The sequence below is a fragment of the Homalodisca vitripennis genome, chromosome 2, assembly GCF_021130785.1.
Source record: "Homalodisca vitripennis isolate AUS2020 chromosome 2, UT_GWSS_2.1, whole genome shotgun sequence".
In the NCBI taxonomy this organism is placed as follows: domain Eukaryota; kingdom Metazoa; phylum Arthropoda; class Insecta; order Hemiptera; family Cicadellidae; genus Homalodisca; species Homalodisca vitripennis.
Genome location: NC_060208.1, coordinates 139,431,677 through 139,548,943, shown reverse-complemented (window position 1 = coordinate 139,548,943; position 117,267 = coordinate 139,431,677). Strand labels below are relative to the sequence as shown.

Here is a 117,267-nt window from a genome sequence, read left to right as displayed (position 1 = left end):
TATATATATATATATATATATATATATATATAACGTATGCAAGCATTCTGAGCTTTTTGCAATTGATTCGTTAGTACACTGTTAACATCACAGTAAGCTGCAATTCCGTAATCAATTATAGGAAACACTAAAGCCGAAACTAGTTGCTTTCTTACATCCAAAGAAGGTCTAAAACGTAAACGTCTAAATTGATATAAACATTGATATATCCTTTTAGTGACATAATTAACTTGATTATTCCAAGACAATGAATCACTGAGCCTTAGACCTAAGTTAATAACATCTCTTTCAAGCTTAATAGTCTGCTCGCCAATTTTTATCGGAGCTATGTTATTGTGTAAAATATTGTTCATTAGTCTAGAAGATCCAATTAAAATTGGTTTACATTTGGTTATATTTAGGTTCAAGCCATGATCTCTACACCAAAAGTACACAGTCATAAGGTCAATATTAAGATGGTTCGTAATTGTACGATTCAATTTATCTACGTCACAATGAATATATAGTTGCATGTCATCCGCATACATCATCGTATTACTAAACAATATATTATCACTTATCCTATTTATATACAAACTAAACAAAAGGGCTGACAACGTAGAGCCTTGTGGAACACCAACAGAATTAACTCTCCAATCAGAGGTTGCTCCACCTTGTGTCTTTACTCTTTGCATCCTATCAGACAAATAGGATTCAAACCATTCGATAGATGCATTGCCAAAATTGTACGATTTCAAAATGGACATTAGCAGTAAATGATTGACACAGTCGAAAGCACGACTGAAATCCAACAACATAAGTACAGTTAGACGTTTATTGTCAATAGCTCTTCTAATATCGTATGTAACTTTAATTAGCGCTGTTTGTGTACTGTAACAACTTCTGTAACCTGACTGGTACTTAAACATTATGTTATTTCTATTAACAAATTCATTTAATTGATAATATACTAACTTATCAAGTAACTTGCCCAGTACACATAATATATTTATTGGTCTAAAATGACTACATTGTACAGAATTGGCTACTTTAGGCAAAGGCAAAATATTGGCTTTTTTCCATTCATTGGGATAAACACTATTACTAATGGAGTAATTAAAAATGTTACATAGCACATGCTCTATTTCCTTGAAAATTAACTTAAGAAATTTAACTTGAACCCCATCTGGACCAACTGCATTTGATGAGATTGTATTAAAAGCACGAAAAATCTGTTCCTCTGAAAACTCACAAAAATTAAACGTTTGTTCGTTAGATTTACTTAGGCTCTCATAGTACTCAATGAGGTTCAAGTTAAAATTATTTTGAACTCCACAAAAATAATCATTCAAATTATCAAGATTAATCATAGGCTCAATTACCCTATCGGTTTGTTTACCAATACCTTGATTTCTAATAACATCCCACATTTTTTTATTTGTCCCCTCAGAAGAAATCAATTACTGAAAATAGCTGTTTCGTTTGTCTCTCAATAATCGTTTAACATTATTTCTCAGTACTCTGTACCTTTCCCATATATTAACATTTCTTGTTCTAACGTAATGTCTATACAAAATATCTCTCTCAGTCATCATAATTATTTTTTACAGCAGTATCCAGCCAAGGGCAAACAGGCCTCTTTTTATGTATTCTCCTTTCCGGAACATACTTATTAAATAAAACATTAAGATTATTAACAAGTATTTTTACTTTATCGTCAATAGATCTTTGTTCATACAAATCATTCCATTGTACATTAGCACATTCGGCTTTAAGCTCCTTAATATTAATATTCTTAAAATCTCTAACTAAATTTGTACACATATTACTTATCTTAACTTTTAAATCTATTTCCACATATATCATGTCATGGTAAGATACCCCGGATGCTGGAACCTGTCCATAATTCTTCACCTTGTCCATGTCATTACAAATAACTAAGTCAAGCCATGTATCAGATTGCGGTAGGTGATAGGTAGGTTGTAAAGGTAAGATAGTGAAACTTAAATTATCCACCAGATTTAGTAACTGAGTTCTGTCATAAGACGGTCTACTATTATTAAGATCTATATTAAAATCATCTAGGACTAAGATATTCTGATAATTAGGTACTAAATTTGCAAACACATCAAATAATTCAGCTAATTGACCCGCTTTAGGAGGTCTATAAACCACACATAATAATAATTTCCAGCCATGACATACTTCTACAATTAAATACTCAGGTTTTTTACAGTAAGTGGGTTGAGATGATGATACTATTTTATATTTAAACATTTGATTAATATATAAAGCAACTCCTCCCCCTTCCTTACCCTCTCTGTCGTTCCTTACAATATTATATCCATTTATTTTATATGGCAAAGATGAAATTACAGGTTTAAGAAAGGTCTCGGAAACAGCTATGAAATCAAACCCACCATCCTTGACAAGACTAAAGAAAGAATCGTAACGCAAAATTAAATTTTCCACATTAACATGAGCAGCTTTGAAACATTTTTTAGATTTATTACAACCAGCTGATCTCGTTTCTCTTTGAGTAATCAAGTTATCCGACATAGACAGGACTATAAAACATAGCGCAAGACTTGTAACACTTAAATTCACAGGTGGTAAGGAGAAGTGACATCTTAAACATTAAACACAATAAAGCACATTGATCCACAAACAAAACACTGAAATCTGAATATAAATGCAAAAAAACGCTCATGCATATTGCAACTATTATACATTCCTTAGAAACTAATATATACGTTTTTCCTGGAAATAACTCATGAAGTCATGCCAACTTTTCCAAGTCACTGACACTTTCTACAGTCACATACCGATCGCCCTCATTTTTCCGCAGGAAGATGCGTCCGTTTTTCACCCACAAATACGCGTATTGCTTACTCTTCTTTACTTCTCTCGCCGCTCTCAGTAGTTGGCGGCGCTCTCGAGTTAGAGTGTCATTGACATATATAACGTGACCCTCTCCAGTATTGAAACCAAGGTCCCGCGAATTGAGATTTTTCTTCTTCCGACGACAGTCAATAAATTTTATTTTATCACGTTTGCGAAGAAAGCGCACAACAATGCCATTAGGTTTTGTGGGGTCCGTATAGTTAGATTTGTATCTGTAACAATTATCGACCATTTCTTCCTCAAATTTAAATCCTATTACTTCAGATATTTTTTCCAGTATTACTATAATATTTTCTCCCTTTTCACAAGGTATGCCCTGAATCTCAACTTCATTTCCCAACTCCCGTTGTTCCAAATCATAACATTTATTAGTCAATTCATAAACTTTCTTTTTCAAATTGACATTTTCTTGAAAAAGTGTTTCAATATTATTTGAAACAACAGTAAGCTTATTAGATACATCCTCAATTTTCTTCGCATTTTCTTCCAACCAATCTGAGTACTTTTGCAATGTGCAATTAAATTGGTGATTAGTTTCCTTTACCTCCTTACGAAAAGAAATCATTTTTTCTTTCACAAGGTTGACACTTCCAATTAACTCCACTATTAATTACGTATTCATAATCAGCATGTTTAACATGGGTTAAGCACATAAGATGATACGTAGCTTTACAGAAAAAACATACCAGGTGTTTGTCCATAGATGTAACATCCTGACGACACTGGAAACAGTTCATGATTATAATCTTGCCACGGGAAACTATACAAAAACAAGTTAATTTATTTATGTATTATCGCAACAATAATGTACACCATGCGTCCACTCACAACAGCGTCTCAGCCGCAACGAGAGAGAGAGAGAGAGAGAGAGTGAGTGAGAGGGGGGGGGGGATTTGCATGTATTCAGCTTTGTAATTCTCAGAATAAATGTGTTTTGACTTGAACTTATAGTATTTTATTCTTCTCTCTGCTTTCTTGTCATGACGTATCTCTCAGTATCTCTTATTGTACTACTAAATATTTTGTTTGTAGTCTTGTTAGTTTTTCTTTCATATTCTATTACTCTCCGCTTTATTGAACGTAACTGGGTTGGTCAAGTTGTGAGGGGATGTTGGCACAACTTGTGTAGTCAGATGTCGTTGACCAGTTTTTGCCGGAAGGATACAATTACCTCTTTTAGCTCTTTTCCTTCTCTCAGCCCTGTTTTCCTAGCCTTGTCTAAATATTAGTGGTAAGAATAGGTATATTGATGCTCTCTTCTTCCTGTTTATCTTCTCTCTTCTTTCCTCTTATCCATCTTCTGCTCTTCATTCCATAGGTCACGTGCTCCGCATCTTCAACTATCCCTGTACAATTTGGGCACTCTGGAGATTCCTTGTACTTAAGTTTGTACAGATAGACCCTGAAGCACCCTTGTCTTAACAGCATCTGCCACAAATAATAGTTGACCTCGCCATATGATTGGTTCGTCCACTTCCGCACTTGAGGGATCAGACGGTGTATCTATCTTCCCTTCATAAATTCGAACCAGCCTTTTCTTCTCGGTACTTCGCCACAGGTACCAGTAAATTTTCATCAGCGAATGCTAATAGGGGCACGGCCCGTTACATTTTCACCCTCAGTAATCCATTGTACATAAAACCCCAGAAATGCGCGCGCGCGTGTGTGTATAAATACTGTATCGCCCATAGACTGGATCGTGGATTATCTAGTGAACTCATCATCTAATGGAACATTTCTGAAGAATCTGGTTGTGCATATTCTCTAGAGATGGTTGTTATTGCTACACCCTGCAAACCACTCATTGTTCGCACAGCAAAAGATATCTATTTCTGAGAGACATTTACACACATCTTTTAATTTATGATAATGCTTTGTATCTCATGTGTGTACCTCGTTAAAAATCTGGTCCCCATTAAAAATCGCATTAATAATCGTTCAAATTTATTTGTTTGAACAAGTATGCATACTTGCTTTCATGGCCCTCACATACAACTACGGGCCCTGGTCCCAATACCAGTGACGCCCCCCATTTTTTTGGTCATATGCTAAAGTACAATTCATGGTTATTTTTTACTAATAAAATTATTATAATACAACTGAAACTGAAAATATATGGTGTAATTATAAATATTTTACAAGTTTAATCATATAAGTTTAAATATATCACATCATTTTTCTTGAAATGATAATGACGCGTTTATCATTTATGTAACTCACTAGTAGACCAAAACAAATATTTAGTTCAGTAACAATAGGTCACTCGGTCACTGCTGTTCATCTGCCATTAAACACGGGTTACATGACAATAAATCAATTGAATAATGATTTTTCTTGCTTTCTTCTGGCTAAAAAGGTCAATCACATCAGAAAAGCCAATCGTCTTAGCCAAATCATTCTCAATCCACAGAAGTGCTAAATGATTTAATTGACTTTGGCCTGTCGTACTTCTCTCCTAGGTTTTTAAGGAATTGGCCAATCTACTGAAATAACTTTTAGCCGTAGACACAGTTACTGGAATTGTACAAAAAGTATTATCTGTACACAGATTTACAATAATAGTTTGAAGATTTTTCACGTAGATGGGAAGTTGAGAAGCTTCATGGGTTTTTCTCCGATTGAAATACTGTACTATGAACGGTCTTCATATGAACAAGTTCTTCAGTTAAGCTGTCTGAATCTATAAAGTCTGAAGGATACTTAGATAAAAGATAGTTTGTTTTTACTTAAAGTACCTCATTATCCAATTCCATGAATGAAATCACTGGTGAAAACAGCGCAAATATTTGCTTACAACTTACAAATCAATTTTTTAAATCAGCCATAATGAAATCTAAAACAAAAAAACAATAGAAATTTTGAATGCATTTCTACCTCTTGCTGAATGTGCTCAGGTTCAGGCGTCTTTTCATCGGGGTTCCTGTTGTAACAACAAATTTATGTGGAATGCCTACTACCTCTGCAATTACTTTTGTTTATGGAAGGTGGTTTCCCATGAATCTCGTAGGACCTGCATATCATTCAGTAAATATTTAATTAGTTGTGTCTCAATGTTGAGGGAGATACATATCTTTTGTATTATTACATTTGTATCAATAGAAGCCAAGACCTTGAGCCAAAATGATGAACCAAGAGGCCTTTTAAAGATCCAAAGTACATTTTGAGTCCTAAAACAGTATTTCTTGCTGATGGAGTTAATGTGGGTACCTTATGTTCCAGGAGCATGCCTAACACTTTGAGGATTGAAGGATAGTGATTTACAATTGGGCACACATCTTGTAGTCTTTTGTTCCAATGAGTTTAAGAAAGGCTTTTAAAGGCAACGGTACATGTTGTTTCAACGATTCCCAACGGCCATGGCTGCTAGAGAACATTGAAAGTTTTTACTCTTTAGTACAAATATTCAATGTTTCCAAAAAATGTACTAACATCAGAATTCAGTTTAGCGGCATTAACACCAACTCTGTTGAGAGAATGTGCTCCACAGGGAGAAAAATAGCAGGCTTGTTTTTTTCAAGTACTCTTAACTGAACACTACTAGTGCGACTCCGCATATTGGACCCATTGTCATAGCCCTGAGCACGACAAGATAGTGGTATTTGAAGAAATTCCTATGTGGACAGTATTTCATCGGTTATTAATTCGCCTGTTTTTCCGGTAAAGTTCATGAATTCAATAAACCTTTCATAAACTTCAAAATAATTTTGCTCTGGATTTTGAAATACATAGCGAAGAGTTATTAGTACATTCTGCTGCTAGAAATTTCAGGAGTCGCATCAACGATGAATCCATAGAAAACGGACTCTTCTCTTTGCTGTAAAATGGGTTTCAATGTTTGTTTCTCCACATAGATAAATAAGCTCATTTTGAGAGTACCAATACAAATAGTGAGTGAGTTTGGCCCATCATACTCTTGTTCATAAGTTGGTTCTCCCTTACTTTTGCTAGATGTTCACGAGTTACCTCGTCATACTTTCCATTCAATTCCAATACTCCCAAAAGATTGTCATTGTGCACATTTCCGATTTGAGTATTTTCCCCTTGAAACGCTAAACCTCTACCATTTAAGAATAAAGTTGTATCCAGTATTATTTGTAATAATGCTTCCCATTTTGTTGCTTCATATTTGATCATTCGTTGGAGGTTACTGTCTACACCATGACCTTTCAATGATGTCTGAAGAGTTTTATATTCAAGAAAGTGTTTCCGATGCTCCGAGCTTTTTCCACACACAGGGAACAATCTGTAAAGTCTTTTGAAAGGCGTTATTAGAGCAGAAATCCCTTCTTTCGCCATTTTACTTTGGTTTGATTGAAACATGGTGCACGGTAAATAATGACTAGTGTTTTTTTATTCGCTCCACATTAACCATTCACGTGGAAATTGTTTACTTGTTTTGTTATTAGCTGTTTTATATAAAGCAATGTTTCATGAAAATGTTTTCCTGTAAGGTTGGAAGGAAACGATTTTGATCTGGTTTGAAAAGCAGAAAACCCAGGGTGAGATTTTTATGTTATTTCCTGTCTCAGTTTGTCAGTAATTACTCCAGACCAAGAACCAGGATCGTTTAAAATGAAAATGTTGCTGTCATTTGGGCTCATACCATGATCGTCGTTATTTTTTGTTTTCTCTGCTTCAACTATTTGTTCATGTTCAGAACCCATAGCATCTTGTTTGTCATCTTTTGAAATGGATTTATCAACAGAGCACGATGCATGGCTATTTAAAGCTGTTGTAGATTCTGATATTTGAAACTGAACGTCTTGTTTTTGTTTTCCATGACTAGAAAACACTTTTAATTTTCTAATTTACTAATTGTGGTTGTATAAGCATATTATTTTACCCCATCTTCTTTTTTAGATCTATTTTAACCCCTCTAGATATAAATCTTAGTGTTATTATTAGTAAACGTCTTAACTTTTCTTAATTCTTGATTCAGATTGATAAAATAATTCGTGTACCTATGTAAATAAGTCATCATTCATGAAGCACAAGCACGGTAAAAAACTAATAGGAAACTTGGTTTAAGATATCACTATTAAATTAGTAGGAAACCAATCAAAATTTACTTTTACTCTCGACTGCATGAGACAAAATTACGACATTCAATCTGTGTCTAACGAAATTGACAGGTGGCCTGACTACGAGTGGTCATGATAGTACAGAAAGAGAGTGATGCGTCTATTTTTAGAAGAAGGAAGATAACTGACAGTACAACACAGTAGTGACGGTCTGGTCTGAGTGGTGTACTGAAGGGGACGGGGTGACGCCCGGCACTGCGTGGCGTGGCGGCAACAGTCTCAATATTGCACCTTGCCCCTATACACACCACGCACGCAAACACATACCACTACCAACAATTTTTTACTAACTATGACAATGTTATTAGGGTTAAGTTTTAAGCTTTAAATATTTACAGTACTTAGTAGAATCTAGGGTAGTTTAATCTTGAAGGTAATTTTTATTTGAAAGAGGCTATATTTGTAACTTCAATTTACTTATATGTTTCATTACACTTTTTAAGTGCCTCATGCTCGGACCCGGCCTCCCCCACGTCCCGGGCCTGGGGTCCACCCAGCCCCACCCTTGTGGGGGCCATGCTTGCTTGTATATTGCACATTATTCTGCTCTTTTCCGTGCAGGAATTTTTCTACATTCAAAGAGAGGCCCACATACTTTCATGAATGTTAAACTGTTAAGCCTGATGTTATAGAAGATACAATAAACACTATTTTTGATTGCACCAAATCTTACAATAAGTAATTGACTCATATAATTTAATAGGCGGTGATCTGAATTAGGGGTAAGACTTAGCTTGACAATATCTCACTACAAAAAGAAGTGCTGTGCCAAGACAAGAAATTAAAAATGCAGAACTTTCGTGGGGTGGTGTAGAAGAACTTGGAATACTAAAAGTCATGTTCTTTTAAGCCCTTATCTAGCCACCTTCTGGACTGATGTCCTCATATAAAATGTTATTATAACTGGAACTAGAAGATAATCTTTAAAAGAGACAAAAACAACAAACTTAATAAGCCTAAGAGAGCTACAGGATAAACACTGGTGAAATAAAATTTATTCTCAGAATAGTTTATTACTGTTTGATCATTAAACAGGAACATAATATGCACACAAAAAAACTAAGAACTAGTTTGGAATGGACGTTTCAGTTGATTTGAGGAAGAGGAAAGTGATGTTTAGCTTGTCAAGACCCACAGTAGTTACCCAGGTGTGTCAAGTCCAGGTACTGGTGGGGCGAAGCGCTTTCTAGCAGGTTGGCTAACTGCCCCACCAGTATGGAGAATGTTGGTCTCTCACATGGCTTCTCTTTCCAACAAGACTTCATTATGGTGTATCTGTATGACAAAAACATTACTATTTTAAATTAAATATTCATGACAGAGAGGAAATGTCCATATTGTAATGTTTTCAATATTGTGAAATAGTATTCGTTTTAGATTACAGTGACCATTAAACCACAACACAATTTTAATCAGTGTTATAGAGCTTCATAACAGTTATATAAATGTACTGTATCTATTATTTTATTAAAATTGAAGTTCTGTAACACTTCCATCACCTAAATGCAATAAGTGACAGTGAGAATATAAACATTCAATATCCTATAAAACTAAACTTTGAGTACGTTGACCAGGTGATTCAGTTCTATAAGTAAAAGAAATATTTATTTATGTTTTGTGAATATCAAACTTAAAATTTGATTGATAATTAATGAAACTGACATTTAATATAAACAACTGTAAAGTATTATTGTTTTTCTGCCACTATGATTCGATTTTAATATAATCATTATTAAATTTAGTGTGTAGCAGCAAATATTAATGATTAAGTGTCTTGGAATAAATGTAATTCACTACAAATTGCATCATTAATGTAGAACTAATAAAAATATAATGATGTTATTGAACATAAATGTAACTCTGGACCTTTCCATATGCTGATTAACAATGTCAGGCTATTAAATAACGAACTACAAATTAAACATGAACCATTTCCAATGAAATCAAAAACATATAAAATATTAAACTAAGAAAAGTGAACATTTTAATAATGCTATTAAAATCATTTTGGTCTACATCGATAAGTTGTCCAGAAGGAGTTGTGTATTTTTAAGCAATAGGCACTCTTTACTTTAGGACATAATAGAATAAAAACTAATTAAGAAGGGGCCAAAATAGCACAGCTATGCCTGAACCCCTAAGAGAATCCCTGATCAACTCACAGTTCATTGCTGCACATGGGGGGCTGTTCCATCCGAAAACCTTGCTTCAGCAAGCGGAACATCTGATTAGTAGGAGTAGACGGGTATGGGTTACCTCCCAAAGTCACTATTTCCCACAATAGAATGCCAAACGACCATCTATTTAACAAAAGTACTAATAAATATAGTTCAGGACTGACTGTCTCAGAAACAATATTAGAATATTTTGATACAAAGACATTAAATGTTAACTTTGATATTTTTATTTTCGTAATCAAAACACAGTGCACTTAGTCAATAAAATTTCACTTAAAACAAGATAGATGAAGTAGTGAATATTCAAGGTAAAAGAAATTAAAAGTAAATAGATATAACTTAAACATAAAAAAAACTTAATTTTTATTGGCTTTGTTTCAGTATCATCTCCTTCAAGATATAAAATATCTAAAGCCCCAAAAAAACTTAAAGTTCCATGTATACAGTTCCAAAATATTTTAATAAACAGGATGACATCCACTTATTGGAAGTTGATTCGTATTACACATAACATAATTTATATGTTTTGGAAATGAAATGGTTTATTAGTGCAATAGAATATTACACTGTTATATGGCTGTCGAGATAAAAAAAAAACACTACTAAATAAGAGCAATAAAAAAATTAATAAATAAAACAGTAGTAACGTATAGCTAAAACTGGGTAGAGTATATTTATTTTCAAATCTTAATTATTTTCTGGCAAATTCAGACAAAAATCGTAGAAAAGTATATATTCTTTAATAAGTTTTTTTAAATACTTTAATGTAGTAATCTCCTTCCATGCTAAAGGTAGTTTATTAAATAAATGCTGACTGTTGTCAGAGAAAAACGTTTTAAAATGAATTGTTCTGTGTATAGGCATAGATAAAGCATAATTTGTATGTGTAATTATGATGGGAGATAAAAGGATTGGACTGTATGCTTTTGAATTAAAACTTCCAGTATGTAAATACTGCTCACTGTCAAAATTTGAAGATTAAAAAGTGGGCCTCTACATGATTAATTAAACTTACATTTTTTATTTCCTAAAATTTGTATTGCTCTCATTTGAGTTTTGAAAACCTTTTCAATAAATGTTGAACTACTCCAGCAAACAATCCTACATCCCATCACAGATTAAAAATAAATAGTTTTTGCTGTTCTTAAATCCGTAAAATATCAAATTTTATAAATTGTGTAACATGCTGAATTTAGTTTCTGTTTAAGTGACTGATGTGATTTCCCATCTCAGATTGTCATCCAAAGTAATACCAAGAAATTTAAAATTGATTGTGGGGGTTAGGTTATTTTGGTAAAAATATATTTTAAGTTGTTCTCTAAAGTTTCTAATAAAGTGAAAATTAAGTATGGATTTTTTTAATATTTAAAGAAAGTTTTTTGGCTTTAAGCCACAAATCAAATCAATGTTTTCATGTAATTTTTGAGATAGGTCAAGTTTCTTATCGGATTTAATCAAACATGTCGTGTCATCAGCAAAGAGAACTAATTTATCACGTAAATTGAGTTGCTTGAGTAAGTCATTTATAAAAATTAAAACTAAATAGGTCCTCGAAGTACACCTGCCTCTAAATAGCGAGAAGGAGATATATATTTATGTTTAAAGCCAGCAATGTTTTCAACTATCTCTACTACTAGGCTGCGACACCTCAGGAACCTACTAAACCAATTGAGAGCAGCAACTCCTCTGATGCCATAAATACTTAAATTTATTTAAACAAAATTTAAACACAATCAAAAGCCTTCCTGAGGTCACGGAACAGGCCACTGGTCACCTCTCCCTCATCCAAGGTAGCAATTGTCAGTTAAACTTGTAGTAGCATCTGAAGTTGATTTATTGAATTCAAAACCAAACTGATTTAATTTTTTTTTTTTTTAATATTATTTTCTTAAGTTCAAGCTGTGATTTTAAAATAGTTTTTAATAATTTTGAAAAATTTTAATTATTGAAATAGGTCTTCAATTTTCTGCAAAGTTTGAATTATTGTTTTTAAATATCGGAGTCACTCTGGTTACCTTGAGAAATTCAAGAAAAACTCCATCAGTCAGGGAGCTATTTGCCAGAGAGCAGAGAGGTTTTGACAGGATGTTGATGTGTTCTTTCAATATCCTTGGAGGTAATCCATGCAGGCCTCGTGATTTACTTTATTTAAATTTACTTACAACTTCCATTATCTCTTTTTCACAAACTGGATAAAGATAAATTGAAATATTTACAAATGAATTTTGCTAAAACTTTAGTGGATCATGATGCCTTGAATTCAGCAAGTCAAGCTGGTTAAAGATAATATGAGGTACTACATTTGTGAAGTAGCTATTAAATGCTATGAGATATCCATTGGATCAGTAATATCTAATAATATGTAGTAATACGAAAATGGTTTTGTCTCTGAATTAATTATATTCCAGGTTATTTTGAAAATGTTTTTAGTGGATAGTATTTTTTTACTACAGGTTTTTTTTGCGTCTAAGACTATTATCTTATAATGTTTAATATTCTTTCCAGCTGTTTTCTGTGTTTGTTGACTTGGCTCTTGCAAACAGTTCCCTTGACAGGACAATACTTGCACTAACCACATCAGTCACCCAGGAATAATAACATGACTAATTTTGTTGTTGTTCGTAATGGGAATGCCAATTCATAATTTAATACCAGCTTATCAACAATTTTTGAAAAATTTACATCAATCTATTGGACAGAAACTATAATATGTAACCCAAACATATTGGAACATTTACTGTGTTGAGAACAATTTCTCAACTCTTCCCATCAGATAAATTATTGAACATCTTAATATAATGTAAAATATAAATGATTTCTTTATTGTTTCAACATTGAATATTTTTAATTGTATATAGCTGTTTTCTCTTTTTTTAACTAATCTGAGTTGTATAATATTATGTAGTCTAATTAATAACTTGATTGATTACACTAACTTGTTACCTGTAATTGTAGTTGTATTTGATAACGCAATACCAATAAAGTAAAATTCTAATATTAATAGTAATAAACATCGAAAAAATGTATCTACAACAGTTACAAAAGAAACCATAACGAAAATCATTGTAAATCAGTAGGCATTCATCAGATTTTAACGACATTCTAATAAAATTTTTGAAAGGATTAGAGTTCTCTCTAATATAAAGGTACTTGATCATGATAATAATCTTTCATAAGATTTTAGGTGACATCTTTATTACCTATAGACCAACATATTTCCTAATATCTTTTTCAGTGAATGAAAATAAATTTGTAATCAAATTTAAGGCTTGTTAAAGTAAAACATAATAAATCTCCCCTTTCGGCCATTAGGATGGAGAATTCTGAAACATAGATAATAAAGGGTCAATCATACATTACGAATAAAGCGTAACCTACTCTAAGATGTTTTTAGCACTTAGAATCACAAACTTTGTAGACCAATGTAGAATAAATTTATATTTTATCAGATTTCCCAAACAGAACTGAACTTCTAGAGCAGAAAATATCTGATTTGGATAGGCAGCTTATGAAGGAAAAACAACAACTCTCTGAAATACAACACATCTTCGAGGACCATGACAGGACACTAACAAGGACACTAAATGAATTTGAACATAAAAACCAGGAGCAGGAAAAGGAAATACTGATGTTAATAAGGAAAATAAACTCACACGAATATTTCCACAATGAAGAAAAAAATCTTAAAGAAAGTGCTACTCAAACAGATTCTTCACAATTTTCAACAGCACAGCCCATCCCGCTGGTGATAGAGATAGCCTAACTCAAGGAAAAGTGCAACCTACTTAAACAAGAGCTGAAATCCCCCCAAAAACAAACACAAAATTGTTCTGAGCATTTAAGTAAACAGGAAAGAAAATACAACTCCACTCAACGTCATAACAGGATGAAATGTCAAAATAAGAAAACTAAAAATAAATTCAGCATCTCCATGCAAGTAAAAAAATGCAAGAACATTCAACCTTCACAGGAGCAGCTAAAAATGACCAGAACCTGACTAAACTAAATAATAATAATAATATTTTTTTATTGCGGTAACAATTATAAAATTGCATACAAACGTCATAAATAAATATTTAAATAGTAAAAAGGTAGGCCTAAACTTCATTCACTCACGCACACAGTCACATGGTTCTCTCATTCACTCTCATCTTCATTCTCACCAGACAATCCTGCCACTGCCACACCAGAACCAGAGGATTGATGGTGTTAGTTTTGAATTTCGCCCCAGCGGCTCTCCATAAACTCGTCAACCGAGTAAAACACCCCCGACAGCAAACCGGAAAATGGGAAATCTCAAATACAAATCAAGAGTTTTCAGATAATGCCTCATTATATCAAAGAACCAATAAACAATCCAAATTATCTCCTTGAAAAAACCATTAATCACAAACATGTTTGGACATTACAACAAAATGTACAACCTGCACAAGAACAGACAAAAGAAAGAACCCTCACTTTCCTACACCAAAACACTGACAGGATATCCAACAAAATAGAGCGCCTAAACACCCTTCTTTTTTAATTAAAACCAGACTTCGTGATCCTAACAGAACATGGGCAAAAAATTGAATCACTGCAAAATACAAGACTTATTGGGTATATACTCACTGCCGAATACTGTAGGAAACACCACCAAAAGGGAGGAGCTGCTATATTTGCAAAAGAATTTTTAAACCATCATGTTGAAATAATTGACACATACAATTACAGTACAGAATTGGTATGCGAAATAGCTATTGCTAAGATTACCCTTGGTAGGTCCCATCTCTTTCTTGTTGGAGTTTAACGAACAAATGGAAACCTGGAAGTCAGCCTGGAAATTCTAGCTGAAGCACTGGAAAGCATACCAACGAACCAACCAGTATTAATAATGGGTGATATTAACATTGACAGCCTGACCAAAAAGAATGACTACACTTTAATGAATGAAATCCTAACTAGTCACAACATCCATCGTCTTGACTTACCACCTACAAGGATAACACCGACTTCAAGGACATCCATTGACTGTGTTTGTACTAACCTCGAACCAGAAAAGATTCACGTTGAGGTCATAAATACGGCCATCTCGGATCACACTGGTCAACTCTGCACCATTCAATTGAACAAGCACATATCACCCCCACCTGCTACTGAGCGCAGAAACATGAGCAACAGAAATCTGCTTAACTTAAAAACTTTGCTCTGTCAGCAAGACTGGACATCAGTCTTCCATAGGAATGATGTAGAAGAATCCTACAATAACTTTAACAGTGCCCTTTCTTTTACCATCAATTCAACTTGCCCTATAATAAAATTGAAAAAGAGGACCAAGCGGGCCATACAAACTTTAACTGACTCCATAGCAGTTCAATTGAGGAGGCAATTCGCTGAAGCCCAAGATTTGTACAACACTACAGGAGATGAAACTGACAAAAGAAATGTAGCCCATCTAAAAAAAGAGTATGACCTACGACTAAAACATCTTAGACGCCAAGATAACATAAAAACAATTTCATCAGCAGATAATAAATCCAGTGCAGTCAGGCAGGTTATAAACTCAGAGAGAAAGCCAAAAGAGGAAAAGCACCTTCCCGCAGCACTAGACATACAGAGAAAACTCATAAGAGATCCCACAAAAATTGCAGATTATTTCAATAAATTTTTCATAAACGTAGCTGAAGATACTATACTAAACAGTAAACAGCCAAGAAACCACAAAATCCTACCAGCCCCATACCCAGACATACCAAATTTCATACTGCACCACACAACCCGAAAAGAAATAGATCAAATTATCCATTCATTGAAAACTATAACCTCAGCTGGATATGATAATGTCTCAACAAAACTTTTGAAAGTTTGTAAAGAAGAACTAATTGGACCTTTAATTAACATAATAAATAAATCTTTTAATTCTGGAATATTCCCGACAGCACTTAAACTAGCCAAAGTGTACCCTAAATATAAGCAAGGATGCACTACACAAGCAGCTAACTACCGCCCAATTTCATTAATACCCACCTTCTCCAAAGTTATTGAAAAATTGGTACTAAACAGATTGCTCCATCACATAATAACTAATCAACTTCTGACACCCCACTAACATGGGTTTTTGACTGGAAGATTAACAACAGCTCTTATTAGCCTGGTGGAATTTTTAACAGACCAATTGGAAGAAGGTAACACAGCCACTGCCATTCTAATTGACAACAGTAAGCCATTTGACTGCGTTAATCATGGATATCTCTTAGAAAAATTGACGACTTTTGGAATAAATGGAAAATTACATGACTGGATAAAAAGTTACTTGACAGACGAAACCAAATGGTAGAAATAAACCACACTTCAAACAATTTAACACGTCAAATAAAATCAGTACAAAAAGTTACTTGACAGACGAAACCAAATGGTAGAAATAAACCACACTTCAAACAATTTAACACGTCAAATAAAATCAGTACCACAGCCAATCACGTGTGGTGTACCTCAAGGCTCTGTATTAGGACCGGTCTTATACATTTTATACACAAATGACCTACCTAACTTCATGCAAAATCTCGGACAAACGCTGATGTATGCAGACGATACAGTGCTCCTACTAGGTAAAAAAGAACCAGATCAACTTGAAATAGCTGCTTACACTGCTCTGAATATGGCTTTTCAATATAGCCATGGAAATGACCTTGTCGTAAATGAAAATAAAACTAAACAGCTGGTTCTAGGAAGACACAAGGAAATTGCAGGGAGACTACCAGAGCTGGAGTTAACAGACACTTCAAAGTACCTGGGCATAATAATTGACGACCGCCTTACATGGACAGACCACATAGACTCTCTGTGCAAAAAGTTGAGCACAGCATTATATGTAATTCGCAGGATAAAAAGTACATGTGACACAGCAACAGCCAAGACTGTTTACCACGCCCTATACGAAAGTCACCTTCGATATGGGATTGCTGCCTGGGGAGTCACCTCAGCGAATAACATGCAACGTCTCCTAGTCCATCAGAAGAGAGCAATCAGAATTCTTAGCAACCTCCAGCAAAGGGAATCCTGCAGGCATCCATTTAAAGATCTAAGAATTCTCACTGTTGTCAATCTCTACATCTTGGAAACTATCACCTTTCTCCATATTAAGTCACCTGAAGCAGCAAGAACCGGGGCACAATATCACAATTACAATACTAGGCATGCCACCAACTACCAACTCCCAGTACACCGACTCACTATGACGGAGAAGAAACCTACCTACGCAGGAGTAAAGTTATGGAACGCTCTCCCAGGACACCTTAGAAAGAAAAACAGCAGTTTGTACGAAGACTGAAGAACTGGTTACTGGAGCATCCGTTTTACCTACTGAAAGAATTTTATGAGTGGACTAATAACAATGAAAGTCTAACAGTTTTATATTAACTTGACAAAATATTCCATACTAGACTTCCATGACTCTTTTTCTTATCTCTATGATAATGTACAACAGAATGTAAATAAATAAATAAACAGAGTTTGAAAATTGCGATAAGTAATCAAACCCCATTTTATATCCATATAAAGATTTCCGGCAATAGTTGTCTGAACCCTAAATCTGTTACTGTGAAGAGAGAAAGAGTGAGGAGATCAGGTCGGGTTTACTTTTAATGTCAATGTTCAGTCTCAGAGACACTTATAAGCATCGCATCGTCTGTAAGGACCTAAATTATAGCCCCCTTGAAAGCTACAAACTTTTCAAACATAATGCAGCCTTGGTTATTTTTCACAATGACTATCACTAATGTTATAGGTATATGAGAGGCAATTAAAGATCAGGTAACTAATGATTCATAGGTAAATAGAATATATTTTAAATACTTTTTGTAATTTATTATGTATAAATTTATTACTAAGCTTTAAAAAAAAAACTTATGTTAGCGACTATCCAGTTTATATTACACAGGAAGACATGCAAATCGATTTCAAAGGTTTGAGTGTCCCTTCCTTTCAACACATAAATGTGATAAAATTCTGAAATATGTAATATACTAAGAATTATCTCAACTAGAATTGAACTGTTTTGTCAGAATAATAAGGGACTATAATGTAAAGAAATTGTTTTTCCAAAATAATAAACTAAGATTAGTAACACAATGAACACATGGTCTAAATTCAAAATCAATCACATGGATTGTTAGAATTTAAAGAAATTAATAGAATGATTAAAGAAATTGCACAGCAGAACTAAGCAGAAGCTTTAATCTATATATATAAAAATGAATGTTTGTATGTTTGTCCTTTATGGAATCGTGAACTATTGGACCGATCATGATGAAAATTTGTACGTATATGTATTTTTCCACGGAGAAGGTTTATAAGCTATGCCCATCCCTTTCCCGATTCAGGATTCCGCCCCACTGGTTACAGAAATACCCAAAAGAAAGAAATGCATTGCAGCAAAACATATGTTAACGTCTTTTCAAATTTTTAATCAGCTGTTCTTTGTAAACATATATTACACTTATAGTTTTAAAGCATAGAGTAAGCTTAAGAGAAACGACAAATTTTGTTTAAAACTGTTTTTGCAATCACTGTTAAACATAGACTTTACTATCCAGATAATACAATTCAAATTTGACGTAAAAATTCACCTTTAACTGCAATATTTATTTAATATAAACCATGCTCATGCTTGATCAGAAGAGTAATGCAGATATCATAATTACTATCTTACGTTGGCTACAAATATAAAGAATGTTATAAAATCAACCTTAGTTGTTTTTTTTGACAGAAGTATGGTTCTCAAAACTCCGTGTGTACATATTCTCTCGATCGAGACAACAAAGCAAGCTCAATCGTGGCATCGGAGATATAACTAATTTAATCTAAAATTTATTATAGTAAAAAAAAAATTTACTAAGTAATATAAGGACTTCGGTTCTTAAGATTTGCGTGCGAAGCCGTGGGTAACAGCTAGATAGAGGCAGGAATATGGTACATACCTTCATAATACGCCCAAGAGGCTCACGATGGAACGACTATCAATTATCTCAGCAATGTTTAGAATGTGATAGAAAAAGAATAAGTGAATATAGTGTACTGTTTTCAACGGGAAATTGCGTGCGAAGCCGCGGGCAACTTTTGCAAAAAATTATTGAAATGCGCAGCAAAGCGCGCCGGGCCCGCTAGTTAATTATATATATATGATATATTGCATCCAATGATAAAATCTGTTGCCATTTGAAATATTGTGATTGTGTGCTATCTAACGGCAGACAAAAAAAAACAGTATTTATAAATATATTACAGGAAACTATTAAAAACATATTATATTGAGTAATCTCTAGCGATAATAAAAATACCAGAGTAAAAAAGTCGCTTGATTTCAAAGCACTCACGCGTTGTAGTACCCTAGCTCAGCAGAAACTAGAGGTTCTTGTTACCGGTACCTTACATGTGGCGTCAATTTGAAATTTGTTAATAGTATTATCGATATTACCAAAAACAACTAGTAATAATTAATTCTGTTGACTTTGGTTTGTAAACATTCTGCTCCAATTGTTCAATTGTTTTATATTGCAATACATCAAAAACGTATAACATCAAATTTCATATAACATAAAAATGTTAATAAGTTAAAAGTATGAACTAAAGTACGAAATATATCATTACAAGCCTGGCCATTTTGTTTATTGTACTATTTAATAATAATGTAAAGATATCTCAGTTGATAGTTTTAATACTAGTGTTATCACAAGAAACTAATTTTCTATACTCATGTAAGGTTTAAACAAGATCTCTAAGCCATTAACCAACAGTTTCTTTGTCACAACCAATATTCCAAAAACCAATAAGTTCATAGTTCATGAAGTCATGTTTATTAAAGACGTCTTGATATATTTCACTGATTATTTCTAACTGAAATCTTCTTATAAATATAAGAAGCATGTTGCGGTTCCAAAGGAAACATTGGCAGATATCTTTAAGTATCTGTTCTTAAACATAGCTAAAATCTGTGATAGTCATTAAAATAAACACCGTTTTCACACTTTAGTTCTTCCTACTACACTCCGTCCATAATCTCGTGGGTTCAAACATGGATATTATCTAGCACCACTACATTCATCATTTTAAGCGAAAGTTTTCAATTCGTGGTTTTCCATGAGTTCTCACGACTGATTAAGAAAACATACAAAAACCTCAACTTGAGCGCATCAAAGGTCTCATGTGGGATCATCAATGGTAATTTTGATATTTTAACATTATAATAGAAATGTCATTAAATGTATTGTATTTTCAGAAGCACTCAAGAGGTAAGACGAACATGTGTACAAAGTTACATCGATTCTCTAGTTTTGAAGCTTTCGTAATTAGTCTGTAAGTGGTATTTGGATTTTATGTATATAGGTTATGTACTGTACATACCAAACCAACAAATTGAATTATTAAACAAAATTGAGTGGATTAAATAGTATCTTAATTACCCATATCTGACTATATACTATCGCATTACAATATTTGTTTTCTCCGAAATTATAAACCGTTATAGATAACTGCTAGTAGTGTAAATCTTTACTGACACATCACTCTGAGTGGTATAGATCTGATGTAGAAGAGACTCAAGTGCCATCCACTTCACCGGCATCTTCTCTGAACTTCGCTTGCAGTAGATGTTCTGCTCGTAAATGTCCCGACTGAGGCCAAAGTCTGAGATCTTGACGCATTGGTCATCGCAAATCAGTACATTTCGTGCTGCCAAGTCTCTGTGTACTACTCGGTTGCTGGCCAAGTATTCCTGGAAAGAATAATATATTACTTGTATTTATCAGAATAAATATACATTTACCAGTTACTAATTATGATGATTGTTATAGATTGATAATTTGAGTAACCTAAACACTCTTTTGGAAAAATAGTCCAACCCATTAAGTTTTTTCACATCCCAGGGTGTCAAAACGATATAATTAACAATAAATAATTCATACACTCACCATGCCTGTTGCAATCTGCCATGAAAATGAAAGTAAGTGTTCAGCTAATGTCTTCTTCTCATTATCTTTCCTTTCTGAAATTAAACGCTATTTTACAATATTAAAACTTTAACAGTTTGGTCATAGTGGTAAGATATATATATATTAAATATACTGTAACCTAAAATTATTACACAGTATTAGAGTATCCTTTCTCAAAAGTTTGTATTAACAATTTGTTATCATTGTGATAACATTGTGATGGTTTTGGCATTATAGTTTAAAATTAAAACTGATAAAATATATTGTAACATATATAAGTTATAATGTATTAAAGACACTTCAGCCTTTTTTTTGGGTAGTGATTAAAAATCTTAGCGGAAGCCATGCTAGGAATTCTTCTGGGTGCATTCAACTTACTCTCAAGAAAATCGTACATAACATTAGTGACAAGTCCTTGTACTGCATTATCCTTTGCTGTAACAGGTGCAGTGTAACTACCTGAGAAAAAAACAGCAAAAACATTAGCAAGATTATTTTGTAAACTAAAACTTATGTGTACACACTTGTAATTGATAACAGTTTGTAGGATTAAAAAAGTAAAAGTTTGCTTTAATTGCGTGCAAAACTTCAGGTAAATGCTAATAGAATAAATTTCAATGTATGAGACGTATGCAAAGAAATATTTAGTATTATTAGTATAAACCCTGTTAAAGAGAAAGTTGTACCAAAGCTGTCGACTGTTAAATCTGCATATTTTATGGTTCCTGTAGAAAGTGTGTCTTCTGTAATGGCTTCTGTTTGTTTTTTCCACTCCTAAAACAATCAAGAATGATAATTATTTAGTGAGGCATACATTACTATAAATACAGAATTCATTATTAATAGTTACACATTGAATTTTATTAATTAATTACTATATAAGACAACTAAAAATACAATATATTCAATGAGGTATCGAATTTTGATTCTATCTCCAGTTTATCTTCCTGTCATGGCAGCATCTGGTATCTGACGCTGCTCAGACTTACCCCTGAAATCTGGAGTCATGTTCGTCTGAAGAGATCCAAGGGAAATTGACGACGAAAAAGCTCCAAACGAAAGATTTACATCGTATTGAAATCAGAGATACATATATATTAGGTGAAGTGGTAGTCTCATTATCTCATCAGATACACAATTGGGTGCACTACTACATGATAGACACGATCTCTAAGCACAGTGGAAGAACCGAGATTTTTTACATATAACGTAGCTATGATAGGAAGGGTTGATTCAATCGAACTTTAATTTTAGCTCCAGTTCGCCTTCCTTTTATGGCAGCGCCTTGTTTCTGACGCTGACTTCGGGATCTTAGAACCAAGTTTGAAGTTTTTATAACGATATATATAAATATATATATAGTTTAATGAAACATGTTTCCTCACTCTTTCTTTAAAGAAATGTTAAGAACTTTTCAAAATATATTTTATCCAACACAACATGTGAATGATGTTGATAATCTGGAAGCCAATAAAAATTAATTATTGTAATAAAACTCATACAATAACTTGATAAAGTCTTTATTCCTGATTACGATTGAATGTTTAGAAAGTAAACAGAAAAATATAAGGACTAAATTGAAAAGTATTGCCACCGTGATGACAAAAGACAGTTAACAAACCATAACGAGGTCTCATAAAGGCACCAGTATGATAATGTGGCTTAATGATAATAACGAATAATATAGAGAAGATAATACTGGATATACAATGAATTGTAAAACATTAAGTTCATAACCAAGATGTATGTCCATATTGGTCCAAATTGGCAAAAGCAAATCTGTCGACTTAAAAATACCTATCACTAATTCATTTATTGATCACCAAAATCTTAAGATATAAAGCAATGACTTCTTCATAAAAATACACATATTTCGAACTTAACCTTAAGTCTTACCCAATAAGATCTTAGAGTGCAAAGGCCCTAGGCCACCGACCAAAAAAAGAAATAGACTGGGTGTAGCGTTTTTAAAGCTACATTGATTTATTTTTTTAATTAAAACTTAAATTAACTTAAAATTTTGGGATCGAAATATTGGGATTTAATTTAATAGATTAGATTGTGAAATGTCAGGGTAAAAACGAACATGTAATCCTTTGGCAAGTTAGTACTGGTAGTTTTAAATTGTTAGGAAGGCAGGTTGACTGCCTTGAATTGATTAGAACTTGTCTTATTGCGAGTATTGTTCTCCTGGTTTGATACAGTTGGACCAATGAGAGAGCACCACGGATGTCCTGCAAAATTGATTGGAAAGGGTAGTATTTAAGCGCCCACTCATAATTTTCGCCCTTCCTTTGGTTATTTTCGTGAGTAAAGTTAATTGCAGTGCGCCGTATTTCTTAAATTTTTTCCGCGAGTGATTTTGAGGTAAGCACCAAATTTATTGTACGTTTTATTAAAATAGTCTTCTTGATCTGATATTAAATTAATTTTGTTATCTTTTTTTATAGGAAAAAAATTAAATTCATAGAAACTACAGAGCAATCTGAATAACTTATTCTCGAGGAACAATAGAGCATAATAGAATTATACAAGTTACATTTGGTTCATGCTTGCAAGAAAAGTGAATTAAAATTGAACTTTGTTAATAATTTTAATTGAGATTTGGAAAAGTAGTAATAAATTAATATTTAACTGGAACTGTTTTAGTGTGAATTATTAATTGGAAATTATTTGAACTTTAATAATTTTTAGAGAGAGTTGTAATCTGAATTGCAAAGATTTGAAAGTTAAGGTTCAAATAGTGGAAAGATAAGTTTAAATTTTTATTTTGAATTTTGAGTGAACTTAGAAGTGAACATTTTTATTTTAGTTATTTCCAAGTGGTATTTAATTTTTATTTTAAAACTTTATTTTTTACATTTTAGAAGAGAGCTCTGATTTTAGTTTGATATATTTGATTAATATTTTTATTTCTTGCCAAAGGAATTTTTTAAATTTACTAAAAGGTTTGTCAATTCTTTGTGGAAAACAGAGTGATACAAATTCTGAAACGTTGAACTTATTAATTTGCCAGTTTAAAATAAATCCATTGTGTTAGAACTGTGATTTTTATTTTAGACAAACCAGATAATATTTGATAGTTAACAAATTTAGTAATAAAGTCTACTGAATATTTACTGGGAGCTTTACTAATCAAAAAATATTTTATATCGTCTTGGATGTCTCATTGATAATTTAAATATTAATACTCTGGAATATTAATATCAACAATCCAAGTCGTTATACTGGGTATTCTCAGGGCCGTTATAGGGTCAACATCTGTTACCATGTGTTTACCCGCAACTCTTAATCTATTCCTTTAGCTTATATCCTAAACGCTATAAAACGGGTTTTTCAGGTATTCATGATTAACCCTCTAGAATATTATTCTGTTGTGTGATTGGCATTAGCTCGAGGGATGTTTCTTTTTCGTGGCTATCAATGAGAAGCAGCATCTTTGGTGTTTACTCAGCTAGCATTGATAGCCGGAGGCATTAGTGATGTAGTACCGTTCAAAAACTAAAAATACTTTCTAATTTTGTTGAAACAAGTAAACATTTTAACAATAGTAAACATTTTATTGATTTATAACAACACTAAGTTGTGGTATCAATGTCAATAATGAATATAAAAAGTAATGTTTAAAACTAGATGTGTTTTCTACTAATATCTTACTATTAAAAAATAAATGAGAATAAATATAAATGAGTACAACCTTGGAAATATCCAAATCATTGAAGATAAAATGTTTTTACATCTAGAAAATATAAACTTAAATATCGAATTCAGTAATTTATATAATGTTATTTACCATAAATTCATCCATTGTCTTTAATAGCCTTGATAACAAATTTTGTTCAGGTTTCTATTAAATGAATTGTCATTGGTTTCTAATTTAATACATTCTGGGAGTTTGTTGTAAAATCTTACTCCTGCTTGAGACGAAAGGTTTCTAAATCAATTAGTCTGTGTTACTGAGGTCTGCGGATTTGATTATATCGTGTGTTTTGATTTTGGTATCCCTTCCCCTAGATGAGTTACAGTTAAATTTTGTATAACATATTTTTTTCCTAAAATACATAAAAAAAAGGAAAGAACCTAATTTGTAATTCTTTTAAAGCAGATTTACATGACTATCTCAACTGTAGTTTTTTAATACTTCGTATGGACCTTTTTGTAAGATTAACAGTCTCTGAATTGATCATAAAGACTGTTTTGTTGGTTTTCATTAGACTCCTACTATTTTCAGTAGATATGACAGAAATGCATCCGGTTGACAGTTCAGACAACGAACGAAAAACATTCCTCGAGATAGTGCCTATCACGTAACAAAATAAAATCTCAGAGTCTGATCAGAAATGTATGAGAGAGCTATTACCTACTATAATTTCATTTTCAACATGTATTCTATAGAAAAAAGCTGTATTTCAAAGCACAATTGACCCATTCTAAGTTCGTTATCATTTCAGCAATGAGACATTTGATAGTTTCACTGATAACGCTATAAAGCCGATTCAAAGTAGTCATAGTTAATGTGGAATAATGTATGATATTGTTTCAGCGTTAAATAGCTGTGTAAAAAAAAAAAACAGTAGTTGAAGTCGAACCACGAACCCATAATCGGTGAAGCCATTGAATCGGTTTCGAAAACCGGCACTTAGTCGATGTGTTTATTGACTCTTTTATAAAGCACAGCTATAATACAATTATGAAACGTCATACTCTTGTACACAAGTATATTAACATAATGATAAATAATTTATCGATTTAGTTTAATTTTCATTTCAATTATGATAAATTATAAACATTAGTGAACAAATATTTTCTTTAAAAATTTCTCCTGTGAGAAAATCTTTTTATTTGGTCTAACGACATTTCTCAGCGGGAAAGTTGTTTTTTTTTTCCTTTTTTTCCTTCCTGAGGGAAAGGACATTTTGTCCCCGCGCTTAGTACTAAAAGGACCTATGCGCCTCTCTTACTTTAATTTTGTGCCCTCAAAGACCAAGGCTTTTGCAAAAACCAATCAGATTTAAGGGTTCCTGTTCTCTAATGTCCTTGGGGCTGAGGAGATATGCTCCTAGGTATCTTTTTCGAGTCTCTACGATGGCAGGACAATCTAACCAAATGTGCTCTGCTGACTCCTCCTCCTCTCCACAGAGTCTACATTTGTTACTCTGACTAAGGCCTACCTTCATAAGGTGCTTCCTCAGAGGGCTATGTCCTGTCAACATTCCTAATATCAGTCTTATATCCTCCTTATTCTGGTCTAGGAGAGCTGTCCACCCTTTAGCGTAAGGAGAGATAAACAATTTGGATAGTCTTAATCCTGAGGCTCTACTCCAATTATTGTGTCTTGGAAAAGTTGTTGAAAGAGACTTGTATCATAATTTTTCTTCTTCCCAAACTGTGTAATGAGGTTGGAAGTGGACCACGCAAATTGTCTACCACCGCCAAGCTGCGACGCGAACCAACTCAAAATTGTAGGTCAATTGAAATTATACCATTATAAACTAAAGCATTACATATTTTTGCAATTAATTGTTTGCTTACTTCCATTTGTCAATTAAAGTTAAAAGATAAAATCTGTAAATGATAATTTGAAAACTAGTGTAGTGATGAATTATTTAAATGCAATGTGTATGTACGGTAATATAACAAATATGTTGAAGCTGAAGTAATATTAAAGTGATGTCCTTAAATGGTGTACGTGGGTAGGCAATCAAAAGAAAGAAGTTAATGTATTTTAAAAGTGTTGATAACATGAAGGAAAAAGTTAAAAAGACATGAAACTACATTAAAAATGATCAGATTATTATTTTTCAAATGAACTATAATGAACATAAACATTGTTGAAATGTACATAATACTGGTATACAGTAATCACTTTCAATATTTAAATTAGTGAAATATTGAGGCTGGACTTTCGGTAGTAAGGTTCACTCATGCATTTCCTTCCCACATAAGACCGCTCTAACCTGGCTTCACTTGCCACCCCTGGGCTTCAATGTCCTCGATTATGGATCCCTCAGAAGGATCCATAATCAAGGCCAATGCCCAGTTCCAGTATATTTCTTTCTTTTGTCTGTGATATAAGCGGAGTGTCCGCAGTTGGACTGCGTTGTTGATTTACCAAAATCTAAGTCACACGACCTGCGTTCACGCGCACACACACACACACACACACACACACACACACACACTACATAATAGAAAAGTAGTTACTAACTATTTAAAAATTAATAAGGGGAAATATGCGAACAACTCTGATGCCTTGTCAAATCCTACTTGCTCTAAAACAAACACTAAACAATTACCTGTCTTAGATAGCTCTGGAGATCTCCAAGGGCGCAGAACTCTACAACGAGCTGTAGACGACATGACTGTGTGCAGCATCCGATCAGTGACACAATATTCCTGTGTCTTCCTACTGTTTTCATCAGAGCTATCTCTTTCTGAAACTGTCTGGTCTCCTCGGCTGTGGCATTTTCTGTTGGAAAGTAAAACCATTTGCAACTGCTAAAATCAATACACAACGTGTACATTCATCTATTTTGGTGAACAAAGTCTGTTGGCAAAATAACAGTCTTGTTTCAAATCTATTTTTAATATTTAATTTATTCTATTTGTAGTATATATGGACACTCATTTACCTCTTAGCATTTTCACAGCAACAGGCTCAGGAGTTCCTCCATATTTTGTCAAAACCCCTTTATGTACGACTCCAAAAGCTCCTTCCCCAATGACATTACAAATCAACAAAGCATCGTCTGTGATTTCGTATTCGTCCATTTCAGAAACAGCATGGCGTGTGTTGTCATTATTGTTTTTTAAAGGCCTATTTTTCATAATTTGCTGTAAAAAAGCAAAATTTAAATAATAATTTTTAATGACATTAACGTTCCAAAAAATAATGGCTTTATTGATGATTATACAATGTAGGAAATAAAGCAGAATTATAATTAACGAATACGTTTTGTTATACATGTATTTAAACCAAAACACTTTAAAATGAATGTCCAATTGTTTTGCAATCTTTAAAGGTTAGAAAACAATATATAAATGTTATATCAGGTTTGATATGATCTTGTAACTATAAATTTATCTTATGAATTTGTAAAAAATAAAAAAACAATAGTAGTTTAAACCAGTTTATTTTATAACCCTAGTGTTTGCAGTATCTCTTGTCATAAAAAATATTTTGAACTGTGTTTATAAATAGATAAATAAGTAGAGAACAAAATAAATTGTTTTAATTTTTACAACATAACACTTATTTATTGATATTACTTTATGAAAATACTTAATTTGACATAATTATTCATCTCATTATGAATATCATTCAAATAAATTACCTGCTTAAAATAATAGCCTTTGGTGAGTTGCTTCTTCTTTCTCTTTTGTTTAAAATACAATAATAGCAGTGATGCAATGGAAATCACCAAAAAAGAGAACAATGTCAATCCAGCTGCAAATCTTGCTGTAATATTTCTCAGAGAACTTCCATATAAGAAGGCTGAAACAGATTAATATTAACAGTTATAGTTCTTTACATAAAGTTTGTTTAAAATATCGTATTAATAAAAGATGTTTCATAGAAATACTGAGGTTTTTATGTTATAAAGAAATGTCATCATGATGTAACAATTTATTAACCAGTATTCATTACTACCATATCTAATTAATTAATCACAATATTTTCCAGCCTAATCAGCTGCAATGGTGACCATCTTGCGGTTTAGCTTGTAATATACTACTACTATAAACTTTAAATAAATGGTTAAACTTAATTTGTATTCTGATGATTATAGCTAGAAATAATAAATAACTCAGTATGATACAAATGTGAACTTTAATGATGATAAATTGACATACAGGTTTGAATTTTGAAACAAGATGGAGGATACAATAATGGTGATGTTTTTAAATACAGTTCTTAAATTTTAGGACAGGGTGGTCGTGTTGGCTTAATGAAATAGAAGTATTAGGTATTGTTTTTAATAAAAGATATTGTAATTTGAAAAATAATTTTGTTAAATTTTAATTATATTAATTTTGAATTGTTGGCCAAATCGAATGTTCCTGGGTTTTATGTTCTTCCAATGGATCACTGTTAAATTTTAAAGTAACTTTCTCACCCAATGTCTGTCTTCTGCTTCTCTGTACTTCAGTGATAATATGAATTTAATAAATTAACCTTTCTTTTGAACCAAATACTGCTGAATAAATGTAACCAGTTTCTTTATTTAAAATAATAATCTTGCTTCACTTCTTCTATATCCCTCTCTCCTAAAACTTTTAAACCTCTGCTCTCTTCACTCAACAATCATCCCTGCACACTGTACACTGACTTTATTTTACTTTATAACTTTTGAGTTTTATATGTAATAAGGTGAATTATGATTAATTTTGATATATTTAATTTTGTATTTATTATTGTTTGTATTAAAATTTGAGACAATTTACAATTAATTATTCCTTAATTATTTAATTATTATTACTAATAAATTTCTAAATTAAATTAAATACTGAAGTGAATGTGAGATGGGTGTATGAAATGAGTCATTACAAACTCCAAATGACCATAAATATACAAATGATTTGGTTGTCATAGAATTATGAGAGATGTTTTACAAGGAACATTAAAAAATGCATCCACTGCGTTTATTAATGTTATGTCTGAGATAATCTTTGAACTAGTGAAATTAGTGGTCCCCCATGCTCAACCAAGTTTTTCTCATTTGTTTATATTCTTTATGATAAATACTCCATAGTAATTACAACATTAATCTAAAATATAGTGGAACAATGTGTAATTAGTAGTTTAAAACCATACATTTTTTAAAACTTAATAATTGTATTTTACACTTTCTTATATATTATGTTTATCCATGAAATTGACAGTGACAGTTCATTACTATGGAAGTGACTCTTACTGAAAGTAATACTCGGTATACTGTAAATGCATTAATATATAAAAATATAATTTTTAGGTCTTGGTAATGAGAACTAACAACAGACTTATTACATGCTTTACTTGTACAAGTAAAAATTAATACTTACAAAAATATTGTTGGCTACAGACATTTTGCCTGTAAATGCGAACCTTCTCACTTAAGCCTCCAGGTGACACAGATATAATTTCCAACAAGACGTCAGTATCAGGCTTCAAACTTGGTACAGACACCTCCGTATGGTTCTATAATATATAAATGAACATAATTTTTCATTTTTGTGTTGTTTGTCAATCGAATCAGTAATAAACAAAAGTTATAAATTATTTCCTGCGTGATGATGATATAATATGACTTACCCCAGGAATAATGATAGTGAATATTTGGCGATCTCCCTTTCCTAAGAGACCATACTGAGAAACGGTAATGTTGTACAATTCAAGGAGATCAACTGGTGGGTTCCACTTCAACTGTAGCTCACAGTCACCTGAAGCCCTCAGATGTTCCGTTAAAATTGGGGCATTTGGTTGCGATGGCCCTGAAACGTAGGAACAGAGATGAATCAATCACAAACCATACCAATTTTATAAAAATCTGAAGCGTTTGAAAACTGGGAGAATAGGTTCATCAGTCCTCACAGGTATTAGACTATTTTTTTAGTTCCATATTTATCACTCGTTTGTTTTTTATGTAATTTGTAAAGTAAAAGTATCTAATCTAGGAAAATTATTATTACTTCATGAACCCATAGTAAAATGAGGAAGATAAAAAAAAAAAACTGGATAAACCATGGATTTGACTTCACAAAATTTTAGATAACTTTTGTTGTATTACAATTAAATTCATTGACGGGACTTTCAGCACACCAATACAGAAGATAAGTTTGAAAGCTTAGTAGGTAAAAAAGGTTTTGGCATTATGTCCTTCACTATAACCAAATTAAAAACAGTAAAACCTATATTTTTATTTGAGTTGTTGGGAAATTACACATGTAATCAAAATACACTTACTGCACATGCTAAGATTGCCGGGATAGAATTTATGACATGAGGGTATTTTAAAGAATTTCCACTTCGAGCTACTTTCTTGCTCTGAGCTTACAGAGGCAACCACTCTAACATTGTAGTTTGTTTCAAATTCAAGATCCCTTAGCACAGTTTCATCTAATTTTTCTTGCTCGGGCTGCAAAATAAAAACAAAACAATAAATACAATTCACTCTGACTAGCACTGTTATCAGTCTGAATACACAGATCAATGCAATAAGTAGTTTTTTTTTTTTCAACTGTACAAATATATTCTAATGCTAAAGGTGAACAGTAAAGCCCTAATTATAAAACCCAACAGGTCAGTGTTAAGGATAAAAAAAGTATGAACAGGAACTGTACCTTGTAATACTAATAGCGCAGTTGTTATGGTCAAAGGTATATTGTTCAAGAGTGCATTCAAATAATTTTAATTTACGTTTCCATTCTTGTGAAAATTTAAATGTTCTTTTATTTGTCAGCGCAATCCTTTTATTTCTTAATCAAAACCCAGTCTATGGCAAATTTGTAGATGACGCTTCAAAATCACTTTCATATCCAAGATGTTTTTAAAATTTACTATATTAATCAACATCATTATTTACCAGACTGCACTCCAGACGGAGATCAGTATGGAAGACTTAGCATTCACCCTACAGAAGACAACAAACTATGGCTTGAAGAGCGTCTCCCAACGAAACGATATTTACCATTTTCAGTTTTGATAGAGAGATATTATAGGCAGAGTTTCAAACTACATTTCAACCCTAAAAATTAATTAATTTGAAGGGCATACTATATATAGACAAACACACACAAAATCAGAAATCTGCTTTCATCGTTGACTGGTGAGGGACATTGCGCTAAACACTCAGCCAGTTAAACATCATAATGACTAATTTAAAATATATGAATATGTTTTGAGTGTATAAACCTATATTTTGCTATAAACATTTTCTTTTACACCTTATGTAGACAATTCGTCCAAAGACTCAAATAGTACATGTATCTACAACACCATAAAATTCAAAAACTGCATTATTTTATTTTTAAACATCAATTGATTTTAAAGTGGTAGAAGATATTACCTCAGTTTTAAGGGTAATATCTTAAAAATGTAAAATGTACAATCCTAGAAATGTAAAAACATTTGTATAAGTATATATTTTATTATAGTTTATTTATAGTATATTATATTATTTTATTTTATTATAGTACATATATATATATATATATGAGTGTTTACAATATAAAGTAGGAAACTGCATATTATAGTATGGTTATCCTGTTCTTAGCTATGCTACAAACTTCTAAACTCTAGATCTTCACAAAATCGATTAGAATCAATAAAATGTTTTACTTAACAGACAATAAAGTGAGTTTTAAATTTGAACTACTATGCACGAGATACATCCATTTTTATTATCCATCCTATTTTGATTTATCCCAGTAAACTTAAATGGAAAACAGCCCTTTGGCATTTAGCTTGTTATAAAAACGACATTGAAAGTTAAGCTAAAATATTCTAGGTTTGAACAAAACAACCAATCCTTCATAAGTATGATAAGTTACTGGAGAATTTCATATGATCAACGTTCTTGAAACAGTCTGTATACTAACTTTGTACAGAGTTTGACAATCAGACATTAAGACTCCCAGGGAGCCGATGTTTCCCCTTTCGAATAGCGATGTAGAGGTAGGCTAGTACAGGTTCACACCAAATTTCAACCCTCTAACTGTCTACTCGTTCGACAGGCTGTCGTGCGTACAGACATACAGAAATTAGATTTTGTTTATTAGCAACTAGCAGCAGAGGCTTCCTTTAAATGCTCAGACAGTAAAATTTTAACTGTTATGAACTTGTTGATATAAAAAATAATATTTCACTTATTATTTATTTAATGTTATGAGGAGTTTGATAAGCTTTCTACTCTTGTGTAGCACATTTTATATTATGTACTTCAACCAAAATAAAAAACTTAACTACTCAGGTTCCGAATAAAAGTTCCTCAACTGTCGGATTTATTAATATTCATTAATATCTTATTCTTATGAAGCATCCCTCACGATTCCCAAAAATTGTACAATGACATTACTTACAAACTCGACTTTGGATCTGACAGGATATGACCCAAATTGATTTTTCCACAACACCAACTCATACTGACATGGCAAATCTAAAAAACACACAACAGGTGAAACATTACTCTGCAGTTAGTCTAAAGTACTTGAGAGATCCTATACAATAAAACATGAAATATGAATGGATTTTCATCTTAACTGAACAGGAAGGTATGAAACTGGAATATATGCCCAACAGTTAATCGGACGTTGTAGATTTGTTAATATTGTATAATTATATTTATATCGGTAATGTATGTAACGAGCGGAATTTCAGACAGGATTTCGGACATTTTCCATCGTTATAGATAATGAAAACTCAACACTGCGTTTCGAGGATTGGAATCTATCCTCTTCACCATCCCTTGTTGCGTTAAGGGGCCATCCTTAAATTACGTAACGCCCCAGGAGGGTGGGACAGTTACGGGTGATGGTGAGGGTGGGGGTTGCCTCAGCGTTCGTAACTATTAAACCGCAACAATAATTAATGTCTGGAATAAATTAACAGATTTTGTCTGGTTCCCCTAAAGATTTTTAAATTAGTATTAAACCCCCTCCATAAAAAGCAAACAGAAAAAAGTGTGAATGCTTTGATAAAGATAAAACTTTGTGAAACTTGTGGGTAAACATTGCCTCTATCATAAATTCAAATATTCAAGTTGGTAAAAAAGAATGGCTCAGCGGTCCATTGTGTTAGGAGACACTGACGTGCCAGGCATATAGCCGCCGAATCATTACAGTTGCTGCGATATTACAGTGAGTGCCATACTGAGAGATGGTGTAGTGAATATCTTCCTACGCTATGATTGCATTTAGATTTTAGTTAAAATGTCTAAAAAAGTAGGCAGAGGAAAAGTGTTTCAATCGTTGACAGCAAACCGTTTAAAATGTAGCTCTAGAGTTTTGGAATGCTAATTTTATATTAATAAATCGCTTTACTTTGGAGTTTGAATAGTTTTTATTATATTACGATATTTGTAATAATATATTATTGGGGGTGGGGCGATTGTGGCTCCGTTACGTTATTGTAGGGGGTTAGTGTTAACGGGGTCTGAAAAGTCTGATTTTAGCATTATGCAGTTAAGGGACAGCTCCCATGAGATTTGTTTATCTGATGAGGATATATTCCAATCCTTGAAACGTAGTGTTCTATTTTTGTAACACGTAACAATAGAAAATTCTTCTAAGCTATAGTTCAGTATTTATTATCCGTGGTGTAAAATTTGGTGTAGTGCTGTATACTTTCGAAAACACGTCATACTAAAATTTCTTCAGTCTCGTATAAGTATGATACAAAATCTTACTTTCTGTTCTTTAGAAATAGGCATGTAATGTATTGAAATTTATGTATTGCTTTAAGATTGTCTAAAGTTAAGTTGTATATTAACTGTGTGTAGACTCGGTGAAGGTTTCATGAGTAGTATATTGTTTTTGTATTCAATTAATTATTAGAAAGGGCCATTAGTTAATGTAAACTTTGAATCAGAAATATATTACCTGACAGTTAAAGCCGAGTCCTGATTTCCACAACAACTACTGAGATCCGATTCGTCTCCAGAAATCAAAGAAGTTATCAGGCCACTTATCAGCAGTAAAGTCTTTAATATAAGACATGCAAGTCTGTGACTTTACCTGGAGACAGAGACCAGTTGAGACTAGCAAATGCTGACAGCTCCTGGTCTTCTGTCCATATACGCCTCACTGTAACACTATCCACCATTGCAGGTTGCAGTTCTCCTAAATATGCAGACGAGTAATTACATACTAGTATGATGTAAAAAGTAACAATGCTCATAACATATGTTGTTCTTAAATACTCATATTATCATAAACTAAAATATTCAGGTTTGAAATCTTCTATGCCATCCCTTATTCAGTAGCCCTATAGATACAGTAATCTGAGCACATAAACACAAGCACGATGAAACAAATAAATAATGCCAATATACTGCTACTTTGAACACATTATTATCAGGAAATACAACAATGGTGGTGCAATATCACTTATCGCTACACAATCCCGTATTTGACAAGCCAGGTACAGGTTGAGACAGCCTCAATGAAGGTCAGATTTCAACTTAAAAAGTAGGTAAAAGTCACTGGCAGCCAGATCTGGGTTGTAATTTATAACAGTCTCTCACCAAACCTTCGCATCCAATGCTGTAGGGACATTGCCGTGAAGAAGCTAGACACCTCTAATCAAATTTCCTTGCCTTTTCTCTGTGATCGCATTGTGCAAACATTGAAGTAGGGCTGCATAGTACACTACATTCACTGTGGTGTTCCTTTCTTTGAAATCAAACAGCAGTATCCGTCTATAATCTCAAAAATTGTGAATGTATAGTTTAGTTCCAGTTTACCTTCCTCCTAGTGTAGTTATGTACCCAAAAAATTGTTGCCATAATTTTTTTTGTTCCCTGTGACTTTTGCCTTTAGCGATGTGCTTCTCTTTATCTTCTCCATTACTTGGACTCCCTTTTATTTAAAGGGTTATAATACAGGAGACACATGAAGACCTTTTTGGCCCCCGTCTTGCACTCACCCATAAATGTTTTTTTTTGTTCCTCAAAACACTTGCTTTTGTAAACCCCAACCTTGCAATTATTTCTTTGGTCTTCAAATGGCAGTCAGATCATATATTAGCTTCCACGAGTTGGATTATTAAAGGTGTGAATGCTTCCACAAGGCAACCAGAATGTGGGTCATCATCCAGTCTTTCTCTCCCTAACCTGAACATTTTGCCCATTCTTTTATTGTAGAATATGAGGGAGAGGACTGCCCGTAGACTCCATCCAAGCACTCTTTAATTTGTGTAGGAATAAGGCTCTATTACAGAAGAATTTAATTACTGCATGGTATACAATCTTGAACATTGAGACAGCACTATTTCCTTCAATGTCAGAGACAGACAAATAATACTGAAGACAAGTAATATGGAGTGTACAGGCATGATTGTGGTTAGCGAAACTGGTCCCAACCAGCTCCAAGTAGGGCAAGCCGGAAATTTATGGACCTTACCTTGTATCTTGCTAATATATTATTACTTTTCAAAACTGTGTATAGTAGCTATTTATGAAATCTTACAACATGTTAATAAACATTATTGAACACCTGGCGGGAAAAGAAAAACCTCTCTACAATCTCTAGATAATAGCTAAATTCCAGCTCAGATCATGTAAGTGCTCATAAAGGTTAAATTTAACTATTTGAAATCTCTAATCCATACTTACTATCATGCTACATAATAACAAATATTAGACAGGGACGGAGAATATTAGCTTCATTTGAAATTTTAAAAATTATTATTTTTATGGTTTATTTCCTCTTTTAACACCTGTATTAATTTTAAATCTAATTTTAAATATCCCCTTTGTAATATAGCACAATAGTAACAAAATTGAGGTTGATACACTAATCAATTACCAAAGCTGTATTTTAGCTCTTTGATCCCCAATAACTTGAGGTATAAACATTCCTTGTTGAAATTTGTATGGCCACTATTTTCAAATCTTTAAGGATATTTAAAAATGTATAAGTATAAAAGTTGTTTGAATTAGTTAAACATTCCTAAAAACTTTTAATTTTTTGTCTATTTTTAAAATAGTCTATACTGTATAAAAATTTCACAAGTGTAAACGCCAGCAATCTTGAAACTTTTCAATGGTTGAAACTGTCTAACATAGACCACAGTATTTGGAAGTACTGCCTTTGTGCCAAATTTATTAAGAATCAATTAATATATAGGTATAATAGCAGATATTGTATTCATAACCCCATATTACATTCCATAAGCTCATATACGTATATGGCTTATCCATATAAATTTTTGATTTGTGGAAGTTATGGGGTAATAATTGACAAAAATGCAAAGAATCTATTCAAAATTCTGTCATAAGAGTAATTGCAAATAGGCAGATTTATATGAATTCTACTAAACTACCTGTACAGTGCATCCGATAAAATAATTGGCAAAATAAAAATGTTATGTTTGTATTTATAGAAAATGTAAAACAAATCTTTCACTGTATACCTTTTTATACGACATAATAAAAACATCACATAAACTAACATTTGAATTATGTCTCTATAATGGTGTCATTTTTATCCGTATTTTAATGACTGCTTAATATTTATTTTGTATCATAATAAAAGTGGTTTTATTGTATATTTGAAAGTTTTTAATAACTTATTCTTCTTAACACAAACCACTTTCTTTATTATATTTTTCTTATTAAAGAGACTTTTTTAATGAGCAAATAAGAGATATATGTATATCAGGAACTAAATTCAAAATTTCCATTGGTAAAAATAGACAGTCCTCTGTGGTCGGGATATCTGTAGTAATAATAATTTGTATCATTACATTAAAACACATTTCCACGTGGATGTGGGAGGTGGATATGTGTGTCCATTGCCAGATTATATTGTAGAATTGTCCTGTTGCTGAATAAAAGAACATCAGCATCAACAGACGTTCAATTTAGGGGAAAATGTAGGCACTTCACTTACTTTGTGTGTGCATTCTCTTTTAAAAAATGCCATTTTATGTTTTATTTTATTACGGTAATATTATTCTGGCATTGTAAAATGGAAGCATTGTTTTTCTAAATTATTCTTCCATTCCCCTCAAGAGGCACTCTAACAGTCGATAACAATATTCTTAATATACAGCATGAAATTAAGAATGTTTTGTTTTTCTAGGAAGTACATCACATAGACACATCCATCAACGTATCTATTGATGGTACTGACGAGGATAGTTTTATATCTCATCAAGAACGATCATAAACAGCATCATCAGTCATATCGTCACCAACTAGTGCATCACCTTTTTACAAATAACTCTTCATATCAACCTTCACCTAAGAAGAAAAGGAATCAAGAACTACTTTCTAAACAGAATGACCACCTTACTCTACCTTGTTCATGTTTGTGTCAATCAGAATCCAATAAAAATATTTACTTTGATATTGCAAAAGTGTGAGCATATAAATTGAAAAATCTTGATCCACAACAAAAATTATTTGCTGAGAAAGCAATTAATGATGTGTTATTTGAAGCAGAGCAAGGTCTCCTTACAAGAAATTCTGTTGTTAAAATAAGTGAAAATATAGAATATTGTTATACTCCTAATTATCATCAAGAGTAATTTTGTCTGAATAAATGTTTATTATAATTTGCCTTTTTTATCTATAAAGACAAATATTCAATTAACCCTAAAACCAAACTTCTACACATATAAAAAAGTGTTGTAAGTATACCTTTCATAAACCTGTGTAAGTTAGGGAAACGTTATACTCCAGGTTCAGCCTTATTGGTCCTAAAAGTTTAAATACAAAATTAATTAAAATGTTGAAATTTATTGTTCATATACAAGTTTTTGCTATTTATTATGGAATAAAACTATTTATTACTGCCAATACAATCATTACTATATACTCAACATAACAAAGAATAACAATTTTTAGATTTTAGTTTGTCATGATTGATGAATTTAAAACCATACTATATAAGTTATTGAAAAACTAACAGTCCACAATTGGTTATTGTGGGTCCAGTATCTAAAACAACATTTTCTTGCTAGTCCTGATATTAAATTGTATCCTGTGTAAGCTGTGTGTAAGGTGTACACTTACGTGAAATGGTGCTGAACTCACTGGATAGTGTATCTCCAATTTGGCCATATTTCCCAATTCCCCTCAATTCAACTCTATAGGTAGAATTGGGCTGCAGATCACTCATCACCATAGAACAGTTTCTTGTCTGTAAAATATAAAAACTATATTTTATAAATTTATATGCTAATACTTAAAATGTAATTTTACATTATGAATTAAATCCACTATTTATGTCTAAATAACTACATGTAGAAGTATAAAAATTCAACTGTTAGTTCAATTTTCTTATTGTGAATCTAATATAATAGCAGCATGAAAAAGAATAGTTTTTAGCTATAGATTATACTTTTTTGATTACACAATTAGTATGTTTTTATTTTATAAAGTAAAGGTAATTAGGTATTTATTCTGACAGTGAAACTTTCAGGTTTTTTATTGGTGATTATGAAATATGACTGTTTTACTTATGAAATGTTTATTCCAATATAGTTTTATTATAATTTTGAGATATAAAACAATCTCTCCTATTTTTATTGGGTCGAGAATAGAGTGATTTCTGTGCTCCCCTTGACTGAGTCTGAGAAATAATACTTACTTCTTGCCTCTGGCAAAAGATGAGTTCTTGTGATTTCATTTGGTTTGTGACTGAAAGAGTTCTACTTTGTATTTCAAAGAGACCAGTTCTATTATAGCCTTATTCTGCAGTGGTGTAGTGCCGAATTTAGCTGTGCCAGAGCGACCATGATGTAAGTATAATAGGTGTGCTACCGCGCAGATTCCTCCGCCTCCCCTCGCAGAGGTCGGGCACGTGTTTTGCCAGCTTTGGCGTTCCGACGGCGGCGTTACATTTGCAGACTTCCACTTAAACTGTCGTTTTACTCACTTAAAACTAGAGCGATTGTAATAAATGTTATATATTCTGGTTCATTATTAAATACACTTTATAACAGTAGTTGTTTTCATGGTGAAAACTGTAATATAAATATATTATACTTATACCATAGGAGCGGCAGTTACTGGGTATAACAATAAAAATCTTATTGATTATTAATAAAGGACAGTTTATTTTGTAAACTAGGCTAACACAATTTGTAATGACAAACAGATAAGCTATGATTTTAGACATACTTTGAAAAATTACTGTGCTGTCGTGCTAATACATTATTGTAGCCTGAAAAAGAATACCGTAAAAATGCATTGTAAAAACTATTAAATATTGTAAAAGTAATATTTTTACATATTTTCAACGGTAACACAAACATGAATATTGTTGCGATAACCTCTAAAGATATGTCCCAAAAATCCTCTCCTTTTCCATTCCCATTTCCTTTCTTTGGAGGTTCTGCTATTCTTGTTTGGGTGTCCGGCTGCTGAACGATGTCTTCTTAGCCATGTCATGACATAGGGGTTAGGCTTCCATCTGCGGAGCGGGGGACCTTGGAGTTTTAAAAACGGTAAGGGCTGAGACATGACTTACTGTCAATGAGTTCCTTAAACCCTAGAATGAGTAATGTAGTCTCTCAGACGACGCAAGCTACAAAAACCGGTCCAGGGTATTACTTTAGGTGCAGTATTATAAGACTCTTGCAGTCCCCCCAATACCAGGTACCTTCCCCCTGCCAGTTGTCCAAGTCAATCCCTGTAAGCCACAGCTCTGATTGATGGTTCCATTTTGGAAGCGTTTCATAGCTCAGTTGATTTTGAGCCAAACCCAGTTGGATATCTAGGTAGTATTCGGCGTTACTTTTAGTTGCTCTACAAACACCTCGTTCTTGACAATTTCTTCGAGCCTAAATATATGAAAAAAGCATTCTCTTCTTTAAGTTGCTGATTACACTAGAAATCAACTGCTCACCATTAAATGATACGGTTTTTAGGGTTTTCATTTAACTTTAAAGAAGCAAAACAGCCTTCCCTCATGGCGACTTGTGCCTCCAGAACTCTTGTCCCAGGTTTTTCTTTCAAAGATTCCAGATATCTGATTGATCTATGAATCAGTTTGTCTGCAAATACAAGGGACGTGCTTCTGTTTTCCAGACTTTCAGACAACAAAGCCAATTCAGCAAGAATGTCATACATAAATGCTAAGTTTAACAATAACTTATGGGAAGTCAGCTTCTTTAATAAACCATTATATTTTGCATCTAACAATCGATGTTCTCTCAGGAGTCAGGATCATCCATTACTTTAGAGAAGTGGCTGACTAAGGCTTGATAACCAAACCACAACGGCGGAAAACAGTACGAAAACTGCTTGCTACCCACCTTGTGCTTAAAATTCCTGCCGATTTTATTCATTTAAATATACAGCTCCTGTGCACATTCTTTTTAACTCTCGCTTATTCTTTGGAGATGTGCTGTACAATGAATAAAGTTTATCCATGAATGACTGGAAATGGTTAACCCCGGCTACTTCACTTATGGCATCCCCAATAGCCAGTTCCAGTCTGTGATTCATACAGTGCCATATAATAATATTAGGGTAAACAGATAAAAATCTCCTTGCTACACCTGAGTGCTTTCCCAACATGGTGTTTCGCCCCGACGCTTGTAAAGGAAACCAAGTTTTGTTTTAAGTACTCGCCATTAAAACCATATCCTTCAAGGAAATGGTGAACACTGTTAAAAACTGTCTCAGCTTTTTGATCGGAAAGCTCGACTAAGTCCAAAAATAAAGTACTTGGTGGTTTATCCTTGCTAAATTCACATTTTAAATATACAATGAGGACAAATTTAGAACTAATGCTTGTGGATTCATCAATGATTATTGACAGTTTTTCCAGAAATGTCCTTTACTTGATTCAAATGCGCATTTTCATTTCTTTTTTGAAATATGATCTATTATTTCGACCGCGCTATACCTTGAATGAAGGCCTACGCCGATATCTACCCCATTTAGTTTTTATATAGCTCAAGCAATCCGAAATGGTCGCTGTACGGACGGTCGTTTTGAGCAATAAAATATGCCGATCTAAACACAGCCTTTGTTGAATCGAGCTGAGCTTGATATTCATTCGATCAATTACTTGTGGCATCGAATGTTTTGTTTGATTTGTCAATAATTGTTTGAGCGATTTGGTGAGCTTCTGACTGTTTATGTTCAATAATCTTTTTCCTCAAAGATTTGGAGTTGATTTGTTTGTTCTATTTGAGCCATAAAAACAAACTTTGTACGAACACCACACATAAAGCGAAACATGTTCTTTTTTGTAGGCTCCCAAATTACCGACTTCAAAACAAATTTTACAGCCTAATTTACCTTCCTTTGAGTCTATATAAGGAAAAGCCGCCTTCTTTCTCTCCCACATATCTTCTGTCCAAATTTCAGGCCAGTGTGTTCTGTGGGGGGGGGGGGTCATCTGCTCGAACTTCCTTTTCATTAGGCTCAGGCTCAGCGAGGTTTACTTATTTTAATTTTAGCTTTTGGATTTGATGTTCCAGGAACTGGATTAGAGTCAGTCATATTAGGGGCACTAAACAATGACGTTATATATTTTTGTTTAGGTTTTGGTTCCATCACTTCACAAAATTCACATACTAATAATTAAAAAATTAGTAATAGGCTTTCACAAATGTATTATAGAGGACTCAACTCAAACAAAACAGTGTATATACGGTACGCTGTTTGAACTCAACCACTACGACTTAGACTTTCGACGATAACAGCTTAAATACACGCACTCACAACAACATGGACACCGTGAACGCGAATAACAAGTCTCGACCTGTCTGTGTAAGTAGGCTGTAGGCTACACTTCCTGCAGTTAGTAGGAGGTGGTCGGGCGGGGTGGTGTGGCACACCTGTCATGGGAGGGGGACGAGGGAGAGTTAGAGAGCATCCTGATTTTTATGAAGGCGCTAGTTGCGAGTTTACAAGAATTGTTGTCTATTGCACAGCGCCTACAGTTACCTTGATACCACTCAACGGACATATAAGTGATGCGGGTTTGTTCTGGCCTTTTTATTATCCAGCGACTCGTCAAACCTGCCTACCACTTTTTTACAGGTGGATGGCGCTCCAGTTCACAGCTCCGGCTCTAGATGCTATGCCGGAGCGACGCTCCGCTTCTTAAAGCTGTGCCGGAGCGCCGCTCCGGCCCCACTACACCACACCACTGTTATTCTGTTCATCCTCATAATAGGTCACTGTCCTGTGTAAGGTACATATTACACAGAATAAGCAAAATGACTAATTTCTCTGCAATTTCATTTAAGTATATTATGAAAAAAACGAGCATATTGATTTCCTTGTGGTATCCTATGTTACGTTCGCTTTGTTGTTGTCCTATTTGTTGTCGCTTATTGCGTTTGGAACTGTAACAACACATGTCTTGTTATATAAATAACTGTTAACACCATTTTTGTAGGGACACTACCCCAATCTTGTAGAAGGCATTAATTATTTTTTTATGTGCTATCATGTTGAATTCTTTTGAATAATCTATGAATAGATTATTCATAGATCATCATAGACAGAATAGATCATGACATCTATTATTCATTATGTCGTTGCCTATATTAGTAAAGTTTCATAATGCCCTCTCTGTGTTGAGATGTCTTTCTGAAACCAAATTTATCTGTTATTTAGTAAAAAAATTTCCTGTTAGGTATTTATTTTAGCAATCAAATACATATTTCCCAAGTATCTAATCCAAAATAGATAAGATTGTGAAATTCTGTCTTACTTTTTTCCTCTTATGAATTGCCCAATGATATTTAATAAACATTGTGTATATATACACAACACTGTATACATATTTATATTTTATGTGGATACTAATTTCACTCAAACGATTGTTTAAATAGTGCAATTTATATTTGATAGTATTTTATTTTGGATACGTCATAATATTACCATGTTTAGAGTTGACTTTGAGAAATCTGTAGCAAGAGTAAATTGAACAAGATAGACCAACACAGGATTTTCACACCAGCTGACAGCTATCCTTGTGGTATCATGGCAAATCAGTTTAATGACTTTGGGACCACCTTCATCTCTGGCCAGTCGGATTCCTGTAACAAAAGATCCTTTAAGAAAACAGCTATTTATATTTGAATAAATAATAAACAAAAACATGTCATTCCCCGAAGCTGTACCAAATGTGCACACTGTAAATATTCACATTTTATCTTCATCAGGTCTGATTACAAGATTAATTTCCTACTTAAAATGTCCTACTCATGGAGTGATCAAAAGAATTTCTTATACTCTTTCTATCTTCAGGGAATTTATCTTTTTCTATGGGGCAACCTATTGCCATGCATTTAAGCCTCTAAATTAATCTTAGAAGGCCATGAATTTTAAATTAAAATGTACTTTTCCAACCAGAAATTGATTGTATCGCCTAGAAATTTTTCTCTAACCCATAAATTTTCACTTCAGAAACTTAATTTCATTTGTAAATGCTAATTAATTATTAAAAATATGATTATCTGTAATTTTAATAATTTATAACGTGTATTCCTAACGATGTTGGAGTGATAACAATGCATTATTTACTTCCTTCCAACCCTAAAACTGAATGAAACTCCCATCATTCCAGCATCACCACTGGTGCAGTATCGATGTACACTCTTACATTTAATTATTCTATTATAGAACTCAAATTCGTTTCAATACCAACATATTTGCCAATATCATAGAGGTCTGTGGAAATGAAATTTGACCGCTTTGAATCTGGTATTATTTATTACATGAATGGTTGGTATACTAACTGGCATGTGTTAAGATTAAGAATTTTATTAGCTAGAACCTAATTCAGACATATTTCTGGAGCTGACTGTCCTTCTTCTTCTATGGGGCGGCCTACTACCATGCACTGAAGCCTCAAGGGCCCGGAAGCACACCATGAGGCCTACCAGTCTATGATTTCAGCAGTTCCTGGTACAAGATTATGGAAAATAAAATATATTGTTAATGCACATTGTACATTGCTACATAGTAGATAGGAATATGGATATTTCATGCACCTTGCTAAGTATGCGAGGCATACAAATAATGGTACATGAAGCTGTTTTTTTTTCTGGGTAATAAAGTTTACATATTTTTAGAAGTTTTTGTCCACATTTTCCAGACATTTTGTATCCTTAACACCTTCACTGCAACACAAGTCATGTACCTACTTTAGAACACGCAGGATAGTAATAATGTGCGTCTGCCACATTCATTATGTTAAAGTTCCTAGCCTGACATGTTTACAGTGGCCTGGAAATCCACTAATATATCAGTCGACTCTTGATCTGAAAGTAGCTTGACTCAGTAGGCAGGCAGGCAGGCAGCGGGTAGGCTGGGACTCTTGTCCCTTCTGAGGTAGCGTCTCTGCAACAAGCAGAATGGCTACTGGTCATGTGTACGTCTAGCCCCAAGTGGAGCTATTGTTGCGTTAAGTCGTGGTGAGTTTTTAATTGTGTAGTTTTAAATTTCTGTCGCTTTCGAGTAGTCTGGTTGGTTGAGTAGTGAAGTGGTGAGTCAGTTGGTTTTTGTTGTTGTTCTTTCTTCTAGGGTGGGTCATCTAGTATGACGTAGATAGCATCGCTCTTCTGTGTATTGATCCTGACCTTCCACTTCCTCAGCCAGGGGTCCAGTTGTTGCATTTGTCGTCTCATGTAGACACATGATTGGCGGATGGAGGCCGACTTACTGTAGAACAGTGCGTCGTCAGCGTAGAGGGCGAGGGACATCCTGGGAATGACTGGGATGTCATTTGTGTACCACAAGTACAGCACTGGGCCCAGTACAGATCCCTGTGGCACGCCCGCGGTGATGGGCCGAGAGTTCTATATCAGACACATGTTAATACCTGATTGTGGGAGAGTTATATGTGTGACTTTTGGAATATTAAAAGTAGAGCTGTTAAAGTGTTTGAATAGTGAAGGTCACCTGAGGAAAATCTTTCTTCAATGGCAGATGTGTATGGAAAGCAATGCTCCTCCTACGCTATTGTATTTTTTGAGTAAATTGCTTTATTAAAACAGGGAGTTAGTAGAAAACTGTAACATAGGCACTGCTGGTCGAATATCACAGAATAAAAATTTGCAGACTGCAGCAATTCTAGAAATGAGCAAGGAATGAGATGGCATCATCGTCCGTCACTATTTAAAAATGATCTGTTCTGAAAACCGTCCTAAAACTAGATAATCAGCTGTGGATACAGAGTTAAGATGCCTTTTTCAAATTAATAGTTGGACATTGGAGTTAGTTTAAGTAGGATGCTGGTTTCTGAATGTGCCAAAATATAATTAAAATCAACAAAGATACGAGGATGGAATCTTTATTGATTCCCTTACTAGAGTTACTAATATTTCGCATACAATATTGACTACTTCGTTTCTAACTATCAAGTATTAAATATTGGAGTGCATTATGACATGTTTAATGCAATTGTCATAGGCATTCAGTAATAAAGGTACATAAAGATAACTAAACCTGTTCATATGCACTGGGGCTATTACTCATCTAGTAAATAAAACATCACAAAATGGTATTTATCAAGAAGAATGGCAAAAGAGCATAGTGCGCCCACTGCCAAAAGTTAGTGCACCAACCTGTGTTGAGCAATTAAGACCAATTTCAATACTACCAGCGATAAAAAAAATAGTCAAGAAGATTGCTACAAAACAAATGATTACTCAAATGTCAGTACTGACGAAATTCTGCCAAAATTGCAGTTAGGATTTAGGACATGCACGGCCCTCACCAGTTTGTTGAGTGATTTATTTGAAGCAAACAATAAAAACAGTTTCAGCACCCTTGTTTTGCTTGATTATTCTCAAGCATTTGACTCGACTAACCATGAAATGTTGGTCAAGATGGGTTGACCTTGGCCAACATCTGTCATTCAGAGAGTTGTAAATTATTCTAAAATATCAAGAATGCAATTTACAACTAAAACATGTTTAACTGCTACACTTTGCAGAATGATAAATATTCAATATTTATTAAAGATCTAATGTTATAGCTAGGCCCAGTACCCCTACTACTCTAAATATGCTCAACTCATACAAATGTTCAGTCCTTCATACTGCCTCACACAATCTGGAACAGGTCCTTGGTGGAAAGTGAGGGTAATGGTCGTGCTGGACGGCGGGGTGTATAACCTCAAGATATAGTAGGAGCAATTATGTTTTTAGTGTATATCAATTTCCTCTCCACGAATAATCTTTTTCAGTTTGGTGATGACACAATGCTTTTGACATAAGGTATCTTTAGTGCTAGGTAAACCATTTAGCTCAGTATTTATTCGAGAACAATTCACAATTAAACACATACGAAATCAGACAAATTTATATATAAACAGCAGAAAAAAACGTTAAAAATTAAACATCCCTCCTGCATTATATACTGGAGAACATGATGTGCATTGCAGATTTCAACAGACTTAAGAAAATGAGGTTGGGTGATATTCTTAACTGTGACGTACATCTGGATTAATGGAAAGAAAGCTGTCTGAGGGCTTCTCGTATTTATTTATTTATTTCCTTCCAACGGTCAAAAACCAATTTACATTTATTAACTTATAATAGATGATTAAATCATACTTAAACAAAAGGGCCAAACCAAACATGGAGCTGGACTCTAAATCAGATATAGGCATAATTAACGTATAAATAATGTAATAAGAAAGTATAAATTATATTAAAAATTAGTGAAAGTATATAATAAATTAGTGATAATATTAACTTAATACACTACTGTAAGGTGTGATACTATATGGAGAAACAAACAGACAAACAATAACAGTGCAAATAAACTATACAATTATCAACAACAATGAAAGAAAACTTTAAATGAATAACAAGAGTAAAAAAATATTAACATTAATGACTGATAGTGGTAAATAAAAATGTATTAAGATCAATGAGTAAATTTAGAGATGTACATTTTTCAGAAATTACATACTATTGCTTGATAGAGACTTATAAAACTCGCGTTAATTACTTCAAGCTGATTCTTTGAAAAACGGTTAAATTAAATAAATTCAGAATAATCAAAAGCCTTTCGTTAGTTAATGTAACATTGTTAAAATCATCTTCTAAATTTAGTTAATTATTTGTTATGTCATTATATAACATTAATTTAAAAACCGATTGTATAAGTGAGTAAAGACTCGAAATTAAACTTATTTATTACAATTCAGTCACTACACATTTACATTTACCTGAGTCAAAACCATCGGAAGTTTTGATTAATTATTTTGACGGGATTGACGGAATTACAGAAGCATATTTCTATGAGTGTATCTCTATGCTGGAAGAACACTGATGTATTTTATGACTTTCTTAAAACTAGGATCTCCCAGTTATTAGGATCTAGGGAGGTTAACACAACGGGAAGTACGCGGTCATAAAAATTTTACGTTGACCAAGTAGCACACACTACAATCTCTTTTATTATGTTTAAATCAACTAATAATGTGTACAAGATCATAGGATCTTTTAGTAGGGATTTACACGTGTTTACCGTGTACTGAGACTTATTCTTCGCTACTGTATGTAGAACGATATCTTCTCCAGTTTTAAAACGTTTGAATAATGGTTTTCAAGGAACATTCGTTAAAAGCGTATTTACAAATGTTCTTAAAAGCTACACGAGTCATAAAAACTAAATCAGGATTTAATATTAAACAAATCATCAATATACAAAGCAGTTCTTCTCATGTCGATACTCAAGATTTTGTTATTAAAAAGAACCGCATTTTTATTGTATGGATTGATTTTGCCTTGCACGCCAGGACTATATTTTTCTTTTTCGTCTATGGCACTGATCAAAACGCAACAGCTGACTGTTAATTTTGTTGGTCTGTGTTTGTGTGTTTACAAAAAATGTAGAACGAAGTAACAAACAATATTAGATAGAACATCAAGCAAGTGTAATCTAAGTAATCATACAAATCTAAACATCAAAATAATCTTTCTGTGCGTGTGTGAGTACTATAGAATAGCACCATTCAATATTACTGTCTTGTTTGAACAATGTATAACAGTAGTTATTGTTGTTGACTCAAACACAGTAGTTATTGTGTTTGAGTCTGATTAAGTTGTTTGTAGGTTAATTTGATATATTCTATATACATGTATACACATTTTATCCCTAGCGACTATAAGTTATTAATATATTATCTGTAAATGTAATTAATTATATAAAACATAACATATTTTGTTAAAATAATTAAAACAACTATTCTTGAAAGACCTGTTTTTTCAAGTGTAGGTTTTTAGGTTATGTTACATTTCCCAATAAAATGATCCCTGACAATGTGCATCTTTTTATATGCTCCAATCACACCAATTACTGATTCAAATTCATATATCAAGAGTTGGATTTATTTTGATTATCCTAGCTTATTTAACTCATTCTCCTTGTGCTTTAGATGGTAATGGTAACCCAATAACTATGTTTTTAAACATCAAGAATTGAAATATTGCTTAATTTTTTGTTATACCTATTTGAGTGCCTGTGTATCATGTTATAAGGTTGGAAAGTGTTGGATACAGCTGATAGCTTAGCCCAGATCACGTGCCAGATTGTCTAAACATATCTTACTTCGGAAAAGTTGGATGATCTGGGACGTGATCTAAGGTTGGGAAATTACCCAATCATAAATGCCCGTAGCCATCAGTATGGGCCTCAGCACCACCTTACACTTCTGGCAAAAAAATAAAAATACTCCTCAAGATAGTAGGCATTCCTAAATTAAAGCTCAAATCAAGTGATCATGTTAATCTTATTTTTTTATATTTATAATATGTATGTTTGTAAGGCTAGGTCGTTCGTAACATTACATACGGAAAATTAAGGATTATAAAGTTATGTTAATTTATCTCCCTCTACATTTACCATTGAAGTATATTTCAAATACTACATTCGATACTTTCTCACACCGGTATAGTATGTATCTACAAAATATGTAATAGAAAGATACCGCTTATGTGGATTTACAATATCTGTTTACGCTATCAAGTTGCCTTGTTTTTACTGAACGCTAGTGGTGGGAATAACTGAATGAAAATAACTGGTTAGTTCGGTTATTTTATTTTAACCGATTAGTCGGTTATTTTTGCTGCATCCAGTTAAATTAGTCTATAGACTAATTTTTCTATAAGTTAACTGATTGTGCAGACTTAGTCTGTACTTGAATTAGTCGGTGATTCTGATCGGTTATTTTAAATTAGTCTTTAGATAAGTTTTTCTACCGACTAATTTTTCTATAAGTTAACTGGTTGTGAAGACTTAGTCTATATTTGAATTAATCGTTGATTCTGATCGGTTATTTTAAATTAGTCTTTAGATTAGTTTTTCTACCGACTAATTTTTCTATAAGTTAACTGGTTGTGAAGACTTAGTCTATATTTGAATTAGTCGTTGATTCTGATCGGTTATTTTAATTTAGTCTTTAGATAAGTTTTTCTACCGACTAATTTTTCTATAAGTTAACTGGTTGTGAAGACTTAGTCTATATTTGAATTGCTCGTTTATTATAATAAGTTATTTTTATTACTGAAATATCGTTCTTTAGCGATTAACTTTCGGTTAACTTTGGTGATTCGTAATTAAAATAAATTATAATTTTGCAATTTGAACGGTAATTATCTCGTAGTGTTATAGATGATATATGATAATATAAAATTTTAAAATGTTATGACTATAACGTATGCACAGAAAAAAGTAATAATACAATAATTGTATTTATCTTTATTTTTAATTTGTAATTATCAGTATCTGTAATTATTACAGAATTTCGTTTTCAATTACGGTTCTGCCAGTGCGGGTTTGCTTGGAATTTTTTGATTGTATATTCAGGTCCGAACTCAGACCGGGTTTTCGTACAATTTCTTCCGGAGCCAGTCACACGTCTATATGAAGGGACTGTGTCTGGTGGGGGGACACGACGGGGCCCGACCGAATATCTTTACCAGGGCTCGCTAAAGCTAACTACGGCCGTGAGTAAATTGGCCGCGCCGCGCCGCGTACCTGTCTCAACAGGAATGGTTCATTCCCCCACCCCATCCCTTTGACTCTCCATACCTATCAAAGAATATAAATAATCAGTTCAGTTCGCACCTACTTATCTCCAATAGAAGATCTTCTTTTATCAAACTTTGATGTTTGATTTTTTATAAGACATAAATAAAATAATTGTGTAGGTATTATGGTTAAGGTGTTTCGTGAATAATAGTGTTTTGTTTAAATACAAAAATGAAATGCGTTATATTGAGAGTAAGTTAAGCAGAGCATTAGGCTAATTGTTTAGGTGTAATTGTTATCTGTAAATAAACTCTGAAATTGTGTACTAAAATGTGGATTGAATTTAAAAGGTAATCGGTTATTCATTCGACTAAAATAACCGATTAACGAAAAAAATAACTGACTGGTTAGTCGGTTATAAAATCCATTCGGTTATCCCATCACTACTGAACGCACTCAGATGGCCAGAGGCAGTCATGTCAGCCCAAAGAATTATTCTTTGTATGTCCTAAGAATTAAAAGCATTGTTTTTTTTTTCTGCCAAATAACCCATTCAATATTGTTTTTATTTGATTTATCAAAATATGACACAAAAAAATGTTGATCTATGTGAGAAAATTAGTTCTACTATGTTCTAAAACAATATTATGTTTGTTTGAGATGGCAAGTTCACTATGTTAATTATGCTTAAATAATGATGTGCAACTTCAGTGGTTCATTTTATATTTAACTAGCTGGTTCCTGCGGCTTCGCACGCTTTTCGTGAGCTTGGCACGTGCATGAGCATTTCTGGCTCAAGTAAATTATATTTCCAATCTAAAATGGTCTAACACTCAAGCTTTAAGTTCATCCAAAAATTTATTTTAAAGACAAATATACATAATAACTTAGCGCCTTCAAACAGAGTCAGGCAATAGCGTATAATAATACGTTACTGTCTCGTAATTGCAGTTTATAATGTGCAGGAGCTTTAAAAACTTTTATCTTTTGCAGCGCTGCCTGGTGGCTTGTTACATCAATAATAATAATAATAATAATAATAATAATAATATTTTTATTGCGGTAACAATTATAAAATTGCATACAAACGTCATAAATAAATATTTAAATAGTAAAAAGGTAGGTCTAAACTTCATTCACTCACGCACACAGTCACATGGTTCTCTCATTCACTCTCATCTTCATTTTCACCAGACAATCCTGCCACTGCCACACCAGAACCAGAGGATTGATGGTGTTAGTTTTGAATTTCGTCCCAGCGGCTCTCCATAAACTCGTCAACCGAGTAAAACACCCCCGACAGCAAAAGATGTCTTAGTCGAGTTTTAAATTTTTTTGGGTCATTCAATTGTTTGATCTCTTCAGGGAGCTTATTGATTAGCTTGACACCAACCTCAGACGGCAAACGTTCGAATGCTGCAGTTCTGTGTTGTTGAACGCGGAAGTTGTCCCTGCCTCTAGTCCCGTACTGGTGAACGTCCCTGCCTTGAACCAAGTTACACTTAGAACGGCAGTACAGGACAACCTCCAGGATATAGAGACAGGGCAAAGTCAGCAATCCAAGCTCCCTGAAGGTGTTTTTGCATGAATCTCTGAAGTCAATTTTGAAATGATTCGGACAGCTTTCTTTTGACTTCTAAATACACGTTCGAATTTGTATTTAGAACAGCTGCCCCACAGTCTCAAACCGTATGTCAGATGTGGATATACCAAGCCAAAGTAGGCCGTTCTTAGTATATCCAAAGAGCAGAATTTTGCAAGGTTCCTTAAGGCATAAATGCCTGAGGAAACCTTTGAACAAATGCCGTCAATGTGATCGTCCCAAGTCAGCCCTCGATCTAGGTGCATTCCGAGGAACTTGGTGGAATCAGTTTCTTCTATTAGAACATCATCCGCCATCACGGCAGCGAAGTTGTCAGGTTCTTGCTGCCGGAGAAAAAAATTGACGACGCTTGATTTGGAACTGTTGGCCCTCAGATTTAGTGTTGAAAAATACTGAATACATGAATTCAGTTCTAAAAATGAGTTGATTTCTAATTCATCTTTTGTTTTTGCTCTGATGCAGAGAGTTGTATCGTCAGCATACTGAACCATCCTCCCCGTAAGGATCGATGAGTTCAATCTGTTGACATACACAAGGAAAAGGACAGGTCCAAGGATAGATCCCTGTGGGACACCATAAGTCATTTTAACCTTTCCTGACAGGGTATTCGCAATCTGCACACACTGGCTTCTATCCCTGAGGTAAGACAAGATCCATTTGTGCGGCAGACCTCGAACACCACATGTCGTCAACTGGTACAACAGTGTTTCGTGATGTACACAGTCGAATGCTTTAGAGAGGTCTAGAAATATGCTTAACACATGTTCTCTTCTCTCCAGGCCATCGACAACTGTATCGATTAGGTCTGTGACCGCATCGATTGTTGATTTGTTTTTTCTGAAACCAAATTGTTCGAAACAGAGGATTTCAAAACGATCAAGAAAATTTTCAAATCTGACAAGAAAAATCTTTTCAAAAACTTTGCTCATAACTGGGAGGATTGAAATTGGACGATAGTTGCTTGCAAGGCAAGGATCGTCTTTTTTGAAAATGGGTGTGACTTTCGCAGATTTCAAAAGGGAGGGGAAAATGCCTTGGGCGAAAGACAAGTTGATCAAATTTGTGAGTGGAGCCAAAATATGCTTAGAGCAACGTTTGAGCAGCCACACAGACATGCCGTTGATGTCACATGATTTTTTTGGTTTCAATCCCTGTATCACGCGGGCCACCTCTTCCTCACTCACTGGAGACAGTGCCATGGATGAGACCGGTCCCATCGATGACACTTCGCTGCAATTGAGGCCTTTGAATGATGGGTCAAGTGATGCAACAGATGAAAAAAATGAGTTGAATTCACTTGCCACTTTAGAGGGATCTGAAATAATTTCGTCCTGGATTTTGAGCTTTGGAATTTGGAAGTTTTTTGGGCAATTTGGCTGTGTTGTTACATTTTTAATAATGCCCCAAGCAGTTTTGGAAAAGTTTTCGCAATTTTTCAATTTTGTTTCAATTTCACGTGCTTTTGCAGATTTTATTGTTTTCCGATATTTGCTCTTGAAATTTCTAAAAAAAGTTTTAAATTGTTCATTTTCGGTGCTAATGTAAATCGAATGATAAAATTTGAGCCGTTCACGTAATTCTAAAATTTCCTTTGTCACCCAAGAATTTTGTTTTGCTTGTTTGCGCTCTTTAAAATTTTTGAAAGGACAAGTTACATTTAAGTGATAAACAAAAATATTATGAAACGCGGTGTAAGCTTCATCTACGCTTTCAAGATTGTCTAAAAACGACCAGGACTCATTTTTTAAAAACGTATTCAAAAGGGCAATGTTTTCCGAGCTAGTGTCTCTTTTGATTTTGGATGACGGGTGTTCAATTTCTGGCTGAAAGTTACTGATAGTGGTCTCCTGAGCGAAGTGGTCAGAGATGGCCGCATTGAAAACAGTGACTGAGGCGTTTGGAATGTTTGTGATGACGTTGTCGATGGCTTACCTGTCAATGGGCATAGCATAAACCTTCTCCGTGAAAAAATACATATACATAGAAATTTTAATAATGATCGGTCAAATAGTTTACGATTCTATAAAGGACAAACACACAAATATTCATTTTTATATATATAGATAAAATTTATTAGTTCTTGTAATCATTCAGAGTAAGTTTAAGAAATTACTGGCTAACAATATGAGCAGTAACTTTCCAAACATCAAGAAAGCCCCAAAAACAGGTTTTTTTTGCTAATTTGTTAAATAACTTTTTCTCATAATAGTTACTTTTTATATTGTTTGTTCAGAAATTATATTTATAAACATATTTGTTGCCCACATTTAACTACCTTTTTATATGAAACAAATTTTAACATGCTCAATCCCGGTGCACCACGTTGGTGTCATGCACATGTCATAATTTTTGTGGCAAAATACATGTAGCTTAATGGTATAAAAAATACCAAGCCCAAAAAGAAATAACAAATTTGACAGAGAATTGATATATGCTTATTATTTAACAGATGCTTTGTTTGAGTAAAAGTAACCTATAAAAGTTTTGTTTTGAGTGTTGTGTCAGGTACGTAAAATTGTTGTACCTTGGGATATCTAAGTGAATCAGTTGTAGTCAGGAAATAGTTGTTTATTTTTATTGTCTTTTGGTAGAGAAATTGGACTATGTCTCAAAGAAGGCGTAGTACAAGTTTAGGCAGAAGTACAAAAAAATGCAAAAGGAATGAGTTTGCAACGTATTAATGAACATGAAGAAAAGAGGGAAATTCGGCTATAAAATTCTAGAGAAAGAATTTCACCGCAAAGAGAAAGAGAATCTTCTACCGAATGTGAGATTTGTCTTAGTCGTGATCGTCAAAGACATTGCTTTCAGAGAGCCTTCCAAGTGTCTGAACCAAGAAATAACCAATTAATACTGAAAAAGAGATAGACAAAATGACTGCAGATCCATAAGCAATTATAATTCATGGCCAAATAAAGTAAATTCTGCCATCAATTACGATCCTTCAATTGATTACGAGAATTATCCCATAGTTTCTATAGGTTCAATGTCTATTGTCTGCGAACATTACTCTGTTCTGAAATGGAAGGATGAATCAAGAGGCATGTGTTGTTTGCAGAGCAAAGTAAAATTAGAGGAAATTCTCCCTCCACCTGAACCACTGACCTCTCCTCTTACATGCGACCATACTAAATCAAAACACAAAAATAACATTGCTTTTCAAATGACCTCGTGTAAGAGTAATTAATATGTTGAGCAGGGTTTTATGCCAACATTAAAAATTTTAAAAATCAATAATTATGTATGATTGGATATAGAAATCTTTTTAAAATGTATAGGACCCGTTTAAAGCCAGGTCACTAGTATATATGTATATAAAAGGAATTTTTGGTGTAATTATTTTAAGACTAACATTTACCTGGGGGATATGCTTTTTAGTTAAACGGTAAACATTTATTTTATAATTTATTTCTTACCATAACTAATGAAGTATTAAACACTTTTTTTAATCATTGGTGCTTCCACCCCAGGCACTCTTTTGTTACTTGTAGGACACGAAATTAAACACACTGTAATTTAAAAACTTTGTATACCCTTTAGTCAGCATTCCCCCTACTGTATGCTCAAGATCAACCAATCTTTGTTGTCACCAAGAAATGTTGTCTGGAGTGTGTTAAACTCCATGTGTGCTATTACATTCAGCGGACACATTTTATATGAGTATTTTCCTAATTTATTTTATCCTTTTTGTTGCTTCTGTTTACTTTTTATTTATACCTGTGATGAAATTTTATTGTTTTTATGCAGTAAATAAAGTGTTTGTTTTGGTGCAACATGAATAATTTTACATGAGAAGAAGAGAGGCTATGGAATCTGTTTGATATTGATTGTTGTTGCTATCAATTCACTAATAATATATTGACAAAACATGTCATATGAAACTCCTATTATGAAAAGAGTATTTCTAAAGCAGCTAGCATTAGAGTTAACAAAGTCATACATGCTGATTCTTCAAGAAGAATCCCAGAAAAGATAGTCAAGAACATGTGAAGATTTTTCCATGGGAAAAACAGAAATACTAATACAGTGTACTGCAACTGCAGTAAACTAATGTATGAGGAGCACAACTAGTAATGCACCAGAATGACGGACGTTAAATTCCCAACCTATACTGCAGGTCTGAAGGCCAGTAATTTAAGTACAGAGCAGTTTTAAGACTATAAATAATTATATTCATAATAATATTTGGCATTAGGCTTGTAAAATAAAAGGCACTTTCTTTTTGTATGAACTTTTAATTCTATATTTTACCTACAACAATTTGTATCTTTTAAACAGATAAATTTTAAAAACTCTTATACAAGCATGATTATTTTGTTTGGTTTTTATATTATTCTAATACAAAACAATCATTCAACATCAAAAAATTAAGTTTTACGTTCAGTTAAATGAAAAATGATAATAAGGACATCATATACTAAAAAAGTTAGCATATTTAAAATAAATAAATACAAAACTGTATTTATTTATTTCACATGGATTAATTTTATTTATATACATAGCATATTCAAAAGAATTAAGGCGTATTTAACATATGCTACTCATTTTTTTCAGAAATAGAAAAATCTAGTATTTTATGAACAAAATAATATGGGGTTAAATCCACCCTACGCATGTGGTGTTGTGCTGAAAATTGGCATGTGTGCTTGAGAGTTAATGAACTAGTTTTTGTGCCTCTTATGAACATTTTTCATCGCATATATTTTGTGAAATTTGACATGAAAATTTCTAAATAGCCACTATTTTGCAACTAGTGAAAATATATTTTAACTTTCACCGTAAGTTTGGTTATAATAAGTTGAATATGTATGTTAAATTGCAAAGTAATAACTGGAACTGTTTTTGAGTTGTGTATTTTTTCGTAAGAAAAACATAGATAAGAAATTAAGCATTTTAGAATCTATGTTTAGACTAATTGTTTTTTATTTTGACTTTAGATATATAAGGTATGCTGAAGATCTGGGAACATGGGTGGAAAACACATGGTTTACTGTTCAGTAACTCTAATTAAATGAATTTGAATTACAGCATTGTAGAGTCATGTTGAGCCCACTACGTTCAGCAGTAAGACAAGAGAGATGTAGATTTGCATCATCAGTTGCCAAAGACACTGCTGCTACATTCTATTACAACAGGAACCCAAGAAATCTTGAGAAGTTAAGGATAGCTCTGAAACCACAAGGGTTCCACTTGGATAAACCTGGGAAATCATATTGGAACAAGTAAGACAACCAGCAATGATCATTTTACAGTACAAGCTTATTGTTACGGTACCAACCACTTGCAAATAACAGATAACAGTAAATGTCATAATTTTAGGTTTTACTTGATTATGGTGCAGCTTTTTAACTATTTATTTTAAAGTACTTAACTCTAATATATATAGGAGCAAGGAATTGTCCATCATCCCGTATTTTCCAATCTCATTAGTAAGAGTAACTTATCTGTTAAAATGTTATTTACAATTATATTTGGTTTATCTCTAATCTGTCAGTTATTTGAAGGAAATGGCAGAAGGTTACATTACCGGGTCAAAGACATTTTGTGTCCCTTCTTCAGACATATACATATAAAACTTAAACTCACATTTTTGTACTTGTAACTGATATTATAACGTAACGGATCTTCTTACTATACATAACATGCAGGTATATACAATGAACACACATCACATTTTGCTGTTGAACATCATACAGTGGATAGCATCGACAGTTGATTATTCTAAAAGTTATATGAGAAATGAGTTAAATGAGTTTTGACTACTTGTTTTGTTATTAACCACAACAGTCTTGTACTGGTGTTTCTCTCTAATGGTGTCTGCCCTCTGTAGCGTCAGTCTACACGGCAGAACTGACCGCTATTTTTAAAGCATTGAACATCGTCTGCCCCAGGACCAGAAGGCTGGTCATCTGCTCCGACTCGCTTAGTAGTCTGCAAGCAATCAAGGACATGTATCCAAAACATGTCCTTGTGCGCGACATCCGATGTGCCATTGACAGACTTCAAGTCCAAAATATACAGGTTGTTCTGCTGTGGGTGCCCGGTCACGCGGGAATTCCCGGAAATGAGCTTGCCGACAGGGCTGCTAGGAGTGCTCATGAGCTTCCTCCTTTTACTGCTATGGTGACAGGGTCAGACCTAAAGCCAATGGTGAAGGAGAAGTTAAGACGAGTTTGGGGTGACTCTTGGTCTCGGACGGTGTGCAACAAGCTGAGAGCCATAAAACACACAGTAGCTCCCTGGAGGACAGCCATCCGCGAGAACCGCAGAGAGGAAGTAGTGTTGTGTTGGTTGCGAATCGGTCACACGCTGCTGACTCACGGGTACCTCATGAGCCGCGGGGATCCCCTGGAGTGTGAGTGTTGTGGAGTGGCTCTGGGTGTCGAGCATATTTTGGTCGAATGCCGTGATTATGCAATGCTAAGACGATCTTGTCAGCTCCCAGCAAGTCTATTCGATCTGTTGGGGGATGATGAGTCAGTCATTGTAAAGCTTTTTGAATTCTTAAGAAGAACGAGTCTTATCTCAAAGATTTGATCTGAGCGAGTACCTGTTAAGTTATATAAACTTTGTCCTTCTACGAGGGTCGTCCATAAAGTAACCGCCGTTTGGGTGTGGCGCGATAAGTAGTGGGGTTAGCGCCGCCATTCTCACATCGGTGTGCGCAGCCGTTCAGTACGCTTCTAGCTGTGCAAGGGAGAGCATCGTGCGATCGCGCGTTCTCTTGTTACAACGTAAAAAACATGAGCGCCATGATAGAAAATCCCGCCAAGTGTGAAGTACGTGGTGTAATAAGATTTCTGTGGTCGAAAATTTACACAGCAGCTGAAATTCATTGTGAATTGAGTGCGTTGTATGGCCCAAACATTATGAGGGAAGGTGTAGTCCATCAATGGTTTCGTTTTTTAAAAAATGGAAGAACGAACGTTCACGATGAAGACCGGAGTGGTAGGCCATCTCTCGTCAGTGATGACTGGGTAAACAAAGTGGATGAGAAAATTCGCAAGAACCGTCGCTTCACAATCTTGGAACTTTCGGATCATTTTCCTGAAACCTTTTACTGTGAAACCTTAAAATGGCTACGACGAGCGATTCAAAACAAGCGTCATGGTCTTCTGACATCTGGTGTTGTGTTTGTCCATGAAACGCCCGCCTTCATACAGCTCAAAGAACAACAGAACTTTTGGAAAAGTTCAAATGAGACGTTTTTGACCCACCCCCCCTACAGCCCGGACCTGGTTCCCAGTGATTTCTATCTTTTCCCGTACATGAAGCGGTGGCTTGCATATCAGAGGTTTGCGAGTGATGAAGAGCTTCAAAACGCTGTGACAGGTTAGCTACGTTCTCAGGCAGCAGATTTTTTCAAAGACGGAATTTAAAAAACTGTTAAAAGATATGATAAGTGCTTGAATTTGTTTGGTGAATATGTAGAAAAGTAGAGAAAAGCTGTAGTTTTAACATTTATATAATACACTTTTTGTATCTCAACTGGTTTATTTTTTATTTCAAAACGGAGGTTACTTTGTGGACGACCCTCGTATTTATTGCGTGGGGGTTCACAGCACCTAATCTAATAGCACCTAATCTCACAGCACCTAAAATTTAACCGTCTAATAGCACCGATTCTCATAGCACCTAATATTATAGTACCTAATCTCACAGCACCTAAGGAAATGCCCGAGAGTTGCACAGCACCTAAAGATCGTGCTGGAGTTTTATAGCACCTAATATCACACCACCTAAAAGGGAGTGGTGGGGATCGCCGGAGGGGTAGGCCACCACCACTGTCCGTGGCCAGTGGGCGACCGTCCGTTGAGTCGCGTGGTTAGGGGGGAGCTTTTTGAGTTGGTTATTGACACGTGCTGTGCGGGTTGCATTAACGCGCTCGCTGGAAGAACACATACTAAACATCTCACTTAAAACGTCTACCACATTATAATTTACCCCTTTATTACATCTGAAAAAGTTTGACAGTTTAGGTAGTATTAATCCATATATTATAGCGAAAGTGAGATATTTTTATTGATTTTGATAATCAAAAATATGAAGAAAAACATAGTTTTTGTTTTAAATTTAAGCTTTCTCAAATTTAACTCCTCATAATTCAAAAAGAATTACAGTTAAAAATATAATATATTATTTGTTGTATGTCTCTTAAAGAACAACATAATGATAATTCAGAGTTCTAAGTTAATAATTAAAGGAGAAATAAGTTTTTTTGGGAAACTCATTAGACTTGTATTTATTTGTAAATCACGAAATGCTTATTACTAATTGTCTTTACTTATGAGTGAGGGTGCAGAACAAGCGAGGTACACAGTAACTGTGCCAGAACCTTACTACATTATGGCTTAATGAATCATACCAACTTGCCCCGTGTGCCAAAAACACAAGATAAAATATCGACAGTTTTATTTTCACACAAACCACAACAGGAAAATGTTTAAATTAGGCTTGTATGATTCTGGTAAATATATTAACTCTAGGAAAGGTAATTAAATTATTCATTTACCCAAAAACAAACATTTAATTAAACTTATATTTGTAAGTTCACTAACAGATAACTTGAGGGAAGTTAATATTCCTCAAAGCGAAGCGGCCGAATACCTTCCATAATCTTATCATCATCGTCTTTGTTATCAGTGTTTATATTTTCACTGTCTACCTCATGTTCACTGACACAGCCTTCCGACGAATTTCTGTTCTCCAGTCAAAATATAAGAAGTCTCTCTACAGCCTCCTCCAGCAATCATTCATTGGTCCAAGCGTTCAATAACTATTTTTGTATTTTCTACAACTTTCATCCAACAATCAAGTGTAGTCTTTTCCAAAGCTTCTTTACAAATTATGTGATAGAAGTAATAGTGAACGACTTATTATTTTTGTGATATGTAAATTAATTTGATCCCATATTAGTTCTATCGCGTGGAGCTTGACTGTCAATAGAAGTTCGGCTTTATCATATCTGAACTAAAGTGTCTCCTTTCTAGTAAAGCATCCTGTAATTTCTGCCTTATATCTTTTGCTCCTAGGTGCTTTACTTATTTATTTTAAATTATACAGTGTATTATACATAGCAGTAACTACATCTTTCATTAATATAATCCACTCATAGGGGTAGAAATGGACTTGGAATTCTTAGAAGAACTTTCCTATGTCCTATGTACATAAAATGTGGCACACACATGCCTCATGACTTGCACAGAAAAACAATAGCGTCTTTATGAAGATTAACTACCATAGCGACTGAAATATAATTGCAAACCCTAGAAAAAGTATATTATTATTTTTCATCTTCCCGCTATCCGAAAAAAGTTAAAATTTCACACACACACACACGCACGCACGCACGCACGCGCACACGCGCACACACACACACAGTTCCCGTCATATAAATTGATTACAAAACGTATATTAAAGAAGATAAACCCAGATTACTGGTTTACATGGAAGTTGCACCCCCTATAAAAACTACGTTTTTCTTTGTAAACTTCCCGGTATCCTATGAATGTAAAGTTTGACATACATGTGTATGCATTAAAGGCAAACCAACTCGGGGAGCCAATTGTCTTGATAATGTTATTTTAGTCTGCCTAGATCAGGTTATTTCATGCAACATCTTTAATTTTTCTTTCTCGGATCGTAATGGGCTTATTTTAAATATTCAAAAGAATACTTTGTCTGAAACATCTAAAACCTTGCTAAATCCAAAAGTAAAAGTGACACATTTTATTTTAATTCTTCCAGAATCCTCTATTGATGGTCTGACAAACCATTTGTTTTCACATGATTGGAATGTCTTGCTTAGTAATGGAAGAGTATTCTCTACCCAAAAATTCGTTCATGCATATTTCTCCATTTTAGTTAATAAACAAACATTTTACTCTACAGTGAAAAAACAACGTTCCACGGTTAGTGAGATTAAAGGTCGAAATCAAAGGGGAACTGGACTAAATAAAGAAACTTTTGTTTTTGGAGAAATAGACAAAATTTTCTACTAGTGATAGGCTTAATGTTAACTATGTAAATCTCGAGAAATTTTATAAAAAGTCCGTAGAAGAGGCAAAGCTTACTCATAATGTCGCAAAAATAGAAAATAGCAGTAACCAATATAAGGCCTGGGGATTTGATAAACGAAAATACAAAAATTTAGTAATTCAATCAGCATTATCAATAAATATCACTCCAGATAACTTAAACCATTTGTTTTATCAATTCGGTTAACACCAAATAAAGGGTAGTATAAAAAAGCCTCATGTTAATAGATTGAGCTTAATAAGAAATTACCATATTGAAAGAAACACATTTATCTTTGTAGAAGTCTCGATTGATGAGGTCATTAAAGCTGTCAAAAGAGTTAAAAACTCAGAAAGCAAAGACATTTATAACTCATCTAAAATTATAATATTTTAACGAATTTACCATACGTTTTTGAACCCATTAACTATATGTATATCTGCCCGATTCTTTAGAAAGGGTCTAGGAGTCTCCCTGAGAGCTATTGCCCAGTATATATTATACCTGTCCTGTAATAATAGAAACTGTTTTACATGACGAACTTTTTGCGTATCCGGAAAATAACAACAATCTAAATTTATTACAATAGAAGAGGTATATACACCATTGATGCAGTTTATTCACTAATTAAGGAGGTCCTAAACACTTTTGAGATTAAAGCCTTTGGTCAGGCAACATATTTTGACTTGAGCAGGACCTTAAAACTTATCTGATTTGTCTAAAATAAAAATCACAGTTCTAAATAAAAATAATGGATTTATTTTAAACTGGCAAATCAATAAGTTCAACGTTTCACAGTTTTCATCACTCTATTTTCCACAAAGAATTGACAAACCTTTTAGTAAATTTAAAAGTTCCTTTGGCAAGAAATAAAAAAATATTATACAAATACCTCAAACTAAAATCAGAGCTCTCTTCTAAAATAAAATAATGAAGTTTTAAAATAAAAATCAAATACCACTTGGAAATAACTAAAATAAAAATGTTCACTTCTAAGTTCACTGAAAATTAAAAATAAAAATTTAAACTTCTCTTTCCACTAGTTGAACCTTAACTTACAAGTCTCTGCAAATCAGATTACAACTCTCTCAAACAATTATTAAAGTTCAATTAATTACCAATTAACAATTCACAATAAAACAGATCCAATTAAATATTAATAAAGTGCCAAATCTCAATTAAAGTTATTAACAAAGTTCAATTTTAATTCAACTTTCTTGCAAGTATGAACCAAATGTAACTTGTATGATTCTATTATGCTCTATTGTTCATCGAGAATTAATTATGCAGATTGCTCTGTAGTTTCTATGAATTTAATTTTTTCCTATAAAATAGACAACAAAATTAGTTTAATATCAGATCAGGAAGACTATTTCAATAAAACGTACAATAAATTTGGTGCTTACCTCAAAATCCCTCGCGGAAAAAATTAAGAAACACGGCGCATTGTAATCAACTTAACTCACGAAAATAACCGAAAGAAGGTCGAAAATTATGAGTTGGCGCTTTTATACTCACTCCCTCCAAGGAACTTTGCAGGACATCCGCGGTGTTCTCTCATTGGTCCAGCTGTATCAAACAAGGAGAACAATATTCGTAACAAGACAAGTTCTAATCAATTCAAGGCAGTCAACCTGCCTTCCTAACAATTTAAAACTACCAGAACTAACTTGCCAAAGGATTACATGTTCGTTTTTACCCTGACGTTTCACAATCTAATTTCAAATTAAATCCCAATATTTCGTTCTCAAAATTTTCATTTAATTTAAGTTTTAATAAAAATATAAACCAATGTAGCTGTAAAAACGCTACAATATTGTTATTGAGCATTTCAGATTAAACAAAAAACAAAATAGACATGTTATAATTACTCAGAAGACACAACAAATTGCAATATTTGATGTATTGCAAGAGGCACGCAGCGGGAGTGTCTCGTAATTGTGCAGTGTGCCTGACTCAAAGGTCTACACATGTGGTCTTTCCTTGTGGCCACTTGTGTATGTGCACTGAGTGCTGAGACACACTGCCTGGTTACCAGGTGAATCTTCAATGCCTGTTGTGTAGGCAAGTGAGCAGGCAATAACCAGAGTTTATTTCTGATAATTATAATTAAAAAAAAAAACTATAAAAAACTGAGATTGAAAGCCTATTTTGGTTCTATATTATAAAATTTTATTTCTTTCCTATGTAGTACATCCTGTATAAATAGATTACAATGAAATGGATATGTTATTAATAGTATCATATGGAATATTTTGAGAGGTATTGAGATTGCGTCCTAAACAATTAATAACTTTGATCCTCAAAAATCAGGAACATTAATTTTAACAACAATAAGTCCACAAGTAGACTGCGGCAAACATCTTACGGCGCAGTGGGAGGACTAAAAGTAGTCGATCTCACTCAGTATATACCAGCAACAAAGGTGTTAAGATACTATTTCGATGTTGTCGTCTTGCACTGTATGTCATGTTATATTGGTCTTCTGAAGCCTTATACTTGTTCTCAGTTTTTTCAAGTAATTTTCTAATAGCCCTCATCCTCTTTTTAAGATTGACGTCTTTTTTAACATGGTCTCATACATTCTTTTTTAATCTATGAATGTTCAGCTTTGACAATGTGATTTAAACATTAATATAAATTTGTTATGCAATCATTACTAAGAGAGAGATTTGGGCCAATACACCAAAATTCAGAGGTAGCAGACTGATAAATAATTTTTGTAAAGGCTCATAACAAGTTTTTATTTACTTAGAACATCCAAAACAAGACGCGCTCTTATAAGTGCGTTACTGGCGCAATCTGTAATAAGATATATATCCCACTAATATTATAAATGCGAAAGTTTTAATGTTTGGATATTTGGATGTTTGTATGTTTAATTGTTAAGATGTTTGGAGGTTTGTTCTCGAATCACGCTGAAACTGCTATACGGATTGTGCTGAAATTTGGAACCGGTATAGTTTTTAGTCTGAATTAAAACTTAGAGTAGCTGTTAACACTTTCAGCTAAAGTTCATCCAAGAGGCAGAAACAAGTGTTTACATTTAAATTTTAGTAAATATTGAATAATTTTAGAGTATTTAATCAGTAGTGTAATGCAGATTGCAAATACGAAGTTATTTAATTTTAAATTTAGATTGCGCCAATGATCAATAATCCATCTAATACAATAGAAATGCTATTTATACGCTGTTATAACAACTACCTTATTGTATAAAGCTGTGAATGTTTGCATATAACGTAATCTAATCTGGTTAGTTCCTTTAACATTGTGTATGGACTTTTTACTGTAGTTATTGAAAAGCAAATGGAAATAATATTGCCCTAATACTTGAAGCATTTACCCCTAATACATATTTAGTGATCGGTAAAAATATCAAAATCACCTAATCACAAAAATTTAACCTAAGTTAAATTCTGAAACCAATATATGAGACCATTGTTTTGGTTAGTGCAACAGCATAAATCAATAGTGGAACTGTAAATAGATTAGACCGGGGGTGAATTTAAACAACCAGAACAGACCCATATTGACCGCAGCAACTTTTTTGTTGTACTATACACTTTCGTCATTGGGATAAAAAGGCTAACTGTTATTGTTACTGAAGCCATCGAAGAACTTCAATAAATTATCATGGAATGTGGGAGGGAAATACTAATCTTATAAAAACTGTTTCACTTTACGACTTCAGGATCCCAAACCTCTGTTCTTTAAACTTAAATCTAAATTGGATCAGGAGATTGGAATAGCTTTGAGTGACTATCGATTATCTCTAGACTGTTTATTATGTCATAGAAAAAGAATACATAGATATATTGTCCAGTTTTTCAACAGAACATTGCGTGCGAAGCCGCGGGTAACTGCTAGTATATATATAAATTTTTTGCTGTCTACATATCTACTGATAACGCACTGTTCTGAAATTTAATTTGTATTAAAATGTTTCTGCCTGTTTTACGAACATGAACTGAAAGTGTCAACAACTGTTAAATACTCAGTTAAAATTCTATTAGTTAATTTTAGATTAGATAATATTAGTTAACAATAATATTTGAATAGTTTTCAAATTGTAAAATATTCCAGGCAACTATTTTGATCCACCTCTTCTTAGAAAATTTCTTCACATTTCAACGGATTACCAAAAATATGTCGAAATAAGAATATGTTGTGATTCATTTTTATGTATAATATGTAGGCCTTATTTGTAATCGTAATATGGATATTATTTCATATAAGCCATTTGAAAGAATTCAGACATCTTCACCTTTTTAAAATATATACTCATGCCATTGATAGACAACAATAAACACTTTTTGATAGAATATTAAAATAATATTCTTAAATCAAATTTTTCAAGTTCAAGATCAAGTTCTTCTTTATTATCTCAAAATACATAAAAATACAATTTACCTCCCAGTGCACCTCAAGCGGCGCGAGCGGGAGTTCAGTTGAATCATAATTACATCTATCTTAGTGTTCATTGTCCAATTCATATTTCGATAACATTGTCTTGACTTAAACTAAATTCATAAACTACTCAAAAGCAGTGTAAATCTAATAAATGGTATACCACGAGATTATTATAATATTACTTAGAATAAAGCAGCATTAACAGTTATATGTGCAAAAACAATTATAAGCATTACAAATTTACAAGCAATAATAAATAAATAAAAAATAAGTAATGCAGTGATAACGATAATAAGTAATAAATATTGCAGTGGTAAACAATAGAATCTGACATTCCCAAACCAAATAAAAAAATAGTCTATCTATAAATAATCCAAGTGTGCAACAAGTAGTATAAATAATGTATGTTAACTTTCTAACAGTACAATTTTAATACATTTTCAAGCAAATTCCTTTGCAAAGTTATTGCTTGCAATGCACAAAAATAATGAAATAACAAGCAATGCAAATTGACATAACATATAAGATATATATTGTAGATATAACAAATAAATATATATTGTAGGTGGTTTGATATTTAATAACGTTCAGTAAATTATAATTGTAAACTATAATAACAAATAATTTAATAAACTGTAATATATGAAATCTAATAACAAATAAATAAACATTCCAAGTGGCTACAAACATTAAATAAGTATTTAATAAATAATTCAGTAATAGCAATAATACGTAATAAATATTGCATTGGTAAACAATACAGTTTAACATTTACAAACCAAATAAATAAATAATCTAAGTTATAACAAGCAATGTAAATAATATATATGGCTGTTATATATTAAAACTTCAACACATATTTAAACTAATTCTTTTAACAAGTTATAGCTTTGATTTTAACATTCTGATTTTTATCAAATATAACCTTATTTCCAAAGAATCTCACAAAGTCATTAAACTATTTGGGCCAAGATAACAAAACGGATGTCTACTCAATTCCTTGGTAAAAAATGTGTGTTATAAATCTGTGTGAAAGTTAAAATATTGTGTTCTGTAAAAAGGTAGCTCATGCTTTCATTATATTTTACATTGTATATATTTCGCAATGCATGTCTTTGGCTCATTACAATAGGTTTTAGAACAGTGGCATATGCACCTCCAAAATGCAATATCCCATACCTCATGGTATTCTCAAACCATGACACATACACCTGCTTCAACTGGTCACTCCTAAGAAAGTTTTTCAAATAGTAAAGTGCATAGTTTATTTTCCTTAACCTTTTTGTTACATAGTTTACATGTATATCTCACTTTAAATACTCACCAATATATAAACCTATATATTTAACACTTTCAACCATTTCTATACTAGAAAATTCACAGCTATATATACATTGATGGGAGTGAAAACGCAATTCAACATGTCGTGCAAATATTCTTTTGTTTTTTTATTATAAAAAATGTAATACACTTAGACTTATTTACATTTACAAGCAAATCTATTACTGATTAACCAATTATAAATCTTCTGCAAGTCATCATTGATTCTTTGAAATAATGAACGTCTATTGTAGGCCCTACATGCAAGAGCAGTGTCGTCTGCGTATGCAAAAACAGAAGAATTAAGAACCATGTTCAACGTATCATTTATAAAATCAAATCTAATGTTTCACTATTAATACTGGTTGTTAAATTTTACAGCTTGCTTTCTTCCTTTGTAGAAAGACTTAGAGTCTCAGCTCAGCTGTCTTACAGTTCAGTGGTCTTTCTTGTTTTAACCTCAAAGTTTAAAGTCATGTCTCTTTGCTCATCTTGTGGAGATGAATTACCACCCGATAATGGACTATGTTAAATGTGCTGTTAGTAGTTGTAAGTTACATTACAATTGTGCGGGAGTTGCTGAAAAATCGTGGCGACAGATGGGTAATGTTCGCCGTGATGTCTACTGTTGTGTTTTATGTAGGAATTTGAAGAAGGATTCTGGGAGCATTTCAAGTGGTACTTTTACAACTGATTTGCAGGAACATTCAAATGTAAGTAAACAAAATATTCCAGAGAACTTTTTTCAGGATCCTAGAGAAAAAAATTGAAAACATTGTCAGCAGTACTATTGAAAAGCATTTGAAATCCATTGGTGATAAATTTAATGAATTTGAAATATCTGTTGACTTTTGTTCTAAAAAAATTGATGACTTTGTGGAAAAATTAGAGTTTGTTGAAAATCGGATGAATGAAATTGAAAAAACAAACAACGACTTAGTAGCTAAAAACTTAAAGTTGGAAAAAAGAAGTCGAACAAATAAAAATTCAGTTTGAGGAGTTACAGCATATGGGCGGAACAGCAACATCCAGATAGATGGTGTGCCTGAGTTACCAGGTGAAAATGTTTTGAACCTGGTAAATAATATGCAATTGCTATCGATGAAACTATAATTTTGAATCATGACATCCAGGCCGCACACAGACTGCCATCAAAAAATACACAAAAGCCTCGCCCTATTGTTGTTCAATTTAGTAACCGCCAGAAACGGGACTGTGTTCTAAAGAAAGCAAAACAGTGCAAGTTAAAAAGTACAGTATTTGTGAGGGATGCACCAGAAACTATGGTGTATGTTAATGAACATCTAACTCCATACTTCAAAAAACTTTTCTATGAATCAAGATTGGTAAAAGCTGAAAAAAACTATCAGTACCTATGGATAACAAACTCAAAAATATTCATGAGAAAGGACAGAGACTCGAATGCAGTAAAAATAGCCAGCATACAGGATTTGGAAAAAAATTGAGAAACGGTAATTGAGTAAATTGTCAACAGATGGACAGACAATCAAGTTTGGACAGAGCAATTCTGGAAACTGGATTCTCGTGTTTGGTGCTCGTGTGGATTGACCAAAGGACAGATTCAAACATGTTCTTGTGTTGGTTAATGGTAACTTCAGTTAATGTAATCAGTGCCATCATTATTATTATATTTTTACTCTTATCTTCACCAACTACCAAGGTCCTTCAGCAAGCCATTTCATCACCTCAAGCAAAATTCTCTTATTGCCATGTTGTAGAAAATCAATATTCTTTTCTCACATATTGTTTTGTCTCCTTTGATAAGGATTCAGATTGTTGTTTTATTTTTATATTTAAATATTTTCTTGCTTTGAGAAGCATCATTTTATTTTAATTTTAAATGCATTGTCTTTCTGATTCAAATAATTCATTTCCGTTTTAAGCTTAGAAGAAAAACTTGATGTTTATTTTGGTGTAACAGAATAATAATTTAGTTAGAAAAATTTGTTTGTATTCTTGATTTGTATTGTGTCAGACAATGTTTCTTAAATGTAAATGTAGCTGTTACTATATGCACATATACAATTGCAAGTAAGTAATTTTTTCTGTATATTTATTTTGTATGTGTGTATGAAATCATTGTGGTTAAGTTACTAGTGTTTTATGTCTACTGTTGTATAACTGATTATGTTCTTGTTTTTAATGTAAAAAATGTTGTAAATTGTAAATAATGTCTAGTTCAACACTTTTAGAGAGCATTAAATGATGTAAATCAATTTTATAGTGAGAAAAAGGGTTTTATTATTGTGGCACACAAATATTAGGAGTGTAAACAAAAATTTTGATTCATTTATTGCTTATTTAAATTGCTTGCAGGTGTAAAGCCTCAAGTAATTGTATTGTCTGAGGCTTGGTTGGTAAGTGAGAAAGAAGCTGTTTTATATAATATTAATAGTTATCAAATATTTTCATCTTGCAACTCTGCTGTGAGAAGTAGTGGTGTCATTGTCTATATACATCAGTCTATAACCTCGGTTCTGTGTGAATGTGATATACCTGGTTGTGATGTGGTTTTGGTCTCATGTCGTTTAAATAATATTTCTTTTTTATGTTCTTGGTTTATATCGTTGGCATATATCATTGGCAAGGATGTCATTCATGATTTGACGTGCTCGTTATCAAAAATTAATTGTGATAATATCATATGTTTGGGTGACTTTAATATTAACATTAAGTTGGAAAATAGCCTTAGTGATGAATTTTTGGATTCAATGGCTAGTCTTGGGTTTCAACAACTTGTTGACTTTAGATACGAGAGTGCAGGGTATTTCCTCCTCATGTATAGATCACATATGGTTTAGTTCCAAGGTTTATGAAGCTCACAAAGTATCGGTGATTGAAACAAATGTAACTGACCACAGATCAGTGGCGTGCATAGTGGATTTCACTCACTTTGGAATTGCAGAAAGAAGAGTTCATTATGGATGTTTCATTGATTATAAAGGACTTGGCATTGATATTTTGGAGAGTGATTGGTCGGATATTTTGGAGATCACTGATGTTAATTTGGCATTTAATTTGTTTTATGATAAATTGTCTACTTTGATCGATAACAATAAATATACTAATACTGCAGAAAAAAACTAATGTTAAATTTAAAATGTTAAAAACCATGGATGAGTGTTGGATTATCTAAGGCTTTTGCTATTAGAGATAAGTTATATAAATCATTTAAAAAATATCCTGTACAAAAAATAAGGAAAATTTTGATAAATTTCAATATAAATTATCAACATGGGTGAGACAAGCTTAAAGAAAGATATTACATTAATAAGTTCCAAGAATACAGAAACAATTCAAAACAACTGTGGCATCTAGTCAATGGTATTATAAAAGGAAAATTCATCAAGTAGTAGTAAAATAACATTACAGAACAATAATAATCTAATGACTGATAGTTGTGAAATTGCTAACCTGTTTTAACAATTATTTTGTTAATGTTCCTAATAACCTAGTTGATTCATTTCAATATATCACTGATGATATTAAGCACCTTTGTTTAAACAAATTTTAAACCTTTTATTAACGAAAGTTCCTTATTTTTATTTCCCATTACACTGACAGAACTAAAAATACAAATTAAGTCTCTCTCGCTGAGTAAAAGTACTGGTGATGAATTGTTATCATCAAGGTTAATATTTAAAATGTCAGAAGAATTGTCTCCTGTACTTCTTAATCTATTTAATAAAAGTATTAGTTCAGGATGCTTTCCGGATGTGCTTAAGATTGCTACAGTAATACCTATATTTAAAAAAAGGAGACAGGCTTTTCGTAGAAAATTTATCGTCCCAATTTCTTTACTTCCAGTTTTGTCAAAATTATTAGAAAAATTAGTTAAAGTTAGACTCATAAAGTTTTTAGAAATAAATAAATTTTTTTTCTAAAGTTCAATTTGGTTTTAGAGAGGGACTCAGTACAGAGCTGGCTTTGCAGCATTTTTTTGAAAGATATATATAATGGTTTGAATAATATTTCTTGTAAACAAAGTGGCTGGTTTATTTTTAGATGTAAGTAAAGCCTTTGATACCGTTAATCATGGGTTGCTGCTAAATAATTGGAATCTGCTGGTATTCGAGGTGTCCCTTTGAATTGGTTTAAGACATACCTAACTGGTCGACAGCAATTCGTCAAAATAAAACAGTAGCACCAGCTGCTTGGAAAGTCTACATTTTGGAGTCCCCCAGGGATCAGTTCTTGGGCCTATTTTGTTTTTTAATCTTTGTTAATGACTTTTACTCTGGAAATTTCAATGGTAAGGTGACAGCATTTGCTGATGACACAGCATTTTTCCTATAGTGCGTCAACAGTTGAATGAATTATATTCAAGGATGCAGGATGACCTAAATAAAATATCTATTATGGTTTGCTTGTAATAAATTAATCCTTGAATGTATCAAAAACATATATATATGATTTTTTCTTTGTCCCAATCCGGCAACTTTGGCACAGCCTTAAGGAATACATTCAATAAATTGCAGCAAGGATCTGTGTGATTGTGCGTAATTAATAAATGTAGTCAGATTAAGTATCTGGGTTTGACTCTAGATGAAAAACTTATCGTGGAAACCTCATATAGGTTCTCTGAAAAAGTCTCTACGGTCATCACTTAGGGCATTTTTTTCATTTGAAATCAGTTTGTCCTCCCTCAGTTATGAGACTGGCTTATTTTTCATTGATTAATTCTAGGCTGGAGTATGGATTGTCATTGTGGGGTAGTTCATATGTTTCAAATTTATCTAGTCTAATAGTCCTTCAGAAAAAATTTATAAGATTGATATGTAATTCTAATATTAGAGAACATTCGTTTCCGCTTTTTGTTAGAAATTTTATTTTACCATTAAGATATTTATATGTTTTTAAAGTTTTAGTAATTTTTTTCATACTAAGTGGTAACAGTGGACCCGTTATTGACAACTCTGGTTATTCTACTAGACTCAGTAATCAACAGTATTTGCGATTGCCTAAACCAAACTGTTCTTTGTTTCAAAAATGTTTTGTGTTTTTAAGTTATAAGTTTTTTAATTTAAATTCCAAGTGAAATTAAAATTAATAGATCTATATTTATTTTTAAAAAGAGGCTGAAGGTTTGGTTATTGAGTAGAAGTGTTTAAAGATATTGAAAAATTTATATTTAGTTGTTCAGTAAAAATATTTTGTTTCTTATTTTATAAATTGTAAATGTATGTTTTTATATTGAAGTTGAGTTGGATTTCTCTAATTAATGTGTGTTAATTTGATGGTTAAGAGTAATTTTTAGTTTGTTTATTATTATTTGTTGTATTTTCATATTGTTATTATAGAACTTAAATTAAATTAAGAAGCTGATGATGGCTCCCACCCAAGTGCAAGATTATTTTCTTTTTGGGTTGGTATATTTTTTTCTCTGTAATCTGTATATTGTTGTATACTGTATTTACATGTATTTAAAAAAAAGAGAAAAAATAAACGCATTTATTATTATTATTATTATTATTATTATATCAATTCTTCAACTTTTTCACAAAAACTTTACCTTCCACAGTCCAGACAAAACGTCAATTATGTTTCTTGAGTTTCTTTGCACGAAATAACAACTCTTTGTTATGGGTTTTAAGTGTGAGTTAACATAAACATTTGTTTCTGGAACACCTTGAACAAAGTCCGTGGATTTTATTTTCAATTTTTTACACTTATGTAGCATGGCATCTCTAGTCTGTCTGCTCTAAAATTGAACAACAATGGGCTTTGGTCCCTTTTCCCGCTTTGGTGGAATCTTACGCATTGCTTGCACATCAGTGGCAAAATTCAACGGTATACTGGACAACTCTGACAGCTTTCATTAGCTGACTCCGGAACTCCATCAATCTGAATATTGACGTGACAACGTCTTAAATTAGGTTGGGTCCGCCGCACGGGATAAAGCAGATAACTATGTTTATTCGTGAAAATGTGGAGTGCTTAGATTCGTCATTTACAACAACTACAACAATAAAGGTAAATAATTGTACACTGATATTTCATTATCGTAAACTATGATTGATTGATTAATTGTTAAATTGACACAAAAGTTGAGAAACTGAGTTTATAGGTTATGTCATACTATTGACAAATGTTGATAGTGTTAAGTAAATTATTAGTTTAAATCACTCTGCAATCAATCGTAATTCAGTCGATTGAGAAGAAACAGCGCGTATTGCTAGTCAAACATTTAAAATAACAAATTATAACCTCTAACCTGTCATAACAGTGCGACCAAACAAACGAACTAAACCGACCAATCACCACGCGCAGAGTTAGAATTTAACTGTGTTTAGCAAGAATTTCAAATTCCAATTTTAGTAAATGTTTTATTCAACTTTACCATTTACAATAACAAATTTTAATTAATTTCAAATTATGTACAATGTTTTAGTAAACAAAATATATTTCTATAGTTAAAATTTGTGCAATTCTTATTTTCATTCAATTCCTTGTTCCTATTGTGCAATTTAATAATATTCATATCAATAAATATTCTACCGAGAAAAAGACGTCACGTAAAATCTTCGCCCGTAAAACCGACTTTACAGGCAACCATAATTTTTTTATTTCTATTATATTGCTCCATATTTTCAAGTTTGGTCTTATACTCAGCAACACATTTTCTTAAATCACTATTTTGTTGTTCAAGGGCGGATTGTGCGGACTGAAGGTTTTTAACTTCAGTCAAGTACGTTTCAATCTTCCCCTCGTACTCATCAATCTTGTTAGAAAAAAATTGTATGGACTCCTTAAATTCACCCATTTGTTTCTTAAAAATAATAACATATTTTTCAAATTGAGCCTTAACGGTATCCTCCATTTTGACAAAAATTCTTCGTGCAATCTGGCCAAAATGTCCTTAGTAATTGTTTCTTTTTGCTGTTTACTCTTACCTGTGCAGCAGTTCTTACACTTCCATGATTCACGACGTGCTTGTCCCATGCGATTCCATGTGCTTTCTAAAATATCAGCAAAGTGTAGATTTGTTTTACATTGAGAACAAACAGCATGTCACTCACATGAGGTAGAGGATCGTCGCAATCGGCACAATCACTCATCTTGATAACACGGAGAACAGCATTGTGTTAAATATTAAAACTAATATAATCTATTTTTTTTCCAGTTGGATTTTTTTACTATAAAAAGCTCAGGTTAGTTTCGTTAATTTATGGAATGAATTATAGAAATTGCAGTTAGACTTATAAGTTTATGTAGTAATTATAAAATAAATATATATTTTTTTGTAATGTAATGAGCCGCCAATTTATTAACGCTTCATGAAGAATCGAAAGGCTTTATTGAAATGGTTTGTTGTGCGTCCGTCTGTGCGATAACTCTTATTATAAAGGTCCTAGTGACTTCAAACTTGGTACATATGCTCTTATTGGTCTAAATAAGAACTCTATTGATTTTAAGATAAAGAAGAATCGTCTGTGCGCTACCACTTATGTTACACTCTGTCGAGTGTTTCAATGCTTCTAACATCGTTCGGGTTATTTTAAGTAATCTCGTATTTAGTTCACAAAAACAACATATATGTATAGTACTTGTATTCATTATAACACTTATCTAACTGTTTGACATGAAATAGCTAGCTTTTTCAGCTGAAAGTATAAAACTCGTGAGTCAAATTTCACTGTTATAGAACATCGGGAGGTTAAAAAGCTAAACTATAGTTCTAATGGTTGCAATTCCCTATGGATGTTATGTTTTAATCCAAATACTTTTGCTTTTTTTATTTAACTCATGGTTCTTACGTGTATTACATTTTTACTTTGTGTGATGTAGGGGGAAATTGGAGAAGGCTTTGCCTATTTTTATAGAGATTTGAATGCAAATCATTACCGGTTTTCAGTGCACGGTATATACGATTTGAACACATTTAATTCGAATGACGATAAAAACTATTATAAACTTATATAAAAATGTGAAACACAATGAAATTAGATGAACAAATCATAGACATTATTGGATTATGTGCGAGATTTGCTGTTTGGCCTAAACATTCATTCAAATTCAAGGTACTTAATATTTGGTGCCATCATTAGTTGTAATCAACAACCGCCGCACGCCATACGCACGGAACCTTCCCTTGTGCGAGTAGACAGACTGTCTATCTCATAGCGGATCGTCGGGAGCGGGGTGAGGGGCAAGGTTGGATTCTCCTCCAACCGCTCTGTCCCCACCAAGACCCCTTTGGAACAAAGAGAGAGGTGCTGTGACACTGAAACTTGAAACAGTCTCACGGCACCTAAACGAACCGCGGATCGTTGCACAGTACCTAACCTTATAGCGCCTAATATCACAGCACCTAAATGACGACTTTTTTTCTGTAGGTGGTATGATATTAGGTGCTAAAAGATTAGGTGCTATGAAGCCGCACCATTTATTGTTATTTGTTATTGTTATTTGTTATTAGTGAGGGTGGGTCTCTTTACAACCTTACCTTCACTAACTTACCTGGTTTTAGCATTAGATTGTTGTTATATTTATATCGTTATTATTTATCTGACATATTTTAACTACTGGGCCCATTTACAGCCTCTCGGCTAATTTTGTTATTTAGTTTTAGTCCTCCGTTCACTGCTGTTGTTTTTCTTATTGTCTTAATGTGATAATTTTCTTTGACACAGCGATCCGCTGTCTACTCTTTGTACTGATAACATGACACCATATTTTAAAGTGTAGGTGTCCGTTAACCCTACGGGCATTGATAACCTCCGTGTTTTATGCCCTTATAAATAAAAAAAAAAAATCTCTACTGGAGTCTCTTGTTGTAAACTATGTTTGGAGCCAATTATATTAAAACAACATCCACTTGTTTCATGCATATTGAAATAACTTTTCTGCATATTGTATTTTGTATACACATAATATATACATAACTACTGTTAAAATGTTATTTCTGTCTGTCCGCACTAAAAAACAAACCTGACCTATTGTTTTGAATTTTTTTGTCAATTTACATTTTCATATCGGCAACATTAGGTTTGATGATGGTGCATGTCACTCCATGGGATTTGCCTGAGTGTTACTGAACATTTTACATAGGTCTTATGGGTAACAACGATGTCAACGAGAAAATCGCAGAATAAATAAATTTGTAAAGAAACTGAGTACAATCATATGACATTTTAACATGAGATACAGCCTAACTATTTGTAAGATATCTTGAGAAAGATTTCATTCGCAGACTTTAAATTTTGGATGAAAATTCATTTTAACATAGACAAAAATGAACTTTATGATTTTACAAGTCCATCTGTAGGATTTGGTTGAGTCTATCACTCATTAGGCTCACACAATTTCTCTTTTGTTTGTCAGGAGATGTAATATAAGGTGTTGTAGAGTAATTCTGAGTAGGAGATAACATAAATTTATATTCTGCCTTGTCCAGAACAAATTTTATCTCTTCTTATTATGTATGAGATTATTGCACAGGATCTTGGCAACAAATAGAATATGGCTGAAAAAGAGATCATGTTCTAATATTGGAATTTACTCAAGTATGTTTAGGCAGATATGAATAGAAAATGGATATTAAGGAATTATTTATGTCAAAATCTTTATTTTATCCTTAATTTTCAAAATTGTTTAATAAAAAGAAAAATGTTGTATGGATTGTAGATATACCTAAAAATTATAAGGGCAGTGTAAAAGTAAATTAAACAGTTAGCAACTATTTATTGTTTCTATTTTATATTTAAACATTTTTACAGTCAAAGTTTGACTTACATTTTATTTAAAAACTAAATACATTATTTGAAGTACCATGTCAGTAAAATAATTGAACACATGAATATAGATTACTTGAATATTTTTAGCTATGAATTTCAAATAAGCTACAGACCTCAGCATGAATTCCGAGTGTGTGGAGTATCCAAACGTGTGTTTGCGGTATGAGCATAGATTTTTCTCATATTTGTTACTAATTCAAAATTCACAGCTCACAACTGCTAGAATATTCAATTTTTCAATCATCTCTCAATATACCTATCCGCTTCAAGATGCTTCCTTTGATGAAAAAACTAATGCTAATCACTGAGCACTGAATTGGGGCTGTTTGGGGATTGTCAAATTGTTCCTAGCAAAATGCTGTGATGAGATATTAAGTTTGTTTTACCACATGTGGACAGACATTGGCGTACAGCATATTTTTTAATAAAAATGTCATAGAGAACAGTTCTTGAAAGTTGAAGAAAGTCTGATAATGAAAAATTTGTGAAATGTCTTTGGTGATCATTGAGAGTTGTGTAATCATTCTCTCATCATAAATATTCTTTGGCCATTTCTTAAAGCTTTTACCTATTTTTACTATTTGAATGTTATTCCATCACTTATAATGATTGCCCTTACATTTCTAATAATGAATTTCAAGTGCTGTTACGCTTTTTGTGCTAAGGAACAAATAATAACAGCACATACTTCACAGTTGGTGGGATTCTTAATTAACGTGGGCATTTGAACTATTATGCATTAACAGATGTAAAAATGATAGAATTTTGCTGTAATTCCATCTGTGGCTTGCTAAGTGCAGCATTGGCGGAATTTCAATACAAAAAACATGTCTCTTATAATGGTACTACAGCAAAACTTGCCATATTTAACTGAAGCTTTTAGTTGAAATACAATCCTAACTTTCCTTATTGCTTTATGTAGCCATATCAGTTGCATAAAAGAATCGGCCAGATTATGTAGAATTAATTTTAATAAGAGAAAGTGATATGTAGTCTGTTGGTCTAGTTATGGTGAATATTAACCCATAAAAATGATGGCAGATTAGTCCTCAAGTACAATCGGAGTGCCCGCAGTGTGACAGGAGAAGTTGTCCACAACTCCGGGCATGTAGCTGTTTCTGCTTCCACCAATGAATGGGCACTTTGTAAACAGTTTATACAGGTTGGTAAACTTGCAGCCTTGGTTTAAACTCACAATTTATATTGTTTTATTGAAATTTCAAATTTTATGCTGATTTATCTATATATATATAAATGCGAATGTTTGTTTGTATGTTCCGTTATAACTCTGGAACCAATGCACAAAACATCGCGAAATTTTGTACAGTGATTCTACACGTTCCTGGAAGTAACATAGGCATACATACTAGAGTAAATTTGGTCCAATTTAAATAGTTTATTTAATTAATTTTTTAATTATAAATCGTTGTTGATGTTAGAGTGTTTTATATTGGATCCGACAGACTGCGCTACGACACATAATACAAAGTGAACTGATACTTAACAGCTGTTAATACTTTCAGCTGAAGTTCATCAAAGAGGCAGAAACAGTTTACATTTAAAATTTAGAAAATTTTTATTGTAAAGTGCTTCATCAGTAGTGTAATGCAGGTTGCATAGAAGACGTCATTGCCTAATTTTAAATTCAGATTGCACCAATGATCAATAAACTATCTAATGCAATGAAAATACTATTAAACGCTATTATGAAAACAACCTCATTGTAAAAATCCGTGAATGTTTGCACATAAGGTAATCGAATTTGGTTACATGGAGGGTAAATGAAAAGAGCCGAACGAAGACACTTGATGATCGAAATTGGGTTTCTTTGATACATTTTCTTGAAGGCACACTCCTAAATAATATTGGAAATATCTTAGACAGAAAATTAATTTTAACAGACTGAATTTGATTCTTTATAACCTAATTAGTTTACCGAGATTCATCCATATACATTAATTGTTCTGAATAACTTATCAACACCTAGCAAAAACCACGAAAGATAGAGGCAGGAATATGGTACATACCTTCATAATGCGCCCAAGAGGCTCACGATGGAACGACTATCAATTATCTCAGCAATGTTTAGAATGTGATAGAAAAAGAATAAGTGAATATAGTGTACTGTTTTCAACGGGAAATTGCGTGCGAAGCCGCGGGCAACTGCTAGTATTATACTAAATGAATAACTGTGTAGTATTTGTAATCAAATGGGAAATTAGTTTTGAGGTATTTAATAACAATTATAATCCGTACTATAATGTACGGCAATACTCTTGCATTTCTTGTAATATTGAGATTTCCCAAAAATCATTTAATAATCATTTTCTTCTTTCTTAATTACCGATTGAAGTATGTTTCGCTCTTTTACTGTCAGGCCGTAAGCCTTATGTTGTTGTATAAACCACCAGAGTTATCAGCACCAGTAGTTGTGTTAATTGCCACACCATAGGAACAGCTACAATTGTACATCCCTATACTGGCAAGGTATTTTGTTAAGCTTTACGTGTAATAAGTTTTGATGATTTTGGCTTTTGTTTTTAAAACGGCAGATAAAAATTACATTTGTGGACGTGGACTATATATTTTAATATTTTTTACTCTGTAAAATTTGTAAATTTTTTTGGAAAAACTATTTTAAAATATGGGCATTTTTTAACTTGATGTACTCAAAAGTACCAGCTATTGTATTACTAGGAGTATTGAAAAGTGCCAGATATTGTTTTGCAGTTTTTCAAAAGTTTAGTAAAATTGATGTCATTTTTTTATTTGATTAGTTATGAATTAACACGTTTAGTTTGTTCCCTATAAACTAGGTAAATGGGTCCAGGACTACCTCGGATACCTCATATAATACAGAGATTATGAGGCAATAGGATAAAAATAACAAAAAGTAAGGTTAAATGTACAAAATGTTTATTGTAATAAGTGTTGTTGTGAAGTGTGTTAAGTCTGTGATTGATTTTTGAGTCAACCTTTGCCCTTTCTTAGGTGATGCAATATTACGCCAATACTTCTGTAAAAAGTTGTATAAATGGCTGATAAATAATCCCTTTTATTCCATTGACGAATTTTTTAATTTGAATATCATAGACTTTTGAATTAATATTATTCAAGTTTTGAATTGTTATGTATAGTGATAATTTTAATTAGACTTAGTTGTACTTGACATGCTTGTATGTATACATGTGAATTATGACTTTGTCAATGCTTCACTGCTTAACGGCAAATAAATTATTATTATTATTATTATTACTGCTAGACATTATATTGTGTGGCATGCAATATCCTTGTTTTCTATGTAGGCAAGTATCGATTGCTTTGAGCCCATCGGAATGTGGTATTTCTAGAGTTATTTAATTCATATTCTCGTCCTTTTTACAGTCTTTTTCATTAAGTACCGCATTGATAATTGCTTCATCTATAATCTCCATTATTTGCACCTCCTTATTGCACCAGTCATGAATGTCTTTGCTGTTGATTTGAACTTCGACAGAAATTTCATTTGCCACTCATATTGTCCTGTTCCGGCATCCTTTTGGTGGGCGTCCTTCCAAGCAAAATAAATTTTTTTCAACATTTGAGTGGTGGTGGTTTACCTCATTCCACACTGAACCAATCCCAATCCTGTACGCTATATCTTAAAGTGGCACTTTCTTGATGGCTTCACGAACAGTCAATCCTTTATCTAATTTGGTAATCATCACTCTTTTTCAAAGGCTTTCAACACAAATCACTGCTTCCAGCACTCGCACTTTGTTTATATAATTTTCATGCCGCTTGCATCTCCTCTGACCCAACAGTTACTTTCTCATTCCCCAATTTAACAGTACCTTTTTAATTGACTCACCATTGTTTTATAGCATTATATTTCATCTAGAGAGAAACTACAACTCTCTTTTTTTTCCACTCATAACCCAACACAGAATTGAGTAAAGGAAACAGGATTTTTCCGGACATTTGCCATCGTTCAGTGAAACAAGAAATCAGTAACACTACGTTTCGAGATCTGCAATCTGATCTCTTCTTCAGGTAAAGAACTAACCTAATGCATAATTACAAACTAGGTTAAAATAAACAAATCTTACCAAAGCGTTGTGGCACGCCTTAGTCAGGAATCACAACCTACATGTTGTTTGTCATATTCACTAACTCTATAAACATGCACTTAATAAAAAACTATACAAAACACTAATCATTAAAACTGAACTGCGGAATACAGGTCACAATACGTCCTCACTCGTCTACTAACCACCTACGACTGCGATTTTCAGTAACAAACATTTTCAGTCGTAGGTGGTTAGTAGACGAGTGAGGACGTATTGTGACCTGTATTCCGTAGTTCAGTTTTAATGATTAGTGTTTTGTATAGTTTTTTATTAAGTGCATGTCTATAGAGTTAGTGAATATGACAAACAACATGTAGGTTGTGATTCCTGACTAAGTCGTGCCACAACGCTTTGGTAAGATTTGTTTATTTTAACCTAGTTTGTAATTATGTATTAGGTTAGTTCTTTACCTGAAGAAGAGATCAGATTGCAGATCTCGAAACATAGTGTTACTGATTTCTTGTTTCACTGAACGATGGCAAATGTCCGGAAAAATCCTGTTTCCTTCACAATCCTTCCATCGTCAAAAATAACCTTCAAACAAAGAATTGAGTAAAAACACAAACTTCAACACCGTTTTTACACACTAAAATAACCATGTTTAGCGGCAACTAAATCTCATTAACAAGTGAACCTGATGATTTTCAAGTATTCTACTAGTATTATTCATATTAGTCATCATGCGCCACACCATGCCATACCAGCTCAACCTAGCAACTACCAGTAGAGACAACAGAAGCTAACTGATGAGTGAACCTGATGATTTTGATTGAGTATTAGTCATCACATGCAACTGCATCGCTTTCGATGTGACTTGTTTTTGAAGTTATTTTCATGTTTTTATTTCTGATGATTGGCTCAATTAATCTGAAGGTTTGGTTAACCGTGACGTGGATAATCGTGAGTCTACTGTAAAAATTATATCATACCATGGGCTAAACAGCTTCACTAATACTGTCATTAATAGTAACTTCGTTCACAACATTACTATCATTGGGATTATTCTCATCAACAACACTTATTGTAATTTGACTTAAAAATTATTTTAAACAAATCATATTTTTGTGGCTGGTTACAATATAACATGAGGTACAATTTAATAAATACTGACAATGCACCACACAAAAATATACAAATTCAACTCTTAAAACAGTTGAATTGGTCATTGGTGAGTACATGACCAACAATATCACAGTTTTGACGCTAATTTAATCTTTGAAATAACAGTATATTCTGTTATATGTGTCAAATGACAACTAAACAATAGTCTATTTCTTTATGAAGAAACTGATACAAAACAAAAGCTGAAATATGTATTACAAGATTTTATATCTTTCTGCTATGAGACTTTTGCACAGATTTAAAAATCCAGTAAAACCAAATGTTTCCACTGAGAGGGTTAACTAATGGGTCTTTCACCAAGTTTGTAGAATCATTGTTACTGTTTGGCAGATTTATTGATTTTTTATTAATTGAATAGTTGCTAAATGTCTATTTGTTGATAATAATACTTTTGGCACCTCAAAATAAATAATCTAAACCAGCATTTATGTAAGTAACTGACTTTATACTGATGAAGGTTGAGAAAAATCAAGAACAGCAACTCGGGATTGCCCCTTAAATTGGGCAGAGATATTCCATTGTTATCATTAAATTAATTTTATTGTGTACATTTAATTTGTACTCTGTTGTTTCTATATTGTCATCTTGTTTAATGAGCTTTTCTGGCTTGATTTTGCAGTAGAAACGATACATCGGCACATGTAAATTTGGCTCGAGTGTTGGCACAGCGATGTCTAGAGACTGGCATTTCAGAAGTTGCCTGTTTTATTGAGCGGAAATCAGACACAAAGGTAATTCCTTATTGCGATGTCAGTTAGATTTAATCAGTTATGTTGGTTATTTTTAATAACTATCTAATCAACATCAATGATTTATTAATCGTTATAATTTTTTATTGTGTTATACTAATGGATATTTTTATAATTTAATTAATTAAATTATATAAATTGTAAATTAATTAATTCACAACTTAAAATTCAAACTGTAACTTAACATTTTATAAATTGTAATCAGTATTAATTATATAATTTATCTCATAACTTAATAGATCGATAAATTGTTTTAAATGTATTTAAAACAATTATTGGCCTGAAAAATTTATTGAAGTTTTACAACAATTTATATTAACCCATTAAGGAATTTGGCCCGAGCGTCACTCTTTGTTTCTAGCCACTAACGATCACGTATTTGTTTATTTTTCCACTAGATCGCAGTTTTCTGTCCTCGTGCATCTTTAACTCTTATAACGTCAGTATATCTTTTCACGACTTCCAGCAAACGGCACAATATTAAAAAAAAAAAATTTTTAATGTGTAAAGTTCATTTTTATTTTTACTTTCTATAATTATGGTAAGTATAAATTTTAAAATTATAAAGTCACTGTACTCAGGATCGTCAATGTTACGAGACATGTTATTTATCACTAATAATGAACACGGTACTTTGGGATTATACCGATCACACTCAGACATGAATCGTTATTTGACATTTTGCTTCTACTGATTACTAGATTAGCGTAGAACAATATTTCGTCAATATAAAACAGGAATTGTCTTATCGCAAACCCCTCCCCATCCTCAGACAGATGTCAAAGTTGAGCGGTCTAATAGATAACGTGATTGCAGAGTCTCGCTGCCCGTTCAGCTGGTGCGTCGCTTTGTTGTACTCCCGTGTTTTACCTCTACATTTCTCCAAACACAAAAATTCAATAAAAACAAACATGATCAAACTAAAACTAAACTCTTTATTGAAAAAACACTCAAAACTTGTTTTTATTCTTGATCACACTCCGCCACCCAAAATGCGAGTGCCATGCCTTCTCACTGATGTCAACGAAAGAAAAACATCCCTCGAGATAGTACCTATCAGTAAAATATCAAATTCTAGAGGATCTGATCAGAAATATAAATTGAATTGTAATGGAAAGGCAATTATGTACCGCGCAAATCATGTGATGCCGCGTGGCCTGTCGTAATCGGGATTCTCGAGGAAAATAAGATAACAGCGACAACAATACCGATCACAATGCCTGGAAATGCTTGTAAGTTTGTAATTTTGTAATTAAAGAATTGTTTTTTTTGTTCTATCATGTTTGTTTAGCTATAAATTTATATTTTTGTGTTCTTCATACTGGTGTGGTCGGTATAATCCCAAAGTACCTGAACACTAAATAGGTGACACTAAACACTAAAAACACTAAATGAATACTAAAACTAAGATATCAATACTTTTAACAAATAAATAAAAACCATATAAACAGAAAACACGACGAAGGAAACCGACTCAGCGATGGTTAGACACACACTACCTGAAGCCAAACTGCAAACAAAAGCGCGCGCGCTGTATGGCGTCTGTGCCGTGTGGCGAGGAGAGTGTCTAGACACCGCATCTATTGTTTCAAACAATGTAACGCGACAGCTATATTTTGACGCTTGACATAGGTCAATAACCCACACACATGGTTGACGCATACCGTTAGTGACATTGATCGGATTTAAAAGGAACTTAAATTTGCTATAGACGCAGTTTTGTGTCGATGCGCCGTACCGCGTCTTTGCCGTTTGGAGATAGTTTGTCTATGCGCCATACGGCGTCTGTGACGTTATAAGGGTTAAGCAATCATTCCGTTTCGATTCGTTAATGTTTGCACACTGGAACCACAACTAATAGCTTGTTTTGTTATTGTCTACATTTTGCCATAATATATTCAATTTTCGTCACTTCAATGTTCTGTTTACATTCTATGTATTGTGTTCTCAATGTTTAGTGTTTAACCCTGGATCTGGCAGTTCAAATTCCTATAATGGCAGGCACTATTTTTGCTAGTGTGCACACCTTCATTCAAACCTATGTAGAATGTTTATTTTTGAAGTAAAGTAATACACTATTATATATTTTCTTTTTCAGTATGAAACCAGAAACATGTATATGCAGTTTGGAGTAATTTTTTAATTTCTATTTAGTACTTTTTTTTCATTATAAGTAAAAAAAAAAAAAAAAAAAAAAAAAAAAATCCAAAAGTAAAGCCTCATAAAAAATATTAATAATTTTTTTATCACTTTTCAAGATATACAAAATCTTCTAAGAAAGGTTCTTTATGCAAAACATTAAAAAAATTACACTTTCCCAAAAGTGTTTACATTATTTTTGGTAAATTGTGAATCGTTGTATTTTTACAAAAAATTACATAATCACATTCCAACATTTTTTTAGATATTTTCTGTATGCTTACTATATTTTTAGACATTCTCTATGTTGTAGAGCATAAAATTTTAGAACAGAAAAGATATATTATTTAGCTTATTTTCTATGTTTATATGTAAAAAATTTTGTTGTAAATTCTGAGAATTGTTTTTTTTCCAGGAAATAAAAGTTGATAAAAACACAACACACAATATACTGACAGAAAATGCTTCAAATGAAGTAAAATTTATTGTACTAATAAAAAAATATGTACATACATAAATCCATGGCATTTTTAATCCAAAAAATTAGTCGGACTCGCTGGACAGACGAGTTGACCACTCGACGTCTTCTCTGTTCAGGACGAAGGAAGTGTTCAAACTTGGGTTGGCACTTGTAAGTGGATTCCCAATTTTACAATCGGCACACCAGATTGTAGTTTTTTTTATTACACACTGTACACTTTCTATTGTTTTTCCCCGGCAAGGATTGCAAGGTATGATTGGTGGGGGGGGGGGGGGCGCTGATGTAGAGGTGCATCACCCTGAGGAACTGGAGCAGCAACTAAAAGAAGACTGTTCTACAATGTTGTTCATAAACTCCCATCTGCTCATAGGCTTTTCAGAGTGGTATCTGTACAAGATATAAGCATTTAGGAGCGCCATATCAACAAAATTGTATACAATTTTCTTCCAGTATCGCTTGGTTGTGCGTCTGCAGGTCAAGTGAAAAATACTTTTATCTTTGCAATCACACCCCCCATGTGTTGATTGTATCCTGCTATTACCACCGGTTTGATACTGTGCTTACCACTACGACTTACCACCTCCTGATCCTCTGCATGGTAGGCCGTAGTGATAAGCATGACAGGTTTTCTAGTTTTGCGTTCCCTATATTTCACGATAAGCACCTTGTTTTTCCTGAAATATAGGGATTCGCCAACTGATATGTTAGATTCTTTTACAAGATTTGAAATAAATCTGCTTCCTTTACTGATAGTGCCTGTAAGAAAGGTCTTCCTTGTGAATAAAAAATTTGCAAGAGGGACTTTTGTGTAAAAATTGTCGGTAAACAGGTGGTAATATTTACGGTATAGGCCAGCATTCGTCATCAAGTTATCCACAACTTTTTGGGTAAATGGATCAGATCCACCTTCCAAAAAGTCCTTGCCTGAATATAATGCCCGATTGCATGACATATCCCGTCGCAGAATCACAAAGTTCGAATTTCTTTATGCCAAACCTTGCGTGCCGTTTATTAGCCATGTATTGAATAAAAGTACATAACGGTTTCTTCATGCCAATCATACTTTCATCAATTACAGATTTCCTGGCTTGGCACAAAGTGAGACCTGAAGGCATCGTTCATGTGATCGATAAAATCACGCACCTTCACCCAAGGGTCATACCCAGGGTGGCCCTTGTTTGGAGATTCACGATTCGATACATGAAACATGCCTAGGATCTGTTGAAACCTACGTAATGTCATGGTCTTAGAAAAGAAAGGTATGAACAGACTAGGGTGGGTCGACCAGTATGATTCAACAGTCTTTTCTTTTCGTAAGCCCCATGCTGATTAGTAGAGCCCAAAACTTCTTTATCTCTTCAACAGTCACATTGACCCAAGAGAGCAGCCGTGAACTGGGACGAAGCCTCCCTCTAGCTCGTAGTGAATCAATGTGTCTTTGAGCAAAATTGTTTGTTTCCCGAACCATCAGGTTCCAAACAAAATTGTTCATGAACAGATAAAAAAAGTCTATTGGCTTCGAACACCTTTCGGGTGTGTCGAGGTCCAGGGCCTCTAACCTTAAATTTAGATTTCACCTGTCTTGGCCTCTCAGGAGGATACGCCCTCAACCACAATGGCTGGACAGGAGGAAGTTGGGGCTCCGCAGCTGATGGTGGGGGTTGTACAGCCGGTGGATCCGCAGCTGGTGATGGGGTTGTACAGCCGGTGGGCTCCGCAGCTGGTGATGGGAGTTGTACTGCCTGTTGATCCGCAGCTGGTGGTGAGGGTTGTACAGCCGGTGGCTCAGCAGCTAAATATGGTAATTCCGCAGTAGGTGGCGGGGATGCCAAAGGCTGTCGCCGTCTTCTTTTTCTGGGGCGTTTCTGGCATCATCGCTTGAACTTTCTTCCTCCCCTTCTAGTGGTTCGTAAATTCGTTCCCCACTACCACTCGAAAAGTCTGTGAGCGACACATCCAAAATCATTTTCAGACAGGGCAAAGATGTCATCGATATCAAAGAATCCATTTTCACTCTCCGATTCATTTGCCACCTCTATATCGGAGGAATTCACCTCCCTTAGGCCTAGAGAGGGACGAGAGTCTTGAAATCCCTGCAGATGTGCTGGGGCCAGGGTGAATTGGTGTTGATGTTACGGGGGGGCGTTTCATCAATTTCACTGTCGGTTAGAAACTCATCATCTAAGAGTAATTGTCTGAGTTCACCTGACTTATTTACTAGGTCACTCATATTGTTCGATAAATAAAAATAAATAAAATAAACACTATTTGTAAACTAGGCCTAGTCCTGTGTATATAAGTTTATAATTAAAAATTTAGCCTACAGGCTCACCTGTGTATGTCAATAAATTATTATGCAATATATAAAACAAAAACAAAAAACCATTCTTTCACCTTACTGTGTATAAATAAAATCCTAGAACTTACAACACAAGTTCAAATGCACAGTCAGTGATGCCGGTGAATCAATATGGCGGTCACAGTCCCTCGAAATTTATAAAGTTTGTTCATCAAATACACGCACACACTTGATTAATTCCATGAAGATGTTCATATCACTAGGTGGCAAATTTCACAACGAAAAATTTGATGTACTTTGATATAAACCACATCACTAATAATAGTATTATATACACCAAAATACTAGCGACTAGTCAAACTAGTCGTCTAACATTACAGAAATGTCGCAAACAATGGTCGCTTCGAAGGTCTTTCTTCACAATGTGGAGCTAAAAATAGATGTTTGAAGCAGATGTTCTTGTAAAGAAAGGAATTCCGAACGCAGTGATGTAGCCAAGCTCATTCCCACACAACATTTCCCTCGTCAAGAGTATAGGGAAAAATCCCGTTTTTTTCCGTTCTCTCGATGGGCGCGAGCAGACACGGCAAACGAACATTTGTATTGCAACTTTATAATTTCAGTGCACACTTATTAGGCATTATTATTCAATAAACTATACATCAAATTATTCTGTGAAACCTCCCAATTAATGTGATATAATATTTGTCTTACTAAAATCTTATTTTCGAAAGGAAAAGTTTGATTAAAAAAGATGACTGCATGAACGACTAGTGACTAGTCGTTCAACATTGGAGAAACATTTTTTGGCGACTAGTGACTAGTCGTCTAACAGATGGAGGGTTAACTGTTTATAGTTGTTGAATGAGTTTTTAGTTCTTCTGCTACTCCATGGAACAAGACAGTTTGCATACTTTCGAAGTAGACAGATACTTGGACAGTGATACTGAGATATCAAAGATACTCAAAACTGACACAAAAGTGAATTATAAAAAGTAAATGAATGGTCATTGTATGTAATGTAAATAGTTTTTTTTGTAATTATATTTTTAATAATAACAATTGAATGTAACAAACATTTTCATCTCATTTCCCAGACAACTATTTCAGAAGCTTGTCATAAAATCATTAAAAAATGAAAAAATGTAAGTGAATTTTGATTGTTGTTGATTGTTTGTGCTGTTTTGAATAAAAAAATTATTAAAACAGATAAACAAAATAGTAATAAAATACTAACAGATGCTTTTGATTTTTGTTTTTCTTACTAAAAAAAATTGTATATATGTACTAAAAAAATACATCAAAAATTATTTGGAGAAAGCAAAAGCACTATTGTAGAGCAACCAAATAAATTAAAATGTCCTGAAAAATTGACTAATTTGTCTGTATCCAAACTCATTTTATAAATATTTTAGTACACGCTTGCATATTTGCCAGAATCAATTCAAACATTCAGTCCTCGACAGGCTAGGGTAATTGCCTCTTCAATAGTACACGCATGCATTTTTGCCAGAATCAATTCAAACATTCAGTCCTCGACAGGCTAGGGTAATTGCCTCTTCAATAGTACACGCATGCATTTTTGCCAGAATCAATTCAAACATTCAGTCCTCGACAGGTTAGGGTAATTGCCTCCTCAATGGGTTAATGAGACATTTTTCAGTGTCTCATAGACCACGGTCACTAAAACTAACAATACTTAAAATTAACTATTATAATTATTGAAACTAATTATTACATGCAAAAATATTTATTAAAAACTGTTATAAAATATATGTGATAAAATATATACGCATTAAAATTGTTAACACAAATACAGACGTTTACTTGTCAGAATTGTATTGAGGAAACACTATTCAATCCATGTCTTTATCATTCAATTTTATTATAACTATAAAGCATGTTGGAAAAATAAGTACCATTTTGATCTACTATCACAGTGTTACACTATCACATCATTATTTTGGAAAGTTAATTTTTTCTTATGTCTCTCTGGGTTTTCAAACTCTTTTGAAAACCTCTTCTGGTTTGTTGGTCAACTGGGTTTACTCTTCAATTTCCCAAAGTCTCTTTTTGTTTTTAAATAAAGTGAATAAAACCCTAGCAAAAAATATATTTTTCACGTGAAAATTACATATTTATTATATGATCAGCAATATACGGATCATACCATTGTCTCAAATAATTTCCACACAAGGCAAAATAAAAACTAAAACCATAACAACTTCAGTAAAAGTCTCAGATACTGAGGGTATAATCATAAGTAAAGGAGGCGTTCCTTATAGGACTACGTGCGGAGGCAACAATTTTTTTCCTTTGGTGCAACATAACAACTTGGTATAACACTTAAAAATATAGTATAAGACAAAAGTAACACTCATAAACAATTGGAAAAGAATAATGTTAGTAACAGCTGACTGAAATATATGACATGTCTATAGTCATAAAAAGTATGAGGCAACACCAAACGAACCAGTTGTTTTTTGTTTTGTTCTTAACGAATCGATATTCTGTCACTGACCTTGAATCAGAAGTTTGTTGCTTCCAAACATTCTCAAGCAACATCACCATGTACTCTTATAAATGTATTTACTCAGTGTTTTGCTATCCAGCGTTCAAGGCATAAACAGCGTTACAGAACTCAATATGCAAAGCCATTCACACCCACCTAAAGGCGCATACAGGATGATAAGGGTTAAGTAAATGTCTGTGAACTAGGCAGAATTGTAACTCAGATATTCAGACTTTTGTGTATGTAGAAAATAAGTCAAAATTACTCTGTAATAAAAAAAAACCTTTTCTAATACTTATTTAATCCAAAACTGTACTTACTTTACATACATTGCTCATATAACATTTTCAAGATAATTTAAAATTTGATTTACCCTTGGAAAGGCAAACAAAATATTCTATAGTTATTGAAATTCTGTCCACATTTTTTATTTGTTGTTGTCTCGAACAGGTTGATGCTTTTCTAACAGAGATGGAAAAAGAGGGGATAAGTTTAAGTGAGCCAGAACAGTATGAACATCCCAAACCCTCAGATCCCTTCAGACCGGAGAAACCTTGGGAAGTGTATTGATTGTGTTGTCTGTGTTATTTAGTTGTAAAATAAATAGATTTATTATTTGTGAATTTCTTTTTTTATTCTATTGCCTGAATCTATCAATGTAATTATATCTTACAATAAACAAGAGATAATGGGATTTTGAACATTTGCTATCGTCATATATATTACGAAAATAGAACACTACATTCTGAGATATAACTTTAGGCAGCCACAAAAGTAATAATCAAATCAACATCAGAGGACGAACTTACCAACAGAAGAAAGTTAGCACAAGTCAGAGGAAACACAGATTCGATCAGGGGAAGCAAATGTCCAAAATTATCTTATTCATTTATATCATCTATTGTTAGCAATAAGCTTTAAACAAAGGACACAAGGGGTATAGAGAAGGTTTTGATATACTTTTCTGTAATAAGATAAATAGTGGGGAACTACTAATCTTGAACAGCTCCACATAATTATTCATTAACATTTTCACACTTCAATCAGTATAATAACCCATATTTTTTTTACATAATGATGATCATTAATATAAAAATACAAGACATAAATTCAGTTACTTTGCATTATACATTGACCTTATTCAAAATATCGATCTTATGCAAGTCGAACAACTTTTAACCATTTGCCTCCTTTGGTTAAAAATTGCCAAAGTGAGAGTTTGTCCCATTCTCTTTTTTTAATAGTCAGAATTTAGATACCTATTGGGCACAAAATTTACATTAGCCAAGTTTCTCTGTAAAAATGTCATAAACTGGAGTTCTTAATATCTGTAGAAATGCTTCAAAGATCTGTGATAGAGAACATTAGATTCCCTAACCTTACAATTAATTTGTTCAGTGAGAATTGATTTGCTTTACCAAAAGAAATCTAATGACGTTATGTACTTCATAGTCAACAGGAGTGTTGTTTGCAGTGGCCATTTTGACCATTAAGTTCTATGCGCCATTTGAGCACAATGGTATAGCGACCGTCACTATCACACTGCCAAATGCCCACTGAGCGTAGCTTCGCAGCACCACTTAAATCACACTGCTACCCCCAGCTATTCAGCGATCATATGCCTTGGCAACTTGTAGTTCTGTATTTATTTAAAAAATATATCATGTGAAGGAGGTTAGAAGACAAGGGGTACAAGTCCATCTTTTTGGTGAAATGAGTTAGACACAGATTCTTGTAGCTAAATATAATAATAAAAGTTGGTGGCCAAGAGTATAAGTCAGTCACCATCAGGTGCTGAGCTCTAGCAGTGAATACCCTTGACTACTGAACAATAACATTATTTTGATGAGTGGTCAAGAGATACAAGTCACATGTACCCTTGACTACTGAGGCAGGAGGTTTTGAAAACAGCTGCATGGCACATTGTTGTTTTCATTACTCTGTCTGTCAGTGAAGTTTACTGTGGTGGGAAGAGCTTATTATTGTTATTATTAAATATTGTTAATAACAATTATATTGCTTATTGTTAATATTAATGAAATGAGAATTCATTTTTGTAATATTTTTTTTAATATTTGGATAATAGACAACTAGATAGAAAGAAATGGCAGACAATTGTTCTTCTGATGGAAGTGATCCTAACCTCTTTGAAGGTAAGTTGTTTACTTAAATAAGTAATTAAAACCTGTTTCATTGTTTGAGAGATGAATAGTTTACAATTTTAACAAACAAATATGGTACTACCAAGATCATTTTATGCACACTTTCTTCTTAAAGGGACAAAGCCTTTTCTGCTTCTTAAAGAACAGTTATTCTGGAAGTAGGCTAGGCCCATTGTAAACATCAGCTTCTATTATTAATTAATGAATTATTTACACAATTTTTGTTGAAGACAAAGGCTTATGTACATCAAGTTAATTAATTTTGTTTTTTTTCTGCAGATGACACAGACGCAGACCCTGACTATTTGCCAAGTGGAAATGAAGACAATTCTGCAAGAGATCTTTTCAGAAATCGCCCCATCAACAAGTAAGTTTTTGTATTATTTATCTAATAAGCTAGGCCTACCATATTTTCTCCATGTAAGTAAATTAGAAAGAAAAGCAATCAACAAACTGAGGATATAGAAATATAGTAAAAGAAGTAAGTTATTTGTTGCTACACAGACCAGCCAAAATTCCTGGCTACACAACAATTCTGAATTAGGCCTAGTCACATTAGTTAGCCTTCAAAGACATTTATTCATCAGCTGCATAGTTAGTACTACATTAGTCTTGCCTCAATTATAATAACCATAATAATTTATCCACTGGAAAAAATAAACTACCACTCTGCATTATTTATTTTCTGTTTAGTTCACCTTTAAGGAAAAAAATATATGAAAAAAATTGTTGAAACCACATCTCTTCTAACTAATAACAATAGGTGACCATACAATTAAATAATCGTGGACAATAAATGCTTATACAAATACATTACAACGTCTAATAATTAAAAAAGTTTCAGCAAAGTCATAACTTTATACTAATTTTCTAATCCCAAAATCTATTCTCCAGGTGGCGTGGTTGTAGAAGAGCAAAATAATGGACCGCCTGCAAAAAGACAAAAACATGAAGGAAAGAAGAAAACAAGAAGGCCTGATCAGTGGAAGAGAAAAAAGGGGTCGATTGATCGCAATAAAGGGGAAGGGTACACTGACAGAACAGGGAAAAACCATCAACCAAAGCAGGTCAGAAAATTTTAACCATAATTGTAGGTATGAGTGCAGTGCAGTGATATTCCTCAAGAGAAACGCCAAGAAATATTTAATGAGTATTGGGCTCTTGGAAACTGGGAGTTGCCAGTCGGCTTTCTTGAATTCTGTAATTTTACACCATAGTCCACATCAGACCAGAGCAAACAATGAACATTACAATAAATCTGTTTCGTGCCAGTATTTTTTGGTAGGAAAAAGAGTATGCAAGGAGTTTTTTCTTAAAACAATTGACATTTCCAACAAAAGAGTTATGAATATTGTAAAAAGAAAACAACTATCAGGAACATCTATTTCACCAAGAGACAAGCGAGGTAAAAAATTCCTCAGAAACAAAAACCAACCCAGAAAAGTTGGAGTTTGTCAAGGAGCATATTATGAAATTTCCTAGATACACTATAGACTATTCACGTCAACAAAATCCAAATATAAAAGTATCTTAATCCTGGCCTTAATGTAAAAAAAAAAATGTATGATTTTTACAAGGAGCTGTGTAAAGAAAAAGGTAAGGAGCCTGTAACGCTTCCATACTACAGGTATGTTTTTAATACTAAATTCAATTTAAGTTTTCACAGGCCACAAAACAGACACATGTGCTACATGTGACAGACTCCAACAGGCTTATTGTACATGGATCACCTGACGAAAAACAGGCAGCTACAGTACAGAAAGAACTCCACCTACGCAAGGCAGAGAGTGCTAAAGCACAATTAGACAAAGCCAAAGAACAAGCCAAAAATGATTCAAGCCACAAGGCGGTTTGTTTTGACTTACAAAAATGCTGCCAACTCCAGTCTTGACGTGTTCTAAGGTCTACTATTCTAGAACAGTTGTGGACTTATAACTTGTGTATCCATGACATAAGCTCAGGACAAGCTTCTATGTATTTGTGGCATGAGGGCCAAAGCGGTCAAGAGGTTGTGAGGAAATTATGTCATGCATGTTTTCAGTACGTGAAGGCACTGCCCCCTACCGTTAATCATTTAACATTATTTAGTGATAACTGTGGGGGACAAAACAAAAGTCATTATGTAGTTAAATTTTGGCTGTATGTTGTTCAAAAAACCCAAGTTGAAGTTGTCGACCACAAGTTTTTGCTGCCAGGCCACTCGTACACACAACTGTGATCATGATTTTGGAACTATAGAGTTAGCTAAAAGAAACACGAATACATCTGTGATTGTTCCTGACCACTTGGGCTGGAATCATTGCTAAAAGTTGCAAAAGGTTCATGGTAAAATGTATGGAAGAGGAAGAGTTCATTACACTTGAAGGGGTACAACATCTTTTTAAAAGATCTGTTGTTGGAATCAGACAAATGCAGTGGCTTCAATACAGAAAAGACGTTACCATGGACATTGTTTTATAAAACAACTTTTAATGATTCTATGCCATTCTCAACCTATGACATGAAAGCAAAGTCATCTGGTAGAACTCCCACTGAACTACCCCTTACTAGAACCAAAACAAGAAAGGAAAAAAAATTAAAGCTTCCAAGTACAAAGACCTTCAAGAACTTCTACCCTACGTTCCTCCTATCCATCATGAGTTTTACAAAAAACTGGACTATGAAGGAAACCCCCGTGCTAAAACCAGGAGTCAAACTATACAAGTTGAAGTGCCACAGCCTCAAGTATCAGAGCCAAACGATGAAGGAGCAGACTCTATAGAAAATGGTGGGAATTGTTATGAAACAGACTCTGACTAAGTAAAAAAACACTCTGGTTGTTATATTATCGTGACTATTCAGAAGAGGAAAACAAAATAAGTTATTACTTTGTATCAATAAAACAAAACTTTCTTACTTACACTTGTTTTATTCATTCCATGTTCTTTAAACCATCTATTTAGTTTGTGGTCAAGGGGTAACAAGTCATGACTTAAACTTTTATTTTAATATAACTTTACACCCAAAGGCATTTTAAAAATGTAAACAAGCATGAATAAACTTTTTCAGTTACATAATCAAACACTAAAAAATATTTTTTGTAGATCTACCACAATGGTAATAATTTTTTTTTAACACTGACTTTAACCATGATTTCTCAGAAACAAGTTTTTTGGACTTGTACCCCTTGGCTTATAAGCCCTTCATGTATAATACATAAGCTACAAATAGTACATGAAACTCATAATTTGTTACCATGAAAACTTATGTTTTAGTTAATATAAAATTATAGATTAATAGTACATCACTCGTTACCACAACTCACTCTTGAGAATTTACAACTATATTATCAATTAAGATAAATACAGCATATATGTGAAAAACAAGACGTGAATCCCACTACATGTGTGAGGGTAGCTACGTTACTTTGTGTTATTTCAGACTACCATGAACTAATAAACTTCTAGGATTGTTCTAAAGTAAAACTGTGTAATAAATTGTCTTATTTATATTCTGATTGGAATAGGCTAATACACTATCAAAGTTTTTTTAGGAATGAAAACCTAAATACACTAGAAAATAATTTAACAAAAGCAAAATCTAGTATTGTACAACATATATGGTTAACCAAAGGTGAATGAAAGGATTGCAGCTGGTGCCTCGCTGTCTGAGTAAGTTCGGCTAAGATAAACTCAGTGCAACTGGCTCAGCTGGCTGCATAATCTACAGTGGTCAAAGGGTTAAAAAATAGTATTCTCATGCTCCAGAATGAAATTGTTGATGGCAATCAATCTTTATATGTCTGTTTCAAATCTTACAATTCTCCAACTCACACTGTGGCTTCTTAAGAAATGAAATTTACTAGTTATCATGCAAAAAATTGTTCCACAACTAGTTCAACAGGTTGGTAGACCTGGTCTACCTTACTTTGACGGAGTGGACATCGCTCCCCAATTTTATTATATTTTATTGACGTCCCATCGATGTTTTCTAGTTGTGAACATTTTATTTACTTTTAATATAAGTGTGACGAAACAATAATTACTGCCACCATCAACAACACAAACTGTAGGTAGTGAATGTGAAATTCGTTATGACTAATTTCAGCAGTCAACAGAGTTAAACGTGCAAGCTGTCACCACCAGTTTATCTTCTGCGCAACGATACTGCACAGACGGCTGCCGGCACTACCAACGTTGCTGCCACAGAGGTCCACTAACTGGTTTCCGGCACAGCTCTACCGTCTACAGATATGGCCGGGACATTGCAACGCCTTCAACTATTGAACATAACTCCTGTTCATCTATGCAATAATTATGGCCGGCCTGCTGAATTACGGCTCACTTCAATATCTGCGCTTACTGTTGTTATTTATTTGTTGGTATTTATTTATTAGTCTATTTATTACTGTTGATTGTTGTTACTCGTTTTATTAACTATTTATTGTTATTAGCTTTATTGAATAGTTTTTGTTTTTAAGGTTGTGGCTCGTAATTGTTGTTAATTAGTTATTAATATAGTAAATTATTTTAATATCATTATTTATTATTCTTATATAATTAATTGACAAATTTTATTTATTGTTAGGTTATTTTCTTTTATAATTTGACTAAAATGCCTCCTATCACCAGATCTAGCGAACTTCTCAACGTCATTGATGGCTTATTTTGTATCAATGAAGATGTAATTGATTTAGCAGCTTTATTTTGTAGTGAACTTAGATCAATAGCGGCTACATTTGGTGAAGGCGCAATTAGTAAATTAGTTCCTTGTGTTACGTCTCTCATGAATAAGCTCAATGACTTGTCTGAAGCTAACAGTGAACTCACACAGGAGCAGGACTCGTTGCATGACGAGCTCTCTTCGGCTGAACATTGAGAAATGAGAAAGTTTATTGTCTTTAAACATAAAATATGCAATCGACAAAGTCATTCTATGCTAAAGCTTACATCCCACTATTATATATTGTGTACATTAACAAACTTGTCTAGCGGGCTTAGTCAATGTTACAGGTAACAATTATTACATTCTTTCATCAACCAGGCTTAGCTCTAATTTAGCTAAAATTTAACAACGATATAACAGAAAAATTTACAAAAGGATAAATTGTAATAGATAAATTATTAACAATTAAATAAATAAACAGGGGGTACTACACTAATTTTAAAATCTTAAGATACTAATATCACAGGCCAAATAACTTTGTACAGAGTAAAACGCTTTATATTTGAGCCAATGTTCTAAAACTGCCTTAAATCTTTTTAATGTTACATGCCATGCCTCTTGAGGCAGTTTATTGAACATCTTTAATTTCATAATACAGTGACTACTTCTAGTTTTTTCTAATTTTATTGGTAACATTTCTATTATATGGTTTTTCCTAGTAGGATATCTGTGAACTTCTTGTCTAACCCTGAGTGTTTTTAGATTTTCTTTAACATCAACCAAGCAACAGTAAATGTATAGGCTAGGTAGAGTCATTATATGTAGTTCTTTAAAAAGAGGCTCACAGGACTCTCTTTCTGGGACATTTTTTATTACCCTTAGGGCTCTCTTTTGCCATATGAAAACCTTTTGAGAACCACAGCTATTACCCCATAGTGTAATGCCATATCTAAGATGAGAATGGAAAAAGGCACAATAGGTAGTAATTAGCATATTCGTTGTCACAGAATTCAAAAGCTTACGTAAAAGAAATGTGACTCTAGATAATTTTTTGCATAACTCTTGAATGTGTTGGTCCCAGCTCAATCTACTATCTAGGTGAAGTCCCAACAGTTTTACAGGCTTTACATCTTTATAAATATAGTGAGTCAAGGAAAAAATATTTTTTTCTGTTTTGTTACTATTTACAACAAGGTTGTTTGCTTCAAACCATTCTAATGCAGTTTCTATGGCTTGTGTTTCGTCCTCAAGCAGTGTATCCAAACTTTTATTCCAGCTCAAAAGTGTAGTATCATCAGCGTATAAAACTGATGGGCAAGGTAAATTAAAAGCTATGTCATTCATTGATATGATGAATAAAAATGGTCCAAGGACAGAGCCTTGGGGGACTCCTGCATTCACACCTTTAAAACTTGATTTTTCTTGGCCCTGGACCACCATTTGTTTTCTATCGTTAAGGTAAGATGCTAATAAATCAAGTTCTTTATTCTGTATTCCATATGCAAACAGCTTTTTTACTAATAAATTGTGCGAGATACAGTCAAAAGCTTTTGTCAAGTCAATTAAAGTAGCAGATGATATTAATTTGTTCTCAAAATTAAAAATAACTTGTTCCACAAGTTTTTCTACTGCTTTTACTGTATTTCGCCCTGGTATGAAACCAAACTGTTCATTACAAAAGAGGCCATTTTCAGTAAAATAGCCGCTTAACTGTTGCTTAATACAAGACTCCAATAATTTACTAAAAATGGGAACCAGAGATATTGGTCGATAGCTTGATGGGTCAGTTTTGTCTCCTTTTTTAAATATTGGAGTAACTTTAGCTATCTTAAAAGAACTGGGATATACACCTTTCTCTAATACCCTATTAAAAAGAAAATGTAGGGGCTCTAAGATTATTTCAATAATTTCTTTAACAATAAAGTTTGAAAACCCATAGTAGTCTTCACTACGAGATGTACTTAGATTTTGCACACTTTTTCAAATATCAACTTGTCTAATTGGTTTCCATTTAAAATGTTTTCCATCCTCAGAACAATTTGTGACATATGTATTTACATAATCAATGGCTTGATTCTCAGTTACATTTCTATTAGAACTACTTAAACCTAACTTACCTACTAAATTAACAAAATAATCATTAAACGTTTCAGAATCAATAACACTAACTTGACTGTTACTACCATTGCCATTATTTGATTGAGCTTTAACTATATTCCAGGCGGCTTTACATTTATTTGAAGCATTGGCAATAAAGTTTTCATTGGCATGTTTTTTTTCTAAAGTTATTTTGTTTTTGTAAATTCTTTTTGCATCAGTATATGCTTCTTTATGTTTACTTTCATTTATTGTACCCTTACTGTTCTTTTATCTGTCATATAGTAAAATGATGAATTCTTTCATTTTTTCACTTCTGGTGTAAGCCATTTAATTCTTGGCCTGTTAGGATACTTTAATTTAACCTGTTTAATTCTACAGCATTTGTTATAAGAATTTGTCAAAACAGAAATAAAATATTCACTACCCTCTTCTACATCGGACATACAATATAGTTGCCTCCAGTCTCTTAAAACTAACATGTCTTTAAAGTTTAAAATAGTTGTAGGGGTTAAATCTCTAATATTTTTATATAAATTGCTTGGATTATGAGGCCTAACTTTATTTGCAAGAAATAGACCATATAGCTTTGCAAACACAGCCGCATGATCTGACAAATGTGGTTCAATAACCTGACATTCTGTATTATCTTTGCTAATATTTGTAACAATATTATCTAGTACTGCATCTCCCCTAGTTGGGTTGTGATTCAAGCAATATAAATTAAATGATCTCAACAAATTCAGGAAAGACTGTGATTCTGAGGTTATTTTACCAATATCTATATTGAAATCTGCTGAAAGTATAATTTTTTTATCACCGTATTTTTTATTAACATGTAATAAAAATAGCTCTAATGAAATCAGAAAACAATTTACATTAGTGTCAGGTGTTCTGTATAAAGAGGCAATTAAAAGATTTAATTCAGGCAAAAATACTGCTGTTATTTCAAAACCAAAGTCATAAGCAAACATTGTTACATCTAAAATTCTACATTCAGTTTCCTGTCTGACAAATATTACGCTGCCTCCTCTTAACAAATGTTTCCTACAGTAACTATCAGCCAATATATACCCACGGGGAGTGTACAGAGATATCTCTTCTTCACAAAGCCAATGTTCACAAATAGTCAAAATATCATAGCTAGTATTATCTAAGAATAAATCTAGTGAGTCAAGCTTATTCCTGATTGATTGGATGTTTAAGTGGAGTATACTTAAGGGTCTGTTGTCTTGTCCTGTTGAGAAAGTTATGGGTCTGTTGCCTCGAGGGTGTTGAGGTCGTTTCCCGAAGAGGGCTCAGTGCCGGGGGGAGGGGGCTGATCTCCACTGATGCTCAAGTTCAGAGCCTCCTCAGTAGTTGTCTTCTTGGTTGTCAGTTCCACAATTTTCTTTGCTAAGAGTTCAGCGATCCATCTTTTCCCCTTCGTATTGAGATGAAGTCCCTGCTGAGTATGTAGGTGTCTTCCTGCTTCACTTGCTTCTACACACATTACATTACTATAGTTTTGGCAGAAGTCTTTAATTCGCCGGTTTGTTTCATAAACTTCTCCATTCACACATGACCAATCGGCCAAATCATACCTCTTTGGAAGGTCCACCACAATAACATTAGTCTCTGTAGTTTTTTGTAGTGTTGATGTTAAGTTTACAAAAACTTCTTCCGCTTCATTCCTTGCAACGTCATTGGTCCCACACAATACAATCAGTACATCGTTTTTCTTTAATTTTTCTGCTTCTATATTTCTTTTATTTAGTACATCCCTTGCTCGACCACCTGGTCTTACAAACCCTACAGCTTCATGTGTTTCTTGAGCTTTGTTTAATTGCCAGGCAAGGTCACGGCCATGGCTGTCAGCACAGATAAGTATTTTGTGTTTTTTTGAGGTAAACAGATTTTCATTTAAGGTTTCACAATCATTCTCAATTGAAATTACATCCTCTTCTTCCTCAAGTAGCTTATAGCGGTTCTGTGTTTCAATAGCAAAAATTGAACCCGCTCTTGTAGACTTGGCATTGGATTTTTTCCCTTTTACAATTGTTGAGAAGGATTCATTTGGATTATTTTCAGTGTTAGGCCTACACATTTTGTTTTTCTCCATCATGCTTCTACAGATAGGCGTTGAATGAGGAATGGGCAAACTACCATCTGAACATCCTGAAACACTTTTGTTTAACTTAGGCCATACAGGTTTTTTAACTATAGAATTTAACTCCTGGACTTGTTTTTCTAGTAGCAATATAGTTTCTTCTTTATTTAAAACCATTGTTTCAAGTTTTGAGCAGTGGGTTTTGAGTTTTCTGATTTCTTCATTGGCTAAATTTAAATCTTCATTTAAAATTTTTACTATCTTATTTTGCGTTTCAATCTCCTGGGTTATATCATTGGCGATTTCTTCATTTTCTTCTTCAAGGCCAAGAGTAACATCAGTTGATGAGCACTTATCACATACCCAGTTCCCTGGCGTCTTGTGCAAATCATTGAATTCAACCAAAGTCAATGAAGTGCATTTCAAATGATGCCATTTAGCGCACAGTCCCTTACATAGAACAGCTTTACATTTGTTAACATTTTTTGTGCACTTCCCACAGGGGTATTGTGTCCTTTTCACCATTTTATTAGTGTAATTGATTAAGGAAGAATGAGACTTAGAAAGACCTTAGCAATGCAACTGTATTTCAAACTATACAAGTTAGTTTAAACCATAACTCGTATTATTAATAAATTATCAATAAATAAAACATACAAAATGTCATTTAATAAAACAATTGTTCAGTCACTTTCATCACAATAATTCAATCAAAATGCTATAATTATTCTCATACTCTCACATTATTCTCTGACGTCAAGTAAATAAAATAATAAATATAAATTTATAGCCATAAAATCACAGAAAATTATTTAAAAAATGCTAAAATACTCATAAATATTATTGCAGCATATGTTTATTGCAATAAATTATTAAATATGCTACACCAGTTGATTTCAAGTTTGCAAAAATTATTTGCTACTAGTGGGATTTGAACCGCCAATCTCAGGGCCAGCTGCCACTTAACCAGTTCAGTAGCAGACAGTGGCTAATAGAAGATATAATTCATTGTAATTGCCAGCTGAAGTCAACAGAACAGCTGATAAGCAATCCCACTGTCACAGTTGCAGACTACAAATTTCCAATTGGGTAGATCATGTAGTGTTCAGACAGGATCTTGATGCATGGACTTGAACAACAGCTTTAAATGTAAATATGTTCAGTGCTGTGAGCTGGAGGACCGCTACGAAGCCGACATTACCAAATTAATTAAGCAGACTCAATGCCAAATTAATTAAGTGCAGGGAGTGAAAGTTGCATCTCCAAGAGTCTGCCAGCAAGAATGTGAATGTGGACACTGAAAGGGTGCTCTTGGAGAGTCACGAAAAGCTGGCAGCTCTGACTGCTGAGCGCCAGGCTCTGCTAACTACGGTGGAGGTGTTGGAGGCTGACCTCAGGTGTCTGCGTGGCGAGGTGAGCGCATGGAGACTCGAGCACGACAGAGACGGAACTCCGACGCTGACTCTCTCCTTGACGAGCTGCTCACGTCTGATGCTGCATCACATGTTACCAGTGTCGGACACGTCGGCACCATGACCACCCCTGAGACTGGACGACCGGCAGACTGCAGCACTGGCACCACTGCCCCCAGTCAGCAGCCCCCCAAGACTCTCTCAGCTTCAAGGATGTGCTGCTTATTGGGGACTCTCACTTGAGATATACAGGCAGGCAGTGTGTATCTCGCGGAGCTTATTTGGAGTGTTGTCCAGGAGGAAAAATTTTAGACATTAAGAATAGATTGTTAAGTTATGTAGGAGTAAGTCTATCGGTAATATTTATTCATGTTAGCTGTAATAATCTTAGGAAAGGCTACCGGGGGGGTTCTGGATACAACGGCGGGCATGGTAAGCGGGAGGCCTTCCATAGTATGGCGGATCTGCTATATGCTGCCAAAACAAATTTTCCAAATTCAAAAATCTTTTTGAACAGCATCTTGATTCGGCATGACATTGGGTATAAAGCTTTACACGATTTCAACGTCCAATTAGATTTAATGTGCAACAACTTTGGCGTTGACCTCGTGGAAGCTAACACTTGTGTTGGCAGACGGGACCTCTCAAGGGACGGCGTGAAATGCAATAAAAGGTCTCTCGCCTGGCCTCCTTGTTTGTGACAGCTGTTTCAACGGCTTTGCAGAGTCCGGCTAGTATTCCAGCCTTCTCCCCTAGTGACTGGGACGAAGCGGCTCCAGCTCCACTCCTCAGTTTGGGTCCTGTGCCTGGGATTGTTTTGGATGACCCTCCAGCGACTCCTGAACCTTCTCAGGTCTCGGGAAACTGATTGGCACGGGGGTATTGGACACCTCAAGTTTGGACACATCAACATCAGATCCCTCAACTCAGGGTTTGATGAAATGACTTCACTTGTCAGTGACTTTGACTTTGGTGTGTCTGAGACGTGGCTTAGTCCTGGTACCCTCTCAGATAATTTTTAAATAACAGGGTACGTCAAGCTGCGCAGAGACCGCGACCCTAAGAGACGGAGCCACTCAGGAGTGCAGATGGGTGGAGGAGTGGCCTTGTACATTAAAGAGGGTATTGTTTTTGACGAGTACACGCTCAGTGATAGTGTAGACCCTGGTATTAAGTCGCTCACTGTTGTCTTGAGGGTGACGGGGCTTAGGCTTGGCATTTGTGTAGTTTACAGGTCTCCTGTGTAAGTTACACCTCACTTTCAGCTTTGTTTCACTCTATTTTTGTTGGCCTTGTGATTGAAGTGGACTCAGTTGTAGTGTTGGGAGATACAAATGAGAATAATGATTTATTCCAGCATTTAAAATGCACAAAACAAATGTCAATTTACTCTCAAAATCGTCTAATGATGCTATCTACTTATGCCGACTCTTGAAAGAATCAAACGCAATACAGCTGATAACAGAGCCTACAAGAGCCACAGACACCTCTACTACCTTGTTAGACCACATCATAGTGGACAGGTCTGTGGAGGTCGAGAGGACCGGCGTTATTGTTGATGCAACTAGTATCAAGGACCACAGAGGGGTGAAGATAATGGACCACAGGCTTATTTATTGTATTATAATATGTAAGAAGGAGAAAAAAAGGCCAAAGTTTGTTACTTACAGAGATTACTCAAAGTTCAATGCTGATGGAGCTGTTAAAAACATTTCTGATATTGATTGGGGAGTAATACAAGTCTAAGGGGTTGATAACATTGAGAATTTCATCGCAACTCATATTAGAAAAGTTTTTGATGAGTAAGTCCCGGTTGTTTGCAAACGAATCACAAAGAAGAAAGCCCCTTGAAGAAATAAAAGTATAGATAGATTGATAAAGATAAAAAATAAGTTGCGAAGACAATACTGGAAAACCATGGCTAGTACCGATTGGGAGAAGTACAAGAGAGTACGAAATGAGCTGAACTGTATGGTGTGGAGGGCAAAGAAAGATTTTTTGAATCATAAGCTGACTTCTAGTAAAGATTTCTGGAACTGTTTGAAGCAGTGTGATATGCTTAACACTTGAGTGCTAATCCCGTAATTTTACGGAACAGCGAAACTTCCGAAGAATGCTAATCCTGTAGTTTTACATGGTTGTCATTTCAATTGGTATTACATTACATTGTCCGTATTTAAACGGGTTTTGCCTACTCTACAATGTTATTTGGGTTTTTAGTAATATAATTCACCACTAGAAAGCGTCAGATGTATTGAGTGAGCTTGATGACAAAGCAACTTCGGTCGCTTTGTTTACGTGTCACTGTGCAAAAACATATGTTTTAAGGTGTACCACACAATAAAAAACTACAAAACATAAAAACATGATTTGTATTGTTCAAAGGACAGTTTATATTTGTAAATGGGTCATTGCAAATATTTGTATATATGCTTAGTTTAGTTTGTTAGATAAAAAAGCTGTCTCAAAAAATATGTTTTTCAAAAACATTTTTTATATGTAGTTTTTGAAAAAAAAAAACACTAACAATCTCACGTTACAAGAAAGAATAAAGTAAGCTGAATTAAGGCATGTAAGTATTTTTCTTATACGTTAAATACTTTTTTTTAATACATTTTTGAAAACCGCCAAAAACGCCCAGCATTCTATAGACTTACATGTTATTTAGGGCTAGCACTCAAAGTGTTAAGAACAAAGCTAATGACTTCTTACCAAGCCATTTAAATGTAAATGAGATCAATAAATACTTTGTTGAAATGGGTAGTCATAACAAAGCTAGTCAAGCTGCTATACATTCTTTCAAAGAGATGGAAAGAAACCATTCAATAAGTAAGTTCTGTTTCTCAGCTGTAACAACAGAAGATGTAAAATCAGCAATGAATGACATCAAGTCTAGAGCAGTAGGCAGTGATCAAATATCAATTCAAATGATAAAAGCCATGAGTCTGTACGCCCTGGGAGCTATTACACATGTCATTAATGAATCTCTTGCTAGCAGAGTATTTTCCCAGGGCTGGAAAACAAGTATAGTTTGCCCTATCCCAAAGGTCGCTGCCCCGAAAAGTGTCCATCAATTTAAGGCCCATCTCGATATTGCCAGCAGCTTCAAAGATTTTAGAAAAAACTGTCACATGCCAAATAGAAAATTTTCTGAAGGAAGAGAATATCTTGCCAAAAATGCAATCAGGTTTCCGAAAAGGCCACAGCACTTGTACTGCCCTGGTAAATCTTTTCAGTGAGACGCAAAAGATAAAGGGAACTTCAGCACGCTGATAATGCTAGACTTCTCCCAAGTAGTTGACTCCATTGATTATTCAATGCTGATGGCTAAGATGCACTTCTACGGATTTGGCGAAGAGGCAATCAAATGAGTGAGATAGTATCTAGAAGACAGAGATCAGATCACAAGGCTAACGAGTGAGACATCTGTCCCTCTGATCAAAACGCGGGGTGTACCTCAGGGTAGTTGTCTTGCACCTTTGCTTTTCAACCTGTACACATCTGACTTCCCCAGTTACAAAGTTACACATCTAATTTATACGCTGACGACTGTCAGTTGCATTTGTCGTATGAACCTGGCTCTGCTGAAGAGTCCATAGCAAACATCAATTCTGACCTTTCAAACATTTGTATATGTTCAGTAAACAATAGTTTCCAGTTGAACATAGGCAAGTACTCTGTCATTCATGTAGCCCCACACAATGTGGTGCAGGCCCTCAGTGACAGAGATGTGGTGGTCAGAATCGGTGGTGAGGGCTTGGCAGTGAGCGACAAGGTGTAAACCCTCGGCATCGTTCTTGATAGCAACCTCACATTCTCTGATAATGTCACTGACACTATCCAACGTGCTGTGGGTAGGTTGAGGGGCCTGTATAGATTTAGGAATTTACTGCTGGAGTCTGCGAAGCTACAGCTCATGCGGTCTGTAATTTCCTCTGTTTTTTACTAACTGCTATCCTGCCTATGGAAACAGTATCTTGAGGGAGGACATTGGAAGGATTCAAAAATTGCAAAACTCAGCCTCCACAAGATCCACAGATCCACAAGGCCCTAACATTCGGGGAACCTCTTTATCTCTGTGAAAAACTTGTGCAAAGACAGGAGGTCTCGCAACGTAGGAGTTGCCAGGACAACCAGCTTCACTTCCCCAGAGTGAGGCTGGAAGTCGGTAGAAGGAGCTTTTCCTACTTTGGCCCCAAATTGTACAATGACCTATCCGGTAGCTTGAAGAGCACACAAGCACTGTCTAGTTTTAAATCTAAATTAAAGGATTTTATGTTAACTAGTTGTAAGTGACTGTTGCGTATTTTAACCTCACCAATTTAGCTTTAGATTGTTTATGGATTGAATTAGAATAGCCAACCTTAGTACAAGTTCTTAGTGTTAAGTTTGACTTGAGTTGCTCTGTAAAGCAGTTTGTACTGAGAGACGCTCTAAATAAAAGGCATTTTTATTTATTTATTTTAGTGATCGCCACTCATTTGGCAGTTCCTCTAGATTTCAACAACTCTTTGGTTCCTCTGTGAACACTTAGCTCCACCATTGTATACTAGAGTTCAGCTGTATTCGTGCACTGCAGACAGCAGTTATGTTTAGCCATTGTGTCAATAGATTTATTTGTATTGTGTGCTTATATTGAGACATTTTTGTGTAGAATGGATATATCAGAAGCTCAAATTGATGTTTGCTACAGTTTTGCGATGATGAATCGGTCTCAGAGATTTATAGTGGTGACTCAGTGTACAAAGTTGTGGCAGACCTTAGTTATGGGATTGCCTATTTGTTGAGTTATTTGTGCATAAATAAACTATTAAAAACGGCTAATTAGCCAGATGCTTTTAATTTCTTTAGTTATTCAGTTATTTAAAAGTAAACACTGTAAAACTTGAGACTTAATTTTTAACTTTACTCTTAGAATGCATAAAACTGAATATATTTTTAATAAAACAAAGTATTTGTCTAGTTAACAACAAGAAAGATCCAATGGCAAATGTTATACATTTATAGTTAAAAATTAAAATAATTGTTTAGTTAGCAATCCTCAAGTTGTGTCTTATAGAAATTAAGGTGGTGCAATTGCGTTTTTATTAGAGTTATTTTTTTATTTTCAAAAAAGTTTTGATTACAACCCTTTACCCTATTTCTGAAGACAGGTATAGTATGATTTTTTTAAATTATTCCATGAGGAGTTGGTAGGACTTTGAAACAGATATTTAGGAAATTTTATGATCAGGCCCAAATAAAAACAGTTGGAGGGAGTGATGTTTTTTTTTTACTTATAAAAAAATTCAATTTCCTTAACAAAAAGTTATTAAAAAAATAAAAAGGCAGTCATGGGACTAACCGATAGAAGTGACTACTTCTTATAACGGGCTGTAAATATTTATCTTAAAACATTTGCTAATTATTAAATTATTATTTTTACATTTTAAAATAATATATGATACTCAATTCTTTAACATAAATTTAAGTTATTTTGTTACTGTGGATCATGTGCAGGAAAAGTCAATTGGTTACAATCCAAGCCTTCTTCAAGAGCAGATAACGTTTTGTAGAATTACCTTTTAAGGGTTCATCTTGTGTAATCTAATTAATTTATGTTTTAATTTATTTTAATAATCTCGTTGAGAGCACAAACGCCATCAATTACTGGTAAATAACATACATAACAGATGATACAAACCATGAGTAACAAGATGCATTATGTTAAATTTTCGCTGTGTATATAATTTTGACTACTTACCTTTACCTGTGATAAACTTCATTTTTTTAGGTATACAGTCTTCCATACATATTTTCTGGAACAAAAAGCAATACATTACCATATATGGTGTCATGGATTAATACTTGATTGTATGATTATCCTTCAGAAAATTAATTGGTAGACTAGATAGGATAAACATCAAGAAACCTCATCTTGGAAATAAGCATTCCTTGTGGTTTGAACCCAAGGCCCATCTAAATGTAAAATGTCAATGTAGTATCTGGAAGTGGATAAACTTTTGAAAGTAAGTTAGTCACATTACAGATAGTAAAATATTATAACTGGGGGATAATACCACGTCGCTTCGCAGGCTCAATGTTAACTTATCTCCTCTGGATGTAAATAAATTAAAGCCTGCTGGATATTTACTTTGGGCATTCTGAAATCTAAATATATAATCAGATTTATGAAAATGTGTAAAGTACCGTATAAAAATATGTAGGAATACTTGTGTGAAAATAGGAAACGGTATGTTTAATTAAGAACTGTTTTCTTATTTTAAACAGTACGTTTAGCTGTTTTTAATCTGAAAAATAATGACCATATACAGTATACATAGTGTCCATGTTGAAAATTCATTACTATTGTAAAATTACTTTTTTCTATAAATTTTCTTGTATGTTTTTGAGGGAAAGGTATATTTTTTCAAAAAAGTTAACTGTTAAAATTTTTAATCCTAGCCAGTTACTAGTGAGATTAGAGTAAGAATAAATTCCATTATTGTAGTCACCAGCTGATCTAAATTCACTTTATGACTCCAGGTGTTGTAAAATTACTTTGCATAACAATCTCCTTTATTTTGATATTAAGATTTAATGTATTCTGTGGTATTTAGTCTAAAGAGATTACTTTATTTTATCTGATGATTCAATTTTACAATAGTTTATGTATTTCTATCTTATTTGTATGATAATATGTTTTATGTTAAATTTTAACTCTAAAATATGTTGTTAGTTTATCTTAATTTTAAAATCTATTGACTTATGTGTTTATTGTAAGTTATCAAAATTGTATGGGTGTGTGTTCTTCTTCTTCTTGTATGGATTCCTGTGTGTGTGTGTGTGTGTGTGTGTGTGTGTGTGTGCGTGTGCGTGCGTGTGCGTGTGCACGCGTGCCTGCATGTGTGTGTGTGGTATAAACTTCTTTAATTATTTATTAATCTTTTATAAACAAACATAAAATAATATGAACTATTAACTTTTCAAAACAAAACTGTAACACCTTTTACAAAAACGAAGTAAGAGTGTTGCTATAATTTGCTTTATAAATTGCTTATGTTTGAATCTTAACCCTAAACCTTTACTACAAGTTGGAGCCCTCCCTTAACAAAAATTTATGGACCTCTGGAGACTTGTCTTGTTCACCATTAGTCAATGTCTTGGCCCAGCATGTAACAGTTACTGTTTTTATGTAGTAGCTTGCAAATATATTCAGTACTATTTGAAATTGACTTCTTATTTGCAAATAAATTTTCACAAATAAAAAAATACAATTCTAAATCTAAAGTTATTCAAATGTCTGTAAATTGTTACAAGTATTTGAAAAAATTTAATAATGTATATATTTTATAGTTCTTATATGTTTAAATGTGATTGTTTAAAATGTTTAATGTCTGCAATACAACCTTAATTATTATAAAAAAGGATTTTAGCTAATTACAAAACAAATATTTTTCAAAATTACTTTCAACTAGAAAAACTTAATTATCAAATGCAAGTTTGTTGGATGAAATATTTATCTAAAAGAAACAGAGGAATATAATTTATTTTATCGTGAAAATTATAAAAATAAAATCCTATAATTTTACAAAAAGTATTATTAGTTAATTTTAGGATGTATGTGGTTTTGTGAAGTGAACATTGACAGCATTTAGAAAGACATGAAAGTGCTGACTGCAGGTCGTTGACTTACATGAGACCTCTTGTACTCTTACATCCCTTGTTATCTCTCTCCTACATTGTTATTGCTCTCAAGCTTTCCTCTGAGCTCAGATTTGTTGTGAATATTTTCAATTTCTGATATTTTCTCCAGTATTGGCAGGTATATTTTTATACTTCTTTAAGTAGTTGAATTATTACAATACCTCTTAGTGTAATAAGTAATTAAATAAAGTGTAAAAGCAACATTAATTTAAGAAATTTTTCAATTCACTTAATTTTTAAAGAGTCTTAATTCTTAAAAGCATTTTATTCATTAATACTACTGTTCATCAACTATTTAAACAGAAATACAAGTACACAAAGCATTCCTATTAAAAGGTTACTGTTTACCCAACACAAACAGAGTCACAAGTTTTCTAAATTAATTAAGAGCAAAATAAAAAAACTCCAGTGATTGTTTTAAAGTTTAACTTGTTTCATCAGAATATTTACTGTTTCAAATCTCATACAAAATTATGTATACACTAGAACCTAACATAATAGTTTTAAAATAGTATTAAATGACAAACATATCAACAGAAAAGCATAATATTCAATATTACATACCTCTTTACTGCTATGGAATAGTGATAGATTGGTGATGTACTAATAATGTCTTGAATTGAAAACTTAATTCAAACAAAATAAATATTCTTATTATTAGTGGATCAATTGAAAAAGTGTAATTATTTGTGTCTTGAAGTCAAAGTTGTAGAAATTAATTTTAAATTAACAGACATAGATAACCCAAATCATTTTTATTATTCAATATTTTATTTTATCATGATATGAAATTTTTATTTTTTTTTTTCAAATTTCATCATTAGGGCAGTTTATTACCAAGAAATTCAAGTATTAGCCTATAATGTATTAGAAAAATCAGACTTTAACTATCATCTTTAAATATGCTGAAACCACATTCGATTATAATGAAAACAAAAGAATACTGTAGTACCAGTGATAAGTTTTAAGCATTATGCCAAACAATCTATACAGTTCACATTGCGTATGAGCTCTATTGCAATGATGTTCAACTACTTTAAATACATACATATATTAATTTAAATGTATCCAGAATCTATATTTTAAAACATGAGAAACATAAAAAATGGAATAATAATAATTACAGAAACTCCTCTAAAGTTAAAAAAAGCTTGTTGGTTTCTCTCTTAATTTATAATCAAGGTATTATTTAGATATATGACTTCTAAAAACAAATAAATATAAGAAAAGAAACAAAATGCGTGTTTTTAACCGTTGGTGGGCTTCAGATAAGCATAATTATTTTTTTAATGCTACATTTGTTGAATTTAGGTTATATTTAATTTATACAGGTATATTTCATGACAATTGTTATTAATCTAAAATAAGGCATTTTTAAAGTTAATGATTAATGCCAGTGTTCATTTCTTTGAATTTTTATTGAATAGTGAGGAATATGTGTCAAGAATCTATATGGATTTAACTAATGCATTCAATTGTGTATCTCTATTTTGATAACATGATCAGGGAAATATGGTGAACACATCCCAAAAATGTTCATTTGTAATTTTGGGTCAAACCCTAATTGCACTGGGCTGTCGTAACTAATATCTAAGTTTTAAGGTTCACACCGTAAACACAATCAATTATTGAAATATTTCAACCACATTGTGAAGAACCATCTTACATTAATATATGTTAAAATGAAATTGTGGTTTAAACACATATGTGCGAGAAACAGACAAATACAAAAAAACTGAATCACAAAAAGTGAGGACTCTATGGATTAGTGGTAGCATGTTGCCCAGCAAGTGCGAGTTCTGATCCCATTCTGGCAGAGTAAGTATGAGTACTTTGTGTGAACATCTTGATTGAAATTAAATTAGGTTATTACCATGTATACAAATTTAATTTATAATATTTTTAAACCCTATTTAATGAATTGTGTAGAGTTTGAAAATGTTTGGTGCAAAAATGGGCACGTAATATAAAATCAAACGTTTAAACCTCTTTGTGGTACGTCCTGTGAAACAGTTGAATACATTTAACTGGCTTTTAGATTTCACATTACACAACTTTATAAATCAACTATGCTCATTCTAAGAATCCTAGGACGTCCATGTAAAATTTCAGTACAGTCAGTTGAATAGTTTATACGTGAAAACAAAACAAACAAAGGCACTTTCGCATTTATAATATATAGCGAGATATATTATATGAAAAGATCAAGAATCATTTATTGTCGTCCCACATATGTTATATGCATTGACAAAGTCAGATAAGGTTTACAATAATGTACTATTAAATCAACAGTCAAGAACACCATCTCTATAGAGAAATGCAAATAAATATACAATTAAAAAATTGTCAAAATATGGTATTAATTAAAACTTAATGCTAAAATAATATGAAAGTAGTTCATCAATATTTATTGATAAAGTCAGCTTTACTCAATTACTTATTTCAAGAAATGCACGATCGATAGGGTTCTGGTACTTAGTACACAGTAGAAATATTAAAACTAATAAGTTGAGAACCCAATGGAATCCTCGATTTACTGACAGTGATAGGACAAGTTTAGACACTGATGATAGAATAAACGAAAATATAAGAGACCAAGGAAAGTGGCGTCAATCAATGATGTATCTTTCCAAAGGGGTGAAGAGGGGTGGTTGTCTTTGTCACTTTGTAGAATGATCATATACATATACAAGAGCCAATTATATAAAAAAATAAAGTGACTTCGCTTGAAGGTCTAGGACATTTTTGTCACAACACTTATTTTTAAAGGGCAAAGGAATGTGAAGAGCGGCACGCGGACTAAGGAAATTAGCAATATTACATGTTTTCACTGTAGTTGTACATGAGCAACTGTCATGATGAAGGCTAAGGAGTAGAACCTAGATATGCGTCTAAATCGTGAGCATGTGAATACATTTCTCTCCCTCTCAAGTAAATTACTAGCACTAAAGCAGACTTCATTTTCTTAGGTCTTTGTTATACACTGGTAAATCAATGATCCAAGTCCAAAGAGCCCGGGCCCGTTGGACTCGTCAAACCGCTATTTGGAACGAACCCGTCCATCGACTCTCGTTCTCCGTGCACAGGCGTCCGTGGCTGCCGTGCAACATAGGCTACCTCTCCGTGGCCCTGGCTGAACCGGCCGCTAATATCTCAGTAGTCTCACTTCGGTCTTATGGTTGCTTTGACATATCCAAGACAAAACTTTCACTTATAAAGTAATATATTTTTATTTGTACTACTGTAAGTGCATTAATTATAAAATTGACTCAATAGTCAATTCATTATTACAAGAATAATATTTCCAAAGGGGTTTAGTACTTTTCTCCGACGCGACGTTTAGATGGAAGCCAATATACAAATATCTTGGTCCTTTACAAAGATCTTTTAAACATCACAATCTTGAACTAATATTATAGGATGTTAAAGAATGTGCAAAATTCCAAATTGATTTAGGTTCAAAACCTGTGTTGTTTCATATAATACAGTACGATACAACGTGAGTGGTGAGCTAACCTCCATTTCACCTTCCGCTTGGTGCAGCGTCTGGAACCTGACGCTGTCAGACTTGGAGTTAAGTACACGTCCGTCTGAAGAGATACAAAATGATCGGCGACGAAGAAGCTCAAAAATTAACTTTGCATCGTTTTGACATCAGTCTTGGAGTCAGAGTACACGTGTCCGTCTGAAGAGATCCAAAAAGATCGGCGACGAAGAAGCTCAAAAATGAACTTTGCATAGTTTTGACATCAGACTTGGAGTCAGAGTACACGTCCGTCTGAAGAGATCCAAAAAGATCGGCGACGAAGAAGCTCAAAAATGAACTTTGCATTGTTTTGAAATCAAAGACGTCTAGACTACAAAATCAAGTGTAATTTAGATGAAGAGGTGTTCTCGTTGTCTCAGGTGCACAACTGAGCGCACTACGATTTTTAAGACACGACTTGAAAGCACGGTGCAGCAACCGAATTTTCTACACACATCTTTGTAATCAAGCCCAGATGTAACTCTAGGAAGTGCCTGGTTTTATTCATTAATTATTTATGTAAACTGTATTTTTTAAATTAAATATAACTTTAAAAAAACTCAGTTTATTTTAATAAACGGTTTCTATATCAAACGCTTTATTTAATTTACATGCTGTAACAAGTAGCCTATATAATCTTATCATCAACGTTTTTTTCCTTTGTGTCTAATTATAAGATGCCTCAAATTATGCTTCAAACCCCTACCACTCTGCGTAAAATTATAAACAGATTTTGTTCTTCATGTATTCATAAATGTTATTTATGGGGCTGCGGCAAAGATTTTCTTGGAAACTCTAAAACATTATTCCAACCCAAAACCTAATGCACCATTTTAGCATTCCTGATCTAGATTTAATTAATATTAGAACAAAATTAGTTTCAGATCTGGTGAAGTGAAATGTAATACAAATGATGAGATAGTAAAGCACAAAAAATAATTTAGATGATTAATTATTTGATTAAACTATTAACAGAGCACCTATATAGTTGAGAGTCCGCACAAATGTTAAGGTCCAAAGTTATAAGTATATGGGCAATTTGTAAGATGGGGGAAAGAGTAATAAGATAAGTTTATGATGAATTTTTGGTGATAGTAATTACTATAATAAATGTATTCTAGATACATTGAGACCGCAGAGGTCGAAATAAGGTTATAAGAAAGGGTTGTAAGAAAACGACCAATACGTTTAAACGTGTAGATTTTTCTAAAGTTAACAAAACCATGAGGTCAGGGTTGTTTATCACCTGTATTATCTTTATGTAGTTCTTAAAATTAAATTTTGGGGAGTTTTATAAATACCCATTTATACAATATGAAAATAAAGATGATTTATTCTTAGTAGACATATTATTACATTAATAAGTTTCATTATTTATGTTTTCCAATACTCAGGTTTGAAATTATTGAAAAAGTCTAAAACATACATAGTCTACTGCCTAGTGTATACAGAAAACACAGCAAGTTAATATGTTCTATTATTATATTTACTGGTTAAGAAACTATTATATTAATCATAATAAATATAGTTATTTATACCTATAACTTTTTTATACAAATACGATTAGGTTGATCGTTGGTATACGTTACCAATAGCATGTAATAAGCTTCAGGAGCATATTATTAAAACAGCACTAAGTATTTTATGAGCAGAGAGAGACACCAGCGCGATGCCGAGCCATATGGAACAGTGTTACATGTGACGACTTGTAAACATGTGACAGTCACATTGAGCTGTAGTTTAATACACCACTGAGCCATGAAACATTCATGTGTGACCCAGACCAGATCTTGAGCTGGACTGTTGAACTGCTGTTAAATCTGCAAGCAGACCTCTTTACCCATGAGAAGGGTTAAGTGACATGATGACAACATTTACATTCAGTGTTATACTGTGGAAAATTAAATTTCAGGAGATAAATTAATTTGACTACTATAATTTGCCTTAGGGGTTTTTATAGCAATGTACTTACATTAGTAATTCATAGCTATTTACTACACTAATAAAGTCAGACAAATTCAAAATTCAAATGTGGCAATGGTTTGTGTAATTATTTAACGCTAAATCCAGTTTAAGTCTTGGATAACTAAGCACAGTTTTAGAAATCCCGGGTGCCAATTTTTGTATTGTTTTACGAGACTTCCAGACATGTTATTTGTTTTAAACTTAATTACTCTGTTTTTATTTTTTTTATGTAGAGGCCGATCCCTGTTTATGCTTTATTTTGGCCGTGCTCATTGGGCACTGGCATGTGCGACTTACCACACAAAATAAGGGGGCGAGTCGATACAGTTCAATTATAATTATGCCTCTTTGGTTTCCTCTACTGAAAAATAACTGAACAAAAAAAATTAAAGAACA

The 117,267-nt window shown here is 33.4% G+C and overlaps 2 protein-coding genes across 3 annotated transcripts; one reads left to right on the top strand and one right to left on the bottom strand.

Moving 5' to 3' along the window:
• Positions 1–8,957: 8,957 nt before the first annotated feature.
• On the bottom strand, positions 8,958–109,484 carry LOC124354819 (tyrosine-protein kinase receptor torso). 2 transcript variants are annotated; one of them, XM_046805560.1, is made up of 17 exons: positions 109,438–109,484; positions 43,659–43,816; positions 38,823–38,949; positions 34,819–34,923; positions 33,166–33,242; positions 31,052–31,223; positions 30,401–30,579; positions 30,151–30,286; positions 28,443–28,603; positions 27,741–27,942; positions 27,405–27,577; positions 21,795–21,882; positions 21,487–21,567; positions 21,088–21,161; positions 20,677–20,891; positions 10,127–10,264; positions 8,958–9,239 (listed from the first exon to the last, which is right to left on the bottom strand). In XM_046805560.1, exons 1-17 carry the CDS (start codon positions 109,481–109,483, stop codon positions 9,089–9,091), a joined length of 2,283 nt encoding a protein of 760 aa, XP_046661516.1. In that variant the 5' UTR covers position 109,484; the 3' UTR covers positions 8,958–9,088. The 2 variants fall into 2 exon arrangements, with proteins under 2 accessions (XP_046661516.1, XP_046661515.1); XM_046805559.1 differs by lacking the exon at positions 109,438–109,484 and having other exon boundaries at positions 43,659–46,268.
• Positions 48,595–91,913, top strand: LOC124354820 (39S ribosomal protein L18, mitochondrial-like). Its single transcript, XM_046805561.1, has 6 exons — positions 48,595–48,726; positions 57,400–57,593; positions 78,921–79,041; positions 79,503–79,504; positions 83,733–83,841; positions 91,741–91,913. Exons 2-6 carry the CDS (start codon positions 57,412–57,414, stop codon positions 91,858–91,860), a joined length of 534 nt encoding a protein of 177 aa, XP_046661517.1. The 5' UTR covers positions 48,595–48,726; positions 57,400–57,411; the 3' UTR covers positions 91,861–91,913.
• Positions 109,485–117,267: the final 7,783 nt, after the last annotated feature.

Coding starts and splice junctions, on each gene's coding strand:
- LOC124354820 (XM_046805561.1), top strand. CDS start 57,412: ATGTTGAGCCCACTACGTTCAGCAGTAAGACAAGAGAGATGTAGATTT. Junction 57,594..78,920: donor GGGAAATCATATTGGAACAA/GTAAGACAACCA, acceptor AAATGATGGCAG/ATTAGTCCTCAAGTACAATC. Junction 83,842..91,740: donor AGCGGAAATCAGACACAAAG/GTAATTCCTTAT, acceptor TGTCTCGAACAG/GTTGATGCTTTTCTAACAGA.
- LOC124354819 (XM_046805559.1), bottom strand. CDS start 43,880: ATGTTTTTGTTTATTATTTATTCAAATATAAATAGCTGTTTTCTTAAA. Junction 30,580..31,051: donor CGGCAATCTTAGCATGTGCA/GTAAGTGTATTT, acceptor CCTACGTTTCAG/GGCCATCGCAACCAAATGCC. Junction 10,265..20,676: donor TATACCACTCAGAGTGATGT/GTCAGTAAAGAT, acceptor TTTGTTAAATAG/ATGGTCGTTTGGCATTCTAT.